Here is a 144,179-nt window from a genome sequence, read left to right as displayed (position 1 = left end):
TTTACACAGAATAGGGCAAGGTCAGTGGCATTTGGGAGATCCCATATTACACTGTTACCTGAAATACAAAATGTTTTAAAAACTTAGAAAGTTTAGGTGGAAAATAATAAGAGGAAAACTAAGGTGAAAATACAAAGGAAAAAATTAACATTAACTCCAACTTCAGAAAGTAATTTCACATGATAAGGACATATTTGGTTGTGACTTACTTTAATCTACATTGTCTCATGAATTTGTTTTCTGGAAGGAAAGACAATCAACCTACTTTCTTTCTGGACTAATTAAATATATATACTTAAAACAGGGATGAGGACAAGTTGCCCTGAAAAGTAGTAAAATAGTGGTAGATTTCTGTTTTCATTATTTGCAAATTTTCAGATGTATAAAGTGAAGTCAAGTCTTCCCTGAAAGGGAGAAAATACCATGTGGTCATCAGAAGACAGGGTTGTTGTCCTGGAAACCATTCCTTTTTTAAATTGTGAAACTGACAAGCCTAACATACCAGAGACTAGGTCCTAAATCTGAAGACTGACAGTTTGCAAAACCACATAGTATATATTTAGCCACAAGGTCGTCTGTTTCCCAGATGACATCAGCAAGAGGTTTGCATGTTTCAGCTGAGACTAACAAAGAAGAGTTTATGTCACAATAGCTGGGACAAGTATGAGGAAGTCCGAGGAAATAGACACCTACAAGCAGGGTGGTTGTGACAGGATTGCTGAGAAGTCCTGAACTTAACCCAAGAGAGGCAGGGGCACATGTAGCCCAGTTGGAAAATAATACATTTACTCCTGGTAATATAGCTGCAGATATATAGGAAATCATTTTAAAATTAGCAATAAAAATATTCTTTATTTCCATTGATGTGAGTTGAAAGCTCTTTGCTTTTCGCAACTCAGGTGTTCATATTCCTTTACTAAACATTTACTAACCACAAATGCCATAAGAACATTTAGGTTGGTTTTCAGGATATGACACAGGCTTGATTCAGTTCAGTTCAGTTGCTCAGTCGTGTCCAACTTTTTGTGACCCCATGAACCGCAGCACACCAGGCCTCCCTGTCCATCATCACCGGAGTTTACCCAAACTCATGTCTGTTGAGTCAATGATGCCATTTAACCATCTCATCCTCTGTCGTCCCCTTCTCCTCCTGCCTTCAATCTTTCCCAACATCAGGATCTTTTCAAATGAGTCAGCTCTTCGTATGAGGTGACCAAAATATTGGAGTTTCAGCTTCAATATCAGTTCTTCCAATGAACTCCCAAGACTGATTTTCTTTAGGATGGACTGGTTGGATCTCCTTGCAGTCCAACGGACTCTCAAGAAGCTTCTCCAACACCACGGTTCAAAACCATCAATTCTTCTGCGCTCTGCGCTCAGCTTTCTTTATAGTCCAAGTCTCACATCCATACATGACTACTGGAAAAACCATAGCCTTGACTAGATGGACCTTTGTTGACAAAGTAATGTCTCTGCCTTTTAATATGCTGTCTGGGTTGATCATAACTCTCCTTCCAAGGAGGAAGCGTCTTTTAATTTCATGGCTGCAGTCACCATCTGCAGTGATTTTGGAGCCCAGAAAAATAAAGTCAGCCACTGTTTACACTGTTTCCCCATCTATTTGTCATGAAGTGATGGGACTGGATGCCATGATCTTCATTTTCTGAATTTTGAGCTTTAAGCCAACTTTTTCACTCTCCTGTCTCATTTTCATCAAGAGGCTTTTTAGTTCCTCTTCACTTTCTGCCATAAGTGTGGTGTCATCTGCATATCTGAGGTTATTGATATTTCTCCCAGCAATCTTGATTCCAGCTTGTGCATCATCCAGGCTTGATTAGGGGACATTTTATAGAAAGAACTAGAAGCCTCTCTGGGAAAGTAAAGGAATTTTCTCACTGTTTCTCTCTACAATGTCAATTGGCTTGAGAGAGATTTTTCCAGGTGTGACAGTTTTTGTTTTGCTTCCTTGCTTGCTTTTGGATCATTATTATTTATTTCTACAAAATGAGGAGACATTTAAGCAAACTTGATTTGAATGTGGCAGCAATGTATGTGAAAGTGTGCCTTATAAATGCTCCAAACTGAGGGACCCATAGCAAAGGCCAAAACCCAGAACTGGAACAAATTTGGCCATACTTTATTGAATGTGATGGTAAACTAACAGAGCTCGTCTTTTATTCCTAAAGATAAACAAGCTGTAGCCACTATAGCTGGTTTACTTGCCCAGAGTTGACCCAGTGTGCTAGAAAGTTGAAGTCATCGTGAACTAGATTCTAACTGAAATCCAAGATAACCTGACATTGGAATAATACTATGTTTTATATTTAAAAAAAAGCCAGAAAGAAAAACACCAATACAGTATACTAATGCATTTATATAGAATTTAGAAAGATGGTAATGATAACCCTGTATGTGAGACAGCAAAAGAGACACAGATGTGTAGAACAGTCTTTTGGACTCTGTGGGAGAGGGCGAGGGCTGGATGATATGGGAGAATGGCATTGAAACATGTAAATTATCAAATGTGAAGTGAATCGCCAGTCCAGGTTTGATGCATGATACAGGGTGCTCGGAGCTGGTGCACTGGGATGACCCAGAGGGATGGGATGGGGAGGGAGGTGGGTGGGGGGTTCAGGATGGGGAACACATGTATACTCATGGCAGATTCAAGTCAATGTATGACAAAACCAATACAATATTGTAAAGTAAAATAAATAAATAAGTAAAACTGAAAGAAAAAAAGAAAGCCGGAAGTTTTAGAGAGTTGACACTGAAAGCTGGTTTGCTGTCCGGTTTCTTGGATACAATGACATATTTCACACTAATATATTGTTATCTTGAGACATTCTGAAATCACAGAGACAGTACAGTGATTTAGAGATATTCAGTTTCAGTTCAGTCGCTCAGCTGTGTCTGATTCTTTGCGACCCCATAAACCGCAGCATGCCAGGCCTTCCTGTCCACCACCACCTTCCGGAGTTTACCCAAGCTGATGTCCACTGAGTCAGTGATGCCATCCAACCATCTCATCCTCTGTCGTCCCCTTCTCCTCCCACCCTCAATCTTTCCCAGCATCAGGGTCTTTTCAAATGAGTCAGTTCTTCACATCATGTGGCCAAAGTATTGGAGTTTCAGCTTCAATATCAGTCCTTCCAATGAACACCCAGGACTGATCTCCTTTAGAATGGACTGGTTGGATCTCCTTGCAATCCAAGGGACTCTCAAGAGTCTTCTCCAGCACCACAGTTCAAAAGCATCAATTCTTCGGCGATCAGCTTTCTTCACAATTCAACTCTCACATCCATACATGACTACTGGAAAAACCATAGCCTTGACTAGACGAGCCTTTGTTGAGAAAGCAATGTCTCTGCTTTTTAATGTGCTATCTAGGTTGGTCATAGCTTTCCTTCCAAGGAGTAAGCGTCTTTTAATTTCATTGCTATAATCACCATCTGCAGTGATTTTGGTGCCCAGGAAAATAAAGTCAGCCACTGTTTCCACTGTTTAGGGAAAAAGAATTATAATATAGAGCATATACTTACGACACAAAATATACAGAGTAGAAGCAAGCTTGACTATCAAGAACGTCTACTGATGGATAGATTGGCAGTACAACCCAACTTCCTATTTAGAACTGTAACTGATGGATTGTGTCAAGGCCTGGTCTATTACCCTGTGATGGGTGAGTATGTGTGTGGTGGGGGAAGGGTGAGGGCTGCTACTGCCTCTGCAAGGAGAGACTGTGAGAACTTCACGTTGACTTTGCCTCAAGTCACACTTCCTTGTGCATGGTTCTGTTTACTCGTGTTGGATATCATTTTGAAATGTCAATTGTGGATATAAAGTCACATTCAAATGTCTCTCCTATGATAGTAGGAGCTATTCTGCCTTGTAGTTAATACAGTAATAATCTCAGCTATAGGACCAGGCATGTCCCTACTCTGTCCCTCACCTCAAACATACTCACACTTGAGATTGAACTTATGAAAAAGATTGAATTCTTGGCAGGGTAGAGTGGTTTAAGAGACAGGATATGAATGTAGTATAAAGTACAGTATTGTAAGCCAAGGTAATTCTGGCTATGTTATATTTCCTTCAAAGATCTTTTTAAGACAAACATTGACTTATTTTGCTACAAATTTATGATTTTGTAATTTGTTCTAGTTGAATACTGGCATTTTCATATTTTAGCCTCACATACCAGTCATGGGGTTTCTGGTCAGAGTGGAGAATGACAAGTAAGCATTATTTAATCTTAAGCTATATAATGCTATAAAAATATTTACTATACTTATGAACATTAAGTTTCATATCTTTAAGGGCAAAAATAGCTGCCAAGTTAGTATTTTTAAAGCCTACTTATTTTTCATGAGCTTTACTTTCAGAAAAATCCCAAAACCTGAGATAGGTATTTCAAGGTTGAATTCAAACCTAATAAAATGACTGGAGTTAACTTCATGGGATGCTTCTGCAAATGCCTTAAAAGTCAATACACTTCTTTTTTAGGAATATTACTAATTTTCTGACTTAAAATTTTTCATAAGTGTTTCTGAAGCAATGTTAGAATAAAATACATCAGGGAAAGTTAAATAGCTAAAATTTTACACATTTTAGTCCTATGTTTGACAAAGTGGCTTTGAAATAATCACTAACCAGTCTTGATGCATGGAAAAGACTTTTACACAAGAAAGTACTAGTCTGTTTTATTATCCCATATCTAACAGACACAGAGAAAGCATCATTACCAGTTCCCTTCCCTTTGGTGTTATATACGATTGACAACTGAAGTTCCATGTGAGTGTGCTTGGACATTACATACAAGCATAGTGTACACATAGTGCACAGTAGGACACCTGGGGACCATGAAGTCTCATGTGAGGAAGCTTTTGCTTAAGGATCTCAGGAACCGATGGGATGAAAAAGCCCATGTCTTGGAGGACCTGATGGCTCCCTGGTGCCAGCCTTCCTCGGAAGACCTCTGTGGTGGCCTTCACTCACCCAAGAATCTCTCCACCCCTATACTGCCCTAAATGCACTAACCACTTCTGGTTCTAAGCAACAGCTTTCAGAATATGCACTGAATCATCCACGCCACCAAAGAAAGGGCCATTAGCTAATCCAAATTTTCCCCAACTCCATATCCTATCACTCAGCCTTTTGGCTTGTGGCCTGACCATTTCCAAGGCTTTCGAGAACCATCTTACTGCAGAAATAGTAGAACCTGTTACTCTATTTGCATCTTAGCTGCTGAGAAGGGGACTATTCGCATTGTGAATCAAAGGTCTGAAAATGAAGAGAAAAAAACCAAGTTATTTTTCTTTGAAACAGAAAGAGCTACCATCTTCCTTATCACAGAACATAAACATTTTCATGACAAAAAAACAAATGCATAATCCCAATGATAAACTTATTTTGCTATATGTAACATTTTGGTAAATATAACCCTTCTAATATTTTCCCTTGCAATCACATTATGATTATATAACTGAAAATCTTTAGTGGCAACAGACTCATTTCTATTTAATAATCTTTTAAATTTGACAGTGTATTATGAGTATCCTTGTTGTTGCTTCGTCACTAAGCTGTATCAGACTCTTTGTGACCCAATGGACTGTAGTCTGCCAGGCTCCTCTGTTCATGGGATTTCCAAGGCAAGAATGCTGGAAGAGGTTGTCATTTCCTTCTCAAGGGCATCTTCCCAATTCAAGGATTGAACCTGCATCTCCTACATTGGCAGGTGGATTATTTACCACTAATCACCAGGGAAGCCCTTGTGAGCATCTTTACATGTTAAGAAAAGTTCTTTGGCTACAGAATGTCCTTTATGGGATTACACCATCATTTATATAAGAAATTTCTTATTGTTGAGCATTTAGTTGACAGTTTGTATTTTATGCTACTATAAATAACATTGAAATGAAAGTCCTAACAGATCCATCTTTTCAATTGTCTATTTCCTTACTATATATTCCTAGAAGTGGAACCCTCTGTTTAAAATATGATATATTAAGAACTTTTGAAGTATGTAACAAAATTGCCCTCAAGAAAGGATATATGTGCTTATCCTCCCACCAATAGTAAGTGTGGGAGGTTTCCTTTTTGAGTCAGCCTTAATTGTGTGATGAATTTATGTCTGTGGGGTCATGACAGAATATAAACTCAATGGAGTTAGGGGAGATTTGAAAAAAAAAAATTCTCAAGAGAAGTTGGGAGCATTCTGTGACCCACTATGAGTCACAAATGTGATCCTTCCTGCCTGCCTATGCTCTTGTGGGGAGCAGACAGTGTTAGGGCCGTGTGTGGCATGCTAATGTTTTCTGGCATATGTTACATCTTCAGTGGAGTTTGATGTGGATCCGGGAGGAAGTGAATGAGGCCCATAGTCTTTACCAGATACACCATGAGAAAGTAATCCCCATCCTGCAAAGTGGGCTGCAATGGTCAAAGCTGTGTGAGAGGGTCAAGGGGATTGAGAATCTTTCCTCTAGCTCATGCTTTAAGGATATAATAAACATAAAATAAACACTCTGAGATAGTCTACAAAATAAGGCATAAATAAGCAGGAACTGTATTCTTAATCTAATACTCCTTGTCAAACCTCTAGGTAAGATATGAATTCAAAAGGCTAAATTAAAAAAAGAATGGAAAACATATTACACCGTTGGCAGGAATATATTTCTGTTAAAATGACAAAATCTGGGAGCTGTTAGTAGAAGCATTTTGTTGATAAATTTTCATCCTTCTCTGAGACTCCTGATGAGTAAATATTATACAAATCAAATTTCTCTAATAGTCTAACCATTTTGATATTTCAGTTTTGATCCATCATATACATTATCTTGTGAAACCACAATTACTGAGTTGAAAATTAATTAGGAGGAGATTGTTGAAGGTAATTGTTTCTACATTCTGTATTGCATATTTTTAGAAACGCCTTTGTACAATAGGCTGTTTTTCATTTCTGACCATGGCTAGCTTGACTGGCTTGTTGTGTTTGGGTCTTACCCTAACTGTGATGAGAGGCTGTTGGAGCATTGCAGGCAAAGGAGTGACGTTAACGCTTACTTTCTCAGGTGCATCTTTATTGTCCTTTACTTCAGGGCTGGTGGAAAGAGTGAACCTCTCCCAACGTATATGAGACAATTGGACCCCTTAGAACTTCCATTGGAAGCTTGTTGTTTAGTTGCTAAGTCATGTCCAACTCTTTTGCAACCCCATGGTCTGTAGCCCACCAGGCTCCTCTGTCCATGGGATTTTCCTGGCAAGAATACTGGAATGGGTTGCTATTTCCTTTTCCAGGGGATCTTCCCAACCCAAGGATCAAATCCTTGTCCCTCATTGGCAGGCAGATTCTTTACCACCAAGCCACCAGGGAAGTCCCCTTGGTAGTATAGGGAATGAAACTAAGCCAAAAATATAGTGCCTCAGGTTGATCAAATGGGTAATACTCATTCTGTTGTTTCTCCACCTATAAAAGTCAGGGGGTGGAATGCCACCACTAGTATCCACCTAGTGGAATACCCAGTTCCATAGCCCATTTTGAAGCATCTTTCAATGGCCTTTCCAATTTTTCCTCCAGCTGCCACTGTCTGTCCTCCAGCCTTTCCTATTCATTTCTGTGATGCTTGTTCCTTTTATCTCTTCCTGCCCGCATGGTTTACTATCACATCCTGCGGTTCAAATTCCTATCATTGCTTGGGCCGTTCTGTATTATTTCAGATGAGCTGCTTGGCTGCATATCTTTTTGTATATCCAGTGAGAGCCCAGCTCTGCGTCATTGGGTAGAAATGCCCAACTGTAAATTTTCTCCCTCTGGGGTAGAATGACAGATTTATTCTTGTTAATGACTTCACTCTTTGTACTTCTCTCTATTGTTTTTAGTATGTTAAGCAAGGTGAGAATAGTTGTGTTTGACTCTTTAAATAATGATAAGATGCAAATAATGTAAGTATCAACCAAAAATTGGGGGAGAGGATTTCAACATCTAATATGAATGATACCTTTTCTATGATATAATGTTTTCTCTTTAGATATCAAACATCCTGCTTCACTTTAATAATCAGTAGTAATAATGGGCTGACAGAAATTGATAAGATCCAAAATTGAATCTTCTTGAGCTTATCCAAATGATAATTCTGCCTGGCTTGGAACAAATTTTACGTACATGAACCTCTCACAATGATATGTGTCATTCCCTCACAGAACAATATGACACTAATAGCAAAATATTTATCCTTCCCTAAGACCAGGCAATTTAGGGTCTAACCTATGTCAGTAGCAGGAAGCTGGTAGACTGTCTCTTTTTAGATTCAGACACTGTACTCAAATAGTTAACCGCAAACTATTAAAATGTTTGAGCCCTAGTAATACACCTTCAGGAAAAGGAGGAATACAGGTAGGACTAAAAGAGAAAAAAGTTGATCTTATATCTATACTGCCTTTGCAAGGGATTAGAGATATAAAACCAAGTGATTTCAATAGAGACTCTTTATTGGTAAGGTTTTCCCAGTAGAATTTATAAGTAGTATAGTCTCTGTTCTGAGGGCACAGAATCTATAGCCAGACTGTCTCAATTTGGACACAAAGTCAGCCGTATACTAGCTGAGTTATCTTGAGCAAATTGTTCAACATATCCATGCTTCAGTTTTCTTCATTATACAATGGAGATCATGAGACCTATTTCCTTGGGGCTTTACCAATATTCAATGAGGTAAATCATTTGAAGTGCTTAGAGTAATACCTAGCCTAGATTGAATTGCTGATAATAGCATCATCATGATATTTATCACCAGATTTTACCTAAAGATAGATAAGCCAATTTTAGCATGGGAAGGCCCAAAATCCTGTAGAAAAAAAGTTTTTCATCAGCTGTCAGAGTATTCATCCTATGGGATTCCAGAGGAAGGGAGGGTAGTAAAATAATCTTTTAATAAAGTATTTATTACTTTTTAATAATAAATTTTATTTTTTAATTATAATAGAGTAGAATAGGCATTTTCTTTTGTTGTATAGTTTTGTGAATGCTAATCCATGGATAGATTTGTGTAACCTTCTCTCTGCTAATTATGTTACCACAGAAAATTCCAACCCCCACCCCCACCATGCTGCTCCTTTACAGCCAAACACTGCTCCATCCCTAACTCCTGACAACCACTGATCTGTTCCCTATCATAATAGTTTGATGTTTTGACAGCATCAGATAAGTGAAATCATATGTTGTCTTTTGAAATAAACTAACTTTCACTCTGTATAATGACTTTGAGATTCATCCACGGTGTTGTATGTAACAACACTTTTTTTCCTTTTCATTACTAAGTATTCCACATACCTCAACTTGTTCATCCATTCCCCTGTTCAAGGATATTTGTAGATAGAGGTGCAGGAAATATTTGTGTATAAGTTTGATTTTGTTTTTATTTTGTTTCTGTTCAATCCCATAATGGTGTCCTCTTCTTTAGCTGGAGGAAAAACTTTAGAAATCAGAGAAATGACCTACGTCTGTAAGTGGATTTCAATTGTATCGGTGATAACCTAATTGATACTCTAATAATATAAGAAAGTGAAAGTGTTAGTTGCTCAATTGTGTCTGACTCTTTGCGACCCCATGGACTGTAGCCCTCCAGGCTCCTATGTCTATGGAACTCTTCAGGCAAGAATATCAGAGTGGGTAGCCATTCCCTTCTCCAGGGGATCTTCCTGATCCAGGGATCGGACCTGTGTCTCCTGAATTACAGGCAGATTCTTTACCATCTAAGCCACCAGGGAAACCCAATAATAAGATTTGTTAAATGTGTGGACACTATAAATAGAAAAGCTTAATGAAAAAGTGTTTAGATGATATTTTTCTTCCTTAATGTCATAAAGAGTGTATGTTCATTGTCCATTTTGAGTTCGTTTTTGTTTTGTCTTTTCAAAAGCAAGGTTTTTATCTAGAATTTCCAAAGGTAGAACAGTGTATTGAAATTCTGATTCAGTAATGCAACTGTTTTCTAAGTTCGATAATACCCTTTTCCTTTTCCAGTTCTGAAAGCAAGACTATTTTTTAATGTTTTCACCAGGATTATCAAAACAACCTTTCACAAAAACAACTTTGGACTAAGGTTATTGCTTGTCTCTTTGCTGAGAGTTGAGAAATAAAGTAAAATTGTTCACGTGTTAGGAAACTAAAATTGAATACAACAAGAAGTCCAAATATTGGTGTTTTTTCCTGTTGGGCTAAATAAAGCTTCTGCTGATTCTTCAGTGTTTCCTATAACATGTTAGAATCCGAGTTAAACAGTTAAAAACTCTTTCCTCTGGTAGTTGGGCAGTTTAGTTTCCAACATCACTGACTCCGCTATAAAAGAAAATTCATCACAAATTGTTTTCATCTCTTGGAACATTTTTATTGGCAAATGAAGTTGACAGTTAATGGATTTTCATTCATAACAGAACAACAGCAATATCAACCAGTGTGTATCTAGAAACAATAGGAAACTGTTTAGATTTTAAAAATAAAAACTAGCTAGGAGAAGGAAGGTGTGGGGAGTTCAGGGGGTTGGTCTGCTTTAGAAAATCTTCAGTGTCCCCATGGATCTAAGCAGAGTTTATCAGACAATTTCTACCTGGGGGAGACTTGATAGAAGGTTCAGCTTCTGTTGTAACTACTACCCTATCATGGGAATTTTATTTTGTGTGGATGAATCCCCTGGCAGGGGCCATGTCTTTGATTTTTTTCATATAAATAATTCTTTATAGAAAATTATAAACAGAAAAAAATTTAAAGAGACCCAGAGAAAAGAGGTTTTCTTCTAATCCTCTAAGATCTTCTTTTCTAAATTAGCCTTATTTGTAGAAAACCTATTTGATGAGGGCAGGTTGTTTGTGAGCCATAACTTTCATAGCAAAAGATTTGCTTGTCTCTTAGGATACTTTTATCAAGCTGTGATAAACCAAGTTGATCGTCTCCATCTTAGGAAACTGTCTCAATGGTTATTACATGAAATTGCACAATTATATCACCTGAAGACTTTACCATTTTTCTCTTTCATATTTTGAGTTCTGTAAACACTACATGTTTTTGATGCTTTTGAACTGTGGTGTTCGAAGACTCTTGAGAGTCCCTTGGACTGCAAGGAGATCCAACCAGTCCATCCTAAAGGAAATAAGTCCTGAATATTCATTGGAAGGACTGATGCTGAAGCTGAAACTCCAATACTTCGGCCACCTGATGCGAAGAACTGACTCATTTGAAAAGACCCTGATGCTGGGAAAGATTGAGGGCAGGAGAAGAAGGGGATGACAGAGGATGAGATGGTTGGATGGCATCACCGACTCAACGGACATAAGTTTGAGCAAGCCCTGGGAGTTGGTGATGCACAGGGAAGCCTGGCATGCTGCAGTCCATGGGGTCCCAAAGAGTCGGACATGACTGAGGGACTGAACTGAACTGAAACATTACATTGGTAACTAGTTTCTCATCTGTGGAATCTCAAAACTTTTCATGTTGCCAAACTTAAATATACAGAAAGAAGTCTGCTATGTAGTACAAATAATCCTTGAGGATTGAAAATCCTGGTTTCTTGACTGGGCTCTTCTTTCAGTTCTGGAAACTTGACCTGCAGTTTTCTATAAAGTGAATTCGAAAGTTAGTTAAATGTTGGTTTGAATCCTAGTATTGGCAACTAATAACCATGATTTGAGGGTAAGTTATTTAATTAATATAATCTTTATCTTTGAAACAGTGAAAATTACCCATTGTAAACCTACCTAATAAAATAGAGGCAATGCATGCAAGAGTATTTAGAGAACAACTCAAGTTCTGTACAATGAACGGTATCATTTATAACTGGAGCTATGCTGAAAGGGAAGACAGACTTGGGCCATAGCCACACTTCAGGGCAGGAATCTAGTGGTGCTGTTGAAATGGGAGGTATTTCTAGACTGTTGTTATTTGGATACTTCTGCAAAATAAACCCTGCTTTTCTGAATGCTATGGTCAAGTTCTAGAATCATTTTTGTTGTTGTTGTCAAGTGCTTAGAGACAGCTTGGGACATAAACTCAACCTTTGGTAGTTGCACTCACTTTTCCACTCACAAGTCAATCTTACATAAATGTTGCTTACTGAAGTGAAGATTGTTCACAGAGAAGGATCTGGCCTAATATTTCTTACACTGGAAAACATTTGCACTCTCTCTGACCTGACCAACTCAAGGATCAGCATCTATGACCTGTACACCTGAATGATGCCCTTAACAAGGGACGTAGGAGCCTTCTTTATCTTAGTAAGTTGATTGATTCTTTGTGTTTTGGAGCATGATTCCTTTTTGTGTAAAGTCTTGCAATCCTCTCCAGACCATGGAAGTACTTCCTAAGCCATTACATAATAAGGCAATGGTAGGAAGACACCAAGCGAGCCTGAAGACAAATGGTTTGGGTTTGCCCTATTTGGGATTTATCACAGAGACAGGTCTATGGGTCAGAAATCCAAAATCAGCAATTTGGAATTCAGACAGGAATTCAAGATGAGCTTTCAGCAGGGCCAGGCAGGACAGAAGGAGTGCTCTGAAGGAGCCCTGGCCTTTTTGTCTGGATAAGTTTAGACATGATCTCTTGGTCATTTTCCTGGGCACTGCTGCTGGTCTTAAATGATTAAGATCAGCTGAGTCAGACGTAAGTTTTTTAAGGAGGATGGAATATTCTCTTTCCCATAAGTTTCCTTGCTCTCTACCCCGGAGAGAGAGTAAGTTCTCTAGAAAGATTTTGAGCTTTGGGTCTTAGTGTTGTAAACACCCAGGGTGAAAGGTATGGGTGGCAGAAGAGACCTCACCTTGGCTGTGGTCTTCACCTCCAGGACCACACCTCAACTACATGGCTCTGGCTATAGTCGGGACCATGAGAACTCTAATGATTTCTACAGCAGGTATAACCATCCTGCTGATAAGGATGCAAGATTGACTCCTGTCATCAGGGTCCTTCGCTTTATATACACCCTTGCATCACTCACTTCTGCTCGTATTTCAGGTTGTTCTGAAGAAAACAGCCAGCCTTCACTTCCAATGCTAAAACCTGAAATTATAATACATAGTTCTCCTTCAAAATAAAATGTTCTTCATTTTTTTCCACCAAATTCACACTTATGGCAGACAATGAATTCTAGATGATTAAATAATTGGAGTTGGAGGTGAGGTGAAAAGATTACTTTTAGAGAACTCTTCAAAATTCATCCCTTAATCATACACACTAATTTTTGCCTTTCTCTACTTCGGTCTAAAGTAGAAAGACTTTCAAAGGATTTCTTTTCCAGAGTGTAGATTATTCAAATGACTTTCTTCAATCCTCTTATTAGATTTATTTTTCATTTCTTTTTTCTTGAACCCTCCCTCAGTAAGAAAATAAAGATAATCAAGTAGCAGAAGAAAGAAGCCGTTCATCTTTTTGTCAACAGCAGTGTAGAAAGTTTTTATAGAGAACAACAAAACTAACAACTAAATTTAGATATTTGTGTTACTTGGGAATTTTCTTCTTTCTATTTATTAACGTGTGAAATCCACCTGGAGATTAGAAGAATACAAAATAAACAGTATAAAATTCACATATGTGGAACAAATTTCTTGATGATGCTAACTGAACTAAAGTGGAAAAAAGACAACACAATGGCTTGTGTCTGTGTATATATTTGAGAAAAACCAACATGATAAAGCGACAAGGTGATTATATTTGTGGCAAGAAAATTGGCGTGAGTCCTATCTCTTCTAGTTATAACAATTTCACCACGGACACATGAAAACATTTAACTTCTCTAAACTTGAATTTACTCACAGTAAAATGGAGCCCCAACCCTTAGCTCTTTAACAAGGTTACTGTGAAAAAATGAAATAAAAGAAATGAAAGCATTATTAAAACTCAAAGGCATGAGGACGTTCCTTTGAGTGTTCTTGTGCCTCTCTAGAAAGTGATGCATCCTATTTAGACGAAACAGGACTTACACATGAAAAACATTTCAGGTCTATTTTAAATGCTCATCAGCCCCTCTTCACAAGATTGGAAAGTAAATAACCCCAAAATCAATCAATGGACACTTGGGTTTTACTTCTGACGTTTCTGGATTATATTCTTCTCCACTTCTTTTTCTTCATCAGCCGAGGGTTGTTCTGGAGCCAGCCCCTCTGGACTGCAGTGCACACTAGTCAAACATGTTGGAGAAATCCTGCAGTGACTTCTCACAGTCATTTCCACAAGGAAGTCATCAGCGTGCACGGGGAAGGGAGGCCCAGGAGATGAGGGTGGGGCCATGGCAGGCAGAGGCAGATCCCCCTGAAGACAGGACAGCTGCTTAGCGCGGGAATGGTTAGCTGACAGCGTCCCGCTGTCAGTGCCTTTGGGGTCCTCCTCAGGTTCAGAGCTGAGATTCTGCTCTGCTTGGGGTGACCCTCCAGCTAATGACTGAGCTCGCTGGTGGTACAAGGGCCTGTCCATCCTGCCCCAAGTATGACTCTGCTATCGGGTGATCTTTGTTCCACTGCGCCCACCCCCACCCCCGCCATGGCAGAGGCTTTCTTAGATTCATTGCAGCCTGACAGCTGCATCTGCCCATCACACTTCATTCCCTTTTCCTTCCTCAGATATTACTACCTAGTAAACCTTTGGCTGTCTTATGTTTACTCCATCTCAGTGTCTGCTTCCTGTGAACCCAACTCATGACAAATACCTAACTCAAAGGGATGTTTGGAAAATGTCAATCTCTGCTCTGAAACCAAAGAAGAATCTTACATGGGGACACAGGAAAGTTGGACTGAAAAGACTTTTGCTACAACAAGGTTAGACAAAGTTTCCTAAAAGCATATCAGAAATCAGGCAAAAAAAAAAATCACTGAAAACAAGCAAAAAAAGAAAAAAAGGACATGAAATAAATGGTAGGCAGACACTGGAGGGTTGTTGACCTTGAATAAACACTTGAAGGGGATGATGGAATTTTCCTGTCAAAGCACTTTTAAAAAGAATAGACTATGTATTCCATTGAGGTGATTGTCACTTCCAAATTCTTATAAATAATATTATTTTTTATTTTTTCTTTGAAGTCTTACAGATGACTGTATCTCTTAAAGAAAACAGCAGAAACTCAGGACAGAACTGCATTAGTCACTGGATTTATGCACATGACATTATAATAGTGAGAAAGCCTTGAGCAAGAATCTGTATTTAGATTTAACTGCTTGAAAGGAAGGGAAGGAAAGGAAAGTAACATGTTTGAGAGAGACTATTATATACCAGAAACTCAAGTAGGTGTTTTTCTTATTGTTCACCAAATATTTTTTGAGTACTATATTTTTGCCAGGCACATTTCTAGGTATTGAGATACAACAGGAATGAAGCCACGGTTTCCTGCCATTTAGATTATATTCTGGAAGGAGAGAAATAGATGATAAATATTAAAGTGAAATAAATACATGATAAAGTATCTTGGCTTCCTTGGTGGCTCAGGTGCTAAAGAATCTGTCTGTAATGCAAGAGATCTGGGTTTGATCCCTGGGTCGGGAAGATCCCCTGGAGAAGGAAATGGCAACCCACTCCAGTATCCTTACCTGGGAAATCCCATGGACAGAGGAGCCTGGTGGGTTACAGTTCATGGGGTAGCAAAGAGTTGGACACGACTGAGTGACTAACACATACAAGTATCTTAGACGGTGGTATACAATAAGTAAAATAAAAAAAAAAAAACAGGGAAATCCAGAGTATCCCATAGGATGTAAGTTGCATGTAAATAATATGGACAGGGTAGGCCCTATTGAGAAGGTTTGAGCAACGGCTTGAATGAGATGAGGGAATTAGCCATGTAGATACTTGCAGAAAGAGAGTTCTACACTCAGGCAAGAGGCAGAGCAAACCCCTCAAGCTTGTGAGAGGAAAAATAGAGAGGTCAGGGAAGTGATAGAGGCTTATACAAATCAATTACTCTCCTTAATCTCCTAGCCAGTGATCTCAGATTCTAACTCAAATCTGTCTGCCTCCTGTAATCATCCTCCTATTGATCCTGGCTATGACATTCCATAAAGGGGAGGAAAACCACCCCACTTTCATCTCTCTGAAGACTATTTCTTTCCCTTTTAACACCCAACCAGATACAGTTTGATGAGATGATTGTTTGAATGCAGTGCGTGCTTACACTGACAGAGGTAAATACAGATTTTCTTTGCTAAACCAGAATATATATAAATACTATGAAGCTGATTGGAAAGCAGAGTTTTGACAGGAATCAACTGCAATCACATTGCATTTGTTGAATTATTTGTTTTGTTTTCCTAGAACATTCATTAAATGGTAAATGGGTAAGTGCATCTTAAGCAGGTTTCTAGAAAACCAAACTGTATACTTAAGTTTCTTTTTCACTGAACCAACTGAAAGGGTTGACTCCTCATTGTGACATGTGGAGACCAGCCTAACTCTCAGGACAACCCACTTGGAGCATCCCAGCTCAGGCTGAATATTTGAAGTGATATATTTCATAATTGTTCCCAGTAGACAAGTGTTTACTCCTTCTGTGGACACCAGTTACAGTGCCTTTTACTGAAACTAGCAATATCTCAGCTTATTTGCTGAGAATCATTCAAAAAGTATACACCGTATTCAGTTTAATTGGAAACACACTAGTTGATCATCTTTATCTGAGGGGAATTTTATACCAAACTTGACAGCTCCACATCCCCACGGAAAATCCGCTACTTGACTATCTTAGACTGCTTTTAGGGCTTCCCTGATAGCTCAGTTGGTAAAGAATCTGCCTGCAAGGCAGGAGATGCTGGTTCAGTTCCTGGGTGGGGAAGATCTGCTGGAGAAGGGATAGGCTATGCACTCCAGTATTCTTGAGCTTCCCTTGTGGCTCAGCTGGTAAAGAATCTGCCTGCAAAGCAGGAGACCTGGATTTGATCCCTGGGTTGGGAAGATCCCTTGGAGAAGGGAAAGGCGACCCACTCCAGTATTCTGGCCCAGAGCATTCCATCGACTCTATAGTCTATGTGTCACAAATAGCTGGACATGGCTGAGTGTCTTTAACTTCAGACCTCTTTTAAGCCATCTCTTATCTTTTTGCTTCCTTAAGAACTCGAGAATGCGGTGTCTCCTAAAGAACATCAGTAGAATTAGAAATAGATTAGAGGGAGGATGTCAGCAGTTTCTTGCAATGAGAATGAAGCTGAAAAACTTCTAGTTATGATATGTGTCTTATATAATAGGTGCAACGGATTTTTTAAATGAGATTCTTTTTATGCACCAAGTACAATTTTTGGAGCTCCTTAGAAAATAGGTACTGCATATTTTGAAATTACATTATGTAATCTATGGCACAAAGATAAAAACATCTAGTGTTTCCTAAGGTGTCGCTTCCCAGGGATGTTCAAATGTGCTAAAGATCTGAACTCATTGATCATCCTATTTTCCTTTTAGCAGTGAGAGTCAGGTATCATTGTCCTAATTTCATAGACAGGGACCCAGTGCCAAGTTCTGGCTGTTCAGTAAGAGAGGTATCTAGGGATTTAAGCTCTATCACCACACGTTTTGCTTTACTGAGGTTTAAATAGCTGCTTGTCAATGTTATATGTCAGTACCATAATAATTTCTTTTGTCTTTTGGAAAGCAAACAAATACTCACACATATACACATATAATTATTTCCTGATTGTAAAACAAAATTTGATGTGGAGGTCACTCGTGCTGAAACTTAAAATAGTTTTATAAAAATGAATGAAGTTCATTTTTACCCTCAGCTTTGCAAAAAATCAAAACTTGATAGCATCTGGTGCTGACAGTGGTGTAGAGAAATGGACACCGATCCTTGATTGATGTGAAAATGAATTGTCACAAAACTTCTGGAAGGTTAACTGGAATTTTCTATTAAATGAATATATTAGTATACTTGTGCCTTGGGGAATCTATTCTACAGAAATAAATGCACCAAAGTACATGCACAAACACATTAATTTTAGCATTACTTATAGTGGCCAAAATCAAAGAAAGAATCCAAAAAAGCATAGGAAAAATGCAGTTTCTCATCAATGGCTGAATGATTCAAACATTTCTAACTCCAATGAATCTAATGATTCATAACTTCTAATGCATTAGAAATTTAGTATAACCATTAAAAGAACTACTTCTGTAAACATTCACCTGGAGAAATAACCATGGAAATAAATGAAAAAAATCAAATTGAGGATAACACAAACAACGGTTTACTTTTCAAATAGAAAAAAATATTCATAAGGAAATATGTGTTTATCTATTTATAAATATTTAGATGCATGGTGAAAACTACAGAGGATAAACCCTAAATTGTTCATAGTGACAAACTTTGTGTATCCTTAGGCTGGTGGAGCTTAGAAGGAGAGGAAGCGTGAAGAACGGGAGCCAGAGAGACTTGGGACTTTATTTTGACCAACCTCTCCATGTAAGCATGGATTACTTGCAAAGTTTAGAATAGCTCACAAAAAATTTTTAAGAAAAAAAGTCTTGACACAGAATTATGAGGTGGGAGGATAGAGATTCAGTTGGACAGTGTTGTCCCTGTTTTGCTTCTTGTTGCTCTGTAACCTCTGGTATATCACTAACTTCTCTGATTCTGCATTTCCTCATATGAAATAGAGACAATATGTAAAGTATAAGGCTTTAATTGTGGGCAAGTAGTTGGCACAGAACAAATGCTACCTTTTCTATAGAGAAAGAAAGCTTTTTGGGTGGGAATAGAAAACAGCAGGAGATAGAGGTTGGGAAGGATGGATAGTAGATTCTTCTGGTATTGCTAGGTCAATTCACAGAATTAGGAATTTAGTTCTACTGTCTCAAGACAGAGCCCAATGGGGCAGACATTTAGGCTCATCATTTTTGAATAACTGATCTTCTCAGCAGCCCTAGAATCTCAGGCTGGAGGCTGAGAAGAACTGATGGTTTCTACTTCTAAAGTGTCCACTTTTCATCAGCCATGAGAATCAAATAGCAAACTGTTGGTCAGTCTTGAAAATCAAGACTCACAGTGAAAGATTTTGGTCTCTAACTTGGAATGTAAGGACAGTCGTGTTGCTTCTAAGATTATAATGCAAGTCAGAAAACAGATGATAGGGGATGGGGGTGGGGGATGAGGGACAGAAATCTTGTGTATCAGTCAACAGAAATGATTAAATTGGGCAAATATTCCTGTCAAGCTGCTGTGAGTAAATCACTGCTAGAAAGAATTTATTATAGTTTTATTCTCAAAAGATACCAGTCTCAAGATAAAACCCAAGGCAGAGATAAAACCAAAGTTTTGAATAAAGAAGATGCTGTGGCCTCACTGCAGACACAAAACAAACCAGTCTCGTAGAGTAAGCCAGTTGTGTCAAGGTAAGTAGAAGGAAATGTGTCCAAGATTGTACCAGAAGCTGAAAGAAATGAGGGAGTGTCCTTCCCTCAGAACTTCAGAGAGAGCATGGCCAGGCCAACACTTGGTTTTGGGACACCTAACCTCCAGAAATGTCAGAGAGTAAATTTCCACTGTTATAAGCCATCCAGTCTGTGGGACTTTGTTAAGAGAGCACTAGAGGAGCCTGGTAGGCTCCAGTCCATAGGGTCACACAGAGTCGGACACAGTGAAGTGACAGAGCACACAGGAAACTAACATAGATTTTGTTGGACTCCAGGGATCCATTAGTTATGGTGTCTTAATCCATTTGGATTGCTATAACAGAATAACATAGGCTAGGTGGCTTATGAACAATAAATTTATTTCTCATAGTTCCGGAGGCTGGAAGTCCAAAGTACCAGTATTCCCAGCAGTTTTGGTGTCTGGTTCATAGAGAGCTATCTCCTTGCTGTGTCCTCATGACAGGGGTAGGGGGGATGGGGGGAGGGGGGCAGAAAGATCTCTCTAGGGTCTCTTTTGCTGCTGCTGCTGCTGCTGAGTCACTTCAGTCGTATCCGATTCTGTGTGACCCCATAGACGGAAGCCCACCAGGCTCCCCCGTCCCTGGGATTCTCCAGGCAAGAACACCGGAGTGGGTTGCCATTTCCTTCTCCAAAGTGTGAAAGTGAAAAGTGAAAGTGAAGTCGCTCAGTTGTGTCCGACCCTTAGCGACCCCACGGACTGCAGCCAACCAGGCTCCTCCATCCATGGGATTTTCTAGGCAATAGTACTGGAGTGGCTTGCCATTGCCTTCTCCGAGGGTCTCTTTTAAAAGGGCACAAATCCCATCCATGAGGGCTGCTGCATCTTCATGACATCCAAAGATCCTCTCCAAGGCTCCACCTCTAATATCATCATACTGGACATTAAGATTTAGCATATTAATTTTAGAGGGACAAAAATGTTCAATTTAGAGCATATGGCCTCTCCTTTTAGGGCGACATTTTAAAATTTGTGTTTGGAGAGGCTGGTTATTGATTTAAGGAAAACATCAAGATTCTACTGCTTATTCTAGACAGAGCAGGCACATCATTATTCTAAACTCCCCTGCCCAGAGCAGGTAGGAGAGCAGACAATATCATATATTTGAATTCCTGTTTTGTTGATGCTAAGCTGTGACTCCCTGGCATGAAATCATTTTCAATGCATTAACTTACACATTTATACATTTAAATATTGGAGATCACAAGAAAACTTTGAGAATCTGCTAATTCTCCCTGATTGAGCTTAGTGTCCTATCCAGTTCTGTTAATCTGGTTCTGGGTGAGTCCTGCAGGTTTCCTGTCTGATGTGGTTCTATGATGGAAGGTACCTGACTGATGTCAAGACCTCTATTACTATTTGAAGATAGCATTTAGTCTTCAGCACACACTCGAAATACTTTTTATAGTTTTTATAGAGACTGTGCTTACCTTCAACATGTTCTGCAAAATATGGCATTTTCCCAACTTGCTTGAGAATGCCATTTTTATCTTTTCTTGAACTTGAACTTCACAGTAGCATAAATACTGTGTTTTCTTTGCCTGCTGTGTTCTTTTTCACTAATTACCTTCAGATTCTGTTCCTTGACAGAATATATCATATAGCACCATGACACTTCCTTGTGACGTCATTAAACACCTGAGAGCATCCTCGACCCAATTCGTATCTACTGTAACTACAACAAAAGGCAGTCTGGCTTCTTTAACCCATCTTGCCATTCTACACTGTAACAAATAAACAAAATAACTCTTTGTTCTTATTAAATTGTCAGATACTTTAAATGACCCTTTCCTACACATAGAGACTATGATTTATCACTGTATTCAGTTCAGTTCAGTCGCTCAGTCGTGTCTGACTCTTTGCAACCCCATGAATCACAGCACGCCAGGCTTCTCTGTCCATCACCAACTCCCGGAGTTCACTCAAACTCATGTCCATCGAGTCAGTGATGCCATCCAGCCATCTCGTTCTCTGTCGTCCCCTTCTCCTCCTGCCCCCAATCCCTCCCAGCATTTGTCCATAAGATTAATGCTTTGAATTCCTTTAATTTACCATGAAATAATGTTTCAGGTAAGCTGCACACTCTTATTTACTCAAACATAAATACCCACAGTCATAAGCCTAAGATGTGATCAACTGATAGGACAATAAAATGTAACAAAAATCTTAATGTCAACAGAGTTAGCAGTCTCCCTACATCACAGAGAAAAATACGCCTAAAGATTTATATCCTGTACCTAGAAATATTTTTCAATAGCAAATTTCCATTTTCCCATTTACTATATAGAATCCTGTTAGAATATCTTTTTTTGCCAAGTAAAATCGAGTTATTATTACAAAGTATTTGTAGCAAAAATGATTTGATTGCAAGAAACAACATTCACGCTGTTGATATTCTCTGGAGATGGATTGAAAGACAAAAGTGGCAAAAATGATTTTCTGGAGCAGGAGTTATTACTACTCATTTTAACTTTTTTCTTGAAAATAGAGGGGAAGAGAAATATTTTTACTGATGAGGACTGAACATTTAATGGTATTACAGTTGTTTTGTTTTGAGAATTTCAATAACCTATCATTACATTTCCCATAATTTTCTTCCCTGAATGGTTCTGGTTGTTTTTGAGTGTTTTCCTCACCAAAAAGAGAGAAACTTTAAATTTTTCCCTAGCTCTATAAAACATGACTATAAAATAATGAAGAGTAGTACTGGATCACCATTTCTAGTTTTGGGGGCATTTGTTATATGCTTAATTCCAGTGACCTCCCTTACTGACAGAAAAAGCCACTCACACGGGCAGCTGTGTCTTCTCCCCTTTCGTTCCTCTATGCAGCCCATGTGAGCTAAGGCTGCCTTTGGAGGGATAAGTGGAAATGCAGCCAACAATGGAGAAGAGTCAGAGAACGAGACTGTGAAGCAAGGTAGGTTGCTTCCATGAACAACTAAACCCGAACATCATTTGCATTTTCAATAGTCTTGGTTTAATGAACTCATTTTTTCTTGGGGATGGCCTTGATTCCTATCTCCTGTACAATGTCATGAACCTCCATCCATAGTTCATCAGGCACTCTGTCTATCAGATCCAGTCCCTTAAATCTATTTCTCACTTCCACTGTATAGTCATAAGAGATTTGATTTAGGTCACACGCTAGTAAAGTCATGCTCAAAATTCTCCAAGCCAGGCTTCAGCAATACATGAACCGTGAACTTCCAGATGTTCAAGCTGGTTTTAGAAAAGGCAGAGGAACCAGAGATCAAATTGCCAAAATCCGATGGATCATGGAGAAAGCAAGAGAGTTTCAGAAATACATCTATTTCTGCTTCATTGACTATACCAAAGCCTTTGACTGTGTGGATCACAATAAACTGTGGAACATTCTGAAGGAGACGGGAATACCAGACCACCTGACCTGCCTCTTGAAAAACCTGTGTGCAGGTCAGGAAGCAACAGTTAGAACTGGACATGGAACAACAGACTGGTTCCAAATAGGAAAAGGAGTACGTCAAGGCTGTATATTGTCACCCTGCTTGTTTAACTTATATGCAGAGTACATCATGAGGAATGCTGTGCTGGAAGCACAAGCTGGAATCAAGATTGCTGGGAGAAATATCAATAACCTCAGATATGCAGATGACACCACCCTTCTGGCAGAAAGTGAAGAAGAACTAGAGAGGCACTTGATGAAAGTGAAAGAGGAGAATGAAAAAGTTGGCTTAAAGCTCAACATTCAGAAAACTAAGATCATGGCATCCAGTCCCATCACTTCTTGAGAAATAGATGGGGAAACAGTGGCTGACTTTATTTTTCTGGGCTCCAAAATCACTGCAGATGGTGACTGCAGTCATGAAATTAAAAGATGCTTACTCCTTGGAAGGAAAGTTATGATCAACCTAGATAGCATATTTAAAAGGAAAGACATTACTTTGTCAACAAAGGTCCATCTAGTCAAGGCTATGGTTTTTCCAGTGGTCATGTATGGATGAGAGACTTGGACTATAAAGAAAGAGGAGTGCTAAAGAATTGATGCTTTTGAACTGTGATGTTGGAGAAGACTCTTGAGCATCCATTGGACTGCAAGGAGATCCAACCAGTCCATCCTAAAGGAAATCAGTACTGAGTGTTCTTTGGAAGGACACGATAATGACTGCTGATGGAAGGGGTCCACATTCATCATCTGTGGGCTAGGAACCATGTCAGATATTCACATATGTCATTTAATTGAAAGAGTTTAGATATTCATGGACTTCCTGGAAAAATGCCTTTGTGGCTCTCTAACAGTGACTGTAAAATATAATTTTGGGCTCAGTGGGACTTGTTGTGGTTGGGAGAACTTGTATACCACTTGGAATCTCATCTTAGCATGGAAATATGCTGACTCTCCCTAGGGGTGGGCTAGTGCTGGCTAATGTGGTGCTCACTCAAAATGTGGGTGTATCCTCAAATGATTGAGCACTTCATGCCTCTGAATTTACCCACAGCTCCCCATTGCTGCCCCTTAACATGAAAGGTGAAATGGAAGGAAGACTCCTGGTACAAGTAGGTTAGGGGAAGAGAATGTTAAACATGGCTTTAACATTGCCTTATAAGAACCACTCATAGTTTTTTTAATATCGTCTCTCAGAAAGAGATTCCCCCCCATTTCTGATTTTTACCTGCTGAACTGATCTCTCTAATCCTGTTGCTTGTTTTCTTGCTAAACTTCACTACCATCTTAACATCAGTGCTGAATGAATCCATCAGAACAGGACCATGACAGTTTTTTTATATATGAGAACAAAATAATGTCATTTGCAGCAAGGTAAGTGGACCTAAAGATTGTCATACTGAGTGAAATAAGTCAGACACAGAAAGACAAATATCATATGATACCACTTATATGTGGACTCTTAAAAACAAGGGTACAAGTTTGTTTATTCTGTTTTGTAAATTTATTTACAAAACAGAATCATGGATGTAGAAAATAAACTTACAGTTACTAGGGGGGAGGATAAATTGGGAGATTGGGACTCACATACATACAGTACTATATATAGAACAGATAACCAACAAGGACCTGCTGTATAGCACAGGAAACTACTCAGTCCTCTATAGTGGCCTATATGGGGAAAAAGGCTTAAAAAGGAGAGTGGATCTATGTATTGAATCCATGTGTAACTAATTCACTTTGTGGTACTCCTGAAACACACAACATTGTAAGCCAACCATGCTCCAATAAAAATTAAAAATGAAGAAACCATGACAGCTACCGAAGAAGGGCACAGGAGAGGATGACTACAATACCAACACCAAGTCACTTCCAGTTGATACAGCCTCTTTCAAGGACTTCAGCATGCCTAGATCACCTCATTGACCTTGACTGCATCCCTAGTGACAGGAGGAGAACTGCAATTATACAATTCTACCTTGAAAGGAATGCAGTCGCAGTGCAGAGCCTGTGACTTGTCCAAAGTCAATCAGTTTTGGGAGTAGAATCTACAGTTTCTGTTTATTGTTGGTGCATATTAGAGGTATCTTCTGAATACACTTAATGAAGACTGCAAGCACTCATTTAAGGAGCAGGAAAACTGAACTAACTTTGATTCCACCCCAACTTGTGTCCTGCCTTCAGTCACTTACTTCTTATGTCCTTCCATAACAAAATACAACTTGACCCGAATGATAAAGAACCTAACTATACCAAGCTGAAAAGTATCCGTGGCTATAATCACATTAGAATAACCCAGTTGGGCGAAGGAGGGAAAAGCATGTAATAGAAGATACTATATCAAACAAACAAGTAAGTGTTTTTAATAATGATGAACTGGGGTCAATGATTTTCAAAGAAGAACACTGAACACAAACCACTTAATATATTGATGTCACTGAGACCAAAAAAAAAAAAAAGTACAGACAATTCTAAAATATTGTTTTATCTATATATGTCATTCGTGATACTGAACTCTTAGACTCACCCAACTTCTGAATTCAGGCATCCCTGTTGCCCCAAGAGTTAGATTAAAAATAAAGTGTGTTGTTAAAAGTATGTAAACATTCTAAATAGCACAATTTAACCTTTAAAATATCAACATGGTTGTTATTACTTTGGGTTGGAAACTTACCAAAACCTATAATACAGAGAGGACGTACAGCAAAACCTCATGTTTTCTGGATGAAATTCTGTCATGGTTATAAACACATATCACCCCAGCAATGGCAGACAATGATGCCTTGAGGGGATATTGAGGTGTGTACGGTCACCTTCTATTCTCTGAAATGTCCCAAATGGAGTGTTTCTAAGTGTTCATTAGATGTGCTTTTACAATCTCTCTTGCTTCCTTCTGTGCTGTCATGTCATATTCACAATTCTCTTGCTACTGTTATTACCTGAATCCAGTAATCCCAGTCCTTGCCTCACCCCCATGCCAACCACTGCTACTCTTGAAAAGTATGTGAGCATATATAATGGCATATAGAATGGATAGCACAGACACGTGAGAGGAAATTTATAAAGGCTGCATCCTAAAAACGTGGTTCTTAACATTTGCAAACCAAGGGAGCATTGGAAAATCTAAAAAAAGAAAAAAAAAGATTGTGAATACTCTTCTCATATTTACATCTGCATGTAAATTGTCAGCAGGATTTGTTAAATACATCCATAGGAATTTAGACAAATGCATAAACTCAATCTGGAAACATGAGAATTTTCCTAAGTACTCTGTGGGTTTTTTTTTCTCCCAAAGGGTGCTTCTTTGGTGACCTGCACTTCTTTGAGCATCAAATTACTTCCTACCTCTAATGATCAGTTTCGTCCGTCCGTTCTGTCGCTCAGTTGTGTCCGACTCTTTGCGACCCCGTGGACTGTAGCCTACCAGGCTTCTCCGTCCATGGGATTCTCCAGGCAAGAATACTGGAGTGGGTTACCGTTTCCTTCTCCAGGGTATCTTCCCGACCCAGGGATCGAACCTGAGTCTCCCGCATTGGAGGCAGACGCTTTAACCTCTGAGCCACCAGGGAAGCCCAATGATCAGTTTAGAGGTTCTAATTCAGTTGCTGGTATTAGGAAGTAATCAACAAATATTTGTTAAATATTAATCTATAATATTAAGATTAAAATTACTTGGTATTAAAAGTAACATGAGATGTTATAAATGCAATAAAAGAACTGGGGAAGTCTGAGCCCACGCCATGAATAGAATCAGAAAAATACACAGCTGACCCAATCATAAAAATCTACGTAACTGACAGATATTAAGTGTAGCTCTGAATTTTTTGTGTGTGCTTATAACAATTTATTGAAATACATGCAGATGACACTACCCTTATGGCAGAAAGTGAAGAGGAACTCAAAAGCCTCTTGATGAAAGTGAAAGAGGAGAGTGAAAAGGTTGGCTTGAAGCTCAACATTCAGAAAACAAAGATCATGGCATCTGGTCCCATCACTTCATGGGAAATAGATGGAAAAACAATGGAAACAGTGTCAGACTTTGTTTTTTTGGGCTCCAAAATCACTGCAGATGCTGATTGCAGCCATGAAATTAAAAGACGCTTGCTCCTTGGCAGGAAAGTTATGACCAACCTTGATAGTATATTAAAAAGCAGAGACATTACTTTGCCGACCAAGGTCCGTCTAGTCAAGGCAATGGTTTTTCCCGTGGTCATGTATGGATGTGAGAGTTGGACTGTGAAGAAAGCTGATCGCCGAAGAATCGATGCTTTTGAACTGTGGTGTTGGAGAAGACTCTTGAGAGTCCCTTATACTGCAAGGAGATCCAACCAGTCCATTCTAAAGGAGATCAATCCTGGATGTTCATTGGAGGGACTGATGCTAAAGCTGAAACTCCAATACTTTGGCCACCTCATGAGACGAGTTGACTCACTGGAAAAGACTCTGATGCTGGGAAAGGTTGGGGGCGGGAGGAGAAGGGGACGACGGAGAATGAGATGGCTGGATGGCATCACCGACTCTGTGGACATGAGTTTGAGTGTACTCCGGGAGTTGGTGATGGACAGGGAGGCCTGGCGTGCTGTGATTCATGGGGTCGCGGAGAGTCGGACACGACTGAGCGACTGAACTGAACTGAACTGAACATGTAAATTATAATTAAATTAAGTTTGGTGGATATGCAAAGTAATCAGTGGATTTACATTTTATCATGATTCTAATAATCTAACTTTCTCATATAATTGAAAAGCAACCTTTTTGTTATCAGGTGAAAGTGGAAGCATATAAATGTTCTTCCCTAAATTTATTTTAAATCAGAACTGATTTCATATACTGTTTTCTTTTTTTTCCCCAGTTATCTTTTATTTTTTATTTATTTATTTTTTGTTTTTATTTTATTTCCCCCCCTTTTTTTTTTATTGGAGGCTAATTATTTTACAATATTGGTTGGTTTTGCCATACATTGACATGAATCCGCCCCGGTTGTACATGAGTTCCCCTTCCTGAACCCCCCTTCCACCTCCCTCCTCCCTTTATCCTCCCTCTGGGTCATCCCCGCACACCAGCCCCAAGCATCCTGTAACATGCATCGACCCTGAACTGGTGATTCGTTTCACATATGACAGCATACATGTTTCAATGCCATTCTCCCAAATCATCCCACCCTCACCCTCTCCCACAGAGTCCCAAAGACTGTTCTATACATCTGTGTCTCTTTTGCTGTCTCGTATACAGGGTTATCATATGCATCTTTCTAAATTCCATATATATGCGTTAGTATACTGTATTGGTGTTTTTCTTTCTGGCTGACTTCACTCTGTATAATAGGCTCCAGTTTCATCCACCTCATTAGAACTGATTCAAATGCATTCTTTTTAATGGCTGAGTAATACTCCATTGTGTATATGTACCAAAGCTTTCTTATCCATTCGTCTGCAGATGGACATCTAGGTTGCTTCCATGTCCTGGCTATTATAAACAGTGCTGCAAGGAACATTGGAGTACGTGTGTCTCTTTCAATTCTGGTTTCCTCGGTGTGTATGCCCAGGAGAGCGATTGCTGGATCATATGGCAGTTCTGTTTCCAGTTTTTTGAGGAATCTCCACACTGTTCTCCATAGTGGCTGTACTAGTTTGCATTCCCACCAACAGTGTAAGAGAGTTCCCTTCTCTCCACACCCTCTCCAGCATTTATTGCATGTAGACTTTTGGATAGCAGCCATTCTGAGGGTGTGAACTGGAATCTCATTGTGGTTTTGATTTGCATTTCTCTGATTATGAGGGATGTTGAGCATTTTTTCATGTGTTTGTTAGCCATCTTTATGTCTTCTTTGGAGAAATGTCTGTTTAGTTCTTTGGTCCATTTTTTGATTGGGTCATTTATTTTTCTGGAATTGAGCTGCAGGAGCTGCTTGTATATTTTGGAGATTAATCCTTTATCAGTTGCTTCATTTGCTATTATTTTCTCCCATTCTGAAGGCTGTCTTTTCACCTTACTTACAGTTTCCTTTGCCGTGCAGAAGCTTTTGATTTTAATTAGGTCCCATTTGTTTATTTTTGCTTTTATTTCCAATAATCTGGGAGGTGGGTCTTGGAGGATCCTGCTGTGATTTATGTCGGAGAGTGTTTCGCCTACGTTCTCTTCTAGGAGTTTTATAGAATCTGGACCTGCCTCTTGAGAAACCTGTATGCAGGTCAGGAAGCAACAGCCAGAACTGTACATGGAACAACAGACTGGTTCCAAATAGGAAAAGGAGTGCGTCAAGGCTGTATATTGTCACCTTGCTTATTTAACTTATATGTAGAGTACATCATGAGGAACGCTGAGCTTGAAGAAGCACAAGCTGGAATCAAGATTGCTGGGAGAAATATCAATAATCTCAGATATGCAGATGACACTACCCTTATGGCAGAAAGTGAAGAGGAACTTAAAAGCCTCTTGATGAAAGTGAAAGAGGAGAGTGAAAAGGTTTGCTTGAAGCTCAACATTCAGAAAACAAGGATCATGGCATCTGGTCCCATCACTTTATGGGAAATAGATGGAAAAACAGTGGAAACAGTGTCAGACTTTATTTTTTGGGGTTCCAAAATCACTGCAGATGCTGAATGCAGCCATGAAATTAAAAGACGCTTACTTCTTGGAAAGAAAGTTATGACCAACCTTGATAATATATTAAAAAGCAGAGATTACTTTGCCAACCAAAGTCTGTCTAATCAAGGCTATGGTTTTTCCTGTGGTCATGTATGGATGTGAGAGTTGGACTGTGAAGAAAGCTGATCGCCGAAGAATTGATGCTTTTGAACTGTGGTGTTGGAGAAGACTCTTGAGAGTCCCTTGGACTGCAAGGAGATCCAACCAGTCCATTCTGAGGGAGATCGATCCTGGGTGTTCACTGGAAGGACTTATGCTAAAGCTGAAACTCCAATACTTTGGCCACCTCATGAGACGAGTTGACTCACTGGAAAAGACTCTGATGCTGGGAAAGGTTGGGGGCGGGAGGAGAAGGGGACAACCGAGAATGAGATGGCTGGATGGCGTCACCCACTCTGTGGACATGAGTTTGAGTGAACTCCGGGAGTTGGTGATGGACAGGGAGGCCTGGCGTGCTGTGATTCATGGGGTCACGGAGAGTCGGGCACGACTGAGCGACTGAACTGAACTGAACTGAACTGGTCTTACATTTAGCTCTCTAATCCATTTTGAGTTTATTTTGGTGTATGGTATTAGGAAGTGTTCTAGTTTCATTCTTTTACAAGTGGCTGACCAGTTTTCCCAGCACCACTTGTTAAAGAGACTGTCTTTTCTCCATTTTATATTCTTGCCTCCTTTGTCAAAGATAAGGTGTCCATAGGTACGTGGATTTATCTCTGGGCTTTCTATTTTGTTCCATTGACCTATATTTCTGTCTTTATGCCAGTACCATACTGTCTTGATGACTGTGGCTTTGTAGTAGAGCCTGAAGTCCAGCAGGTTGATTCTGCCAGTTCCATTTTTCTTCCTCAAGATTGCTTTGGCTATTCGAGGTTTTTTGTGTTTCCGTACAAATTGTGAGAATATTTGTTCTAGCTCTGTGAAAAATATCGTTGGTAGCTTGATAGGGATTGCATTGGATGTATAAATTACTTTGGGCATGTAGCTCTGAATTTAGTTTTGTCTCCGTTTGGGGCTAATGGCTGTGGGGATTTGCCCTCGAGTCCTTTCTTCATTCCTCACTCAGATTTGGCTTCCTGCTTCTATCGGTGCCCTTCTGGTTTTGAAGTGACCCTTTCCTCCTACAGGGCTCATACTGCTCCTCTCAGGGACTCATGGATTCAGATTTGTCAGGTCAGAGTTAATTTGTTATCTTTGTGACCTGCATTTCTAAGATCTAGCAAATGGCACAGATTCCCCAGATGCTGAAATTTAAGTCTTGCCACATTATAATGTGTTTTCCTTGTATTCACTCTGTAATTACTTTGAGAATAGTCTCACTTGACTTGTGTTCCTCTGGGTTCTCCGAGCACTCTGAGAGCTTTTGGATTTTGATGGGAGAACAGTTTAAGCAAAGTCAAACTAAAAGACTTCTCTGATTTGAAGAGCTTGCATTTCACATCTTCTCTTTGATTGAACATATTCAGGGTACTTTTGTGAAGACTATTATATCAGTCAGTGTACGATAGGTTATGTTGCAATGACGAACAACCCCCAAATCTCAGTGACTTAAGACAAAACTCTGCTTCTAACTCATGCACAGAAGCAGAAGTGCTACTTCATGGTAATTATTTTTATCTCAAGACTCATGGAAGCTTTATCTTTACATGTGTTCATGCATGGTTCACAAATGATTCATATGGAAATCACACAATTCATTGCCTAAAGCAAGTCACAAGAAGGTGCCCAAATTTAAAAAGGATGAGTATTGCAGTCCTATCATACTCTAGGAAGTAAGAAAGCTGGATGACTTGTGAATGACCCAGAAGACCTCCACACAGCTTTACGCATGGATGTTGCAATTTCCATTGTTCTTACACACAGACTTTTCATATTTTACACTATTTTTTAGATAGAAGAAATGACTGAATTTTTGAATTTTGAATAATTCTGAATTTTTGATTTTTGAATAATTAGGTGTTTGTGTGCTTACTTGAAGGTATCCTAGAGAGACCATCTTTGTCACAAGGTATGCTTTTGAAATACTTCAGCTTGACACTGTAACTGTTTAGGGTCTGACTCTCTCAGTTGACAGTTTGTTAAGTCCTGTGAATAAATTTTCCCCTTTAACTTTTTCCATGCGACAGAAGAGATCAGAAGTGGCTCCCTTTCTTTTCCCACTCTGCCTGAAAACGTGGTGTCAGAGAGTTTATTGACCACTTTATGCGGGATTTTCCATCCTGTAGTTACACTTTTCTTAAGGATCTTAGTGATTTGGGGAAATTACTGAAGCCTCAGGAGCCATTTCTAACTGGTGAGGTCAGTGGACACCTTACTCCTTGGTAAGGCTTGAGACATTTAACTTAGTTGACTTTGAGTCAAGAAGATTATTCTTCAGTGTTGGTGGACCTCATCCAAACAGTTGAAGATCTTAAGAGAAAAGACTGAGGTCCAGAGAAAAGAATGGGATTTAGCCTCCAGACTACCTTTGGACTCTGAACTGTAATAGCACTCCAGCCCCCCTCACTGTACTCTGCTAATTTTGAACTTGCAAGAAGTGAGAAATAGATTTAAGGGACTAGATCTGATAGGTAGAGTGCCTGATGAACTCTGGACGGAGGTTCGTGACATTGTACAGGAGACAGGAACCAAGACCATCCCCATGGAAAAATGCAAAAAAGCAAAATGGCTGTCTGAGGAGGCCTTATACAGCTGTGAAAAGAAGAGAAGTGAAAAGCAAAGGAGAAAGGAAAGATATAAGCATCTGAATGCAGAGTTCCAAAGAATAGCAAGGAGAGATAAGAAAGCCTTTCTCAGTGATCAATGCAAAGAAATAGAGGAAAACAACAAATAGGAAAAACATGAGATCTCTTCAAGAAAATTAGAGAGTCCAAGGGAATATTTCATGCAAAGATGGGCTTGATAAAGGACAGAAATGGTATGGACCTAACAGAAGCGGAAGATATTAAGAAGAGGTGGCAAGAATACACAGAAGAACTGTACAAAAAAGATCTTCATGACCAAGATAGTCACGATAACGTGATCACTGACCTAGAGCCAGACATCTTGGAATGTGAAGTCAAGTGGGCCTTAGAAAGCATCACTACGAACAAAGCTGGTGGAGGGGATGGAATTCCAGTTGAGCTATTTCAAATCCTGAAAGATGATGCTGTGAAAGTGCTGCACTCAATATGCCAGCGAATTTGGAAAACTCAGCAGTGGCCACAGGACTGGAAAAGGTCAGTCTTCATTCCAATCCCAAAGAAAGGGAATGCTAAAGAATGCTCAAACTACCGCACAATTGCACTCATCTCACACGCTAGTAAAGTCATGCTCAAAATTCTCCAAGCCAGGTTTCAGCAATATGTGAACCGTGAACTCCCAGATGTTCAAGCAGGTTTTAGAAAAGGCAGAGGCACCAGAGATCCAATTGCCAACATCCGCTGGATCATGGAGAAAGCAAGAGAGTTCCAGAAAAACATCTATTTCTGCTTCATTGACTATGCGGATCACAATAAACTGTGGAACATTCTGAAAGAGATGGGAATCCCAGACCACCTGACCTGTCTCTTGAGAAACCTGTATGCAGGTCAGGAAGCAACAGTTAGAACTGGACATGGAACAACAGACTGGTTCCAAATAGGAAAAAGAGTACGTCAAGGCTGTATATTGTCACCCTGCTTATTTAACTTACATGCAGAGTACATCATGAGGAACGCTGGGCTGAAAGAAGCACAAGCTGGAATCAAGATTGCTGGGAGAAATATCAATAACCTCAGATATGCAGATGATACTACCCTTATGGCAGAAAGTGAGGAGGAACTCAAAAGCCTCTTGATGAAAATGAAAGAGGAGAGTGAAAAGGTTGGCTTGAAGCTCAACATTCAGAAAATGAAGATCATGGCATCTGGTCCCATCACTTCATGGGAAATAGATGGAAAAACAGTGGAGACAGTGTCAAACTTTATATTTTGGGCTCCAAAATCACTGCAGATGCTGACTGCAGCCATGAAATTAGAAGACGCTTACTTCTTGGAAGGAAAGTTATGAACAACCTTGATAATATGTTAAAAAGCAGAGACATAACTTTGCCAACAAAGGTCCGTCTAGTCAAGGCTATGGTTTTTCCTGTGGTCATGTATAGATGTGATAGTTGGACTGTGAAAAAAGCTGATCGCCGAAGAATTGATTCTTTTGAACTGTGGTGTTGGAGAAGACTCTTGAGAGTCCCTTGGACTGCAAGGAGATCCAACCAGTCCATTCTAAAGGAGATCAATCCTGGGTGTTCATTGGAAGGACTTATGCTAAAGCTGAAACTGCAATACTTTGGCCACCTCATGCGACGAGTTGACTCACTGGAAAAGACTGATGCTGGGAAAGGTTGGGGGCAGGAGGAGAAGGGGACGACGGAGAATGAGATGGCTGGATGGCATCACCGACTCTGTGGACATGAGTTTGAGTGAACTCTGGGGGTTGGTGATGGACAGGGAGGCCTGGCGTGCTGTGATTCATGGGGTCGCAAAGAGTCGGACACGACTGAGCGACTGAACTGAACTGAACTGATAATTGTGTGAATCAATTTCTTAAAATAAATACCTCTCTCTCTCCTTTAAGTTCTATTTGTCTGGAGAACCCTAAATAATACCAGTGGATTTGAATAGGCTGAAAGTAAGATGAGTGGTTCAAAGTTATTGCAAAAGTTCAGGAAATCATGAGGGCTGAATTATAGCCATGGTAACGAGGCTTTGAGAATAACAAATAAGTTGCAGAGATACATTAAGATGGAACTGATAACTCTATGACATTTTGGATATGAGAGCTTGATGGAGATAAAATACTTGAATAATTCTAGTATTTCTTGTTTGGGCACTGTTAGTATCTTTAAATGAAATATCGATAAATGGAGGAGAAGGATAGCTTGGAAGGAAGGGAAAAAAAAGTTAAATGCATTTCAATTATTTCAAATTTGAACTTTCTGTATAATATCTAGGAAGATATCCTAGAGGAAGATGGAACGTTTTAGGTTATTTTTCGAAGTCTCAATCGCTGATGACGGTTGGGATCGCAGATGAGAACGAGATGACTCAAGAAAACTGGCTAAGTGACAATAGAATGGAGAATCCATTTTACTTGGCAGAAGCAGAGGAATAATTTCTATACTTAAGTTTGTGGGCCATGCATTCTATCACCTTGAGGTGTTTCTCTTAGTATGTTGAGCTGCACTGTCCTCGCTCTGTATTTCTACAAGGACCACAAAGCAAGTGAGCAAGTGTTGGAGAAGCCCCTACTTTAGTCTTCAGGAGGATGTCTGTCCCATGACAGTTGTTTGTGAATAGCTCTAAACAAAAATCAACCTTTGTGCCTATCTTGAAAAACCACTGAGGAAACAAAATCGTAAAGTAAATCTTATCTGTTTTTATTTCTTTTTTACTAAGAAAGCTTTAATTTACAGGCTCTATCAATGCATTGTGACTGCACTACAATTTGTGCTTTGCTCAATTCTAGTGAGATATAATGGCCATCTTTGATGTTATGGTTGTTCATGGAAAGCATCTCCCACTAATAAAGTATTTTAATTGGAGGATACTGAGGTACGTGGCTCCAAGGACACACATTGAAGACAAATGAGGAGGAAAAAGTTCAAGTAGAGAATACAGTTGAAAAAATTTGGCTTCTGGGTAGATAATGCTCATCTTATACTTATTCTTGTTGGCAAGCACAAGATGAAAGACTCTCAGAATAGCTTTTATTTCACAGATGCTCGTCACATAAAATTTCAAGCTGACCCAATGTGCTCACTTAGCAAAGTCATTTATTCCCTAAAATGTACTTGTATTGCCTGAAACATAACAAATAAAGCCTAAACATGCCCTAGAAAAATCAGAGTAGCTTAGACCAGGACTAAGTAGCTCCAAGGACTTCTTAGTATATTCACTAAAAAGACTTCCACAACCAGCTATATATGCAGAGAGACAGGGAAAGTGACGCAGAGAGGAGAGTTTTTTGAGAGTTTTTCTTCACTTAAAAATTATTGTGAATACTTTTATGAAAACTATGAATTAAAAACATTGTAAAAACTTAAAGAATGTTACAATATTCATATACTCTTAACCAATATTAACTGTCATCAACACTTTGCTGTATGTGTTAGTAGCTCAGTTGTGTCGGATTCTTTGTGACCCCATGGACTGTAGCCTGCCAGGCTCCTCTGTCCATGGAATTCTCCAGGCAAGAATACCAGAGTGGGTTGCCATTCTCTTCTCCAAGGGATCCTCCCAACCCAAGGATTGAACCCCGGTCTTCTGCATTGTAGGCAAATTTCTGTATGCCACCTAATTTTTGAAGTATTTTAACACAAATTATAGATAGTGTAAGGCTTCCCTGGTGGCTCAGACTGTAAAGAATCCGCCTGCAATGCAGGAGACCTGGGTTCAACCCCTGGGTTGGGAAGATGCCCCTGCCTGGAGAAGGAAATGGCTACCCACTCCAGTATTCTTGCCTGGAGAATTCCAGGGACAGAGGAGCCTGGTGGGCTACAGTCCATAGGGTAACAAAGGGTTGGACATGACTAAGCAACTTTCACTTTATTTTCATATAGATAGCATAATATTTTAATTATAAATATGTCAGTTTGCATCCTCAAATGAGTATTTCCTAACATACCCACTATACCATTGTCACATCTAACAAAGTCATAATTTATTTCGACCATCTTAGTCCCAGTTCATGCTTGATTTCACATTTCTGAAATCTCCCATTTTCCCCCCATTTTTAAAAAATAGCTCTTTTCTTTAGACCAGAATCCAGTTAAATACTGTGAGGTACCATTTAGTGATCATCTTTTAACCCTAACCTTTAAAAAATTTCCAATAATATTAAGAAGCTATTCCTAAATAATATCAAGAAATGGTCTCCGAAAAGAAAAGACTGAACTCCTATAAAAGTTTAAGTGACTTGAAGTGAAGATTCTTTGTAATTATTAATGCATGGATGTATGCAGTGGTTTCCACATGTGATTTGTCATCACCAGCATCTGAGAACTTTTGGAAAACTATAGATTCAGGGATCCAGCACAGATCTACTGAATCAGAAGCTCAAGAGCTAAGCAACCTGCCCACTTGGGGAAAATGTTACTCTAATTCATTTGAAAGAACTGATTACAACATGGGCTCTTTGTATCTATGGTTGTAATTCGATTAACAATTATAGTCTCCTACTGTTTGGTGAACTTATATTTATGACACTTTCACTGCCACAAAATATTTGATAAGGAAACAAAGATTTAAATTCAGATCTTGTCCAATTAGTATTACTAAGCTGTTAATCAGAGGAATTTCATATATTTTATGGGGCATTTAAATTAGTATTGTTACCATGAAATTTTATTACATTGACTTTATTTCTAAAGGTCATAGTGATTAAGTGTTAGAAATTGGGAATCAATAAAATGATTTATGTACACCCCCGGTGGCTCAGTAGTAAAGAATCTGCCTGCAATTCAGGAGCTACAGAAGACTCGGGTTTGATCTCTGGGTGGGGAATATCCTCTCGAGACCCACTCCAGGTGTTTTGCCTGTGAAATCCCACTCACAGAGGAGTCTGGTAGGCTCAGTTCATAGGGTCACAAAGAGGTGGACATGACTGAAGTGACTTAACACACACAAAATAATTTGTGATGATATCATTTGTATAATTCTTTAGAATAAATATAGCTAAAATATAAGCTTTCCTGTTTCTCTGCAATACCAAGCAAAATTAATTCAGTCCTTTTGTTTTCTAAATTCTTGAAACATTTGACTTTTAGTATGTTTTGATGAATGTCTTAGGAATTGTGTCTCTTGTTATAGGCACAACTCTGTTGCTATTCCTTTTGGTTTATGCTGAGAGTTTTTGCAATAGCATCCTAGGGGATTACCCTACAAAACTCATGTTGCTGTTATGCAGTTGCTAAGTTGTGTACGACTCTTTGTGACTCCATGGGCTGCCACACACCAGGCTTCCCTGTCCTTCACAGTTCAAAAGCATCAATTCTTTGGTGTTCAGCCTTCTTTATGATCCAACTCTCACGTCCATACGCGACTACTGGAACAACTAAAGCTTTGACTATGTGGACTTTTGTTGGCCAAGTGATGTCTCTTCTTTTTAATATGCTGTCTGTATTTGCCATAGGTTTTCTTCCAAGGAGCAAGCATTGTAGAGCTCCAAAAGCAGACAAAACCAAAAGTTATACTCCCAAGCTAGAGCAACATAGAACAACTATTTTGGACTATATTGCTTAAAAGTCAACTCCTACTTCCTTTTTCCTTCATCTGATAATTATGTTTGGTGCTACCCCTAAACTGATGGTAGCTCTTGTCCTCTGAGGTAGCCAAGCCATGCCTGTATATACAAGACATAGCAATGTGAGAATCCCCAAAGATTTCCAACAGTCTCAAGACAATGAAAACATGAGCACTACAGTTGAAACTAGATACACAGACTCAGTTGTTTCAGTCATCCTGAAAAGTTTTTCTATAGCTGCAAATTTAACTTTTAAATAATTAAAATTAAATGAACAACCCATTTATTTGGTGCACCGGCACGGTTCAAGTGTTCAGTAACTGTCTGCCCAGTTAGCCACCCTTCTGGACGGCACAGTGGATGGCACAGAACCTCCAAGGAACATGATCCAAAGCAGTGCTGGAGGCCAAGGGTTGAGGCCGCAGTGTGGCCGAGGGAGGAAGTCATGGTTTCAAGGGCTATGGGTGGCAGAACCTGGCAGTGGAGGGTCAAAGGATGAAGGAAAGGAAGGAAAAGTCAACAAAGCAAATTTTTTGGATATTGACACTCTAGGAAAGGGGAGGCACCATAGGGTAGCCACAGTGGTTGCAGATTTTTTTTTGGTAAAGTTAAGAATACTGACTTGGGGAAGGAATAGTCCTGTTGAGAGTGCAGTAAAGGAGAATCACTGATGCCGTCTTGGAGGCCGTTGTTGTCTGAAATCCCTGTTTAAAGCCTTTGTGATAGTCAAAGTCATAGCAATAAAGTTTACTGAGTGCCAAAAAAGAAAAGGTGCTCATCATGTTTCCATATAATAATTCCATACACTTACTATCAATCAGGTGACTTATTTTAACCTTAGATTAGGGAAAATAAAATTCGTTTGTAATTTTAATAAATAAATATTCAAAGTAACTTAAATGGTAAATTAAATAAAATCCTTAAAGAATAACTATAGGTGGGCATTTTAGTAAACTTCAGTTCAGTCACTCAGTCGTGTCCGACTTTGCGACCCCATGAATCACACCACACCAGGCCTCCCTGTCCATCACCAACTCCCGGAGTTCACTCAAACTCATGTCCATCGAGTCGGTGATGCCATCCAGCCATCTCATTCTCTGTCGTCCCTGTCTCCTCCTGCCCCCAGTCCCTCCCAGCATCAGAGTCTTTTCCAGTGAGTCAACTCTTCGCAAGAGGTGGCCAAAGTATTGGAGTTTCAGCTTTACCATCAGTCCTTCCAATGAACACCCAGGATTGATCTCCTTTAGAATGGACTGGTTGGATCTCCTTGCATTCCAAGGGACTCTCAACAGTCTTCTCCAGCACCACAGTTCAAAAGCATCAATTCTTCGGTGATCAGCTTTCCTCACAGTCCAACTCTCACATCCATACATGACCACGGGAAAAACCATAGCCTTGACTAGAGGGACCTTTGTTGGCAAAGTAATGTCTGCTTTTTAATATGCTATCTAGGTTGGTCATAACTTTCCTTCCAAGGAGCAAGCGTCTTTTAATTTCATGGCTGCAATCAGCATCTGCAGTGATTTTGGAGCCCAAAAATATAAAGTCTGACACTGTTTCCACTGTTTCCCCATCTATTTCCCATGAAGTGATGGGACCAGATACCATGATCTTTGTTTTCTGAATGTTGAGCTTCAAGCCAACCTTTTCACTCTCCTCTTTCACTTTCATCAAGAGGCTTTTTAGTTCCTCTTCACTTTCTGCCAGAAGGGTGGTGTCATCTGCATATCTGAGGTTATTGATATTTTAGTAAACTTCAGTTCAGTTCAGTTCAGTCGCTCAGTCGTGTCTGACTCTCCGCGGCCCCATGAATCACAGCACACCAGGCCTCCCTATCCATCACCAACTCTAGAGTGCTATAAAAAAATGCTGTAAACTGGGTGTTTGTTAAGAGAATGTGGAATTCTGAGATTGTGGTGTCAGCATGTTTGAGTTTTGATGAGAACCCTCTTCCAGGCTCCGGCTGCCAACTGACTTCTCACCATGTCCTCACACAGCAGAAAAGAAGCATGCCAGTTCTTATCCCATTCTTAAAAGGGCTCTAACCCCATGAGTGAGGCTCCACCATTATGACCTGATCGCCTTCCAAAGGTCCCACCTCCAAATACCATCTCATTGGCAATTAGATATGGATTTGGGGAGGGGACACAGTTATTCAGTCACTGACAGCAGAGAAGAAAGTTTTTTGTAAGAGTGTGAGTATTTTAATGAATCTGTTAACTTATTTTTTCCTCACTTTCAGTTTTAAACTTTTTAGAATGCACACTGGCAGTGAGGATAAGCTTTGAGGATGAGATCAGGTGACATGATTAAGTGCATTCCCCCTTCATTCCACAGATGCTGGGACTAGGGCAGATGTGAAACTCTTGATACACATTGCTGTCCTCTGATTAAACTTCACCTCTGGTGCTTCTGTTTTCGCACTTATAAAGTGGGGATAAATAGATATGGTATGAGGCTTGGATAGAAAAATACCTGTAAAGCACTTGGTACAGAGGTTGGCCCTTGATGAGGGCCTGCTGAATAAATTGTTTACATTAACATTATTATGGCTTGGAATGTTTTTAACTCAGGAAACTGTAGCAGTTACAGCATAAGAACATGCTTCTTTTCCCTCAAGTCCGATACTCTATGAACCACCACACGAAGTGATAAGATAAGAAACTGGGATTGTATTATAGGAATCTTAGACATGAAATTCTAGAAATCTGGGTCCACTTTTGACATGCACACATGACACGTGCTGGTCAAAGAACCAAACATACATTAACTCAACTTGTCACAAGGACCTGCTAAGGTAGGTGCCATCATTACCGCACTTCACTGATGGGGATACTGATACAAAAGAAGTTAAACAACTTGTCACAAATCACACACATTTGATTAGCTGTGGAGTCAGGATTTGAACCCCCAAAGACAACTCTAAGTTTGTGCTTCATAGCCTTTTAGGCCTCTTAGCTTCAGATTTCTTAGTGGTAAAACTAAGATGAATAACCCTGGAAGTAGAACTGGTCATACAAGTGTAAAGGATGATTGCTACTGAGCTACTTAACCAAAGAGCATCCCTCTCTATATAATGAAACTGTGAAGTATTAAGAATGTCACTAAAGCTGTGTTAAGATTATTCCAGATGTCAAATGCCAACAAAAATATTTTTTTCAGTGAACCTCAATATTATGCCCTGAAAGAGACAATGAAAATAATTTACCATCTTTTGAAAGGATTATTTGAACATTTACCATCCTTTACGCTGTCAGTTAGGGGTACTATTTTTCCATGATTTACAAAGAAGTCCTCAGAAGTTCAGAAATGACTGTAGCAGCACATGTTTAAATGGGCATGTAAAAATGTGCTGTTATGAATGGTAAACTTATGTATTCAGTTCAGTTCAGTTCAGTTGCTCAGTTGTGTCTGACTCTTTGCGACCCCATGAATCACAGCACGCCAGGCCTCCCTGTCCATCACCAACTCCCGGCGTTCACTCAAACTCATGTCCCTCGAGTCTGTGATGGCATCCAGCCATCTCATCCTCTGTCATCCCCTTCTCCTCCTGTCCCCAATCCCTCCCAGGTTCAGGGTCTTTTCCAATGAGTCAGCTCTTCGCATCAGGTGGCCAAAGTATTGGAGTTTCAGCCTCAACATCAGTCCTTCCAATGGATCCCCAGGACTGATCTCCTTTAGGATGGACTGGTTGGATCTCCTTGCAGTCCAAGGGACTCTCAAGAGTCTTCTCCAACACCACAGTTCAAAAGCATCAATTCTTCAGCGCTCAGCTTTCTTCACAGTCCAACTCTCACATCCATACATGACCACTGGAAAAACCATAGCCTTGACTAGACAGACCTTGGTTGGCAAAGTAATGTCTCTGCTTTTTAATATGCTATCTAGGTTGGTCATAACTTTCCTTCCAAGGAGTAAGCGTCTTTTGAATTTCATGGCTGCGATCACCATCTGCAGTGATTTTGGAGAGTCCCCCCCCCAAAAATCTGACACTGTTTCCACTGTTTCCCCATCTATTTGCCATGAAGTGATGGGACCAGATACTATGATTTTAGTTTTCTGAAAGTTGAGCTTTAAGCCAACTTTTTCACTCTCTTCTTTCACTTTCATTACAAGGCGTTTTAGTTCCTCTTCACTTTCTGCCATAAGGGTGATGCATATCTGCATCTGCATATCTGAGGTTATTGATATTTCTCCCAGCAATCTTGATTCCAGCTTGTGCTTCTTCCAGCCCAGCATTCCTCATGATGTACTCTGCATATAAGTTAAATAAGCAAGGTGACAATATGCAGCCTTGACGTACTCCTTTTCCTATTTGGAACTAGTCTGTTGTTCCATGTCCAGTTCTAATGGTTGCTTCCTGACCTGCATATAGGTTTCTCAAAAGGCAGGTCAGGTGGTCTGGTATTCCCATATCTTTCAGAATTTTTCACAGTTTATTATGATCCACACAGTCAAAGGCTTTGGCATAGTCAATAAAGCAGAAATAGATGTTTTTATGGAACTCTCTCACTTTTTTGATGATCCAGCCAATGTTGGCAATTTGATCTCTGGTTCCTCTGCCTTTTCTAAAACCAACTTGAACATCTGGAAGTTCACGGTTCACATATTGCTGAAGTCTGGCTTGGAGAATTTTGAGCATGACTTTACTAGCATGTGAGATGAGTGCAATTGTGCGGTGGTTTGAGCATTCTTTGGCATTGCCTTTCTTTGGGATTGGAATGAAAATTGCCCTTTTCCAGTCCTGTGGCCACTGCTGAGTTTTCCAAATTTGCTGGCATATTGAGTGCAGCACTTTCACAGCATCATCTTTCAGGATTTGAAGTAGCTCAACTGTAATTCCATCACCTCCACTAGCTTTGTTCGTAGTGATGCTTTCTAAGGCCCACTTGACTTCACATTCCAAGATGTCTGGCTCTAGGTCAGTGATCACACCGTCCTGATTATCTGGGTCGTGAAGATCTTTTTTGTACAGTTCTTCTGTGTATTCTTGCCACCTCTTCTTAATATCTTCTGCTTCTGTTAGTTCCATACTATTTCTGTCCTTTATCGAGCTCATCTTTGCATGAAATGTTCCCTTGGTATCTCTAATTTTCGTGAGGACATCTCTAGTCTTTCCCATTCTGTTGTTTTCCTCTATTTCTTTGCATTGATCACCGAGGAAGGCTTTCTTATCTCTCCTTGCTGTTCTTTGGAACTCTGCATGCAGGTGCTTATATCTTTCCTTTTCTCCTTTGCTTTACACTTCTCTTCTTTTCACAGCTATTTGTAAGGCCTCTTCAGACAGCCAATTTGCTTTTTTGCATTTCTTTTTTTGGTGATGGTCTTGATCCCTGTCTCCTGTACAATGTCACAAACCTCTGTCCATAGTTCATCAGGCACTCTGTCTATCAGATCTAGTCCTAAATATATTTCTCACTTCCACTGTATAATTTAAGAGATTTGATTTAAGTCATACATACCTGAATGGTCTAGTGGTTTTCTCTACTTTCTTCAATTTGAGTAACTATTAGTAGTTACTTCCACATAATTGAGGAATTACTATAACTGTGCTCTCCTTCATGTATGTGACTAACAATCAAAACTACTTGACATATTCAGACCAATTAGGATGAAAATTTCCTTGAGTAATAATGCATAATATTGACTAAGTACCTGAAAGGTGACACCTGGCATAGAACTATTCCCTTCTTTTGAAAGAAGAAAATGGATGCCTGTCCCAGAGAAACCAGGCATGGTAGCATGAAAAGAATTTAGGAAAGGGTTGGTGTTTGATATAAGAATATCCAGGGATGAACCCTGATCCTAACTTTAGAGGCTGCTTTAACTCAAGGTAAATGAAGCCTACAATGAGAAAAATATGTGTTTACTAATATAAACATACATTGCACATTGCTTGAGGCAGAGAAGGTGCCCAGAGTATTTTGTTTATTCAGTCATCACAAACTGTAACACAGTAGACTGGACCACATGCAGAAATATATTTCTTATTCCGGAATCAAGTGATCTAAATGTTTAACTCAATATTTGCATTTATATCTTCTTACTTTCCACCACTGATTTTACTAGCTTAACCAAACAATTAATAAATAAGGGAATCCCCAAAAGTCTTGCCACATCTAAAATACCTTGAGTTGTATCAATATTCTGTAAATCATTGACAAGTCCAGTTAATCTCAATGTAACTCATGACGTGTACGGGTAGCCACTGCCATTTTTTTTAGTACTAGTTTGGTTTAGTTTCAAGCAAACACAGTAAAAATCAAATCTGAATGGGAGAGCAAGCATTAGTTTGTGGTTTCGTCACCTCTGTTTATCTGTTCAGCTCATAGACCATGTTCCAAGTAGACTAGTAGAAGGCCCTGAAGAAGACCTTCATTTATCTCTTTGTCCCAAATTCAGTTTTATGGAAATTTCCAAAAAAGTAGTTAATCAAATCCTGTGTAGAACTATACACCAACACTTGTGCTCAGGAGGATGTTTAAAAGATGCACAGAAATAAACTAATCATGTCTATTAGTATAGACACATCTCCTCAAGAAGGGCATAGATGTAGTTTGTGTAAGCTCTTGTGTGTGCACTGTGTATGGCTGCTGTTCACATTCCACGACTACTCGCACCATTATGTGTGTGCTGATCTACTCATTTATTCAGTTCCTTTTCACATTTCTTCCTCTAATCATAATTACTTCCCAACTATCTTGTCCTGCCTCCTAGGCTATCTCCCTCTGATTTATCCTCCCTAAGGCTGTTAGAAAAAAAATTCCCAACTGCCAATCTGATCATGTCACTTCCAATTAGAATCCTTCAATGGCTGCCCACCTACCCAGAGGATAAAATCCAAACTCCTTTTCATGATCTGGTGCCCATTTCTCTGCTCTCATCTCATATTATTCTCTTGCTTACTCTTAACTAAAGTACAGCATTTGCAACTCCTTACCTGTCCACACTCTCCTAATGCACTGCCATGTTCCTCCCTCATCATGATTACTCTCCTCTCTCTTTACATATTATCTGGTGAATTCTTCATCATTATCTCATACCAGAGATCTTCCATACCGGCCTCCTCAAACTCTCTAAGGGAGCCTAAAGTACCAGCTCTTACCTTTCAGGTCACTTGCAAATTCCATAATGAAATGATCACTGTTCAACTCTGAACCTCCCATTAAATTGTCAGATGTCCTAGGGTAGGTAGGGTTTTCTAATTCCAATATCTATTGCAGACCTGGAACACAGCAGATGTTTAATAGATTATTAGTTAACAAAAAAACATTCGAAGTGCTGAGCCAAAACTGCACTAACTGCATAGCTGAGAAGTACCCAAGCACAATGTAAAATATTCTCTCTGGAATCCTTAATGTTCAAAGTCTAAAATAGCCGATACTTATTCATCTCCAGTTCCAGGTGCTTTCTATGGTAAGGGGGCAGGGTGGTCAGACACAGTACTTATTACCAGTTTATTTGCTAGATCCTTACTCTGCATCTTAAATAGTGTAGATCAACTTGGTCTCCCGCCTGTATTGTTTTACACAAGGAAGTACACACACATCAAGTGTGGGCACAACCCATAAATAGTCTGTGTTACTAAACACCTTTTCACATTAAAGAAAAGATTACATTCTTTTTTAAAGGTCATAATTATAAAAATAGTGTTCTAGTTTTCAGGCACTTAACATTATCCACTGAGTTGCATTAGGGTTTTGTTTTGTTTTGTTTTTTGGTGACTCACATTGGGAATCTTAATTTTAACTGTTTGCTTAATAGCGTCAGTGTTTCAGGGATCTCAGCCCGACTTGGAGGTTAATACCTGGCCTAAGTAGGTAAATGAAGAATGCTGTTTGCTGCCCCCACTTCCTGACCCCCGAGGCATCACTAGGAGCACAAAGGTTAGCATTTATGGAAGCTGCCTTCTGACTTGTCTTCACAGCTGCAGGCAGATCCAAAACAAATACACAGAAACGACAACTCATCTGGAGTCTGCACACCAAAGGGGAAGAGGGCAAGGGCCAGCGCTTTGTGCTAGCGGTAGTCACGCGCCGGAACTTCTGAACAACACAGGGCTACGTGATGGCGGAAGTCAGTGGCTGAATAGACATGAGGGCTTCTCAGCCATTACGTGTGCTCCCTAGAGAAGGCTGGATCAGTGCTACTTCTTCAAGAGTCTGTGGCCTTAAAGATCAGATATTTGGATTAGAGACAATTTTATCCGTAAAGAGATACGTGAACATTTTCTAGATGCATAGTGAAGCAAATGACATGATTGGTTCCCTCTGACTTTGTTAGTTACAGAGGATGCACATTTCCCCCCATTTTGGGCAAAGCAAGGCTAATCTTGAGTTGTATTTCCTGTTCTGTGTCTCAAAAGATTAGGAAGCACATAGTGTGCATTAGATATCAGGCTAATTATTTTCTAGACAGTACTAAGAGAAATCTAAAGTTTTCAGTTTTATATCCAAGAATATCCTGCAGGTCTCTGCTACTCAAAATAAATGCCTTCTCCTCCTGGGGCAAATCCTGTTTCTAGTTTGTCTGTCCTTCTTTTCTAACCACCACAAGGAAAACCTTTCTCTTTGGTAGACACTAAATAAGAGCTGCGGCTCCCAAGGAAGTTTGCTTAGAGATGAACGATAAAGAAATGCAAACAATCACATTTCTCCAAAATGGAGACTTAGGCTTCCCTGCAGAAAGGTTTCAGCATTTTGCAGGTGAGCTGCTTGCTGACTGCTCATTACCATTGAGTCAAAAACAACATCTGTCATAGTAAAGCCAGGAGGAAATCTCCCTGGCTGCTTATTAGTTTTCCTTTCTCTGCCTCATGTTTAATGATGAGTGATGTCTTTAGATAGTCTGTATTTGTGGGCTGGAAGATATTTGTCCTTTAGGAAAGGACAAATTAAGGACTTTTAAGGACCAAGAAAGTTAAGGACTTTTAAGGACCAAGAAAGTTAAGGATTTAAGGACCAAGAAAGTTAAGGACTTTTAAGGACCAAGAAAGTTAAGGATTTAAGGACCAAGAAGGTTAAGGACTTTTTTGGTCAAGTTCTGGAAAAGCCTTGTACCCGTGGATTGGCCCCTCCTTAAAGGGGATGTTCCCTACCAGATGCTATCATCCTGGCTCACTGGACACTGGCTTCCTGAGGAAGAGCATGGTGAAAATGACCCCTACACTACAGTTCAGAAAGGGTAAGAAGGCCCTCTAGGGTATCAGGTATAAAACTAAACAAAACAGTGATATTAGCTCCAAATCCAGCTTATTCTTTCTTTGGACTCACCACAGTGGAAAAGGAAGGCCAGGCATTCACCAGTCGGTTCTTGGAATACTGGAACTCCAATATTGAGAGCCTAAAGCAAATCTAGGGCCATATGTAAGAATGATTGCATTGCTTTTACTAGTTGCTTGTAACAGTGCCGTCAAAGAGGTGTCCTTGGCCGCCTCCATCAGAACCACTCGACAAGGTTTGCAAAAATACCTGCTGCTGAATCAGTCTTTGGGGACAGGACCAGGAAGAAGCATTTTCTGTAATTCTTATGAACAATCTTTTTTGTAAAACCCCTTTTTATATAGCATTCACTGTTACATTTTTAGTTATGTAAAATAAACAGCTATAATTTCTGTGTGAGGAAGACATTTTGCAGGATTAGGGTGTGAAACATTTGCAGGATTAGGGTGTGAAGGTACATTTACCTAATTCTTCTCAAAATATTAATTTGTAGTGTTTGAGGCATTTGGGCAATTCTGTCTTTAGACACCTTTTGTTTTTGTTAGACTTCCTGGGAAAAACAAACTACAAAAAGAAGCTATTTGGTTGTTTGTCTAAGAAGTTGGTAGTACTAAATTGATCTAAAACTAAACTTTAGAAAGCTCAAATAATAACCTTACTAGGCTACCAATTAAATCCTTGAAATGATCCCCAAATATAGATGAAAGTACTGGTTATCAGGCCACCTTGAATCAATAGGATTTATCCATTCTGATACTAAATAGACATACTTCAGATTATGTAGACAGTAAACATTATAGCAGCTTCCCTGGTGGCTCAGAAGGCAAAGCATCTTCCTGTAACACAGGAGATGCAGGTTTGATCCCTGGATCAGGAGGATCTGCTGGAGAAGGAAATGGCAACTCACTCTAGTATTCTTGCCTGGAGAATCCCAGGGACAGAGAAACTGGGTGGGCTACAGTCCATAAGGTCACAAAAAAATTGGACATGACTGAAATGACTTAGAATGCATGTATGCAAACATTTTAGCAAAAGAGAAAATTCAAATATAAAATGATGAATTAGCACTTCACTTAAATATGGGCTTTCTGATATTTAAATTTATGGGAGTTTGCAGGGGAAGCTTAAGAATGTTAGGTAAGCAAAGAATTTCTAGTGAATTTTGAAAACTGTCTTGTCCTCAATTCAATTTGAAAGTTATTATCCATAAAATCATATGTGGCTTAGAGACCACTAACTACATCTTTTATGAGTCAAGGAAATGAAATCATTTGGCAGAACCAAATCTACAAAAATTTTATTGACTAATGTCTTCACTGCACTTTGTATAACATCAGGGCACATTCTGAGGCAGGCAGATTGCCCAATCCCTTTGCTTAGTATTCCGTAAAAATAAACTTATTCACCAAATTTTTTTTTTTTAAATAGGCAAACATTATAAACTAAAGATAGTTGAATAAAAACATATGACATAATCAGAGCCAGCTGACAATAAGAGCTATAGCCTCCAGCAAACTACTGCTTGTTCTGTTAGTTACCAACAATAGGACTGATCACTTGTACTGATTTGTTTCCCAGCCTATAGACACAACTGAAGTTTAACACACCAGAACAGTGTCAACCAGTTCTTAGGAAGAAGTAGGAAATTATAGGGGAGGTCACTTTTTGGATTTTAAGTTAATATAATATATAGATTGAAAAACTGTCCTGTGACTATTAATTATACCATATTTAAGGATACTATATACAATGCATATATACCTTAGGCATATTGTACTTAGACTAAGAGAAATTCACTTAATAAATATGTATCACCTATACTGTAGTTTTATCAGCACAAATTGAAGTTGATACGATGTAGAAGAATATCCTAAGAGACTTATATAATTATCCAAATTCAATAACCAAAAGAATTGTTAGTGAGATGAGGAAAAGGAAACTAGCTTAGCCCATTCTAAAGTCTTTTCAGAGTGACCTGTTCTAGAAATGCACTTATTTGTTTATTGCACATACAGTGGGCAGCTTTTAAATTTTAGGGAAAAGAATTAGCAAACCCATTTGACCACATATCCATACCTTGTTCTTATTCAATAAACACTATTGCTAGTATTGTAAAAATTATATATGTGTATTAGAAATAATATATGTTTGTATCTGTCTGATCCTGTCTCCTTTTATGTTGGTTCAGAATTTGGAAGAGAAAGATGGAGGTGTATTATTCCCCAGCCCATCCTATTCTCCATCCTCATGCTAAAATCTGTCATAATTGAGTTCTGGAAATTTTAGATCTCTGCTCAACTGCTCTAGTATAGACTTTTCCTGACCTAACCATCCTTGCCTCTGGATTCCTGAGATTCTGACAATCTCCACTTCTCTTTGTTCATTTGTTCCTCAGAGCTCCTATAGCGAGATTACCCTTTGACTCTTCCTCTTTTAGACTCCTGAAACACCTGTCCATACAGGCTTCATCTATACTTCCTATTTGAATAACAAATGTCTGGCCTAATAAGCCAAATCTTTTTCACCCTTCTTTCCTAGGTCGGGGTTCCTTCTTGTCAACTTAGAATCATGTTGTCACTCTTTGGTGATAAAACTTTACCTCTCTTATGTTAACAAAAATCCTTTAACAAAATGTTAAAATTAGGTCCTTACAGTGAGCACTAATCTGATATGACCAGTGTCCTTATTATAAAGTGAGACATTTAAAGGCAGACATGCACACAGGGAGGGCACTATGTGAATACTGAGACAGAAACCATGGCAATGCTTCTGTAAGCCAAAGAAGACCAAAGATTGCCAGGAAATCACCAGAGGCTAGGGGAGAGGCCTGAACAGAGTCTTCTCACAGCTCATAGAAGGAACCAGCACTGTCAGCATCTTGATCTCAAACTTTTAGCTTCTAAAACTGTGGGACAATATATTTTTTGATTAAGCCATCCAACTTGTGACACTTTGTCATGGTAACCTTAGCAAACTTGCACATGTGGCCTTTAAGCCTCTTTATTGGATAATTGGTGAATAAAAGCTGTGTCCTTATGTCACTTAGTAAAACAATTTTTTATATTATTCAATATTTGATAAATCATGAGATCCTTGAGTCAGAAAAGACATGGAAGAATTTCTCTTTTACCTTATATGTTTCCACCGATTTGCTCAAATCCATCCACTGGAAAAGCTGTTTATCTTTAATATTTTATAAAAAGGATAAAAAAGCCACTGTTTATAAGTGCTATGGCTATGAATGTCCAGTCATTTATTTAGCAAGTGTGTATTGAGTGCTCAGTATATTCCAGGCATTCTGTTAGGCACTGGGGATAGAGCAGGAAACAAGACAGATGCTATCTCTGGTTTCATGGAATATATAGTCAGTCTAGTGGAGGAATCAAACAATAAGTACACAGATATAAAAATATATTATCACAATTGTGAAAAATATTAAGAAAATATTTAGTGTGCTATGATGCAATATAGCAAGAACCTAATTAGGACTTGGATGTCAAGCAAGAGGTCCCTGAGGTTCTGGCATTAAACTTGAGAAAGTTCATTAGGGGTTCAGTTCAGTTCAGTTGCTCAGTCATGTCCGACTCTCCGCGACCCCATGAATCACAGCACGCCAGGCCTCCCTGTCCATCACCAACTCCCGGAGTTCACGCAAACTCATGTCCATTGAGTCGGTGATGCCATCCAGCCATCTCATTCTCTGTCGTCCCCTTCTCCTCCCGCCCCCAATCCTTCCCAGCATCAGAGTCTTTTCCAGTGAGTCAACTCGTCACATGAGGTGGCCAAAGTATTGGAGTTTCAGTTTTAGCATCAGTCCTTCCAATGAACACCCAGGATTGATCTCCTTTAGAATGGACTGGTTGGACCTCCTTGCAGTCCAAGGGACTCTCAAGAGTCTTCTCCAACACCACAGTTCAAAAGCATCAGTTCTTCGATGATCAGCTTTCTTCACAGTCCAATTCTCACATCCATACATGACCACTGGAAAAACCATAGCCTTGACTAGACGGACCTTGGTTGGCAAAGTAATGTCTCTGCTTTTTAATATACTAACAGTGGAAACAGTGTCAGTAGGGATAACCAGGTGAAAAGAGTCATTCCAGAAAGTGGAGAGTCTTCACAATGTTGAAAGTAATGAGAAGCTGTGATTTTATTTTTAAGAGATATTCTGACTGTTAAAATAAGAAAAGGATAAAAAAGGTCAAGGATGTAAGTAGGAATAGCAAGTTAGGATGCTGTCAAGGTGTCCAAACACAGATTATATCTGGTTTACATTACACAGGTTATGGTAACAGAAATAGGAGTCTATGAATATTTTGAGGTAAAATCAACATGATTCGATGTGAAAGTGAGCAAGAGATAGAAAGGATGCTATCAAAATTCTAGTAGAAGAAGGGTTGATGGAGGGCTCACCTACTGAAATGGGACAGGATTTTAAGATGGAAGTTGTACTCCATGTTCTATTTTACTTTAATCTTCACAGAAGCTCTGAAATTTAGGATTTAGTATCACCTGGGTTATTGATGAAATAGGAAGTTCATAATCTCCTTGAATTCTCTATCCCAAAGTCTTATATTCTTCTAGCTTCATGACTTGTTAAAGACCAAATTCATTTATCCAACATTGAGTGAGCATTTATCTTGTACCAACCTCATGCGACGAGTTGACTCACTGGAAAAGAGTCTGATGCTGGGAAGGATTGGTGGTGAGAGGAGAAGGGGACGACAGAGAATGAGATGGCTGGATGACATCACTGACTCGATGGACACGAGTTTGAGTGAACTCCGGGAGTTGGTGATGGACAGGGAGGCCTGGCATGCTGTGATTCATGGGGTCGCAAAGAGTCAGACATGACTGAGCGACTGAACTGAACTGAACTGAACTGAACTGAGGTATTCTATAAGAATGTCTCAACTGTAGCCTCTAATCAGGGAGACGGTATACACAGAGACAGAAATTATAACTCAATGTAGTGACTGCAATATTAGCGATATTCAAGGAATATTTTGCAAACTCAGAGGAGAACACTTACATTAACCTAAAAGAACGAGTAGGGATGAGAGAAAGTTTCCTTGGTTATATCTGTGTTTAGGCTTAGATTCGATGATATAGAGACAAGGGATTGAACAACTAGCAAAATTTATAAAATACGCAGAGTGTTGTAGCTTGGCAAAATAAGATAAGTGCTATCCCATGAAGATTTAAAGAATGCAAGAGACTGGAGTTTGTTATTTAATGGATGACAAAGGCACATTCTTGGGTTTTCAGTGGAGAAATAACATTGCCAAATATCCAGTTTTAGACATATCACTCTGTTAGTTGTGTTGAAGATGGATTTGAGGATACTAAGGCTGGAGAGAGGAAAGCCAATTCAGACATGGCTACAAGAGTAGAGAGGTAGACTACGTGACTACAGCAGATGGAAAGAGGAGAGTCTCAGGTTGATAATTATTCATATGGAGAGAAGCAAATGTAATGGAATCTAATTGAAAGGCAAAATTGGCAGGAAACATTAATGCACAGATGTGTTACATTTGAAGATCAAGGAAGAGGAACAAGATGTCCAGCTCAGATAGCTAGGTGGTAGTTAAAGGAAGAGCCAAATAGGGAAGAAAGCAATTTTTAAGATCAGACTTGTTGAGACTAAGGTTCTAGATGAGATAGAACTAAAAATAGATCTGAAGACTTCTCAGATTACTGTTTTTTTCTTAAAGAATAGCCTATAAAATAGCCACTTTCCATTTTTAAGGCACAGTCAAGACTTGTAGTGAATAAGAAAATGTCTTTATCTCTCTCTCTTTTTTATTTTTATTTTTTGTATTCCTATGAGAGCAGGCAGATCAATAAAATTCTGTAGGTGGTTAAAATTGTGACCCTTCTGTATAAGATTGAGGAATTTCATTGTACATGATTCATTAACAAAGTACAAAGTTGATATGTAACAAGAGCTGTCTTTACCAGTGAAAGAAAAGATTCTAGAGGAAAATAGATGTTTTCTTAGTTCTTTTCCCAGCCAGAAAATTCTTTGGGTGTCCAACCAGGAAACAAAGATCTTTTTTCTTTACAATAATGGATCACATCCTGAGTTAACTCCTTGGTGCAGAAGAGCTTTGTTTTCATGAGATTCTTGAGAACAGACTACAACTCAAAGATAGAGGGTCTGAAGACCAGATAAATTTGTAGAATTTTGTCAGAGAACAAAGAGTTGCTATAAATCTTATGATGGGTAAACATAAGTGAAAAAATTTTTAATGGCATATTCCAAGGATAATTCTTTCCGTGCAATTACTGTCCAATACAACCAAAATGTTAATAGAAAAATATAAAATACAACTTAAAAAACAGCAAGTCTATAGAAAGTATTGAATGCATCTTAAAATAGAGTACTTTGTGAGTTTTATATACCAGGCATGTAAATGTTTTCATAAAGCAGAGTGCTTTGAAAAAACTCCAACCTATGTAAAATTGATTTACATAAAAATATTAAAATTGGAATATGATTCTAGAATCTAGAAAATAAAATGTTTTCTAAATATATTAATAGCAAGAACCTACTGTTGTAAATCCCTGTCACGTTAATTAAACAGGTTTAGGTAATATAAAAGATGCCCTGGATTTGCTAAAAGGGAAGTGATTGAAATTTCTTTCTGTTCCACCAAGATCCAAGGAGGTACACTGAGACTCATTCCAAGTCATTATTGACTGATGCTGTGTTTGTTAGTCACTCAGTCGTGATCGACTATTTGTGACTATAGCCTGCCCGTCTCTTCTGTCCATGGAATTCTCCAAGCAAGAATACTGGAGTGGGTTGCCATTCCCTTTTCCAGGGGATCTTCCTGAACCAGGAATCAAACCCTGGTCTCCAGCGTTGCAGGCAGATTCTTTACCATCTGAGCCACCAGGGAAGCCCAATTTGCAAGTTCTAGTCATTATTTCCATATAAATGGAAAACTGCTTGTTAAGAAAAAAGTCCAGTGTCTAAATACTTCCCAAGAGTAATATTCCACTAACAGACATGAATAATGGCATTGACCACTTGTATTTATAGCTTCGGTGATCAAGTACAGGTGTACAGGTACATTACTACCGTTCAGTCCTTGGAAGGTCACTACCAAGAAGAAATTTACACTGCATCAAAGAGATGCTGTACAAAGGACCTAGCAACAAGGCCATGCACTGTTGCTATACAGAAACGATTTGGTAGTTTCTAGTTGTATTTCTGGAAAGAACTAAATTCATTGTCACAGAGTTTTGTTGTTTGCTATTTTTAAATTTTTTTGTCATTGTTTTATTTTGCATATGTGTGCTTTTATTTTAATCAAGGTTAGGACATCTTCCCCTCAAAGGACAGATTATCTGCTCATATTGCTGTTTCTTTTGCTACCCCAAATAAAGTAGCAGTCTTCTCCCAATTCCTAATGAATGGTGATTAAGCCTCTTGTTTTTGCCTGCACATTAAGATCAGCTACTGAACTGGCAATTTCCCTAAGATCTACAATAGTAATGCTAGTTTATGTGGGCAGCACCTTTCATCACTGTATTGCAAATTGTATTAAGTTTGGTGAGCTTTGATATTAAAAAATTACTTAGCTAAGTTTTAGCCCTAGAATTTCGTTTTTCTCTATATTTTTTAGTATCTCATCAGAACTTTTGTATAAACAAAGATGTATCCTATATTTTGGTCAGTCCAAAAACAGTATGGACTTCCCTAGTTGCTCAGGTGATAAAGGTTCTGCTTGCAATGCAGGAGACCTGGGTTCGATTCCTGGGTTGGGAAGATCGCCTGGAGAAGGAAATGGCAACCCACTCCAGTATTCTTGCTTGTAGAACTCCACAGACAGAGGAGCCTAGTGGGCTACAGTCCATGGAGTCACAGAGTTGGACACGACTGAGCGGTTAACACACAGTAACAGTATAGTCGTATGCTGTTAAATGCTATACATTTCTCTTTTGTAAAGTGCTGACTTACTGGTTATATTTGGTGATGATAAAAATCAATTCACTGTGGATGTGTGGATTTATTTGTTAAATCTAAATAAATTGAAAATTTTAAAAAGGGGAAAACTACAGGTCAGTTTATGAAATAGTTGACACTATTATGAAGCTTCCCTTTTAAAACAAATATTTATGAACAAAATCTTATCTTAAACAATTAGTTCTAATAAATAATAATATTTACATAGTATAAATGAAGGGGCCTTATGAAAATTGATATATTGACAACATTGGCTTATTCGAAGGGAACGTACTTTTGAGCTTTTGCCTGTCTTTTCTGAATTTTCCTTGAACTTGAGTTTAAAGTATAATTGTTTCTGTTACCTTCCTCTCTTATACAATTGTTTCTATTTCTGAATTGTCTAATAAAGGCTAATGATAAGTCTTATGCTTTGAGCAAAAATTCAAACTATTTTACAAGTTCAAATAATTAATGTGAAACTGAATTGAGAGAGGCAAATGTATTTTGCATAAATCTGTAAGTTGATACTACTCTGAGAAACAAGCAGCTCCCCTTCACTCTTTAAGTCCCAGACACTCATGCATGGACACACCACATCATTGCAACCGTGAGACCTTAGGGTTGAGAAAAAGATCAACACCAGGGAACACTGCCAATATTGCAATTTGCAAAGTTTGTCTGTTGAACTTGTGCACTGAAGGTATAATTAGAAATTCATGGTGCTACCTAAAGGTACTGAGCAATTTGAGTCTAAGGAAAATGGTGTGAAGGAAACCCCATCTTTCAGTTTGGGGTCTAGGAAGAGTGGTCAAGAGGATGCCAATAGTCCAGTTTGCTCAAGCCAAGAAAACCAGTGCTGTTGAGATGAAAACTGAATTACATTTAGAGTCACATGTATTTTACACTTCACTTTCTGTCTAAAAAGAGGGAAAGGAACAGAGGATATGTTTTCTTTAAACTAAAAAACTTAAAAAAAAAAGCTTTGGTGTTTCCAGGAAAAGTATCTTTTTTCCTTGGGATGACAATGCTCTGCAACAAGAGGCCACTGCAACGAGAAGCACGTGCACCCCAACGAAGAGAAAAGTCTGCTCCCTGAAATTAGAGAAAGCCTGTGCAGAAAGCAATGAAGACCCAGCACAATCAAAAAAATAAATAAATCTTAAAAAAAAAAAAAAAACCTTGTCATATGCTAATAAGTATCCCTCAGATAGAGACCATGAAACTCCCTTTCCTCCAGCAAGTACAGAGGTTTACTTTGACAAGGAATACTCCTCTGTACCAGACTCCAAAGGAATAGCAACTGATCTCAGAAAGACAAAGAGCTTGTTAGGCAAGGAATGCTTGAGATAGCCTAGGGTGGAATTCCAGTGCTACCTTTTGTCTCAACAGATAAAAGGAAAGGAGTTTCAACTGTAGAAACTTTGGGAAACTCCAGGTTTACCTCGGGATTTCCAAAGTCCTCCCAACAAAACGTTGGTTTCTGTATATACCCCTTTTTGTCTTGAGTGGAATCCCCTTCCTATTAAGGCACAGTCTTTCCTTATATCCTGTGAACTTAAATTTAATGAAAAGACCCTAGCAAGAGGAAAACAAAAAGAATGGTTTGGGCCTTGAATTTTCTAGCTTATTCAACACAGGTTTTACTCAGCTTTGGAGTGGCAAGAAGTCACCTTTTGACAGAGTGTAGATGTACTATTTGTTCCTAAAGCAGTTTTACAAAAGCAAGTCCACCTAATAAGTTCTTGGTGTGTCACTTGGTTTTCTGCGGTAAAAAGTGAGGTTAAAATTACTGTAATCAAGAGTTCAACCATTTACTCAAAATTCTTTCTGTCTGGAAAATGTTAGGGTGAAGAATAGTCTCCTAGGAAGATTCTGATTCCAGAAATCTTTCTGCTGCTTTTGATAAAGAAGGATGAGGTTGTTCTTCTTTGCTGTAATCTGTACTAGTGGTTTTTTTCTCTGCAGCTGGGGAGGATGAGGAAGTAGAGGCTATATACTTGCAAATAACGGAGAAAACAAATGAAAACCCTACATATCCTAGAGTTTGATTGTAATGCATTTCTGTCCTTTGATTTCAGGTTCTACAGTTTGCTGGGGCTGCTACACAAATTACTACAAATTAGGTAGCTTCAACAACAGAAACGTACACAATTCTGAAGGCTAGACATCTGAGCTCATTTGGAGAAGGAAATGGCAACCCACTCCAGTGTTCTTGCCTGGAGAATCCCAGGGACGGGGGAGCCTGGTGGGCTTCCGTCTATGGGGTCACACAGAGTCACACACGACTGAAGTGACTTAGCAGCAGCAGCAGCAGGGAAAACCACTAGACCATTCAGATATGACCTAAATCAAATCCCTTATGATTATACAGTGGAAGTGAGAAATAGATTTAAGGGACTAGATCTGATAGAGTGCCTGATGAACTCTGGACGGAGGTTCGTGACATTGTACAGGAGACAGGGACCAAGACCATCCCCATGGAAAAAAAATGCAAAAAAGCAAAATGGCTGTCTGAGGAGGCCTTACAAATAGCTGTGAAAGGAGAGGAGTGAAAAGCAAAGAAGAAAAGGAAAGATATAAGCATCTGAATGCAGAGTTCCAAAGACTAGCAAGAAGAGATAAGAAAGCCTTCCTCAGTGATCAATGAAAAGAAATAGAGGAAAACAACAGAATAGGAGAAACAAGAGATCTCTTCAAGAAAATTAGAGATTCCAAGGGAACATTTCATGCAAAGATGGGCTTGATAAAGGACAGAAATGGTATGGACCTAACAGAAGCAGAAGATATCAAGAAGGAGTGGCAAGAATACACAGAAGAACTGTACAAAAAAGATCTTCACGACCAAGTTAGTCATGATAACGTGATCACTGACCTAGAGCCAGACATCTTGGAATGTGAAGTCAAGTGGGCCTTAGAAGGCATCACGACGAACAAAGCTAATGGTGATGGAATTCCAGTTGAACTATTTCAAATCTTGAAAGATGATGCTGTGAAAGTGCTGCACTCAATATGCCAGCAAATTTGGAAAACTCAGCAGTGGCCACAGGACTGGAAACTGTCAGTCTTCATTCCAATCCCAAAGAAAGGCAATGCCAAAGAATGCTCAAACTACCGCACAATTGCACTCATCTCACATGCTAGTAAAGTCATGCTCAGGCTTCAGCAATATGTGAACCGTGAAATCCCAGATGTTCAAGCAGGTTTTAGAAAAGGCAGAGGCACCAGAGATCCAATTGCCAACATCCGCTGGATCATGGAGAAAGCAAGAGAGTTCCAGAAAAACATCTATTTCTGCTTCATTGACTATGCCAAAGCCTTTGACTGTGTGGATCACAATAAACTGTGGAAAATACTGAAAGAGATGGGAATACCAGACCACCTGACCTGTCTCTTGAGAAACCTGTATGCAGGTCAGGAAGCAACAGTCAGAACTGTACATGGAACAACAGACTGGTTCCAAATAGGAAAAGGAGTACGTCAAGGCTGTATATTGTCACCTTGCTTATTTAACTTCTATGCAGAGTACATCATGAGGAACGCTGGGCTGGAAGAAGCACAAGCTGGAATCAAGATTACCAGGAGAAATATCAATAACCTCAGATATGCAGATGACACTACCCTTATGGCAGAAAGTGAAGAGGATCTCAAAAGCCTCTTGATGAAAGTGAAAGAGGAGAGTGAAAAGTTTGGCTTGAAGCTCAACATTCAGAAAACAAAGATCATGGTATCTGGTCCCATCACTTCATGGGAAATAGATGGAAAAACAGTGGAAACAGTGTCAGACTTTATTTTTTTGGGCTCCAAAATCACTGCAGATGCTGATTGCAGCCATGAAATTAAAAGACGTTTACTCCTTGGAAGGAAAGTTATGACCAACCTTGATAATATATTAAAAAGCAGAGACATTACTTTGCCAACCAAGGTCCGTCTAGTCAAGGCTATGATTTTTCCGATGGTCATGTATGGATATGAGAGTTGGACTGTGAAGAAAGCTGATCGCCAAAGAATTGATGTTTTTGAACTGTGGTATTGGAGAAGACTCTTGAGAGTCCCTTGGACTGCAAGGAGATCCAACCAGTCCATTCTAAAGGAGATCAATCCTGGGTGTTCATTGGAAGGACTGATGCTAAAGCTGAAGCTCCAATACTTTGGCCACCTCATGCGACGAGTTGACTCACTGGAAAAGACTCTGATGCTGGGAGTGATTGGGGGCGGGAGGAGAAGGGGACGACAGAGAATGAGATGGCTGGATGGCATCACCAGCTTGATGGACATGAGTTTGAGTGAACTCTGGGAGTTGGTGATGGACAGGGAGGCCTGGTGTTCTGTGATTCATGGGGTTGCGGAGAGTCGGACACGACTGTGAGACTGAACTGAACTGAATACAAGTGTTAAAAATATAAATAAAATAAGATTCACAAAAGAGAAAATGAAGGGAAAGTGAAAGTCACTCAGTCATGTCCAACTCTTTGCAACCCCATGGACCATACAGTCCATAGAATTCTCCAGGCCAGAATACTGGAGTGGGTGGCTGTTCCCTTCTCCAAGGGACCTTCCCAACCCAGGGTTCGAACCCATGTCTCCTGCTTTGCAGGTGGATTCTTTACCAGCTGAGCCACAGGGAAGCCCAAATGAACCAAATCCACCATTGAAATGCCCCATACTGTGTTTTAACAGTCCTAGGTAGTTAAAGGTTATGGGTCTTTTTAGAAGGAGTTCCACGCGAAAACAAAAAAGCTAAACTAAGATTGGAAATCAAACTCATTCAAAGTAGGGATTGCTGCTTTCTGACTCAAAAGAGAATATAGCATCTATTTCCATCACAGATTGTTCAACCTATTTGCTTTGGCCTTGAGGAAGAGAGCCAGATATTAAGAAAGAATAACATTAGGGAGGGAGTTACTGTTATCTCTGTATCTTAAGGAAACTAAAGACAAACTAAAGTTGAATTGACTTCATGGCCTTCATGACTCAGAGGCTTTTGACTTGGAGAGGCTGTGTAATTTGGAGGGCCCAATGTAATATGGAAGTTTTATTAAAAATTTGGGAGGAATTTCAAGATGGTGACAGCAGAGCATTACACCAAGCACAGGACCATTGTAAACATGGGCACTCTGTGACTGCACATGGTTCACGCCCATGAAGCCCATCCTGTTTCCTGCTCTGGGGCATAGGTGTATCTGGTGGGTGTAACCTGAGATGGTCTTAGTCTGGAATAGTAAAGTTTCAAAGACTGAGCCAACTCTGTTGGTTCATGGTGGCTACCTGGAACATTGAGTTTGAATGCCTAGAAAGCTGAAACACACACCATAATTGACTATCAATATCCACCATGAGCATAGGATATGCTGTGTCATCCCTAGAAATAATATCTGACTTTTGGAAGGATATACTTTTAAATCTGCTTTATAGAAGTATAAATTACATACAATATATAATACATTTTAAAGGTATAAGTGAAAGTCGCTCAGTCATGTTCGACTCTGTGACCCCATGGACTATACAGTTCATGGAGTTCTCCAGGCCAGAATACTGGAGTGGGCAGCCTATCTCTTCTCCAGGGGATCTTCCCAACCTAGGAATCGAACCAGGGTCTCCTGCATTGCAGGTGGATTCTTTACCAACTGAGCTATAGGGGAAGCCTCTAAAGGTATAGTTCTCTTATGTTTCACAAGTGTACTTTTGTATAATTACCGACCCATTCAAGATAGAATATGTTTATCTCCCTAGAAAAGTTCCTCATGCCCTTTATAGTCAGTCTTTCTCTTTCCCCAAATGACCTCTCATCCACTCTCTAATGACCACTGTCCAGTTTTTCATCATTTTTTAATGATTTTGCCTGGTATAGAATATCATAAAAGCCATCGTATAATCTGTACTGTTTAGTGTATAGTTCCTTTAACTCAGCATAATAACTGTGAGATTCATCCATGTTGTGGCCTGAGTAGTTAATTTTACTTTATTGCCTAATAGAATTTATTGTTAGAATATACCAGAATTTATCCATTCTCCAGTTGTTATACATTTGGTTTATTTCTAGTTTGAGGTTATTATGGATATAGCTGGTATAAACATATGTGTACACATCTTTTTATTAATGTATATCTCCTGTTCTCATGGATTAATATCAAATAGGAGAACTGCTGGGTAAGTGCATGTTTTAACTTTATGAGAAATAGAGGTTGCACCATTTTATACTCCCACCAGTAGTGTGTAAATGTTCTAGGTGCTTTGACAACAATGAATACTGATGGGATTTTTAATATTACCCATTCTGTTGGGTATGTAGTGTGATATCTTATTGTAGTTTGAAGTCCCTGGTGACTAATAATGTGGAGAAATTTTTTCATGTGCTCACTGAGCATTTATTGTAAAATATCTGTCTGTTCAAGTCTTTTACTTAATTCTATAATCTATTATTTTAGTTTTCGGTTCACTGCAAAACAGCATCAGTTCAGTTCAGTCACTCAGTTGTGTCCGACTCTTTGCAACCCCATGAACAGCAGCACGCCAGTCCTCCCTGTCCATCACCAGCTCCCGGAGTTTACCCAAACTCATGTCCATTGAGTCGGGGATGCCATCCAACCATCTCATCCTCTGTCGTCCCTTTCTCCTCCTGCCCTCAATCTTTCCCAGCATCAGGGTCTTTTCAAACGAGTCAGCTCTTCACATCAGGGGGCCAAAGTTTTGGAGTTTCAGCTTCAACATCAGTCTTTCCAATGAACACCCAGTACTGATCTCCTTTAGGATGGACTGGTTGGATCTCCTTGCAGTCTAAGGGAGCAAAACAGCATAATGTTGCCTTATACCATCTCCCCCAAAGCACATGGTCTCCCTTCCCATCAACCTTCCACACCAGGGTGGTACATTTGTTACAATCAATGAACTAATGCTGTCATTATCAACCAAAATCTATAGTTTACTTTAAATTTCACTTTTGATATTCTGTCGGTTCTGCCTTGCTCTATGTTTGACAAACGTATAATGAGAAATCCAGCATTAAAGTATCATAGATAATAGTTACACTGCCCTAAAAATACCTAGTGCTCCATATTTTCATCCTTTCCTCCTCCCTCCTCCAAACTCCTGGCAACCACTGTTCGTTTTAATGTCTCCATAGTAGTTCTGTCCATTTCCAGAATGTCATATCCTTGGAACCATACAGTAAGTAGCCATTTCAGATTGGCTTCTTTCACTTTCAGTTCAGTTCAGTCGCTCAGTCGTGTCCGACTCTTTGCGACCCCATGAATCACAGCACGCCAGGCCTCCCTGTCCATCACCAACTCCTGGAGTTCACTCAAACTCATGTCCATTGAGTCGGTGATGCCATCCAGCCATCTCATTCTCTGTCGTCCCCGTCTCCTCCCACCCCTAATCCTTCCTAGCATCAGGCTCTTTTCCAGTGAGTCAACTTGTCGCATGAGATGGCCAAAGTATTGAAGTTTCAGCTTTAGTAATATGCATTTGTTTCCTCCATGTCATTTCATGGCTTGACAGCTTATTTCTTCTTAGGACTGAATTATATTTTCATCATATAGATGTACCACAGTTAGTTGTACCATGTACAATTTGAAGAATATCTTGAAAATGTTCTATCAAAGAACACCTTGGCTGCTTCCACCTTTTGGAAATTATTAATAATCCTGTTATAAACATCCGCGTGCATGTTTTCAGTTCATTTGGTTTATATTTATTTAAAAAATTGCATTGTCTTTTTCCTCAGTTTTAGAAAGAAAAAAATGTTTAAATGTTTAAAAATGTTTTAAAAAATGTTTAAACATTTCTAGAAAGAAATGTTTAACTTGAAAGCTTTTCTTTCTTATTATTGGTAAGGAAAACAGTGATTACTAAAAATGAAATTTAATGAATAATTTATGCTTTAAAAATTGCTCTAAAGTATCAAAAAATTCTAATTGCAACTAACTAATGATGGCAGCTAGATATACAATATTATACTAATAGGATCCTTTCAGACTCCTGGTGAACTGTGACAAATCTCCTTTCCATACTGTTTAGCTTAAAGTAAAATTTCTACTTACTCGCCTTTGTAGACTCCATATAGAATTTTTAAAATGAAAAGCTCACATACTCTGAGTAAAATTATTCCTGCATTATGATCGGAGGAGCCTGGTAGGTTGCAGTCCATGGGGTTGCTCAGAATTGGACATGACTGAGCGACTTCACTTTCCCTTTTCACTTTCACACATTGGAGAAGGAAATGGCAACCCACTCCAGTGTTCTTGCCTGGAGAATCCCAGGGACGGGCAAGCCTGGTGGGCTGCCGTCTATGAGGTTGCACTGAGTCTGACACAACTGAAGCGACTTAGCAGCAGCAGCAGCATGGGGATCAGTCAGTCAAAGCAGAGACTGGCCTTGGCATGAGAGCAGATTGCTGGAGGACCCCTATTCTTCTAGTTGTTACCCCTCTAGATCCTAGATTATTGGTGTATTATTTAATTATTTCTGTGTAGCTATTATGAATTATATAGACTCATAAATGGAGAAGGAAATGGCAACCCACTCCAATATTCTTCCCTGAGAAATCCCATGGTCAGAGGAACCTGGTGGGCAACAACAGTCCATGGGGTTGCAAAGAATCAGACACAACTGAGCATGCACGCACATACTGGTAAGTGTGCAATAAATCTTCCCGTGTAAGAAACTATCTCAAAATCAGTTGGTTTAAAATAGTAACTGTGTATTTAGCTCAGAAACCTTCGGGTCAGCGGTTTGGGTTAGGCTTAGCTGGATGGGCTTCTGCACTTAGCTGGGCTGACTCCTATGTCTTTGGTCAACTGCCAATCAGCATACTCTGAGATGGCCTGAACCGAGATAGTTCTTCTCTATTTTGGGCTTCCCAGGTGGCGCTAGTGGTAAAGAACACGCATGCCAATGCAGGTAGACTTAAGACATGGGCTCGATCCCTGGGTTGGGACGATCCCCTGGAGGAGGGCATGGGAACCCACTCCAGTATTCTTGCCTGGAGAATCCCATGGGCAGAGGAGCCTGGCGGGTTACGGTCCCTATTGTGACACAACTGCAGCGATTAACCACACACGTGTCTCTCACACGGGTTCTCATCCTTCTCCAGCGTGTGTTGGGCCTATCCTTATGACTCCAGAGCATGTTTCTGGAAGAGAGAGTAGATGTGCGTGAGACTTGTTTAGGCCTAGGTTTATAATTTGTCTAACATATTTATATTGTATTCTATTGGTGAAATGAGGTGTTAAGATCAGCCCAGATTCAGGAAGTAGAAAAAAAAATAGACTTTACCTCTTGCTGGGAAGAACCACAAGTCAGATTACAAAAGGATGTGGATGAACAGAAAAAAGTTAACATGACCATTTTTGCAAACAATCTACTGTAATAATGAATTCAGTGGGGAAGGGGCCCAAGAGAGGTTCTGTGTCATCTTGGGTTCTAGGAGGGTGAGGGGAGCTTGAAGCAGTAACTCTTTACCAACTTTTGTCAAATATTTCAGTATTTTAACAAGCAGTGTAGCCACATGGTAAGCACAGGCCAGATAGTAGCTCTGAAAAGAACATTACAATGCTGTGTTTTTAAAAATGAAAATACAGTCAGGGGACCATCTGCATTATGTCTACTTTCTGGACTACTTACATCTAGAGAAATCTTAACAATTGGACTAGTGATACCTAAATTATTTAACTTCAGTCATGGGTCCTAAGAGAAAACCACCAACCTTTTTAAGGTTAATATTGCTAAAGGAAAATGATGAACATAGCTAATATTATATTATTCCAGAAAATGAAATATTTCATCTAGTTTATATAATCTACCTGCCACTGGAAATATGGAGCATGAGTGGAAACCATACGATTTGATCAACATAATTTACTTACTACTTTTTTTCAGGTTTAGAGTAAGTTTTAACATTTTTTTATTTTTAATTGGAGGATAATTGCTTTATAATATTGTGTTGGTTTCTGCCATAAAACAACATGAATCAGCCCTAAGTATATGTATATCCTCTCCCTCTTATCCAGCTCATAATTCTGTTTCTTTTAGACAACACAAAACTATCTGCTCACAAATAAAAAAAGACTTTAATCCTGTAACTATATTGGGGTTTTGACTCCAAAATATCATTCTTCCAGCAAGTAACATAGTAATAGAATTCTTCCGGACTCCTGCTGAAATGTGCCAGCCATCTTCTTTCCATGCCGTAGAGCCTCAAGTATAATTTCTACTTACTGGATTTATAGTTTCAATGTAGAAGTCCTAATGAAAGTATCACTGAAGTCACTTCCTTCCTCCACAGATCACCTGTACAGGGTTCCCCAGCCATCACAATGCTAGACCTGTGTGTGGACTAGACCTGTGTGAGGCCTAGGACTGAGTAGGTCAACAGTGACATGGTGATAGAGGCCAAAGGCTTCCCTGGTGGCTCAGCAGTAAAGAACCCACCTGCCAACACCGGAGACACAGGTTCAGTCTCTGGGTGACTGAACCCAGAGAGGGGAATGGAGAGGGGAATGGCAACCCACTCCAGTATTCTTGCCTGGGAAGTCCCCTGGACAGAAAAGCCTGGCAGGCTACATGGGGTCACAAAAGAGTGAGACACGACTTAGCAACTAAACAACAATGACAGTAATAGAGGCCAGTAAGTTTCTCCTCCAGTCACTAAACCATAATTTGTTCATAGGAATAGACCCCTGAGAGTAAAGAAATCATAACTCTCTCTCAGTGATTAAGCAAGTAGTGATTAAGCCAGACCAGTGCTTCTCAGGTGGTGCTAGTGGTAAAGAATCTGCCTGCCAATGGAGGAAACATAAGACATGAGGGTTTGATCCCTGGGTGGGGAAGATCCCCTGGAGGGCATGGCAACCCACTTCAGTATTCTTGCCTGGAGAATCCCATGGACAGAGGAGCCTGGCGGGCTATAGTCCATAGTGTCACAAAGAGTCAGACACAACTGAAGTGACTTAGCATGCACACACATAAGCACATATCAGACTGGTCATATCTACAGTCACGTCCACAGCAGGAACCTGGCCCACTTGCACAATACAACACCACAATTAGATTCAGTGTCCCTTAAATCTTATGTTGGAAATCAGCAGATGAAGATAGTCACATGGCACAAGTGGCTAAATGCCAAAGGATGAATTAATTCAACAGATAAGCCCTAATTGGTTAGAGCCAGAGAAGCAGGATTTAAACTGAACTTTAAATAGTTTATAAAATATTAGGCTGCAGGCAGCACACATACACGTACACATACATACTTGCTCATGTATACACAGCAAAAGCAAATGAAATTATGAGCCACCACACGGATACTTCATGATGGTCTCACTGGTCAGTAATATTTCCTGTGGCCAGTCCAGAAAGATGAGTGGACAGATCTCAGGGAAACTGCTGTGTTTGACCTCACCAAAATTGAGGAGTAAGCAATGTATGCATGCCACTGCTCATCATTTTTCTCAGAGGAAAGTCCTGTGGGCAGCAAAATTCCTATGAGAGGGAATCAAGGGGCACCCCCTACTTGGGCCTGTGCCTGTGGGGACCTCACTTGCAGAGATGTGGCTGAGGTGAGGTGAATCCTCAGGAGTGTGAAGCCCTATGTTGCAGAGTCAGAGGTCTCACTGTGTCAAGGACTCGGTGAAATTTCTAGTCCCTCAGTTCTTTTTTCAAGTGAAAATAGCAACTGGGACATTCCGCTCCCATCAAAATTCCTGAGCTTATTTTCTTGTATGAGAAAATTTTACATTAATACAAAATTTTACAATTAGGACTTTAAAATTATCATAAAGGAACTTGAAGTAGAGGGAGTGAATTTGGATATCATCATGTTTACAAAAATACTAGTGAAAATGAATTTACTCGTTACAGCTGGGAAACAATCTTACTGAGTTCCTGTTATGTACACAGGATTATGCTAGAGTCTTTGCATGCATTATCTTGTTTAATATATTTACTAGAGTCTAAGAAAATTGGTAGGGTCTTCACTGTAGCTCAGACTTCCCTGGTGGGTCAGATGGGAAAGCGTCTGCTTACAATGCAGGAGACCTGGGTTTGATCCCTGGGTTGGAAAGATCCTCTGGAGAAGGAAATGGCAACTCAGTCCAGTACTCTTGCCTGGAAAATCCCATGGGTGGGGGAACCTGGTAGGCTACAGTCCATGGGGTCCTAAAGAGGCAGACACGACTGAGCAGCTTCACTTTCACTTTTCCCTGTAGCTCAAAAGGTAAAGAATCTGCCTGCAACACAGGGGACCTGGATTCGATCCCTGGGTCAGGAAGATCCTCTGAAAAAGGCAATTGGCAGGCCACTCCAGTTCTTGCCTGGAGAATACCATGGACAGAGGAGCCTGGCAGGCTACAGTCCACGGGATCGCAAAGAGTCAGACATGACTGAGCGACTAACACTACTATTACTAAAGAAATGGGTACTATTGTCCCAATTGTTGAATAAAAGGAAAGAAACCTCAGGTTAAATACTGATAGCTTGTTTGGCTGTATAACTAATAAGTAGCAGGGTGAAGCTATCACCCACATCTTCATGTTCCTGCACACTTTCACTCTGCTATCCCTTGGCGTTCACCGCAGGGCCATCCAAGGTAGAGATATGTGACTCTGAATTCATTCCATCCCACAAAATGTCTCTTTACATTTTCCACCTACCAAAAGCCAACCTCAAAAGATCATCTGAGCAACAAGAATTTTCATTTGTTCCCGATAGGAATACAAATGATACAGTGAATTTGAAGACATTTTAACAGTTTCTGATGGAATGGAACACACTCATACCATGTGATCCAACATTTGTACTTCTTCACCCAAATAAATTGATAACTGAGGTCCACACAAAAACCTGTGTATGCATGCTATAGCAGTTTTATTCATAGTTGCCCAAATGTGGAAGCAATGAAGATGCCCATCAGTAGGTGAATAGATAAACTGTGGTATGTCCAGGTCACGGAATGTTATTCAGTAATAAAAAAGAAAGGCGTTCTCAAGCAATGAAAAGACACAAAGGAAACTTAAATGTATATTGTTAAGTGAAAGACAGTCTGAAAAGGCTACATTCCAACTATGACATACATGGGAAAGTAAACCTACAGAGAAAAGACGAAGTCCAATAGCCGTCTGGCTTTGGCACATGGGGGGATGGGTGGAGGGATGAGGCAGGTGAGGCAACAGAGATTTTTAAGGCAATGAAGCTAGTCTGTACGACTCCAAAATGGCACATACATGACATTATATACATGATGTACATATGTTTCAAAACATATGAAATGTGCAAACAGAAGAGTGAATCAATGTGAACCATCGACTTTAATAACTAATAATTTAAGTATTAATATTGGCTCAATTACAACAAATGTACCACACTAACATAAGATATCAACAGTAGGGGAACTGGGGAGAAGGTAGGCTGTGACTGGGAGGATGATAAATGGGAACTCTATATGTTCCAGTTTTTTTTAATAAACCTAAAACTGCTCAAAAAAATTTATTAACTCTGAAAAAAAAAGCATCTTTAAACTACAGGTATTTTTTAAAGGCCTGCCTCTTGAGAGTCCCTTGTACCGCAAGGAGATCCAACCAGTCCATTCTAAGGGAGACTGATCCTGGGTGTTCATTGGAGGGACTGATGCTGAAGCTGAAACTGCAATACTTTGGCCACCTCATGCGACGAGTTGACTCACTGGAAAAGACTCTGATGCTGGGAAAGGTTGGGGGCGGAAGGAGAAGGAGACAACAGAGAATGAGATGGCTGGATGGCATCACCCACTCTGTGGACATGAGTTTGAGTGTACTCCAGGAGTTGGTGATGGACAGGGAGGCCTGGCGTGCTGTGATTCATGGGGTCGCGGAGAGTCGGACACGACTGAGCGACTGAACTGAACTGAACTGATGTGTTAGAATCTGTTGTTCATGCCAGAGACCCCTGATTATGTCACTGTTCCCAAGTACATAAAATATAATGGGGAAGATTATGTACACCCATCAGACTGTCAAGTGACAAACCAAGGATTCACACAGTTAAGTGCAAAGGTGAATGGAATAGATGTAAAATGCTATGACCTTTCAGAGAAGAAAACATGCAGCATGTGGTTGAGAAGGTGAATTTAACTCTCTGCTTAATACTAACTCCAGAAGGAAAGGGAGGGTGGAGACCCTGTCTGGTTGTGGATGAAGATATAGGAGGTGAAGACAGATCACTGTCAGCAGTAGGAGAAACCCACAGAATCTGAAGCAGAGAAAGAAAGTTCTGATTGTGGAGTTTCCAGTGAGAAGTGGTATTTTGGGGATGTGGGGATCTTCCTAATCACTACATTTCTGAACTCCTTTATCCCCCTTGACTCTGAAGCTGCTCCTGTTATTCTAGTTTATTCTTGGGAAGAGTCACCAATTCACAAAAAGGAAAACCAAAGCTTTCATAGGCATTACTTCTGGGAACACCAGCCTTGCTCTCTGACACAGGTGTTGCCTGCTGAAGCTGAGGGCAAGTGGCGTGAAGGGAGCACGATACATTTGCATCTTGATGTGTTTCTTTTATCCTCAAAACCCACCTCGCCCTCCCCTTCCCAAGAAGCCATGCAGAGAGAGAGGGAAAGAGCGAGAGATGGAGTAAACACTTGAGTGAGACTCAAAAAAAAAAAATCACAAACAGGTTCTTTTTAATACTAGTCTAGACGAGGTTTTGCAATGTTGCAGGTTGCTAATTGCAGTAATAACTGCCTGAGAACAATTAAGCAGACACCAAACATTTCTATCAGGTGAATGCATTGTCCTATTAATAAACAGCCATGAAGGTAACCTGGAAAAACCTCTTTGACCGGTTCCATCCTACCTAAGGCCGAAGCCTGGTTTGTTCCCACACATTCTGGCTATATGAAGCAGCCGGAGCCAAAGTGGTCTCTTGGGTCTCTGAAAGTCTGCAGAGGTGGGTTTTGCAGCTGCTTGCTGCAGTGACTTGTGTCTGGTCACTGATTAAAGACAATAGCTATGAATCAGTGTGTAAGGCATGGTACCCATCACTCATCAACAGATGACCTGAATTTGCCTTCTGGAAATCCTCTTTTCCCCCAGCTTGGTTACTTGCAAACTGACTCTCTAAATAGCTTTTCTCAGGGGAAGCAATTTCTTTTTAATCTTAAGATCAAAGCCCCGATTTGATTCCTTATTTTTAAAATCATTAATTTCCTATCCTAAACCATCTCTTTATCTACAACAATCCACAATAGCTGTCCAGCTGCTCAGCATCTTTCCTTTTGACTTTTCATGGTGGATACATTATGTCAGGAAGGCTCCTTCAAGCTGAGTCTTCTTGCCTCTCAATGCTTGCATTCCCATCATCACCCCTTAGAATGGTAAGTCTCCCTGTCAGTCAACGCACTCCTTGCTCCCAGTGGGGCTGAGTCAGTGCAGCCCTGAGAGGAAGCTTGAGGGAGGCTGTTAGAATCTATTCATAGATGAAAGCGACGTTCCTGCCACAGCGAGAGGTTGCTAATGACGCATGTATTCACCGGGAGTGACACAGAGGAGGCGGAAGCTGGAGGAGGAGGGTGTGCAGAAAGGGGTGGACATAGGATCCAAGAACTATGACAAAGCTTGATATCGGTTCTCTCACCTTTTGGCGAGGACAGAATTCCAAGGATATAACTTGCTAGCACTAGCTGCCCTGACACAGATTCCATGTCCTTTGTCAGAATTCCCATGTGAGGCAGCAGTCCCTGCACACATACACACACCCCATGAGGCTGCTCAGCTCCATGACACCTACATGTTTTCTGCCAAACTACCGAGGACCCCTGAAATGAGAGATGAGGAAAAGAGGCGGGTGGGAAGGTGTAGAGGGGAAGACAGTCCTTCATCCTTCAACCATTCAATTGTAATACACTATGTACCAGGCTCTGCTCTAGGTCTGCAGAGATATAACATAGTCTGTTGTCCTGAAAGAAATGGTAGCATATTAGACTTTGGAGAGTTGTCCAAGATGAATGACAAAAACAAAATCCCTCAAAATGTTACTGGTGTTACATGGAAGAAAGATCAAACACTTTAGGGCTGTTTGCCACACAGCACTAACTTATCCTGAGTAATGCAATATATAAGAAAATAGTCCATGGAGTTCATGAAAAGGCAGATTCTCTATTATGCCATCCGTGAACCATTTATTCAGAATCTACTAGTCCCCGGAACTATGTTAGCTGTTGGTATATAACAGAAGCCAACCATCTCTTGTCCCCTTTTCAGAAACTCTAAGAGCAATGAAGAAACGTCTGAGGATGTGGAGAATGCTATGGGCTGAGTAGATGGTTTTGCTCCACAGAAAGTCCTGCTTTTTCAAAAGTGAAAGATCAGTAGTTTCCTTTACTGGGATCTTATAAGACAGGCCAGGAAAACACGTCAAAGACTCAGGAAGTCAAAGTAGCAGACAGCCCACTGACCTTGATTAAATTCGGTTTTAGTCATAATTCCACCATGAATATGTTGCATTCAGGGGACTCATTGTCTTCCTCTGGAAATTGGATTTGATAACCTCATAATATGTCTCCCAGATTCAAAAGTTAATTATACTAAGATTCCCAATGCCCCCCCCAAATAACTCTTTAATATGCTATTGAAACGTAATATAATCCCTACTTGTACTTTTCCATCATCTTGGTGGCCTCTTCTTCAACTCCCACCCAGTCCTGATCCCCCACCCCTCCTATTGCTCATTTTCCTAACATGTCAGGTTCTGTTGAGGAAGTAGTCCTCTCTTAACTCATGTTAAACTTGAAGAGGGAATATAATGAGGAATAGAATGGGGAAGTGCTAGGTGTAGAAAGAGGACTCTGTCCTTCCAACTTCCTGTGATTTTGAGAAAGTCAGTTTACTCCGGTGGGCTTCAGTTTCCCCTACCTGTGATTCCCCACGCCCATCCCATGTGTGCACACACACACCACTGTGTGTTAGAAACACACGTACTATGAGCAAGACATAAACCTGCCAAGTTTGGGAATTATTTGCTAAAAATGCCTCATCTACCTTGACAAATACAAGGTTCAGAAAGAAAGCTTAGAGGGTTTATTAAAATGCAGATTCTCATCCCCATGCTGACTGAATTAGAATTTCAGGTGGTAGGGATTTGGCATCACAACCTTGAAAAGCTTAGTCAATTTGATGCACACCAAAAATTAAAAGAACTGCTGCAGACAGGTATTTGCATCCATTGATTACACTGTCCGCAATTAACAGTGCCTCTGAATCTTCTCTCAGGACACTCACAGAAAATAACACCAGTCAGGTGACCAGCCAAGAGAGCTGCTTATTCCTAAAAACTGTGTGGGGCAAGGATGAAGGAGGGGTGGCTCCCATGGTGGCCCCCTATCCCACATGGCAGACCCTGCCTGTCCCCCAAACAGAGGCCGTGACTGTTTCAGACCACCCTTCACTCCTTCGCACAATGTGTGGTGGGGGATATGGGGTGGGGAGCCTTGATATCAGACTGGCGGTCTAGGGCACAGCGCGAAGGGGACGGAACACAGCAGAATGCTCTAAGTCTCACCCTGGAAGCCAGAGTGGAGGATTCTGCCACACGTGAAAAGGGCATTCAGACCCACAGAGCTGGATTGAAAGAGTAAAAGAACAAAGTAGGCTGGGCGGACTCGGCTTTAATAAGAACAGTCCTAAAAATGTGGCCAGCTTTATAGTTCTGTGTATTTCTAGCCCCAGTTAGATGCCTGTTTTATGGGAGGACCCTGAGCCAATGAGCTGAGAAGCAGCTCAACCCACAAACCCCTACACCTTGTGCCAAACACCGTCTTCAGAAACAAAGCAGGATGCACACACAGGACCAGAAAGTATTCCCACAGGACTCCCCACATCACCTGGGGTCTTCTGCATAAGCCCTATCTTGGCCCACAGGCCTGCTTTACAGCAACGGCAGCTTCCCTCTTTGCTTCACACTACACTTGCTTGTCCAAGTCTGAGCTTGGCAGACTACCTCATCTACGGCAGGGGTGTCTGAGGGACAGCCCACGGATGAGCCCATCTGTGCACTTTCCACAGATTCCAAGAATGCTTTTGTCTGGTCTTCTGCAAGCCCATGAGCACAATGTACATGAATGTCCAAAAAATATGGGTGCATCTGTGCCCCTCTGGGCAGGCACAGATTTGGGATACTTTATACTAGAAAATGCTCTGATCTAAGAAAGGATATGTTGCTGCATGGCTAATAAAATGCATTATCTGTGTGCATTAAAGAGCCCTTTCAATCCTTAATTATTATCATTATACCCAAGTAATTAATGCTCTGGAATTTCATACTGGGGTGGGCTTTGTAAACTAGCACTTCAGTTTCCCCAAATGGCTGGCTGAGGGCAGCAGGGAGCAAGCCCACTGAGATTTGGACTCCTTTGAGAGGAAGTGTTTGGAATTATTTTAGCAACAACTGGTTGGATGCTGAAACTATGTAAATTCTGTGGTTATAGGCATTGGTATTCTTCTGGTTCCATTGTTTCAGCTAGATGACTTGTTGACTGAGGTTACCATAGTCATGTTTCCAAAACCACTAAAGGGAATTCCCCAAATTTCCCTAACATAATGGGCATTCCTTAAAGGCACAAAATAAAAGCTGTCAAAAGAGATTCTTTGACTTGTATAATCAGTTCACTCATGCAGTAAACCAAAGCTGAGGCTATTTGCATTGCTTATGGCACTATTCTGCTTCAAGTCCATGTCTATGCCAAACCTACCATTCCATGATTGCACTGGATTCCTGCTTCATGCTTAAGTCTGTGTTAGGTGCTATGGGAGTTTCAGAAAAATAGAGGCCTTACCACGGAGGAGCTTAGAGTCTAAGAACAAAACAAACATTATCTGGAGAAGTATAGAAAAGGGGTCAGAAAGACCAGATTCATGTCAGGCAGATTGGGTTCAAATTCTCGTCCCCTACTTTCAGGTTTTCTGAACCTGGGTGCCAAATGTTTTCCCCTGTTGCTGTCATTTAGTCGCCAAGTTATATCCAAACTTTTTCAATCCCATGGAATGCAACACACCAGGCTTCCCTGTCTTTCACTATCTCCAGGAGTTTGCTCAAACTCATGTTTATCAAGTCAGTGATGTCATCCAACCATCCCATCCTCTGTCATCCCTTCACCTCCTGCTTTCAATATTTCCCAGCATCAGGGTTTTTTCCAATGAGTTGGCTCTTTGCATCAGGTGGCCAAAGTATTGGAGCTTCAGCTTCAGCATCAGTCCTTCCAATGAATATTCAGGGTTGATTTCCTTTAGGATTGACTGGTTTGATCTCCTTGCTGTCCAAAGGATTTGGAAGAGTCTTCTCCAGCACCACAATTCAAAAGTATCAATTCTTCGGTGCTCAGCCTTCTTTATTGTCCAACTCTCACATCCATACGTAACTATTGGAAAAACCACAGGTTTGACTATACAGACCTTTGCTGGCAAAGTGAAGTCTCTGCATTTTAAAATGCTATCTAAGCTTGTTCTCCCCTGAGTCTCTATTAATGTTTTATCCAGTGCAAACTGAGGATAACAGTACTACATTGAGAGTGATTATGAGAATTGATAATGCTCAAAATGCATTGAGCACGAACCTGACTCTCACTACATGGGAGCAAAGATGATGACAATGATGAAACAACAGTAAACAATAGAGTATCTAGTTAGAAGAAAAATTATAAAATATCAACTATAGTTTGATAGGAATTTGGAAAAGGGAGAGCCCTTGGGGTTGAAGCAATCAACAATTTGGGGGTAAAGGTGGAGCAAGTTGAGCCTGAAAGGCTATGTAGAATTCAGATGCTGGAGGTTAAGAATTGAGATTACAATTGAACGAGACAACTACTGCTAGTAGAGACTTTTGAAGTAGTCAGCATGACATGTTGCGGCATTCCAGCCACTTTCAATATATGACCCAGTCATGTGATTAATGCAATCCAAGTAGCTCCCACTGAAGAGGTATTCAAACTTAATTTCCTAGTGGCCTCTCCTAATTCTTTGATTCTATTTTCAGAGGCAACACCCTGATATTGCAAACAGCACACTTTAAAATTGAAGGTTACAGATGAGGTTAAGTTTCTTAATCAACTGACTTTAAAATAGGGAAATTATCATGGAGTATCTGGTTATCTGAGTGGGCCCAAAGTAATTATGAGAGTCCTTAAATATGAAAGAGGGAGGCAGAAGAGGCAGTCACAATGTTGTAATGTGAGAAAGACTCAACTCAACATGACTGACTTTAAAGATACAGGAAGGGATCCATGAACCAAGTAACAGGAACGAATTCTAGAAGGGCTCTAGAAGCTAGAAAAGGAAAATAAATTGCTTCTGTCCCAGACAGTCCAGAAAAAAGGCTGACAACATTGCTATTTTAGCCTAGTGAACATCTGGCCTCCAGACTTGTAAAATAATAAATTTATATGTGTTTTAAGCCACCAAGTTTTGATAATTTGTTACAGCAGTGACAGAAAATTAACACATCAGGAAAAGCTTATTGATGCAGATAGTCCAAACCTTTTATTACATGTTTAATTTTAGCTACCATATTTAAATTTCTGAGAGCTCTTTCTCATACCAAGAAGTTTTTTGTTTCCTACTATCTTAGTCTTGCTTCATTTGTACAATAAAGGTCAGCAAAAAGAAATACTATCTTTGTTATAAATAACTCTCAATCTAGAATTCTATATGCAGCTCAAATATCTTCAGCATTCAGGGTAAAGCAAACACTTTGGCAAATACTAGTGGTGCTTACCATTCAGAGACCCTGTAAAATTTGATGAAAATTACTAATAGATACAAATTTGAACAAAGAAATTGGAAACAGAAGAAAATAATGAAGTGCAACTAATAAATTACAATTAAAAAATGATCAATATATGGAAAAATCTAGATAATCATGAACTCTTTAAAACCCCAAAATAGTAACAACTTGGGAGATATAACTAGAAAGTGACATGGAAATAGTAGAAAACAATATCATGTAATTCAGAAGATAAGTGGTTAGATTTAAAGCTTTCTAAAAGGCCTTTACATTGTTTGGGAGGAGAGTAGAAATGTTGATGAACTTGGTACTTTAAGTCAAGTATTCATATCAAAGTGTACAGATAATACAGATCTTCTAAAAGATTTTTGCATTCACCCCCATAAAGGAAATCAATCCTCAATATTCATTAGAAGGACTGATACTGAAGCTCCAATATTTTGGCCACCTAATGTGAAGAGCTGACTCATTAGAAAAGACCCTGATGCTGGGAAAGATTGAAGGCAGGTGGAGAAGGGGATGACAGAGGATAAGATGGTTGGATGGCATCACTGACTCAATGGACATGAGTTTGAACAACCTCTGGGAGATGGTGAAAACAGGGAAGCCTGGCATGTTTCAGTCCATGGGGTCGAAAAGAGTCAGACTTGACTGAGTGACTGAACAACCACTTCAAACATGTGGAAGTTATTAGACCTGCTACTAGGTCATTACTTAATGTCATGAACAAGTTCATGTATTACTGTACAGTTTTTAAAATTATTGATAACTAAATTTCTATATGACTGGCTTCCTTTGTAATCCTATGTATATTATTTTGTACATTTAAAAACATCCTTCTGAGAAGAGGTCCATAGGCTTCCTCAGACTATATAATGCAATTCATGGCACAAAAAATTACAGCACACTTATTGCATTAGGACCTCTCATTAGTCTCTTTAATTCAAACTACTACAAAAAAAAAAAATTGAGATTTCTTTTTTCCCTTATATCCTGATAAATTTGTCAAAGCTTCAGTGGCTTGAATCCATATTCATAGAAACTGCCTACTATGAAATAATAAAAGATTCCAGGGAATTCTCTGGTGATCAGTGGTTAGGACTTTTTGCTCTCACAGCTGAGGGCCCAGGTTCAATCCTTGGTTAGGGAACTAAAATCCACAAGCCAAATGGACATGGTATGGCCAAAAAAGAAAAACATGAATTCACATAAAGAAGCAATATTATACAATATTATGCCTATGTAAAACTGACTCACTTTGTTGTACAGTGGAAAGTAACACAACATTGTAAATCAACTATACTCCAACTGAAAAATAAGAACTCTTTGGTCAGATTAAGATGTCCTCCATGAGTTGCTCTGGAGAAGGAAATGGCAACCCACTACAGTACTCTTGCCTAGAAACTCCCATAGGAGGAGCCTGGTAGGCTGCAGTCCATGGGGTGGCTAAGAGTCAGACATGACTGAGCGACTTCACTTTCACTTTTCACTTTCATGCATTGGAGAAGGAAATGGCAACCCACTCCATTGTTCTTGCCTGGAGAATCCCAGAGATGGGGGAGCAGGTGGGCTGCCGTCTATGGGGTCACACAGAGTCAGACACGACTGAAGTGACTTAGCAGCAGCAGCAGCATCATGAGTTGCTCATATTGTAGATTTTAAATCAAGATATGGTCATTATTTGAGCCCTAAGCATAATTAGTCTAATGCTTCATTTGTCAAATGGAGAAAATCATAACCATATTGTGTCAGATAATTCAGAGCACAAAGTCTTAAATCCTATTTGTCTTCTTGTTTTAACAAAGATTATATTATCACATGGAGAGCTTTAAGAAGATATTGATTGTAAATGAATTAGAATATGGGCTTTGGATTAGATAGATGAGGACTTGAATCCTAGACTCACTACTTTCTTGTTCTGGATGGTTGGGAAATTATTTTTTCAACTCTGTCACTCAGTTTTCTCATCTTTAAAACACTGATGATAAAAATTGCATCACTTGGTCAAACTAAAGGAGATTGTGGGGCTTACCAGGTAGTGCTAGTGGTAAAGAACCCACCTGCCAATGCAGGAGACATAGGAGGGTTCAATCCCTGGACCAGGAAGATCCCCTAGAGGAGGGCATGGCAACCCAATCCAGTATTTTTGCCTGGAGAATCCCACGGACAGAGAAACTTGGCAGGCTACAGTCCATAGGGTCGCAAAAAGTCAGACACAACTGAAGTGATTTATCACACACAAAGGAGATTGTATATGTAAAGTATGCAGCAAGTTACCTGGCTCATATATATACTACTTCCTGTATTCATGGAAAATTTGCATTCAAACTAAATAGATATGCAACAAACTAGACATGAGTATCTGAGAGTAAGTGACTTAACTCGAGAGCAAATCTTGACTAAATTGAGACAATATCCTCCCATTTTGATTTCCTTCTATTCCTCTGATGGAGTTTAAGTCCAACTAATGAACTGATACGTGAACCTTTTACTTCTGTTTCTGGTTGTTTTTATCACAGTGAGTGATAGAGATTTTATCTAATCAATGGAAATAAAGTTGTAAATGTGTTTCTATTTTGCTGAAAGTTTCTGAAATGATTAGGAGATCCAACCAGTCCATTCTAAAGGAGATCAATCCTGGGTGTTCATTGGAAGGACTGATGCTAAAGCTGCAACTCCAATACTTTGGCCACCTCATGCGATGAGTTGACTCACTGGAAAAGACTCTGATGCTGGGAAGGATTGGGGGCGGGAGGAGAAGGGGACGACAGAGAATGAGACGGCTGGATGGCATCACCGACTTAATGGACATGAGTTTGAGTGAACTCTGGGAGTTGGTGATGGACAGGGAGGCCTGGCGTGCTGTGATTCATGGGGTCACAAAGAGTCGGACACGACTGAGCGACTGAACTGAACTGAAAGCAGATTGATAGACACCGGAAACACACTCACTTCCATTTCAAGTTCAGAGGAAATTGTGTCTCTGCTTTGATCCTTTTTTGACTTCATAGATTTAGACAGCTGCTAGACTAGCCCTTTTACAGTTCAGATGAAGAGGCTAGGACCATGCTCAAGCACAGTTTAATTAGCTTACATCTGTTGTCAGAAACAATACATTCAGTTCAGTAAGACATGAAACTTGGTGGTCTGCCTCAAAAACAAAGCAAAAAAACCTTTAGATCTACCTTTCATGAAGTAGGCATTAAGGAATAATTTCAAGAAGGGTCCCCAAGTAGACAACGCCTATTAGTTTAATAGGAATAAGTACCATCTGCCAGTGATGCGTGTTAATAATCTTAAAATTGGAATGATCCTGACAGAAGGTAAAACAACTGCTCCTTTTTTTTTTTTTTTAATGAGGAACAGGATTTATGTGATCAATAAAGAAGAAACCACATGTTCCCCTACATTTTCCTCAAAGTTATTTCTGTTAGGTGTCAATTGTAGATATTAATTAAATTTCTACTCAAAGATAATGACTAGATGCTATCGTTTTTTGATAAGCTCTCAGTAACAGAAGAACTGGACACTTGAGATTCTGGTCCTTTATCAATTGGAACTGTGAGTAAAAGGGAAGTTCAATATTTACTATTTATATTTAAAACAGTACCTCATATTTCCTAATGATAAATGACAATAAACTCTGTAATACATACTGACAGAAAAATGAGACAGGTTGCAGAATTATTTTAAGAAAGATTAGTGCTAAAGACAAAAAATCAAATAAGATACCTCAAGGTGCTTTTTCTTTAATGCATCTAAGATTTAGTAAACAAATGCCAGAGAAAATGTGTTGCAGCTTAGTTCATATAGCAGAGGTGTTATCAGCATCTTACATAGGCTTCCTCCTGTCACTTGATACACTATGTAAAAGTTAGATAAATACTATCCTGTAGTTGTAGAAACAAGAATGAACAGCTTGCTTGGGGTGTCACTCTACAGTCCTCACAGGGATATTGTGTTACCTCTGTCCCATCTCTCAATCTTTTTTCTTTCTGAATCACTTTAATTCAATTGATGAAAGTCACACACACATGCAGTCTGAAGCAATGGGCAGCTTTTCACTGTTGAAGCCTTTCCTTGGCAGGGGAGAGACAGCTTCTGATAATGGCTTCCCAGATAGCTATTCAGCAGCCTTCAACCAGCCAGAGGAAATAAAGTTGAAAAATTAAGTGAGACCAATGACTTCAAGTGGAGAAACTGAAAGAAATTGAACAGAGTGATAAGCAACTCACCCTGAGTAGCAATGGAGTCCACGGGCTGTACTTGATTCTAAGCAGGAGTGACTGGTGATGCTGAAGAACACTGAAGAGAAAGCTATTGCAATCGACACCAGTAAATCCACTCTTGTTTATTCAATTCCGCATGTCTCTCAAAGCTGAGTTCTGACTATTGAAAAATAAGCAAACTCCTCATTCGAAGACAGGCTACAGAAAAGGAGGCACACTGCAGTTAGAGGTACTGTTGTGGTGAGTGGTAGGAGGAATAAATAGAAGGCAAATAGAGATCACCACGGAGAAATCAGTTCTCCAACAGCTCCTTTCCTGAGGTTCTATATGAACCATGATGACTTTATGCTAATAAAGGGATGCTTGAGTTTATTGCTCACTGAGGAGTCCCAGGTATAGAAGCAGACTGGCTCCATTCCAATTCTTCCACTGAGTAAACTTGAGTAAATTTTCAAAGCCTTAGTTTTCTTATCTGCAAAAGGAGGATAATGAGGTTATATCTATTCCATTAACTAATTCTCTGAAAGGTGCTTAGCACAGTATTGTGTCATTTATAAACGTTCGATATAAGTGTACTATTATTATAAGTGCTTCTTTAATAGTGATTATGCCATGCAAATGAACAGTAAGAATCAATAATATTTTAGCAGCTATTATGTTTCAGGTAGTGAACTAAGAATTTTACATGCATTGTTGTTAGCCCTCTTCAGAGCTCAAGGAAGAACACAGCAAAAATTGTGTTGAGATCTGGGAAAGTCAATCTCTTGCAGCTGGTTAGATGCTGTCAGTAGCTAATAAAATGGAGAAAACTTGCCTATTTTAGAATGAATTCAGGAGCCTATAAAAGGAAAGCTATTAGGGATGCTACTCTTCCTCCCAGGGACCGAGAATAGAGCAGGACCACTCAAAAAGGCACAGTTTTATCTTAGAGCTTCAAAATACAATGGCAATTTTTAAATATAAAGTTATCAGATTAAAGCATTTTAAATTAGGGAAAAGCCAACTCCAAAAACTGTAGGTTTGTCAATGATCTTGGATTCTAAAGAATTGTTAGACCAGATAATGAAACTCATTAATAATCAGTTTCTCAAACACCTGAGAGTTCATACAGCACCAAATATAAGTACACACAGCTCAGTTCAATCTCATTCTTCCCCTGTTCAATTCATTGTAGCTGTATGTAAGTACACAATCATTTCTTCTGCCCACGGCAGGCTCAGTCTAAGTAAGAGTTAAAAGTCTTTCAGGAGCACATTGGAAAGATGTGACTTTTTTTTCTTTTAATGTTGTTTAAATATTGTTTTGAGAAAAAGGAGGGAAAATTAAAGAAATACTACTTTGACAAGATTCATCCACATAGTCCATTCATTACAGGTTTTGTTAGGGGTAACAGATTCCATTTTTTAATATAAATATCAGTGAGAGACCTATGCCTATTTTTGCACCTTAATGGTCATTACTTCTGTTAGAAAATTTAATGTAATCATGAAGACAGAAAAAACTAAGAAAATGGGAAAGTTGAAACATTAAGGGTGGTAAAATTGGGTTGAGTTCATCTGTGAGGAGTGAAAATGTTACATGGGGCATTGAGAGTCTAGAAATTATAAAATGATAGCTTTATAGGAGGAAGGGAAAGTTTTCCAAAAAACAAAGAAACAATCAAAGGAGCTATTTTTGTTCAGTTGCCCAGTTCTGTCTGACTCTTTGTGACCCCATGGACTGCAACACACCAGACCTTTCTGTCCCTTACTGTCTCCCGAAGTTTGCCCAAATTCGTGTCCATTGCATCAGTGATGCCATTCAGCCATTGCATCCTCTGATGCCCTCTTCTCCTTCTGCCCTCAATCTGTCCCAGTATCAGGGACTTTTCCAATGAGTTTGCTGTTTGCATCAGATGAGCAAAATACTGGAGTTTCAGCTTCAGCATCAGTCCTTCCAGCAAGTGTTCAAGGTTGATTTCCCTTAAGATTGACTGTTTTGATCTTGTTGTCCAAGGGACTCTCAGGAGTCTTTTTCCGCACCATAGTTCAAAGGCATCAATTCTTTAACAAAGGAGTTAAAAAGAGTCAAAAAGAAATTTATCTATTTACAAATTCTATGTAACAATAATGCTAGTAACCAGGTAAGTTCCTTGCAAAACTATCATCTTCCTTTGGGTAAACAAATCCCTAATGATGTGCTCCATCGTATGAGTAATAAATTCAAGATGATCACTCCTTCACCTGCATGAACCTTGTTCCAAGGAGCAGGGCTAATACCATTGTTAAAGACAGTTTAGTTAGCTTAACTCAATGATTTCTAGTCGGAGTTCCCCCAAGGTAGACAAGAGGCTGGCATATGCGAGCAACTGTGAGAAGCTGATCATTATGAGATATTACTGATTATTTTTAAAAGAACATAGAACTTGTGAAGTTAATGATTGTACAAGATTCAAATAATACAAAAATAAATGTGAAGCATCACTGACTCAATGGACATGACTTTGAGAATACTCCGGGAGACAGTGAAGGACAGGGAAGTCTGGTGTGCTGCAGTCCATGGGGTTACAAAGAGTCAGACATGACTTAGCAACTGAACAACAACATATATTCCTCATCTCCTACCTCAAACTTTCTCCTTTTTCTAAACATATATGTAAGTTCAAGCTTCATGTCTTCCTTCTTGATTTCTAAGATTTTGGTAAGTCTTATTTTCTACTTGAAGAAAATAAAAGAAATTCTCTTACACTGTTTTCTAATATTTTTATAATTTTATTTGTAAAAGTAGGTTTTAATCCATACGTAATATATTTTTATGTATGGCATGAGGTAGAACTTTTTAAACAATAGGCAATTGTTCCTACATAAATTATAGAATGATCTATCTTTTCTCCACTGATGAGAATGGTCACTTTAGTCACTGGAGTAATAATCATATTTGGGCCTGTTACTGGACCTTTATTTTGTCCTATTGGTTTGCTTACAGACACTGTGCCATTACCTAGGACTCTTATATTTATCATATTTTTATCTATGTTTTGCCCTGTTTAACACAAGTCCCCTTTGTTGCTACTGTTTAGGGGAAACAATTATCAACAGACATTCTTGCATACCTCTATCAGATGAAATCAAGAAGCACTTTCAAGTTTTATTTTCTAAAAAATCTCATGGAGTTTAGATTTAAGATAAACCTTGGCAAAGCTGATATTTTATGATTGTTTATTCTCATCGAGTAATGTAGACTCTCCCTAAAATATTCAAGTCTAATTTTACAATCAAGTATTGTAGATTTCATTATGTAGGTATGCTCATTTTTTATTATATCCTCTCTAAAGTATTTTGAAGTTCTGCTGCTATTTTAATGGAAATATCTTTATTGAATTTATTTTGTTTTATACACATGCATAATGGTTGGTTTTAAGAATATTCATCTTTGCAACTTTTTAAGAGTTATTTCATTAATAATGTATTAGTTTACTGTAATATATTTTGTAAGATAAGGAAAACAAAGATTAAACCTTTACAGAATGAAAAACAGCCTCTTGCCTTACCCGTTCTCAGCCTAGAAACATTTTCATATCCTTTCCCTTTTCAGCGTTTGGGTTCTTAGTTTTTCTGGTACTTTCCACCATAACTTTAAGTATTGTAACAGGCTTTTGGCTTTGTTTATTGTTTTACCAAACTTGGTTGCTACTACACATTACCTCCTTCTTCAAGGATGATGTATGAATAATTCTGCCTCTTGTTTCATGTGGGTACCTGAGAGCTGTTGAGTTCATCTGTGAGGAGTGAGAATGTGACATGGGGCATTGAGAGTCTAGAAATTATAAAAAGATAGCTTTGTAGAAGGCAGAGAAAGTTTTCAAAAAAAGGAGTTCTTGTTGCTCACTCTTGAATGCCAGCTTCTTGGAGCACTGACTCTGATGATTTTGGCCTGCACAGCATGTCTTACTGGGAATTCTGAGGGTCCTTCCTCTGGGTGTGGTGGCTTCATTGATTTCTTCCTGGGATCACTGGCTACCTACAGCACCACTCTTCTCTGTGTCCTCTGCTCATTCTCACTGTTTTAGCCTAGAGGAAAATCCTACTGCTCCGATGAACACAACTGATGATCCTTTTCATCACCCCTGGCAACTTTCCTTTTCTCTTTATTGATTGGATTTTCAATTTTGAGCATCCCCCCAAAGCAACTGGCCAATCAAGCTTTGCAGTGTTTTGGGCTTTGATGCCCACTAGTCTTGCGCCTCTGCCATTCCATCCTGTTCAGTTTTAGAAACTGAAGACTATCTAGTTTACTAGGAAGATTATTTTCTAAAAGTTCAGTTAGTGAGTTTTCCTTTTAAATATATATATATATATATATATACAGACACATATTTTTTCCCTCATTCCAAAGTATTTGAGGAAACATATACATTTAGTCATCTTAATCTAATCCTAAATAATATTTAAAAACTTTTATGAGTGTAATTGTTTTACAATGTTGTTTTCTGCTATACAGCAAAATGAATTAGCTATATGTGCATATGTATATATACATATATGCATACACATACACACATGTGTATATATATATATTTATATACACATACATATATATGCCCTCTTTTTTGGATTTCCTCCCTATTTAGGTCACTATAGAGCACTGAGTAAGGATCCCTGTGCTATACAGTAGGTTCTCATTAGTTATCTATTTATACACAGTCGTGTGTATATGTCAATTCCAATCTCCCAATTCATCCCACTCCCTCTCTCCCCCCTTGGTATTCTATCTCTCTCTTTCTTTCTGCTTTGTAAATGGGTTCATCTGTACTGTTTTTCCAAATTCCATATATATGCATTAATATACAGTATTTGGTAGGAACCTAAATGTCCAGAGGGCTGAGTAAAGAATATGTGGTACATATATACAATGGAATATTATCCAGCCATAGAAAGGAAGGGAATTGTGCCATTTGCAGAGATGTGGATGGACCTAGAGATTGTCATACAGACTGAAGTCAGAAGGAGAAATTATCATACATTAAATAATATCTTAATATTTTTACCTTTAAAACATGACAGCAAGAGAATTTTCAGGAACCTCCTAAACAGGGATAAGGTGTCAGGAGAGCTCTGATTAGTACAACCAGGACTCAGCTAAACACCTCTATTTCCATTTACAGTTGTACAGCTTTCAGTGCCCTGTATTCATTGACACTAATTGTTTATAGTTCAGACTTTTTTTTTTGTAATTAATTAATTTTTTATTGGAGGCAAATTATTTTACAATATTATATTGGTTGGTTTTGCCATACATTGACATGAATTTGCCCCGGGTTTACATAAGTTCCCCCTCCTGAACCCCCCTCCCACCTCCCTCCTCCCTTTATCCTCCCTCTGGGTCATCCCCACATGCCAGCCCCGAGCATCCTATAACATGCACTGACCCTGAACTAGTGATTCATTTCACATATGACAACATACGTGTTTCAATGCCATTCTCCCAAATCATCCCACCCTCACCCTCTCCCACAGAGTCCCAAAGACTGATCTATACATCTGTGTCTCTTTTGCTGTCTCGTATACAGGGTTATCATTTGCATCTCTCTAAATTCCATATATATGCGTTAGTATGCTGTATTGGTGTTTTTCTTTCTGGCTTACTTCACTCTGTATAATAGGCTCCAGTTTCATCCACCTCATTAGAACTGATTCAAATGTATTCTTTTTAATGGCTGAATAATACTCCATTGTGTATATGTACCAAAGCTTTCTTATCCATTCGTCTGCAGATGGACATCTAGGTTGCTTCCATGTCCTGGCTATTATAAACAGTGCTGCAGTGAACATTGGAGTACATGTGTCTCTTTCAATTCTGGTTTCCTCGGTGTGTATGCCCAGGAGTGCGATTGCTGGATCAAAAGCTTCTGCACAGCAAAGGAAACTATAAGCAAGGTGAAAAGACAGCCTTCAGAATGGGAGAAAATAATAGCAAATGAAGCAACGGATAAAGGATTAATCTCCAAAATATACAAGCAGCTCCTGCAGCTCAATTCCAGAAAAATAAATGACCCAGTCAAAAAATGGGCCAAAGAACTAAACAGACATTTCTCCAAAGAAGACATACAGATGGCTAACAAACACATGAAAAAATGCTCAACATCCCTCATAATCAGAGAGATGCAAATCAAAACCACAATGAGATACCATTTCACACCTGTCAGAATGGCTGCTATCCAAAAGTCTACATGCAATAAATGCTGGAGAGGATGTGGAGAGAAAGGAACCCTCTTACACTGTTGGTGGGAATGCAAACTAGTACAGCCACTATGGAGAACAGTGTGGAGATTCCTCAAAAAACTGGAAATAGAACTGCCATATAGTTCAGACTTTTAACTGATCATTGCTGAAAGACAAACAGCATAAGAACTTTGATCTTGGAATATAAAAGGACATAAAAGTAATACCAATTCTACACATTTGTATCAGTGACCTTTGTCTTATCTGTAAGTTATATTTATATAATAAAACTTTTATAGAATATGAAGATGGCTTTATGACTTCAAAAAGACATTTTTAAAGCAAAATATGTAATTGTTATATACAATTTAGAAACAAAGATTTATCAAGAAAAAAGACAAGCCACATCAAGATGGGGTATATGCAAAGAAATGCTTGCATAACAGTTTAAAACCTCTCTCATGTGATATTTCAAATACAAAGCATAAACATAAGGTTTGCTGACAAAGGTCTGTCTAGTGAAAGCTATGGTTTTTCCAGTGATCATGTATGGATGTGAGAGTTGGACTATAAAGAAAGCTGAGTCCCAAAGAAATGATGCTTTTGAACTGTGGTGTTGGAGAAGATTCTTGAGAGTCCCTTGGACTGCAAGGAGATCCAACCAGTCCATCCTAAAGGAAATCAGTCCTGAATATTAACTGGAAGGACTGTTGCTGAAGCTGAAGCTCCAATACTTTGGCCACCTGATGTGAAAAACTGCTGCTGCTGCCGCTGCTGCTAAGTCGCTTTAGTTGTGTCTGACTCTGTGTGACCCCATAGATGGCAGCCCATCAGGCTCCCCCGTCCCTGGGATTCTCCAGGCAAGAACACTGGAGTGGGTTGCCATTTCCTTCTCCAATGCATGAAAGTGAAAAGTGAAAGTGAAGTCGCTCAGTCATTCCGACTCTTAGCGACCCCATGGACTGCAGCCTACCTGGCTCCTCCGTCCATGGGATTTTCCAGGCAAGAGTACTGGAGTGGGGTGCCATTGCCTTCTCTGATGTGAAGAACTGACTCATTGAAAAAGACCCTGATGCTGGAAAAGATTGAAGGCAGGTGGAGAAGGGGATGACAGAGGATGATAGTTAGATGGCATCTGAAGCTCAAGTTTCAGAAAACGAAGATCATGGCATCTGGTCCCATCACTTCATGGGAAATCGATGGGGAAACAGTGGAAACAGTGTCAGACTTAATTTTTTTGGGCTCCAAAATCATTGCAGATGCTGATTGCAGCCATGAAATTAAAAGACGCTTACTCCTTGGAAGGAAAGTTTTGACCAGCCTAGATAGCGTATTAAAAAGCAGAGACATTACTTTGCCAACCAAGGTCCATCTAGTCAAGGCTATGGTTTTTCCCATGGTCATGTATGGATGTGAGAGTTGGACTGTGAAGAAAGCTGAGCGCTGAAGAATTGATGCTTTTGAACTGTGGTGCTGGAGAAGACTCTTGAGAGTCCCTTGGACTGCAAGGAAATCCAACCAATCCATTCTAAAGGAGATCAATCCTGGGTGTTCATTGGAAGGACTGATGCTAAAGCTGAAACTCCAATACTTTGGCCACCTCATGCAATGAGTTGACTCACTGGAAAAGAGTCTGATGCTAGGAGGGATTGGGGGTAGGAGGAGACGGGGACGACAGAGAATGAGATGGCTGGATGGCATCATCGACTCGATGTACATGAGTTTGAGTGAACTCTGGGAGTTGGTGATGGACAGGGAGGCCTGGCGTGCTGTGGTTCATGGGGTCACAAAGAGTCGGACATGACTAAGCGACTGAACTGAACTGACCTGACTCAATGGACATGAGTTAGAGCAAGTTCTGGGAGTTGGTGATGGATAGGGAAACCTGGCATGCTGCGGTCCATGGGGTCACAAAGAGTCGAACATGACTGAGCAACTGAACTGAAATGACAAATTTCCAAAATTAAAAAAAAATTCAGTTTATTTCTTAAGTTATGAAAGCAAATGTAGTCTTTTTTATTGCTAAAACTTGTTAAATTTCTACGTACGTTTTCGTATATGTTGTCAACCAAAATAATCTGTCATTTGACAGTTTGCTTGAAAGTCTACAACATAATTTGACTTATGAACAATCATGAAATGATTATCAAAATGTTTAATGAGCATTCATCATCTCATATAAACACTAAATTAAAGAAACAGAAAAAAGCTGTGTATGATGAGAACTCTTGGGGTTTACCCTCCTAGTAATCTGCATTTATAACATATAGCAGTTAATTATGTTTATTATGTTTTATGTATTAGCTATAGTATGTATTTATAACTGGATGTTTACAGTACCTTTTGATTGCCTTCATCCAGTTCTCATGCCCTCCTCTAGTAACCACATTCCTGATCTCTTTTCCTATGAGTTTATTTGTTTGTCTTTGTTTTGGGGAGCATGATTGAACTATAACACTGTTATTTCCTATTATACAATATGGTGATTTTTTTTTCCCTACAGATTTCAAAATGATCATAAGTTTAGTTACTAATTTTATCATACTTCTTAGCTGAATATAGTCAACTACTTAGTTGCTGACTATATCCCTCACACTGCATGTCTCATACCCACAGTTAATCTATTTTGCAACTGGAAAATAATCTTGCCTCACCTATTGCTTTCCTTGCCCCAAACCCCTCTTTCCTGCAATCACCTATTTGTTCTCTGTATTCATAATTTTGTTTATGTTTCTTCATTTGTTTTGTTTTGTAGACTTTTCACATAAAAGGGAAATCCTACAGTGTTTGTCTCCTCTGACATTTCATTTAGCACAATAACTTCTGGGTCCTTCCATGTCATTTAGGTCCTTCCATGTTGCCGCAAATGTCAAGATTTCATTCTTTTCATGGATGAAGAGTATGCTATCATACCCATATATCACATCTTCTTTATCCATTTGTCTGTTGATGTACCCTTTGGTTGCTTCTGTATCTTGGCTATTGTAAATAATGTTAGAGTGACCATGGAGGTACACATATCCTTTCTAATTAGTTTGTTTTCTTCAGATAAATACCCAGGAGTGGAAATGTTGGATCACATGGTAATTCTATGTTTAATATTTTGAGGAATTTCCATACTGTCTTTCATAGAGGCTACGTCAATTTACATTTCCACCAATACTACATGAGGGTTCACTTCCCTTTTCTTCACATCATCAACACTTGTTATTTGTTGTCTTTTTGATGATAGCCATTCTGACAGGTGTGAGGTAGTATGTTACTGTGGCTTTGGTTTGCCCTTCCCTGGTTATTAGTGACCTGAGCATCTTTTCACATGCTGTTGGCCATCTGTATGTCTTCTTTGGAAAAATGTCTATCCAGATTCTCTGCCCATTTTTCAATCAAGTTGTTTCATTTTTGTTTTTTGATGTTGAGCTGTGTGGATCTTTTGTATATTTTAGACATTAACCTCTTATCAGATACATTGTTTGCAAATATCTCCTATTCAGTAGATGATTTTTGTTTTGTTGATAGCAGTTTGCTTTTTATAAAATATGGATATTACTAAAAATTACAATAAATAAAATTTTCAGTTACACTTCTAATATCTTTTTAATTTTATATATACTAAAGTATTTTTATTAAAATGCTATTTTTTATTAAATCACCTGCAAAAATGATGAAAAGACTAAAATTGCTAAGAGGGTTTGGAACATTAGGTTAGTTCAAGAAATCACTATTTAAAGTAAACCTCAGGAGTGTCTTCCACACTAGAGGAGAATAATTAAGTTCTATTAGAGATTGTCATTTGGAGGCGGAGCTTCATTGCAATGATTTTAATTTTTTGACATTTAAATTAATCCCACTAGTAACTACTTTAAAAAAAATCACATAAGTTCCTATCTAGTTATGATCAATCTAAACTGACTGGGAAACAAATATAAAATAATAATTATCAGTGATTCAACACTGACCCAGAAAATTAATTATATTAAGTTAATGTGACAAAGGCTTCCCTGGTGGCTCAGATGGTAAAGTGTCTGCCTGCAGTGTGGGAGACCTGGGTTCGATCCTTGGGTTGGCAAGATCCCCTGGAGAAGAAAATGGCACCCCACTCCAGTACTCTTGCCTGGAAAATTCCATGGGCAGAGGAGCCTTGTAAGCTACAGTCCACAGGGTAGGAAAGAGTCAGACACGACTGGGCCACTTCACTTGAATGTGATGAAAAATTATTTTAGTTTATCAGTTCAGTGCAGTTCAGTCGCTGAGTCGTGTCTAACTCTTTGTGACCCCATGAATCATAGCACGCCAGACCTCCCTGTCCATCACCAACTCCCGGAGTTCACCCAAACTCATGTCCATCGAGTCGGTGATGCCATCCAGCCATCTCATTCTCTGTAGATATAGTCAATTATCAGCTGTCATTGCTATAAGTTTTTTCTTCCGAACAAGTTTGTTTAATAAAATGTGTTCAATATAGTTATGTGGCATTCATTAGTGTAAATTTCTCCCTTTGTGATTACCATAGCCTAGTAACATCATGTAGACACAGCTTGTGTAGACACAAATTCCACAATGATTAAGTGGAAGAGAGAACTAATGTCCTGAATACACCAGTCATTTAGGAAATAGAATCTCGGGTGAGGCAATTTCTTTCAAGATGGGTCTGTTATGACTGTAAGTTAGAGTTTGAAAGTCTCTCATGGAGAGCAGTGTGACTTTTTTCCTCTATGCCACAGGTCAGATGACAGTTACATGTGCTAAACACTTCACTAAGCATACCCAAGGTGGTGGCAATGGCAAGCACATTAATTCTATTCCCATCTATTTCTATTCCATCTACTTCATTCACAGGAGCATATCAGAATTTAAATGTGTGAGAGTCCTCCTGGATTTTATTATAGTGAGAATTTTAACCAGTTCTTATGTCAGAAAAGAAAAAAAAATTAATATTTTATCTCTTTGAGTATTAATTAGAATAATGCTACACGATAGACCTCACAAACCAGCACACAGTAGTGCGTCGAAATGCCAGAATTGAGAACAGTCACTAGGGCACCACAAAGTACGCCCTTCAAGATTGGAGATACTCGATGTTTAGTTTGTCAGGGCTACAGTTCAAAGTGCCAAAGCTGAGTGGCTTATATAAACAGAACTGTATTGTCTCACGCTTCTGGAGGCTAAAGGTCCTAAATCAAGGTGCTGACAGGGTTGTTTCTTTCTGGAGGCTGTGAGGGACGGGTCTGTTCGAGGCCCCTCTTAGGTTTGTAGATGGTCTTCTCCCTGTTTCTTTTCACATCACTGTCCCTCTATGCATGTGTGTGTCTTGTATCAAAGTTTCTCTTTATTATAGAGACACCAGTGCTTGGGCCCATCTTAATGATCTCTTTTAACTTGATTACCTGTGTGAGGACCCTGTCTTCAAATAAGGCCACATTCTGATGTACCGGGTAGTAGGACACCAACATAGTTTTTAGGAGGGTAGGGAGAGACACAGTTCAACCCATAGCACTTGATCTGGAGCCAAAAACTGCTCAGAGTAATAAAATTAGTCACTGAGAAAATGGCGACACCTTGACTACACAGCCACTTGCATCCAGACTCCCAGCTAGCACCAACCAAACAAGGGGATGAAGAAACTGCCACAGAGAGCAGCTCTCACTGTGAGTGGCTGACTTATACCCACAATCTCAAATCATGAAAGATCAGGAATAAATACGGGGATTCGGAGTAAGAAAGTTGGTTTGGGGAAAGCTGCGGAAGTCAAACTTTTAATTGCTTTGACAAATGTAGGGAATGTCTTTTTGCTCTCCCTTCAGGTCTGGATCTCTCAGTACCCATTCCTCCCCAGACTGCCCCCCAAACTGCAAATGCTCGATGCACTTCTGTTTGCATATTTATAACTGTCATCCTTATTATCCTCAAAGTTAATCATAATGCAAAATTAGTTTCTCATCAACATGACTTTTCATGCATTTTCTCTTCACCCTCTAAAACTGGGCAAAGAGAAAATATTTTGATTAAGAATAATGTAAAATATATCAGGGGTTTCCCTGGTGGCTCAGTGGTTAAGAGTCCACCTGCCAGCGCAGGAAATAGTTGAATCGCTGATCTGGGAAGATCCCACCTGCCACGGAGCATCTAAGCCCGTGTGCCTCAACTATTGAACCTGTGCTCTAAAGCATGGGGAGCTGCAGCTACTCATTTCACACACCTCAACTACTGAGCCTTCTGGCCCTAGAGCCTGTGCTCACACCCAGAAAAGCCACCATAATGAGAAGTCCGTGCATGGCAACTAGAGTGTAGCCCCCACTCGCTGCAACTACAGAAAAGCCCTCGCAGAAATGAAAACCCAGCACAGCCAAAAATAAACAAATAAAAATGTAAGAATATAAAATATATCAAACCTAGAAGAAGGTAAACTGAGAAGGTTATAGGTTCTAAATATAAGGATATGTTTATTCTTACATTTGTTTTTATTCTTTTGGAAAATAACACTTCCTTTGCAAGGATTGCACACATGCACACAATTTTTTTTTTAAATGGAGGTAGCAAGGCTGTAGACTGGAGCTTGACATGATGTCTGGCACCAGCTATATAGCTGTGAAGCTCAGTGTGAAATGAGAGTACAGGGTCCTTTGTCTACAAATTCTTGAGAATGGAAATGTCAAGACAGTAGAGCATTAAACCAAGTGCAGGCTTTTCTAAGAGATCCTTAGAAAAGGATCCTTCCTAAGCTCTTACACCCAGAGAATAATTTTCACTTCAATAGACTTTTCTCATTATATAATACAGACAAGTATCTTCGTTTTGGGACAGACTAGCTAATTATTAGGTAACAATTAGAAATTTGCAGCTGACATGAAGAGCAGGATGTGACCTCACGTTTGTACTCTTATCAAAGCCTTTACTCTTGCTTACTGTTTCCTTTTTGTTCTCTCTTATCTCCCTTCCCCCATCAAACCACAGTAAGGAGTGGAAGCATGATCTCATGTGTTTGCGTACTTATGAGAGCATTGGCTTGTATTTTATTTTGAAAGAAGTTGAGTCAATAAAAAAATAAACTTTGTATAGCACTTCACAGAAATGGGCTTGACATATGTTATTCAGCATTGCATCACTCACATTAAAGAATTTAGACCAAAATATTCATAATATTATGAATAATCATGCCTTTATAAAGGTTAAGTGGGACTTTTTAGTGGGATAGGGATAGGTCAAATAACTTGGATGATTTTTTTGTTTAAATTTATACTTTTTTTTGTTAACGTCATGCTGTTGGATCACACTGAGGTGTAGAGACTTGACTTCTAGAGTTCCTAAGAATGTGTTAAGCTAAAAGCAAATCTCTTGGGTCACAAAAAGTCTGTCACTGTATCTATTTGCCTTGGGGTCTTCTCTAAGCTGCAGTTCTTACTGGCAGCTGTCCCAAAGGTTTAGGAAAAGACTCTGCCCTTTCCATGGTATATTACGTTTCTGTGGGACTGTACCTAAGCAGATATGGGATGGCCCTGGGAGGTAGATGAAGAGGTATAGGGAAAAAAGATTGACGCGTATATAGTAACTGAATTTTAATGACTATTGAATGTAAAAGATTTGTATTTGTATGATATAAGAGTACTCGCATATAATGGTTCAGGAAAGTAGCCTAATCTTTTTTTGTTTGCTTTTTTTAATATTTCAGGTGAAAAGAGAAATGAGAATGTCTTTTAAGTGTTAACTCTCCGGGTATAGTTTGTATCTTGGGCAGGGGAGCAGAGAAGAGACTGGTCACAAAGAGGGGATGTGTAGGTTTCTCTGTTCTCTCTCAGGCTCCAGATGGCTTCAAGGTGACAGGCACGATCTTGAGGAGCGAGAATTTTTGACTTCTGTGTCTCTGCTGCAGCGTCACCTTCTAGCACAGAATGCGCTGGGCTTTAACTTTCTCATCCAACAAGTGAAAGTAGTGTTAGTTGTCCTAAATGGATCAAATCAGTTCAGTCGCTCAGTCGTGTCCGACTCTCTGTAACCCCATGAATCACAGCACGCCAGGCCTCCCTGTCCAACACCAACTCCCAGAGTTCACTCAAACTCATGTCCATCAAGTCGGTGATGCCATTCAGCCATCTCACTCTCTGTCGTCCCCTTCTCCTCCTGCCCCCAATCCCTCCCAGCATCAGAGTCTTTCCAGTGAGTCAACTCGTTACATGAGGTGGCCAAAGTATTGGAGTTTCAGCTTCAGCATCAGTCCTTCCAATGAACACCCAGGATTGATCTCCTTTAGAATGGACTGGTTGGATCTCCTTGCAGTCCAAGGGACTCTCAAGAGTCTTCTCCAGCACCATAGTTCAAAAGCACCAATTCTTTGGCGATCAGCTTTCTTCACAGTCCAACTCTCATATCCATACATGACCACGGGAAAAACCATAGCCTTGACTAGACGGACATTTGTTGGCAAAGTAATGTCTCTGCTTTTTAATATGCTGTCCTGGTTGGTCATAACTTTCCTTCCAAGGAGTAAGCGTCTTTTAATTTCATGGCTGCAATCAGCATCTGCAGTGATTTTGGAGCCCAAAAAAATAAAGTCTGACACTGTTTCCTCTGTTTCCCCATCTATTTCCCATGAAGTGATGGGACCAGATGCCACGATCTTCGTTTTCTGAATGTTGAGCTTCAAGCCAACCTTTTCACTCTCCTCTTTCACTTTCATCAAGAGGCTTTTTAGTTCCTTTTCACTTTCTGCTATAAGGTTGGTGTCATCTGCATATCTGAGGTTATTGATATTTCTCCCAGCAATCTTGATTCCAGCTTGTGCTTCTTCCAGCCCAGTGTTCCTCGTGATGTACTCTGCATAGAAGTTAAATAAGAATGGTGACAATATACAACCTTGACATACTCCTTTTCCTATTTGGAACCAGTCTGTTGTTCCATGTCCAGTTCTAACTGTTGCTTCCTGACCTGCATACAGGTTTCTCAAGAGGCAGGTCAGGTGGTCTGGGATTCCCATCTCTTTCAGAATTTTCCACAGTTTGTTGTGATCCACACAGTCAAAGGTTTTGGCACAGTCATGAAGCAGAAATAGATGTTTTTCTGGAACTCTCTTACTTTTTCCATGATCCATGGATCAAATATGGAACATATATGAAACCACCATCTGTGTCATAAATAGAGATGATGGAATTTTGCTGCATGTAGCTAAATATAATATTGATAACAACATATAGTATATACCCTAGTGGGAAGGTAAGTACAGGAATATTTTCTGATTCTCTACTAATTTTTACCTAAGACCTCCGATACCTTTTCAACCATCAGGTTGCCTGAAGAGCTAAAAATGCTAGATGCACCACTGTTCACAAATTTATAACTGCCATTCCCATTATCTTCAGGATGTGAAACAGAATTATACCATGTGAGGCTCACTCACAGTCCTAATTCCATTACCCCCAAATCACTGCAAAACATTATTTTATCCTTTCAAAAATATATTTTATCTTAGTGTATAGCTGTTGATTTACAATGTTCGGTAGCTACTAGGAAGAGTGTCCGGAATTATGGACTTATGCCTGGGTGCTGAGGCAAGGAGAATGTTGCTGTTGATAGATTCTGAAATGGCTGTTTTCACCAAACCCTCTGGAAGGGCATTTACAGCAACATTTTGCACCCATATTCTGAAGTTTAACACTAAAGCTGGAGGAGAGACCATTTTGTTTCTACTTGGAACACAGATTGATTTAGCCCCTGGAGAATGCCAGTCTTCTCAGCCTTGTCTGCCACTAGGATGACTTCCCAATATTGGTAGCAGCCAAAACGTGTGGCACAAACCGCCAGAGGCTGATGTCTGGTGGGAGCACACGGTGGACCTGATGTCCAGCAGCAACAGAACCAAAGGGGCCTAAAGCAGGAGACTGCAAAAGTGCCCAGGCCACACGGTCACTGGTGGCCCTAATCCTTGGCCATGTGAAGACTCAGGGGCTTTTCTAGAAATGCTCCAAGGACACGTCAATGCAGGTGGAAGTCAAGTGGGAGTGGATGGGAACATTCATAGAGGTGGACTTTCTCTCTTTTAGGGTCATAGCATTCATGACCTCCAGGCTGTGAAACTCAAGGAATCATAGATTATACCCATGTTGTTATGCAGTGAATTAATTCTCTAGAACTGAAGGGACTTTTTAGTAAATGTGTCTATGTGAGTTGTTTTTGCACTTTTAGACTATTAAGGAGAGATACTTGCCATGAGGAAGGGCATTGTCCTGTATGTTTCTTTTGAACATCATTTAGCCTGTTTTCTCCCATTAATTTCTGTTCTGTGCATGTGTCAAAAGTATGATAGAACATGGTCATTTATACTTTTGCCCACTACTTGAAACTAATGTTTCTAGTAATCACCCTGTCTTTCTAACACAAGATTCATATTAAAATTTTCTCAAAACATGATTCTGAGACTTGTTTTCTTTTGAAATATTAAACCCACAGATATGAGCTTTGAGTCTTTTGTGATAAAAATAGACAGATGTTTTTAATCTATATTTAGAAAACACCTACCACCAAGAACTTGGGAATAGAGGAAATAAGACTGCCTTTGGGACATTAAATTAGCAAAGCTCACCCAACCCTTTTTGAGAACCAATCCAAGACTTTGTCTGCCATTATGTATCTCTATAACTTAAACTCCAGTCAGAATGATTAGGAAATTTCTCAGGGACCAAGGGCAACAACAAGAATGTGGTTTAATAAGAAGCAACTTAACCAACTGTGTCAAACCCTATTTGGGGGGTGACAGAACAGCTCTCTAGTTTCCTGAGTATCTATCCAGCCTTGGGATTAAAATTCTCATTTAATTCTTCCAACATCTTTGAAAAGTAGGCATTATCATACCCATTTTACAGATGAAGAAACAGAGGCTCTAAGAGATTATTTTACTCCAAGTTGATTTTTCTAAGTGACAGGTCCAGAATTTTGATTCAAGTCTGCCTGAATCAGAGAGCTTGGGTTATCAAATGCTAAGGTTATCTGTGTTATCAAATACCAAGGCTATATGTAGGCTTCCCTAGTGACTCAGATGGTAAAGAAGCCACTTGCAATGTGGGAGAGCTAGGTTCAATCCCTGGGTTGGGAAAATCCCCTGGAGAAGGGCATGAGAACCCACTCTAGTATTCTTGCCTGGAGAACCCCCATGGGCAGAGGAGCCTGGTGGGCTACTGTCTATGGGGTCACAAAGAGTTGGCCATGACTAGGCAACTAGCCACAGCACAAGCCTATCTGTATTGGAATCCCCTAAACAAGATTCCTGTGTCACCCGCATTATACTTCAGTTGATCCTAGGATAGAAAGGGCATGGGAGATTAAAGGATTTAACATTTCAAAGCTTAGTAAGACATTTTGCTGCTCATTCAGGCTTGGGAACCACTAACCCACAGTTTGAAAAATAAACCATACCCATTTGGTGAGTAGTGCCTGTCCAGCCTGGAAGGGGTCTACACTTCCAATAGATATAGCTGACATCTCTAAATGCTCATGATACCCTGACACTACTAAACACTCCTGCTTGATAATGAATTCCTTTTGCTCTGGTTCTAGTTCAAACCTTATGAAAACTTAACTTTCCAAGTAGCTTGTCTTCTAGGAAGGGGTACTGACATACCAATTCAAACATTCTAACATTTCAGCCCTTTTTACTGAGTTAATTCAGTAGTCTCTGTGAGTGTGCTTATTGTGCATTCTCAATGTCCACACAATTTGTGTGACAAAAAGATCAGCCTGTAACTTTGAGGGCCAGACCTTGGACCTCCATGTATTCAAAAGAGCAAATGCCACCTTGAGTGTATATTTAGTGGCAACCCTCTCCTGGTGTTGTACAGCCCTGCTCTCGGGGGCACAGGCAAGCTTTCTACTCATCCTTGCCACTGTTGGTGTTAGAATATGGTGAGGATAAAGGTCATCCATCCTTTTGTCAACGAATGAAAAAGAATTTTTTCCAGTTTGCGTGTTTAGTCGCTAAGTCACATCTGACTCTTTTGTGACCCTAAGGACTGTAGCCAGCCAGACTCCTCTGTCCATGGGATTTTCCAGGAAAGAATACTGGAGTGGGGTGCCATTTCCTTCTCCAGGGGATCTTACTGACCCAGAGATCAAAACTGTACCTCCTGCATTAGCAGTCAGATTCTTTACTACTGAGCCAAATATTTACAAATAGGAGAGTTGGACCATAAAGAAGGCTGAGCACTAAAGAATTAATGCTTAAGAATTGTGGTGCTTGAGAAGACTCTTGAAAGTCCCTTGGACAGCAAGGAGATCAAACCAGTCAATCCCATAGGAAATCAAACCTGAATATTCATTGGAAGGACTGATGCTAAAGCTCTAATACTTTGGCCACCTGATTTGAAGAGCTGATTCACTGGAAAAGATTCATGGGAAAGATTGAGGGCAGGAGAAGAGGGTGACAGAAGATGAGATGGTTGGATGGCATCAACTGATTCAATGGACATGAGTGAGTTTGAGCAAACTCCAGGAGACAGTGAAGGACAGGGAAGCCTGGTGTGCTGTAGTCCATGGGGTTTCAGAGAGTGGGGTGTGACTTAATGACTGAACAACAATAAACCAGATAACAGTTTACACAGACGTCCCTCGAATAAGTACAGCGCAGTTAGGTTGCTGCTGCTTATGTGTGGTCTTACCTTACTTAGCCTGGCTCCTTGAGATTTCCCCATTACAAGAGTCCTGCATGGAGAGACGTGGGCTTACAGAAAAGCTGATGGTTAGTAACACAGAGTATGTTGTGTCTTGCCGATTTAACTCTGAAATGACAGTATATTCTCTATCTTTAAGTTATGGGGCCTGGGATACTCCACTATTGCTTGATTTTTTTTAATGTATATTAAAGACTTGAAAATATTTATCCTAACACTTTTGCATTCCAATCACCTCTGACAAAAAAAAAAAGGACTTTTATTCTTTTTTGGTGTTAGTTCTAGAAGGTCTAGTAGGTCTTCAGAGAACCAGTCAACTTCAGCTTCTTTGGCATCAGTGGTTGGGGCGTAGACTTAAGATTATTGTGATGTAGAATAGTTTGCCCTGGAAATGAACAGAGAACATTCTGTCATTTTTGAGATTGTACCAAGTACTGCATTTCTGACTCTTGTTGACTATGAGGGCTACTCTATTTCTTCTAAGGGATTCTTGCTGTCAGTAGTAGATATAATGGTCATCTGAATTAAATTCACCCATTCCCATCCATTTTAGTTCACTAATTCTTAAGATGTTGTGGACCTAACATTCCAGGTTCCTATGCAATAGTGTTCTTTACAACATGCTACTTTACTTTTACCACCAGGGACACCCACAACTGAGTGTCATTTCCACTTTGGTTCAGCTGCTTCGTTCTTTCTGGAGCTGTAAGTAATTGCCCTCCGCTGTTCCCCTGTAGCATATTGAACACCTTCTGACCCGGAGTGGGTGGGGCGCGCTTGTCTTCTGGTGTCATATCTTTTGCATTTCCATACTGCTCGTGGGGTTCTTGCCCCAAGAATACTGGAGTATCCCCATTCCCTCCTCCAGTGGTGCATGTTTTGTCAGAAATTTTCACTCTGGCCTGTTTTGGATGGCTCTGCATAGCATGGATCATAGCTTCATTGAGTTGGCCAAGCCCCTTCACAACAAGACTGTGATACATGAAGGGGACATAAATTTGAGCAAACTCTGGGAGATAGTGGAGGACAGGGGAGCCTGGCCTGCTACAGTCCCTGGGTTGCAAAGAGTCAGACATGACTTAGTGACTGAACAAGAACAACAACAATCCTGACACTAAGAGGTAAAGTCATATCAAAATTTTGTAGAAATTTTAATAGTATTAAATTGTAGCTGATAAATGGGCTAGAAGAGTAATTGTTAGAAACTGTAGTTATAAGTAGTACTTATTAGGGTTATCAATGAAAATTTTATTCTTGTCTGTCTTTAGTGGAATCACTTAGGTTTGTTTTGGTGTTAGCATCAGTAAGAACCAAAATCTCAAAACAATGTTAAGTTGTTATCAAGTGTGGAAAATGATCAGGTCCTTCAGGCAAAGCAAATGTTTGATGAGCAAAGAAGAAACCAATGACATATTTTCAAGAGGTGGATTCAACTCCATACAGAAAGTCAGAATGAGCAGAAGATGAACAGGTAGCTGTTTCTTTCCTTGATGCACTGGTTCCTTGGCAGCCCCCACTGGGGAGGCCAGCTCTGGCCCATGATCCTTCCTTGCATTCTTCCCTTTGAGCAAGGACCGAGCCAAGGTTGTGGAGTTGCTGCAGATGAAGAAGCAGGGCTGGAAGGAGAGGGAAGTTGAGCACTGACAACTGTCTTCAGCAACTAGGGTGACTTCCAAGCACCAAATCACCTGAGATTTTTCTATTTGAATGAGGATTTGGGGGTTATCAAAAGGGTTTTTACTCTATGCCTACTTTTAGCCTTTTTAAAAGAAATACATGTAGGTTAAAGAATTTTTAAAATATATTTCCAGAAGAGAGGAAAGGCTATGATGAACATTGCTTTAGAGCAATAGGATATAACTTCTAGACTCACAGTGTATGGCCGAACATTCTCAATACTGGACTTCTGCATTTTATTAGACTAAATCACAGTCCAGTTTTCCTGATGATCTATATTTTAGTATCACCAAGATCAAAAAGCATAGGATTGCAAACTACTGCTGTAAGGTTCAGATATAATCTGTGGCCTACTTTTGTAAATAAAGTTTTATTAGAACACAGCCATGCCCATTTGATCAGATTGTCTGTGGCTGCTTTGGTGTTACAATGGCCAATCTGTGATAGAGACTATATGACCCACAAAGGCTCAGGTGTTTACTATGTGGCCCTTTACAGAAAACATCTGTCAAGTCCTTAATATGATGCTTTAAAAAATGGAGGTATGAAATATGCCTTCTCCAAAAAATAATTATCCTTTTTACCATAAAGCTGAAAACAGTACAGCAAGAAATTATCACTAGGACCAAAACCTAGGGCACTTAGAAGTGCCATACTAATACAAGGAACAAAAGATTGTAACAACCAGCTTGGTTCTTTTATTTCTTTCATGGTAAATTATAAGTTTGAAGGATTCAAAGGCACTTCACAGTAGTTTCACAAGATACATTTTGAACTCTCAGTTTTACATCCAGTGTCTATTTCTGAGAATATTGCTGAGGAAATTGTAATAAGGGAATATTCAAGGAATAATGGAGACACTGGTTAGAAACTGTTCAGCTAAGATATCTATATCCCCATGTTCACAGTAGCATTATTCACAATAGCCAGGACATGGACACAACCTAAGTGCCTGTCAATGGATGAACAGATAAAGACGATGCAGTGTGTGTGTGTGTGTGTGTGTGTGCGCGCGCGCACGCGTGTGTAATTATTCATCTTTAGAAAAGAAAGAACTCCTGTCATTTGCACCAACTTGGATGGATGACCCTGGAGGGCTTTATAAGCCAGAGAAATAATATTGCATGGTATCATGTGTAGAATTTTTTTTTTTAAAGTCAGCTTATATAAATAGAGTGGAAAAGTGGTTGCCAGAGGCTAGGGCTGGGGGAGATAGTAGAGGTTTGTGAAAGGGTACAAGCTTTCACTTACAAAATGAATAAGGTCTGAGAATCTAGTGTGTACCATGGACAGTATAGTTGATTATCCTGTACTGTATAATTAAATTTGCTGAGAGAGTAGAACTTAAATGCTCTCTCACTCACTCACACACACGTATACACAGAAAGGTAAATATGTAAGGTGATGGATGCGTTAATTAACTACATGAGAGAAAGCTTTCACAATATGTATATATATCAAATCATACTGCAAACTTTCTTATAATTTTATTTGTCAGTTATGTCACATTAAAACTGAGGAAATTGTTCAACCTGTTTTAAAGAAACAAGATTCAGGGCGGCGCAGGCGCAGACGCGGGAGACGCCCGGCTCCGGCGCAACCGACCACGTGCAGAATCGTGGCTGAGGTGAGCTGCCCCGCGCCCAGGGTTCGGGCAGTGGCCGAGAGGAGCTGTACCACGTTCAGGAGGCAGTGGCTGCTTGGGCACCGGAGGGCCAAGAGGAGCTGATCTACATTCAAAGCAGGAGGCGCGTCCTTGAGGAGATACCCCTCGTCCAAGGTAAGGTACAGCGGCTGCGCCTTGCTGGAGCAGCTGGGAAGAGATACTCCACGACCAAGTGGAATATAAGAATCCAGTGTTCTGGGGAGGAAGGAACAAGATGACAGAGGGATAAGATGGCAAGACCACTTTCTCCCCCACAAATTCATCAAAAGAACATTTGAACGCAGAGTAAAGTCCACAAAACAACTTCTGAATACTGGCAGAGGACATCGGGCTCTCAGAAAAGCAGCCCATTGTCTTCTAAAGGAGAGAGAAGTAATCCAGCTCCACCCACCAGAACACCGACACATGCTTCCTTAACCAGGGAACCCGGACAAGTCACCCGTCCAACCCCACACACAGCGAAGAAACTACGTAATAAAGAGAACTCCACAAACTGCAAGAAGAGGGAAAGGCCACCCCAAGCAAAGCAATATAAGCAAGATGAAGAGGCAGAGAAATACCCAGCAAGTAAAGGAACAAGATAATTGCCCACCAACACAAACAAAAGAAGAAGATATAGGGAATTTACCTGATAAAGAATTTCAAATTTTGATGGTGAAAATGATTCAAAATCTTGAAAGCAAATGGAGTTACAGATAAATAACCTGGAGAAAAGGATTGAGAAGATGGAAGAAAGATTTAATAAGGACTTAGAAGAAATAAAAAAGAGTCAATATACGATGAATAATGCAATAGATGAGATCAGAAACACTCTGGAGGGAACAAACAGTAGAATAACAGAGGCAGAAGACAGGATAAGCGAACTAGAAGATAGAATTGTAGAAATAAATGAAACAGAGAGGAAAAAAGAAAAACGAATTAAAAGAAATGAGGACAATATTAGAGACCTCTGGGACAATGTTAAACGCTCCAACATAGGAGTCCCAGAAGAAGAAGACAAAAAGAAAGACCATGAGAGAATACTTGAGGAGATAATAGTTGAAAACTTCCCTAAAATGGGGAAAGAAATAATCACCCAAGTCCAAGAAACCCAGAGAGTCCCCAACAGGATAAACCCAAGGCGAAATACTCCAAGACACATATTAATCAAATTAACAAAGATCAAACACAAAGAACAAATATTAAAAGCAGCAAGGGAAAAGCAGCAAATAACACATAAGGGGATTCCCATAAGGATAACAGCTGATCTTTCAACAGAAACTCTTCAGGCCAGAAGGGAGTGGCAAGACATACTTAACGTGATGAAAGAAAATACCCTACAGCCCAGATTACTATACCCAGCAAGGATCTCATTCAAATATGAAGGAGAAATCAAAAGCTTTACAGACAAGCAAAAGCTGAGGGAATTCAGCATTACCAAACCAGCTCTCCAACAAATGCTAAAGGATCTTCTATAGACAGGAAACACAGAAAGAGTGTATAAACTTGAACCCAAAGCAATAAAGAAAATGGCTACGGGATCGTACTTATCAATAATTACCTTAAACGTAAATGGGTTGAAATTTTCAAAAAGGCTAGGAAACAATTCTCATAGCCATCAATAGTTCAGTGTTGAGTTCATGAATAGTTTTTAAAGTTTGGGACAAACTGTAGTATTTGCTATTTGAAGTACTATTTGTAATTGGCATATTACGATGTAACATTGGTCTTCATTTCCATCTTAAAACGCCTAAAAATGCCTAACAGGTTTTTAGATTTGTGAATTTTAGTTGAAATGTATTTTACGATGTTACTAAACCTGCAGAAATATTGAAATATTTCAGAGAACTTATTCACTGTACATTTAATTTATTTTATTTATAAAAGTTATGAACTGTAGAAAGTTTTACTTGTTGGGTCAAATGCTTGTTGCTTCAAATGCTTGTTGCATTTGAAGTGCTAGTTACAAGAAAATCAAATACCTTCAATGTATAAATGCTATTAAGTTTTTAAAGGACTCTGGAGTATAAGTAAGTTTGTTTAAAGAAATTTAGTCTGTTCAACTTGAAAAAAATAAATAAATAAAATTGGAAAAAAAAAATAAAGAAACAAGATTCAAATTGATATTCCACAAATGTAAGTACTTCATCTGAAGAATGTAAATAGATTTTTCCTAATTAATTTGGACCCTTCTGTTCTTGATTTAGACTTTATTGACACCAAAGTAAGAGAGAAGATTGTTTTAATAACATGCAGTTTCATTTATTCCACAAAAGTACACTAGTAAGAACTGATGATGCAGCAGGCCCTGACCCAGGCACTTGAACTGTAACTTCACAGAACAAGGAGTTCCCTGTGAAAAGTGGAAATGCACCTGGCCCCATACGACTGGGAGATGGCCAGGAATTAGCCATGATTTGCAGAGGGATGGCCTGTCAACACATTCTCCCACTTGTGAGTCCAGACATCTACCACCCAGCAAGATTTAAGAGGATCTGTGAGTTAATGTTTACCAATTGCTTTAACATCCCAGGATTAAAAAGGGCACATCAGAAAGAAGTGGCCGTGCTGGAATTTGGAGGCCGTTCAAAAATTCAGCCTGGCAAGTCTAATGGTTTGTTTTCAACATTTATTTAACCTCCTTCTGCTATCAAGAAACCCGAGAGTGCCCTGAGGAAGTTTATATCGAAGGAAATGGAGAAAATGTACATTGTTTTTGAGTGTTTTGTTAAGGCTTCTGGATGGCAAAGAGAGTGTGTTTTATAATTATGAACATTTGCCCAGTCTGAGGATATGCCGTAAGTACGCCTTTGAGCCAACCAAATTGGAGTATCACGCAGTGCCTCCTTAGGAAAGTCAATATCATTAGAGCACTTGAAATAAACTTAAGTCTGTCCATGAAATAGCTATAAATGAACTTGGCTTCTGTTCAACATAGGCCACAAAGAGAACATGCCAGGGGGAAATGTTTTCGTCCACTCTGGAATGGCCAGCTGTCACTGAGCGCACAGAATTGCCGGATCTGTGGGAATAAGCAAACAGTCCTGTTTTCCTCACAGAGACTCATTTCCCTGGGCTTCATATAGACAATGGTGAGCTATGTTTACAAAGGGGTTTGCATGCAAAAGAAGCACCCACTAGGGTAGGGGCAAGTATTCACCCCATCAAGTCTTAGGAGCCACTTTACCCAGTTTGCTTTATAATAGAACCAGGTGAAACCACATTTCAGAGTGCCAGTTTGAGAGGCAAATATTTACTGGCACAAACGTGTTCTTTAATTAGTATTTATGTCAGAGACAGGGTGACATAAGTTGCTAATTATGCTGATACCAGAACAGGTTGAGATATTCTTGTATGTAAAAGAGAGAGGGGTAATAGGCATGCCTTGTGGATTTAGAGTATATGTGGTTTAATTTGACTCCAAATTAGTTTGGATTCTGTCTGGCCTGCCTTTAAAATAGCCTTTCTAGTAGTTAAAGAGACTGCACTAGCTTCTGTCTTGAATGGTAGGAATTTCAAACTGCATGCACGCATGCTCAGTCATTGCAGTTGTGTCTGGCTCTTTGCGACCCTATGGACTGTAGCCTGCCAGGCTTCTCTGTCCATGGGATTTTGCATGCAAGAATACTGGAGTGGGTTGACATTTCCTCCTCCAGGGGATCTTCCTGACCCAGGAATTGAACCTGTGACTCCTGCGTTTCCTGCATTGCAGGCAGATTTTTTTTTAACGCTGAGCCACCAAGGAAGCCCTCAAACTGTATATTGCATGGTTAATCTGAGTTTCATAAAGGTTATTTTTATCCCAACCTTGATTAGTGAAACTTTTGGACATCTCTCAGGAGCTGATTATCCCTAAGTGCTAAAATAAGTTTTTAAATAAAAATTGTGAAGGGAGGTATTTTTGTTTCCACCTAAGTTCAAATAATATTTCATTAAAATCTCAATTGTATGGTAAATGACTCAAAAAACACGCACTACTTACAGCAGAGTCTGTTAATTAGTAAGAGCTCAACTAGTCATATATACATTTTTCAAATATTTAAAGGAGGATTATTTATAATACGGTTTTTTAGAAAGGAGAGTCTAGACCACATTGTCAGTTTTTCTCATTGCCGATAATGATAGTTAATCCTCACGTGCCATGTTATGTGTTCCTTATTCTAAACACTTATCGTGTAGTACTGATGATCCAGTTAGTTCTCAGGCAGCCCTCTGAGATGGGTGTCAGTAGTCCCCCCACCGCTCTGATGAGGATGCCAAGGCCCTGAACTTCCAGAAACTTGCCTGGGCTCACAGACTAGTAAGCAGCACGACTGAGATGGGAACCCAGAGCATCTATGCACTTTATACTTTGCTGTTCTTCCAGTTCAAGAAGTCTAACGTTTAAAGCCATGCCCTGCAAATTCTCCCTTCTCCACTCTGCTAAACAGTTATTGTTCAGTTCAGTTCAGTTCAGTTCAGTCGCTCAGTCGTGTCCGACTCTCCGCGACCCCATGAATTACAGCACGCCAGGCCTCCCTGTCCATCACCAACTCCCGGAGTACACTCAAACTCATGTCCACAGAGTCGGTGATGCCATCCAGCCATCTCATTCTCCGTCATCCCCTTCTCCTCCCGCCCCCAACCTTTCCCAGCATCAGAGTCTTTTCCAGTGAGTCAACTCGTCGCATGAGGTGGCCAAAGTATTGCAGTTTCAGCTTTAGCATCAGTCCCTCCAATGAACATCCAGGATTGATCTCCTTCAGAATGGACTGGTTGGATCTCCTTGCAGTATAAGGGACTCTCAAGAGTCTTCTCCAACACCACAGTTCAAAAGATGCAATTATGGTCGGCGTTTATTACAGGAATCCACAGATCCTGAATTCCTTTTCAATCAGTAACAGGCTGCGTCACGTTTACTGTGATATTCACATTTGAGAGCATCATAGAATTAATTTGTTAGAATTTTATGAACTAGGACTCCCTACCCTTTCAGCAGGCCAGATCATGCTGATAGATTATGAGAATAGGATAATTGCAGAACTCACTTTCAGACTCAGTTTTAACACAAGAAGCACTGAGTTGATAACTACTAATGAAGGATCTTGCTGGCCTCAGTAGCACTGCATGTTTATTTTCAGTTGTTTGATCATTGTTGTGTTTCTGGAATCTTCTCCTAAGTGAACTTGTTCTCATTTCTCTGTTAAGAACTTTCTGTTTAACTTCTAGCACCTTGGGTGACTGAGACTGTTAACATGTCCATTGATGACTTTGAAGTACTTACAGACTTTGGCTGCATATATTTGCACTATCTATGCATTTTATATTCTCTGCCAACTTCAGAACAGAGTGCATGCCCCCAAATGGTACCAATTCAGCCAGTTTTTATGATGCAGAGATTAAACTATTGTTTAACAGCAAAGGAGAAAGCTTTCACATTATTCAGTTATTTCTATTTGTAGTTTATTTCAACTGTAAGATTTACTTCCAAAGCACCTGAGGGTCAAGTCTCTTTGGACCAAGACGAGGTATGTGCTAGCCATACAATACCAGACTAAGCTGATCTGATTTCTCATCTTTTATATTATGATGGTGGCAGAGTAAGATTTTCTAAGAAGGGCAATGAAATGTTCTATAGGCTGTGGGAAAGGATTAGGTCTCTTAATTACCACTGATTTGAATAGTGTTGTCCTTTTCTGAGTTTAGGATAAACATTCAGTCTACACTGTAGATTCATTTGCATGAATCTTGGGCCACAAGCTTTTATTTATAAAGGATATTTAACATTTCATTTTCTATTTTTAGCCACAATCCCACCGGACTGGCAGGATTTTTAGACCAAAAGTTCTTTTCATGGATTTTCTCACCTTCATTCCTGCTCTAAAATCAATCTAGACACCTCAGACAGCTTGTTTATTATATTAGGGGTCTTCTGTTTCCAGTGGTGCCCAAGCAGCCCCTCTTCTTACTTCTTCCCCAACCCCAAGGAGAAGAACTGCCTTTTAATTTAATGAGGAAACTATCCTCATTTCTTTAGATTTGCAATTGTTTTCCTGTACTTTTAGGAAAATAATTTTCTTTGCATAACCTTATACGTATCTGTAAGAGCTTGGCCCTTTGGAAAACAAGAGTCATTTCCAATTAGAACTGCAGGTGCTGAGGGTGAGGGAAAGTTTACAAATGGAAAGCAGAAAGTCCAAGGGAAACAACATGATGTTTCAAATGTTATCCTGTTCTGTGTGCTCATGGCCAGTGCAGTGTGAGGGTTCAACAATAGACTCTGAAGTCTGACTGGCTGGTTTAAGTCTCAGTTCTTCCACTTACTAATTGAATTGCCTTGAGTAAGTTACTAGATCTAGTTAGATCTACCTGTGCTTCAGTTTTCTCAGTTGTAACACGGGGATGCTGCCAATAGTACCTGGCTCACGATTATTGTGATCATTAACATGTAAGTTAAAAGACATAAAGTGCTGAGAACAGTGCCTAGCAATGTAAGTGGTATGTAATAGTAGTGTTAGTCACTCAGTCATGTCTGACCCTTTGCAACCCCATGGACTGTGGCCTGCCAGGTTCCTTTGTCCATGAAATTCTCCAGGCAAGAATACTGGAGTGTGTAGCCATTCTCTTCTCCAGGGTATCTTCCCCACCAGGGATCAAACCTGGGTCTCCTGCATTACAGGCAGATTCTTAACCATCTATTGCCTATACAAACAAAAAATTCAACTTGTAAAATCTGAAGTGAAGTGAAAGTCACTCAGTCGTGTCTGATTCTTTGTGACCCCATGGACTATACAGACCATGGAATTCTGCAGGCCATAATACTGGAGAGGGGAGCCCTTCCCGTCTCCAGGGGATCTTCCCAACCCAGGATTGAACCCAGGTCTCCCGCATGGCAGGTGGATTCTTTGCCAGCTGAGCCACAGGGGAAGCTCATGTAATGAATATTACATGTATGTTTTAAAACCACGTGTATATGGAATATGGAATACATACTTAGACTCCAGAAAGAATTATTTAAGGTTCAGGAAAAGCAGGAGCTTTCGGTTGAAGGCTCAAGGCTGTCACATTTAACAAATACTTAATTCTTCTTAAGGAACAGAGAACAGTCTTATTATTATCTCTCATGAGGAAATGTATTTTATGGGAAGCAAACTTTGAGAAACAAAATTGTCCTCAATAATAAATTCAGTCATGTGCACACCATGAGCCTTATTGAAAGCAAATGGCATAAGTGCATTGTCTCTTATAAAAGCATTAGCTAAAGTGATACATTTTGTGTTATAGTAATAAAAATTTCAGATATTACTTGACTATTTCATGGTTTTTAGGCACAAGGCATTGTAGGAAAGAATCCTTAAACAGGAAAATTATTTTGCTTTATGGTTTTCTATCAAATATTTATATAGTTTTTATTAAAAGAAATGTTTTTGTTTTAGAAATACTTTATTGAGCATTTTTAAACAGTTTAATTCTAAAAGTTTTGTTTTACTTTAAAAACTTTACCTGCTATTCCCCCACCCAGTTTTATTGAAATGTAATTAACATATAACATTGTGTTAGTTTAAGGTATACAACATAATGATTTGAATTGTCTATATTGCAAAATTATCCCAATAAATATCCGGTATATAGGAGGTAATATCCATCATCTCATATGGCTATAAATTGTTTTCTTGTGAGAAATTAAGATCTACACTCATGACAATTTTTAAATATATAGTACAGTATTAAATAGTCACTATGCTACTTCATGACCATGTACATTACATCCCCAGAACTTATAATTAGAAATTTGTACCTTTTGACTGTCTTCAATTTCCCCCATCCTCACCTCCTGTTCAGTTCAGTTCAATTCAGTTCAGTTCAGTCACTCAGTCGTGTCTGATTCTCCGCGACCCCATGAATCACAGCACGCCAGGCCTCCCTATCCATCACCAACTCCCGGAGTTCACTCAAACTCATGTCCACAGAGTCGGTGATGCCATCCAGCCATCTCATTCTCGGTCGTCCCCTTCTCCTCCCGCCCCCAACCTTTCCCAGCATCAGAGTCTTTTCCAGTGAGTCAACTCGTCGCATGAGGTGGCCAAAGTATTGCAGTTTCAGCTTTAGCATAAGCCCTTCCAATGAACACCCAGGATCGATCTCCCTTAGAATGGACTGGTTGGATCTCCTTGCGGTACAAGGGACTCTCAAGAGTCTTCTCCAGCACCACAGTTCAAAAGCATCAATTCTTCGGCGATCAGCTTTCTTCACAGTCCAACTCTCACATCCATACATGACCACGGGAAAAACCATAGCCTTGACTAGACGGACCTTGGTTGGCAAAGTAATGTCTCTGCTTTTTAATATATTATCAAGGTTGGTCATAACTTTCCTTCCAAGGAGTAAGCGTCTTTTAATTTCATGGCTGCAATCAGCATCTGCAGTGATTTTGGAGCCCAAAAAAATAAAGTCTGACACTGTTTCCACTGTTTCTCCATCTATTTCCCATGAAGTGATGGGACCAGATGCCATGGTCTTCGTTTTCTGAATGTTGAGCTTCAAGCCAACCTTTTCACTCTCCTCTTTCACTTTCATCAAGAGGCTTCCCTTGTAGCTCAGCTGGTAAAGAATCTGCCCGCAATGCGGGAGACCTGGGTTCGATCCCTGGGTTGGGAAAATCCCCTGGAGAAGCGAAAGGCTACCCACTCCAGTATTCTGGCCTGGAGAATTCCATGGACTATCCATGGGGTCGCAAAGAGTCGGACACGACTGAGTGACTTTCACCTCCTGTGGCAACCACCATATAGCTTTCATTATTATTTAATATGTTACAGCAGTGTGGGTAAATAGAAGCAAAGTGTTGAAAGAAAAACATAATGACTAGGAAGTCATTTATTGGAAGTCAGAATACTGTAAATTAGATTACCATACCACTAGGCTTGATTGCTTAGCATAAGTTGACTGGTCATAAACAGGGAACAAACTGCTGGTTTGTGTAACAAATTACACCAGGTGACAAAGCTGGGAAGCTGTCGTAATCACCCAGGGCAAAGGGGCTGGTGGACTGGAGCAGGGTGGCTGCCGTGGAGGTGGTGAGAAATGGTCCAATCTCACTAAAAATCCTTAGTATTCAAGGACTCTGAACTAGAGAAGTTAACTTGTTCGACATTACTTAGTGACTGAGTGATAGGTGCTGTGTTTGCATAAGAGAAGCTAGCTCTTAAATCACAGACTCTGGAAGACAAAGTTTCAGGCTGAATCTCACCTGTGGCAAACAGTTCAATTTAACATGGTTCTGAGCAAAATGTGGGTATTATATATATATTTTTCAGGCTAAATACTGTATATGAAGCAATTGTTATATAAGAAGATAGTAGGTGCCTGATCAGGTTTCTTTGGTGGCTTAGCAGGTAAAGGATTCTCCCGCAATACAGGAGACACAAGAGACGTGGGTTTGATCCCTGGGTCACGAAGATCTCTTGGAGGAGGAAAAAGGCAACCCATTCCAGTATTCTTACCTGAAAAATCCCATGGGCAGAGGAGCCTGGCAGGCTATCATCCATGGGGGGTCACAAAAGACACAATTGAGCAACTGATACACATGCTGTACAGGTGCCTGATAAAATACAGCTACCCAGGCAGATATTTTATGTAGATGTAACCTAGATTGTTTGTGTTTTGCTTATACTGAAAGAACTTGTTGGATGATGTTTCTCATGGCGGGGGTGTGTATGTGCGCTTTGGCGGGAAACATAAATGAGAATACTGAGACATATATCCCAATATCAGCTTAAGGAATATTTTACAGAAATTGAGGGACGGGGAATTTACAGAGACCACAGATACTATCCTGAAAGCTGCATGAATCTCTATAAATAATTTCTTTAGAATTTTATGGATCTTAAAGAATCTGACTTTGTGGATTCAGTTTGTTATTCATTTGATAATGTGAGCCAATCCTGTGAGTTGCCCTGACAACGAATTTTAGTAACATAAAGAAGTGCTAGCTGTTAATTGGTATTCAGAGTTAGTAGCTGGTGTCTTTGCTCTGTCTCCATGGTAACCTAGCTGTCACGTTCTCATCTCTAGCACGGTGTTGAGATTTCCTATGTGTGTCTTAATCCACTTTGTCCATAGTCTCTGGCACAGTGTTTCACTTTTTTTAGTATCTCTAACGTGATCACTTTGAGCTATTAGCACCATTGCTAAAAAACAGTTGCTCCCCTGAAGTCAGTTTCATCCTCCATACATTGCAAACTTCCATTTTGCAGCTTGTGTGCCTTGAGGTGCTTGTTTGGTTGTCTGTACAGAGAAAGTTTTGCATAACTCCATACTGTGCATTGAATATGGATATTTTAAATATGTAAAATAGGGCAACACTGAATAAATAAGGAATACTTTTTCAAGGATGTTTGGCTGAGGTTAGAGGTAATAAATATCGATCAGAGGGATAATTGCCAAATGAGAGAAATGAGGTCTAATGCAGGGGTCTTCAACCTCCAGGATCTAATGCCAGTGGAGCTGAGGTAATAATGATAGAAATAACATGCACAATAAAAGCAATGCACTTGAATCATCCCCAAACCATCCTGCCACTCCCTAGTCTATGGAAAAATTGTCTTCCACAAAACCAGTCCCTGGTGTCAAAAGGGTTGGGGACTGCTGCTATTTTCTGTACTGAGAATATATTCTCAAACTTTGGTTGAATAATGCAGAGATGTGTCATATTTCTAGCAATTTCCTATTAAATAGAAAGTAGGGCTCCTCTCCATTTCTCCCCCCAATTTTTCCTATTCAAACTGCAGCCACCTCTTTTCATTTGACTCTCACTAGTTCTATTTTTCCAACCCTCAAAGTTAATTATTTCCAAACCTCAAAGGTAGAATTATTTCCCAATCATAACTAGTTAGCTTATTAGTCATAGTTAGTCTTCCTCGTCATTACAAATATACTGACCCCAAGATGGAGGCAAGGAAAATGGTCTGCGAAACATATAGCTATTAATCTTTTTATGGAGATATACATACTAGAAATAAAGCTAATTTTATATTCATTCAACACTGGCTTTAAATTCTGGATTTTTCATTTACTAGCCTTGTGGCCTATTAACCTTAGGTTTTAATTACAAATTGTAATGAATATTTAGGAGAACACGTTAATATTCCGAAGTACTGCCAAATAGCTTACAGTGCCATCAGGAGGGGATTTGCTATTTAGATTCACTATTAATGACTTATTAGGTATTAATGGCTCATCATTGTTAAGAAGCTCCTGTGATCTGTAGGTATTTCAAGTGGTTTTCTGTTAATGAGTCATCTGATCAGCCGTAATCCAGGAAGTTCATAGGAAAATATGCTTATACATATTTAACCCAAAGGCCGGCTTCTTCAGATTCCTGGAAACACACGAGGTTAATTGATGGAATCAATTTGAAATTCCTGGACGCTCAGACAGCAAACTTCAAGACTATTACTGAGCCCATTACAGGGGTCATTGGTGCAATAACGATGATGTATTTCGTTTGATACTGTATCTTCCTTTATGCTTTTCAATCAGTAGTTAAGTGGAAATATCCTTGGTGTGCTTTGTTTCACAAAGCTTTTAAGTAGATTTTTTTTTTAAATAGAAAAATGTAGCCAAAAAGAGGGGGGGTGTATTTTTTAAAAAATATCTGGCCTATGTTTTGAGTTTCACACTCTAGACATATGTATTTTACTGATGAACAGTGCAAGATTGATGGCAAGTCCTCACATAATTATGAAGTCCAAGTACTACCTCTTCAGACTTCTGCGATTTAACTGAATACCACTAAGCATCATAGCAGTGGCCCTAATGATCCACAGGATATTTTGGAGGAAAATTTTCCAATGAATCCTGAGTCAGTGGATCACTAAGTATAGTATGCTAAAGAAATGCTAATTGTACTTACAAACATATGCCCTGCGAACAGATGTGCACAGATGTACTTGCTAGAGATTTATCCATACTTGGGGAAGAAACAAGAAGACAAAGATATTTTACATTTTTTCATGATGTTCTCTTCAGTGTGTTTAGTTCAAAGCTGTCACACAAATTCCAAATAAAGATAAGATGAATTGAGATGGGATAAAACTAAAAAGACTCCCTAGAAAATTAGGCTATTTCTCAACTCTTTGTGGTGAACTAAACAAACTGCAAGGGGACTATCTGGTCATATGACAACCCATATATAAGGGTGACCTTTTTGAAATCTGAAGCCACTCTTTTCTGCATTTTTGCAATCTGTTTTTAAAATTGCTGCTTAAAAGCAATAGCTGGTTCTGTAGTCAAATGCTTTTTAAAAGTTGAAACACAGGGACCTATTATTTTGATTCAAGCATTTGTTTTATTGAGGGCTAGGTAGTAGCCTGCTCAATAATTACATTTTTTAAATAAATTAGTGAGGAATTAGGTGATAGAGGTGAAGCAAAAACCTGCTGGGGATAAATAGGATGCTGACTTCCACAGGGAAAAGTTACTTGATAGCATTGTAAGACAAGACTTGCAAACCTCATTCTCCAACTGTCTCACTTGCCTTTTTAAAAAGGTACTCAGCTTCTGTACATTGGAACACCTGAAGAGTCACAGTTTACCTGGCGGCTATTTTATGGCCATGTGAAACAGCACCAACGTCACTCACTGTTGCTTTGATCCAGAATACTCTAGACAGACCATTTCTGAAGCTGGTCTAACTTCTTAAACCTGCCAGTCACATTTGCATGGAAGTTTATCCCTCACCACCAGCATAGTCTCCCACTTCTAATACCCTTTGAATATCTCTATAAACTAGAGAGATATGCATTTTTTTCATGTCACTCTTCTCTACTAATATTTCATCATCCTTACATGTGCATCTATTTCAGAGAGGTCAATCAAAAACTATAAAAAAAAAAAAGGGCCGAGTGAGGTAGTTTAAATGGCCACTTAGTGTATACAATTGTGATGAAGTAAAGTTTGGAAACTCCAATACTTTGGCCACCTCATGTGACGAGTTGACTCACTGGAGAAGAGTCTGATGCTGGGAGGGATTGGGGGTGGGAGGAGACGGGGACGACAGAGAATGAGATGGCTGGATGGCATCACCGACTCGATGGACATGTGTTTGAGTGAGCTCCGGGAGTTGGTGATGGACAGGGAGGCCTGGCGTGCTGTGATTCATGGGGCTGCAGAGAGTCGGACACGACTGAGCGACTGAACTGAACTGAAAGTTTGGAAACAGCTAATATTAAAGAAAAATAGTCATCTCTGAATTTTCAATTTAACATTTTAATTTATAGAAATATTCTAACCAAGATTATATATTTGACTCAAAATTTTATTTTCACATACTCTTAATCATGATACCTCAAATCATTAAATGTCACAAACATTTTTGGATGCCCATAATATATGTGATACAGTGGGAATTTCTGTGGAAATACAAAGAGAAGTAGTTGCAGTCCTTGATCTCAAGGAGTGTGCAGGTTAACCAGTGTAACCCCTTATTTGAGGGCGGAATACCTTTTGCTGACAAATAAACCAATCCTTAAGTTGCTTTTTACGGGAATCTTCAGAGCATCTTTCTGATCCTTTACATTTTGCCCCCTGTTTTATACCCTATGTGGGGAAATTAAAGAGATGGTGTCAGTCAGACTCTCTCATGCTGTGCTCTCACACCCTCTTGCCCCATGTTCTGTGAATGATGACTAGGTAACAGCTACGATCACTTGCAGCACTGCACATGTGTGTCACGGGGTACTCACGTGGTCCGAGCTGCTTCGTGTGGTAGCCTGTGTGAGCTTCGTGAAAGCCCTGGCTGCTGCTGCACTGGGGCTGCTTATGAGCAACTTTGTGATGATGCTATATATGAGGTTAGTGTCATGGCTATGTTATTGCTACATTATGATTATGTTGTGACTGCTGCTCCAGCTGCTTCAGTCAGCCAGGAGAGAGCGGCTGTAATGACTGCCATGCCAGCGAGGAGAGAATAAACGTGTCTGCAGTTCCTTGAGTCTCCTTCCAGCCTCTTTAGCTTGCACCTTGATACCCTGGGTTCAGAGAACAGTGTGAACAAGTGAGGCAATTGGTGTCACAAACAGGACCAGCAGTACACTCTGAAAACACAAAATATCCACACACCTTTTCAACATACATTGAGTGCCCAGCATGTGTGAGGCACTGGGCTCTGCCCTGGCTTTGGGATGTAAGATACCACTACCTTCCAGGAACACTCAATCTGTTTCCCAAAAATCAACTTGAGGAGGGGCATTTGGTGGTTTAGCATGAGTTGGATCCCTGTACACATATTCCTCTGCACTGGGGGATAGCTAACTACGGTATGCAATTCTTGAAGGGAAGACAGGCGTGTACTTATAGTTTTATAGGCATAATTTTATGAAAGGCAGATATAAACTACAGTTAAAGACAGAGGAATGGCTAGTTCATCCATGAGGAATTGGTAAAGGGTTTTCAGGGGAGGTGGAAGTGAATAAGAAACATGTAAGTCTTCTGTAAATCTGCTATTTGAGCAGGATATGAAAGATCAAAAACTGTTTGCCAAACAAGAACAGGGGAAAGGATATTTCAGGCAGAGGGTAGAGAGGGTACAAGAAGTCAGTTAGGAAACACTCAGTGAGTCTGAAGAGTGGATGCTCTATGACAGAACTGTGAAATTGTCTGAGGGTCATAGAGAGGATCTAATGGGGGTAGGGGAGAAGAGGGTTGTTGGGATATGGGCATGAACATATGTAAAGATGAGATTATGTAAACCATGTCATATGATGGCTGTTCAAGATTTTCAGCAGTAGAGTGACATGGTCAAATTTATTTTTATATGAAGATATTGCAATGTTTGGGTGTAGGTGAGCAGCACTGTGGATGGACCACACTGTGACCTTTCTGGAGGACCACTTAGGAGACTACAATTGTCTACATATTTTTATTCTTTGGAAGAGGTGGCAGAAAACATGGTTCCCAAACTGACATGTTATAGATATATATAGATGAATATTTAGCTGGGTATGAATTTCATATTACTTTTGGAGGGACTCTGACTTGCTTCATTAGATAGTATCGCCACCTCAATGGGCTTGAATTTCAGCCCTGGGAGACAGTGAAGGATAGGGAAGCCTGGCGTGCTGCAGTCCATGGGGTCACAGAGAGTCAGACACGACTTAGCAACTGACCAACAACTGACTTGCCCAGTTTGGGGGTCTGGTGTCCACTCTTGGAACAATTAGTTGTAGCCAAGAAATAGGGTTACATGGTAGGGAAGATGGCAGCTAGAATCCTAGCTCTGTGGAAAAGCAAGGGTGTTCCCAGAGAAGGGACACTGATTTGGGAATTTGAGAAGACAATTCAGTAGGTTTCCACTAGGATGTACAGGTGAAAAATTCAACTTGGGGCACAATGTCCAAGCTCTTCATGGTTGCTATTTAACCTGGGTTTGGCACCAGGTGCATTCAGAACAGACACAGATTGCCTTCAAGTGTTTGAAGATGAGGTAGCTTTGGTGATAATGTTTAGCTCCCCATTTGAGGTGACAGGTAACCTCTTTTGAAAATAGAGATAGACAATTTCCAGGAATTTTCCACTCTATGGCTTAAAAAGTTATCTTTTTCCTTTTGCTTTTCCTAAAGAATGAGGGGCACCCTACCTTTCTAAAAGTGTAACTAAAATCTTAAGCTTGGGATACATGCTGGGAAATAAATTTTAGAGATTCACTTAATAAACTTTTTTTTTTTACAGCAGATTTTTAACATCTACACAGATACTGAATTTACACAGATACCAGAAGTTTGATTTGAGTTGGGCTTTGCTTAAAACTCTACAGACCTAGATTCCTAGGGCCAGAGTGAATATTTCTTAGCTGGGTGTATTGTTTCTTTTATCCTCTGACCCTGCTAAATATTTTCAGTAATGAGTTTCCCACACAGCTTATCTAACTTGTGAATTGTTTGATGTGGAATAATATACATTTTTTAATTGGAGGTTTATTTCCTCATTCTCTCAGAAATTTTGGTTTGCAATCATTATACCTCTTCTCGCACACCTGGGAGATATATTTTGAAAAACAGGCTAAATAAACACAAGATATTTATCTCGTGTCCACTCCTAAATAACCACAGAATACATTCCAGACAAAATGAAAGGTGAAAGGACACTTGGAAAAATTTCTTTAGGATTTGAGACTTCAGTTTCTTCAAATGAAACTTGACATATAAAATAAGGAGCTCTAACAATATTACACAGGTGTAACTGCACATTTTAGACAAGATTATTCTTTTCTGTGTGTAGAAAGCTTGGGTGGGTAACCTCTAGTGTACAGGGTTTGAAAGGAATTAAGCTATTGGTGCCTGGTATACTCTAGACTATTTTCTTGGGCTCCACAATCACTGCAAATGGTGACTCCAGCCATGAAATTAAAAGATACTTGCTCCTTGGGAGAAAAGTTATGATAAACCTAGACAGCATATTAAAAAGCAGAGACATTAGTTTGCTGACAAAGGTCCATATAGTCAAAACTATGGTTTTTCCATGTGTGGATGTGAGAGTTAGATCATAAGGAAGGGTGAGCACCAAAGAACTGATACTTTCGAACTGTGGTGTTGAATCTCTTGAGAATGCTTTAGACTGCAAGGAGGCGATCAAACCAGTCAGGCCTAAAGGAAATCAGAATATTCATTGGAACGACTAATGCTGAAAGGTCCAATACTTTGGCCACCTAATACAAAAGGCTGACTCATTAGAAAAGATCCTAATGCTGGGAAAGAGTGAAGGCAGGAAGAGAAAGGGATGACAGAGAGTGAGCTAGTTGGATGGCATCATTGACTCAACGGACATGAGTTCTGGGAGATGGTGAAGGACAGGGAAACCTGGTATGCTGCTGTCCTTGGGGTAGCAAAGAGTCAGACACAACTGAGCGAACGAAAAACAATTGCTCTAGAAGATTCCTACAGCTTACAAGTGGAGTGTCAGTCATCCCTAATCATAACAGACTCTCCACAAAAAATTTTAAACTCTTTGCAGAGACACAAGGCCAGGAAAAAGAACAAATTGAAGCAGGGACTATGGAATAACACTCATGTCCCAGAGAAAACAGGAGTGTCATAGAGGACATAATTAAAGCCCCTAGACAGCAAGAGTCAACACTTACAGAAAAGCCTACAGGAAGGCTGGTGACTCTACTAGTTAATCTATACTGAAATACTTCCAGACTGTGTTTTAAACAAGGTGTGAGAACATATCAGGCAGGAGTCAGTTACCCCAATGCAAATAGCATATTCCAACTAAAACATGAGACCCAAGCCAGACTACAATGGGTTCAGCAGGAACCTTACTGGTATCACAACCCACCATAAATCTTTATGGTTCATTGGATAGAAGCATGTAGAGGATTTTGTATAGTGATTCAACTGTAGGGTCTAGGTTCAGTGATTCCCCACTAGTCTGAGTGGCTTCCTTGAAAATCCACAGGTTAACCCATAAGGAGTTATGAAGGATGACTGGGTGGAGGAGACTGGCTCACCCCTTTGCTGACATTCTTGCACGTGCTGTGCAGAAACATCGACCTTCTGTGCCTGTCAGAGCACCTGGCACTTGTTTAGTGCTCAAGTGAACAAACATTATTTTACTTCCCTAAATTTTTTTCTAGGTTAGCAAACAGTTGCCCGTGCACCCGCCCCTGTTTGTAGGCTGAGAAAGAACATCACCTGCACCTGAGTACTTGGACAGGTATGATGACATGAGGATAAATGCAGAGTTGATATTCTAAGAAGTTTGAAAGCTCCATATAGTGAGACATTATTTAGAAGCATGATTGGGGTTTAAAAATGATTGGATTACAGGGAAGTGTATGGAAGGCCCTGAGCGGGAGAGGCCCTCATGAAACTGAAGGTTAATTCAGGGAAGTTCTGAGGGCTAAATCTGGAGGTGACTGCAAACTGGCGCTTTAGAGGAAATAAAGGTCAGTTTAGAGTTAGTGGGAAGGTCTGTTGCCCAGACACACAGAAAGGACATGGCTTGGAGACAGGCAGTTGATGCTTGCTCTTACAGTGAACACTGTTAAGTCCCAGTGAGACTGAGCAAACCAGTAAAGTCAGAGCAAACGAAAGGTAAGAGTTGATAGTAAGAGTTGGTGGATGACTGGATGAGGGAGGGAATCAAGGAAAAGGAGAACTGAAGAGAGGAAGCATCACCTTGGAGGTCAATCAGGTTACGTTAATGAAGAGACAGAGGTAGCATGCTGTCAATAGGTGAGAGGAACTAGCAATAACTGAGTTGGTAGGTGCACATGTTATCCAATTTATGCAAGTATCTCATTTAATCCTTATAACAGCTGGAAAGAAAAGTATACTTTTATCATAACTTAAGGCTATCAAGTCCCTAATAGGTGCAATATAGGAAGAATAACCCCAAAGAAGTAAGATAAACTATGGTTGTTTGGGTCATGTTTGTCAGGGTATTCAAGGTTCTGCCAGGAACCACAGGATGCTCTCAAATGGCGGCTGGTTAAGAGATGTGGTCAGACTTTCTTGAAACCAGTGGAAGATAGTCTGATACTCTACAGGGAACACCAGAAAGGAGCATTTACCACCCAGAGTCCTAAAGGCTCCCACCTCCTGGACAAAAGGAGGGTGTGATTCCTAGAATCTGGATATTTGTGTGGAAAAGGCTCCCTGAGAGTTGCTCGGGTCTTTGAGTGCACAAGGCAGCCGATTTGCAATAACCAGACGGGAAGGGAGTCTGAGGGCTAAAGACCTTATCCCTCCCATTTCTCGCTCCCTGATCTCTTGCTAATGCCCCCAGCCTCCCATGTCTGAAGTCACCTCACTCCAGCATTCTTGCCTGGAGAATCCCAGGGACGGGGGAGCCTGGTGGGCTGCCATCTATGGGGTCGCACAGGGTCGGACACGACTGAAGCAACTTAGCCGCAGCAGGGTATAAGAAAAGTGAGGGTTTTGTTGTTGCTGCGGTTAATTTTTTAAGAGCAGATCCTTAGGCTTGCTTCCCATTCATTATAGAAGTTCTGAATTATTAGGTCTGGGATGGGAACTGAGGAACTCATGAATCTGCTTCTTCAGATGTGCAAGTTCCACCGCAGATAGTCATTGGATCACACTATGAGAAGTAGCTCCTTAAAAAGGAAGAGAGGCTCCTCTCTGTGCAGACTGCCTTTAGGAGCCAACCTTCATGACAAGGTCTTTCCAAGGAATTTCCTGGGAGAGTAGCCATACTGTAACAAAGTGATTGGTCAACCTATCCATCTACTAATGAATAAAGGCTTTGAGAGTAGTCAATGATGGAGTCTGAATTCCTACTCTGTCACTTAAAATGTGATCTTCTCTTCTCCAAGCCTGTTTCCTTATCTCAATAGTGAATGACAGGACCTAGTTCATAAAGTTGTAGTGAGAAATGAGTGATTAAATGTAAGAAAGAAAAAATTTAAATAACTTTATCTCAGTCTTTGGCACAGAGTAAATATATAGCAAATACCTGTTACTATTATAAGCTGTGTTCAATTTGTGGTGCTTTGTCAGTATCCATGCCCTCCACTAGTTCAGTTCAGTCGCTCAGTCGTGTCCGACTCTTTGCGACCCCGTGAATCACAGCACGCGAGGCCTCCCTGTCCATCACCAACTCCTGGAGTTCACCCAAACAGAATCAAAAGCCACAGAATGGAGAGACTACATGCATTTTACTCAAGTTTCATAACGCAGAGGATGATTTAGTTTTTGTACCTCAAAGATTTAGATGTAAACCTAAGATATAAGGCAAAATAAACAAGAAGGCAGAGGCCTAGAGACCTAGTTAACTTTTCTTTGCCTGTTTATTCAAAGGCATTTAAAAGGCACTCCCAGCAGGCTTCTAATAAGTTGGGGAATGATGAAAAGCCTTTCTGGGGGCAGGGGCGGGACGGGAAGACCATTAAATTTGTCTTTGAAATACTTTGTCTTAAAGTTAATTGACTTGCATCAACCTAGGAATACTTGGAACTGATGTCCTGCCAAGCTGGTGTGTGGAAAATAAGTTTCTACTTTTTCAGTAAACAATGAGTCCATTCCGTGTCTTGTTTGAGTTCAGTTGGCCCACACAGTGGGAGTCTTTAAATCTCTCCCAAGTTCCTCCACAACCTCCCCTTCAAGCTTAAGTCTCAGAATCTGCTAGAACATCCCTTCAAAGCATCCTTCAGAGCCCTTCCAGCTGGGAAGCTTTGGGAGACCTGCCACTCTGAAAGCAGCCTGTGTGTCCTAGCGACAAGACTGAGGGGAGCACAATATGAAGGAGCCCTGCTTTAAAGGGGAGCGGGCTTTTCTCCCTGTAGAGAGTAGGGGTAAGCAGCCTCGGTTGGGTGACAGACCAGGCAAGGAGGTGGGAACCTATAGGATTCATCTCCCACCTAAAGAAGGACAGTAGGGGGGAAAAAAAAAGTTTTCAGAGATAAAAGGAAAAACATGGGATGTTCAGAAGTTATTGTGAGCTAACATAAGAGGAAAAGGAAAAATGAGATTGCAAAAAGCTGAATTTTCTTTCTGCAATGATTTAAAATGGTGGTTCTCAACTAGGGGTGAAATTTGTCCCTGAGGGGGCATTTGGAAATGTTTGGAGATGTTTTTGGTTCTCAACTTGACCAAGGTGGTTCAGATGGTAAAGAACCTGCCTGCAATACAGGAAACCTGGGTTCAGTCCTTGCATTGGGAAGATCCCCTAGAGGAGGGCATGGCAACCCACTCCAGTATTCTTGCCTGGAGAATCCCGTGGACAGAGGAGCCAGGTGGGTTACAGTCCATAGGGTCGCAAGGAGTAGGACATGACTGAGTGACTAAGACATTCAAGCTTGGACATTTGATGGGTAGAGGCCAGGGATGCTGCTAAACAGCCTACAGTACTCTGGACAGTCCCCTCACCACCAACGACAAAAAACTACCAACTTTAAAATTTCTGAAGGGCCGAGATTGAGAAAACACTAACTTAGTGTATTTTAAGTAGCTGTTTCAAGTCTTAGTGATCTTCAGAATTCTGTCAAGATAACTGGGTCTCTACATTTTGACTGACATAGTTAATAGGACTAGTTTTGTCCTACCCAATGTCGAATTATTTAAACCATTTTATAACTGCCGTGTTATCTTCAGGGGAACTTGATAGCTAATGTCCAAGCCCCTCCTTATGCTAGTAAAGTTTTAAAAAAGAAACAGAAGTTCACTGAGAATAACTGAACTAATATAGCATTTAAGATTCCTTAGACACAAGTAGATGACTGATCAGCCACCCGCGTGAGAGGAAGGGAGGCGTGCTGTGGTGTAATCTGCAGCACAAATAGGAGAAAGTGCTTGCTTTTTAAACTGATTCTGTCTTAAGCACCCCACAAGGTCATTTAGAATAACAAAATATTTAATTAGCTTGTTTTTAATCACCAACAAGCTAGGGTTATTAAAGGTATCTATACCGTCAGTTCTCTGCAAGGGTAAGACAGACCTCTTTTATATTTTGGCTCCTTTCTTTCAAAATGTTCTGTCAATGGCCTTTTCTTGCTCTTTGGGGAAAGCTTTTTACTTTAGGGAATACTTTCTGATATGAACTTAGTTGACACTTGGGCCACAGTGCCTTCCTTGAGCTATGGTTACCACTCTCACAACTTTATACTTGAACCACACTGCCCCTTGCAGTCAAGCTGGATAAGAAAACCTCTCCTGGCCTTTCGAGGATCTTATGAGTTTTGCAAATGGGGGTTCCATCTCCTATTACGTATGTGGAGAATAAAAGAGGAAGCAGAGGAGGAAAATGACAAGTCAGCCACAGAGATCATCACTTTTAGTAAAGATCTGTGAAGTTAGCTACGTAAACTGAATTCCTTAGCCTCAAGCTCTGTGTTGTGCCTGCCCCCCAATTCCAACTGTTTAAGAGATAGAAAGCCAAACTAGACAAACAGGAGTAAGATAGTAGAGGGTAGGACTTCATCATGAATGACTTCAATGAAGATGCCCTTACTAGGATAAATATTACAAAAAAGCAAAATCTATTGAAAACTGTGAACCAAAAATCATTCACAAAAACTTTAGTTTACTTGGTTAAGATGCCCATTTAGAAAGCTTATTTCCCAGTCAGGCTCATTTTTCAGGAAGACAGCAGCCTAAATGCTGAGACATCAAGGTTTGCAGCAAAGAGGAAAGAGAGGGTTTATTTGAAAAGTGGAGCAGTGAGGAAACAGAAAAACAAACCTCAAGCCCACCTCCTTGGAGGTGAGGGCCTGGGGTATTTATGGACTAAGGAATGCAGCCACAGGGTGCTCTGAGGCGTGGGCGGGGGTAGGGGTGGCAGGGTATGGGGGGGGAGATGATTGAGGAAAGGTGTGATAGTCATCTCTCTGTGCAGATATAACTGAGATACAAGCCCTCCCCTACCCCAAAGTTCAAAACGTCACCGAGAGGACACACAAGCATGCCCAGTTGGAGGGTCAGGGGCCCTATCCAGTCTTAACGAGTTCAGCTCAAACTAGACACAGCTGACTCCAAGATGCTAGTAAATAACTTGGGCAAACATCTTGTTTAGGCTTCATGTTGCCTGAAGGACTGTGCTGCCTCTGTATAGCCACTCGGTCATGGCCACCTCTTTGTGACCCCATGGACTGTAGCCCTCCAGGCTCCTCTGTCCATGGGGTTTCCCAAGCAAGAATAGTGGAGTGGGTTGCCATTTCCTTCTCCAGGAGATCTTCCGGACCGTGTTTCTTGCTTGGCAGGCAGATTATCACTGAGCTAACTGGGAAGCTGCAACTGGAGGACATGTACATCTTAAAATGATCTTAATTAGTGAAAGCAGGTGAAATGGATTTGATTAATTACAGTTTAAAGCACTCATCTAGGTGATATGCTCTCCATTCCCCCACTTGGGGAAAATTATATATATATGTATTTAAAATTTTTTTTACATCTTAGATGCTGTCCTAATACAAAGCAAATTAGTGGGTTGACTCTTTTTCAGCTATATAGAAAGTGACTGACTGTAAGAAACAAAAAAATGACAAGTCCAAAATGGCTAAATCAGTTTTGTTCTGACCTTTCAGCAGACATCTTAAAAGTCTTTCTAAGACAGGACAAGATTGGCAATGATTGTGTGAACCTTGGCAGGTTCCCTGGGTGCCCTCTGGGTTTTCAGCAACTCTTCAGGGTTTGCAGTTTCCTTTCCTTTTTTCCCAGACTACCCCATTACCTTTTATTTCAAGCTTAAAAGATCAAGTCTGTTTTCTTACATTTCAAATTTTGCCTGCCTGGGATTCATTTCTTGGCCAGTGTACTCAAAAGTTCCATTTCAAAACTTCCTCAGTGCTTTTCCTTCTTTTCACTGACCTTTAAAGAATAATTATGAACACAACATTCCCTGAGGGTCTCTGGCTATACTCTGGTTTACTTTTTCCACAAGGATGTGCAGAATGCGTTCTCTTGGAAAGAACACTTCACACTCATTTCTGAATGCATTTTTACCTGGGGCTTTCTTTGAGAGTGTTTTTCTCAAAAGAATACTCAGCAGTGTCAATTTGAGAATGCATGAGAGAAATTGACTACACTCATGCACATATGAGCCTACAGAACATCCCTAGACTGGAGTAAAAAAAAAAAAAACTAGGAAAGGATTGATGTATTTTTCATATTTTCTAATATAGTCATATAAATGGGAAAAAAAGCTTAAGAAAATTAAGGAAATCAATGACAAACTATCATGAAGGACAAAAATTTCTTTTTTAAAAACTTTTTGTTATTTTACACCACCTTAACAAACTGAAAAATAAAAATCATATGATTATCTCAATAGATGCAGAGAAAGCCTTCAACAAAATTCAACATCCATTTATGATAAAAACCCTCCAGAAAGTGGGAATAGAAGGGACATATCTCAACATAATAAAAGCTATATATGACAAACCCACAGCAAACATTATCCTCAACGGTGAAAAACTGAAAGCATTTCCCCTAAAGTCAGGAACAAGACAAGGGTGCCCACTCTCACCACTACTATTCAACATAGTTCTGGAAGTTTTGGCTATAGCAATCAGAGCAGAAAAAGACATAAAAGGAATACAAATTGGAAAAGAAGAAGTAAAACTTTCACTGTTTGCTGATGACATGATCCTCTACACAGAAAACCCTAAAGACTCTACCAGAAAACCACTAGAGCTAATCAATGAATACAGTAAAGTTGCAGGATATAAAATCAACACACAGAAATCACTTGCATTGCTATACACTAATAATGAGAAAATAGAGAAATTAAGGAAACTATTCCATTCACTGTTGCAACGAAAAGAATTAAATACTTAGGAATATATCTACCTAAGGAAACAAAAGACTTGTACATAGAAAACTATAAAACACTAGTGAAAGTAATCAAAGAGGACACTAATAGATGGAGAAATATACTGTGTTCGTGGATTGGAAGAATAAATATTGTGAAAATGAGTATACTACCCAAAGTAATTTGTACATTCAACGCAATCCCTATCAAGCTACCAACGATATTTTTCACAGAACTAGAACAAATAATCGCACAATTTGTATGGAAATACAAAAAACCTTGAATAGCCAAAGCAATCTTGAGGAAGAAAAATGGAACTGGGGGAATCAACCTGCTGGACTTCAGGCTCTACTACAAAGCCACAGTCATCAAGACAGTATGGTACTGGCATAAAGACAGAAATATAGATCAATGGAACAAAATAGAAAGCCCAGAGATAAATCCATGCACCTATGGACACCTTATCTTTGACAAAAGAGGCAAGAATATAAAATGGAGAAAAGACAGTCTCTTTAACAAGTGGTGCTGGGAAAACTGGTCAGCCACTTGTAAAAGAATGAAACTAGATTTAGAGAGCTAAATGTAAGAACAGAAACTATAAAACTCCTAGAGGAGAACATAGGCAAAACACTCTCCGACATAAATCACAGCAGGATCCTCCATGACCCACCTCCCAGAATATCAGAAATAAAAGCAAAAATAAACAAATGGGACCTAATTAAAATCAAAAGCTTCTGCACAGCAAAGGAAACTATAAGTAAGGTGAAAAGACAGCCTTCAGAATGGGAGAAAATAATAGCAAATGAAGCAGCTGATAAAGGATTAATCTCAAAAATATACAAGCAGCTCCTGCAGCTCAATTCCAGAAAAATAAATGACCCAATCAAAAAATGGGCCAAAGAACTAAACAGACATTTCTCCAAAGAAGATATAAAGATTGCTAACAAACACATGAAAAAATGCTCAACATCCCTCATAATCAGAGAAATGAAAATCAAAACCACAATGAGATACCATTTCACACCAGTCAAATTGGCTGCTATCCAAAAGTTTACATGCAATAAATGCTGGAGAGGGTGTGGAGAGAAGGGAACCCTCTTACACTGTTGGTGGGAATGCAAACTAGTACAGCCACTATGGAGAACAGTGTGGAGATTCCTCAAAAAACTGGAAATAGAACTGCCATATGACCCAGCAATCGCACTCCTGGGCATACACACTGAGGAAACCAGAATTGAAAGAGACACATGTACTCCAATGTTCATCGCAGCACTGTTTATAATAGCCAGGACATGGAAGCAACCTAGATGTCCATCTGCAGACGAATGGATAAGAAAGCTTTGGTACATATACACAATGGAGTATTACTCAGCCATTAAAAAGAATGCATTTGAACCAGTTCTAATGAGGTGGATGAAACTAGAGCCTATTATACAGAATGAAGTAAGCCAGAAAGAAAAACACCAATACAATATACTAACACATATATATGGAATTTAGAAAGATGCAAATGATAACCCTGTATATGAGACAGCAAAAGAGACACAGATGTATAAAACAGTCTTTGGGACTCTGTGGGAGAGGGTGAGGGTGGGATGGTTTGGGAGAATGGCATTGAAACATGTATATTATCATATGTGAAACGAATCACCAGTTCAGGGTCGATGCATGTTACAGGATGCTCGGGGCTAGTATGCGGGGATGACCCAGAGGGAGGATAAGGGGAGGAGGGAGGTGGGAGGGGGGTTCGGGAGGGGGAACTCATGTGCACCCGGGGCGGATTCATGTCAATGTATGGCAAAACCAACCAATATAATATTGTAAAATAATTAGCCTCCAATAAAAATTAAAAAAAAAATTTTTATTATTTTAAACCCAGCCTTCCAGAGTAAAGGTGAGTTTTCAATTCTATATTGTACCAATATAAAAGATTGATTTGATTTTCTGTGGTAACAGGACAGGGAAAAGGATATATAACTAAAATTGCTTCTTAGGGCCAAACATTTTTTTTTTTTTTTCAAATAATAGACAAGTAGCAATTCAGTCAGTAGACTAGACTCCATTTCCTTCCTCTCACTCTTCTGTTTGTGGGAAAGCTCCAAAAAGATGAAGAAATAAAAATCAATCAAATGAAAAAAAAAAAAGAGGGTAAAATAAATGGAGATCAGATGATCTATGAACAAGTTGTCTATGGTTTCTGAAGAGCTATGTTGTTCGTGGATGTGCATAAAGGCTGTCAAGGAAAACCAGAGGGAGTGTATTCTTTCAAAACACAGTACAGACTGTGATCTGATGAGAGCTGCCTTTAAAAGGAATTGCTTTTAATAACTAGGAAATTGTTATTTAATAGGGAGACACTAAAATATGGGACAAGTGACATCCCAGACTCTGAGGGGGAAGTGGCTTCTAAAGTTCCAATCCCACAGCATCACCTTCAGCCTTCCCCACCTCCCCTACTTGTTTCCTTTCATCAGCTCCGTTCTATAGTCTTTGATACAAAACTCTGCACGCCTAGTTGCAAACTCTTTCAGCCATGTTTCTTCCAACCCCTCCCCTCATTGCTGACATTAATTTGTTTTCTCCCAGTTCTGAGTTTAATTTACATTTCCTACTGCATAAAACATGAGAAACATAGAAAATGATCCCCCTGTGGGTTATGTGGAATGAAGCAGATTAGAACTGAATGAGCCAGAAACTCTTCAAAATAAAATAATATTAAAAGCTATACTTTTAGTACACAATCCAGAAACTCTGAGTGCAGCATAAAATTGGGGAAATATAACAGATAAAACTTATATCCAGAAATCAGAATGTTCTGAATGACCTTGCAGATGACTTGATACAATTGTTCTTAGCCTTCTGGGTCTAAGTTCTCTTGCTGCTGCTGCTAATTTGCTTCAATTGTGTCTGACTCTGTGCGACCCCATAGACGGCAGCCCACCAGGCTCCCCTATCCCTGGGATTCTCCAGGCAAGAACACTGGAGTGGGTTTCCATTTCCTTCTCCAATGCAGGAAAGTGAAAAGTGAAAGTGAAGTTGCTCAGTCGTGTCTGACTCTTAGTGACCCCATGGACTGCAGCCCACCAGGCTCCTCCGTCCATGGGATTTTCCAGGCAAGAGTACAGGAGTGGGGTGCCATTGCCTTCTCCGAAGTTCTCTTCAGTTCAGTTCAGTCGCTCAGTCGTATCCGACTCTTTGTGACCCCATGAATCACAGCACACCAGGCCTCCCTGTCCATCACCAACTCCCAGAGTTCACGCAAACTCATGTCCATCAAGTCGGTGATGCCATCCAGCCATCTCATTCTCTGTCGTCCCCTTCTCCTCCCATCCTCAATCCCTCCCAGCATCAGAGTCTTTTCCAGTGAGTCAACTCATCGCATGAGGTAGCCAAAGTATTGGAGTTTCGAAGTTCCAAAAAAGACAGGGAAATTCTATTTTTTAAAAAAGTGTAAGCACACTAGATGCAATGATGTGCATACAATTTTAGAAGATTAATGGAGGTCTTGAAGTCTGTTCAAAGTTCCCAGGTAAGGACTTCTGAACTCTTCTAACCCCTCCATTCATGTGTGAACGACAAAGGTGCTGCCAAGTCCAATACCAGACCAAGCCTGTAGCATAAGCAGGCTCCAGATTGCCAATTCAAGTACTGTCCACCATGCCATGAGTCTCTCTATAGATATCTGAGGCCACGGAATACTGATAATTCCTATAGTTCTTGTATTGATGGAATAGCATCCTCCTAGATTCATGTCTTTTTGGAATTTCAGAATGTGATCTTATTTGGAAAAAGCATCTCTTTAACTATAATTAGTTAAATTAAGATGTAGTGATGATGGTTTAAGGTGGGCCCTAAATCTGAATGTTGTTGTTGTTTAGTTGCTAAGTCCTGACTCTTTGGCAACCCCTTGCACTCTGAGAGTCTCTTGGAGAGCAAGGAGATCAAATGTCAATCCTAAAGGAAATCAGTCCTGCATATTCATTGGAAGGACTGATGCTGAAGCCGAAGCTCCAGTACTTTGGCCACTTGATGCAAAGAGCCAGTTCATTGGAAAAGACCCTGATATTGGGAAAGATTAAGGGCAAGAGAAGGGGATGACAGAGGATGACATGGTTCGATGGCATCAGTGACTCAATGGACATGAGTTTGAGCAAACTCCAGGAGATAGTGAAGAACAAGGAAGCCTGGTATGCTGCAGTTCATGGGGTCGCGAAGAATCAGACATAATTTACTGACTCAATGACAACAACAACATGGACTGTAGCTCGCCAGACTCCTCTGTCCATGGGATTTCTCAGGAAAGAATACTGGAGTGGGTTGCCATTTCCTTCTCAAGGGGATCCTCCTGACCCAAGGATCAAACCCTTGTTTCCTGCATTGCCCGGTGGAATCTTTACCTCTGAGCCCCTGGGGTAGCCCAAATCTGAATGACAGGTGCTTAAAAGAAGGCCATGTAAAAAGAGAGACACACAGGAAAGAAGGCCAAGTAATGGCTGAGATCTGGCTTGTCATTTAGGGACTCGAGTGAGGCAAAAATTAGAGCTATTCAGCTACATCCAAGCAATGCTTAGTCTTGCTGGCAACCACCAGACAGTAGGATAGAGATGCAGGACAGTTTCTCCCCGAGAGTCCCCAAAGGAACCAATGCTAACACCTGATTGCAGATTTATCATCACCAGAACCATAAGATAATACATTTCAGTTATTTAAGAAACCAGTTTGTAGTAATATGTGTGGGTAGTCCTAGTACCTAGTATCTAGTAAAAATAGTAGTTTACTGCTATTGGCTTATATCTTTATTAGCATTATTTTTTAAAGTCTTCATATGTTGCTCCTGTTACTGATCCACTGGGTCTCTCTCCATTTTCTTTTCAGACTAGCTGACCTGAATACTGATACTGGACAAACCAATGCCCTTCCATCTCCTAAATTTTCTTCATGAGTAGTGATGAGTTACACTGAGAAAAAAAATCTTTGGTCTACATTTATAGCACTTCTTGTTACTTTTCAAAAGTGGACTATGTTTTTTCCCCATGGTGGGATAGCTATTGTTGATCTTGCAAGAGGGTAATCAAAAAATCCAATGAAGATTTAAAAGGAAGTTCTATTCAAAGTATGTAGTACAATGGAAGTTTGCTTCATGCAAACAATAAAGAAAACTTAGAAGATAATGTTGTTGACTTCCCTTTTTCTAAAGTACTCTTTGACTTTGGAAGGTACTTCAAGCTTTACCAAGGATAAGCTATCTGGAAATAACTGCCTACACAGGCCTCTCAGCAATCCCATAAAAGAAGTGAACTGGCTTAATTCAAACGTTTCCCAATCCCATTTATTAAACACTCTTACCTGCCATTATAGATTTCTCATGTTGCTAAAATACTAGATTGATTCATGCACGGAGATAGCTTTTATGCTGCTGTCAGAATATTTTCAGAAGTCAAACTACAATTAGGAAAAAAAAAAAAGAGTTCCCTGCTGCTTCTACCCCTAACTCCTTGCTCTCAGCAGACTGTATACTTAAAAAGATGACTTACTTTGGTCTTAAGAAATTTCCAACGCCAGGTTATTGTGAGGAGCAGGCTAAGTGTGTGGTCTGAAATAATATTTCCAGTTCTGCCTATTTTCATTTCCAAGAATTGCTTGGAAACAAATACCCTTGATTTTGTTAGGAAGGGGTGACTCTTCAAAACTTTTGGGAATTGTGCCTTAACTTTAGGCTGCACATTGAACTAGCTTCTATTCTTGGATACCCTTCTGATTTCCTGATATGTTTGCTACAAATTGAATAAATCATTCTGAGCCTCTGTTTCTTCACTAGCAAAGTGGGAAAGAATAGCACATTGATGAATCGTGAGGATGAGTTGAACGTGAATACCCATGGGATTTTTTTTTATAAGCCTCTTGCAAATTGATAGCATAAAAAAGACTCAACCCTTTGAAAAGGTATCCCATGTCCTTAAGAGTATGCTGGTGAGCCTCCTTTTAGGAAGAGGCTATATAAAACAGCTGGAGTTGTCGGTGTTCAGGTATAAATATGGACTCAGGAAACTAAGGCAGGCATCTGTGGAGCTCCATTGAAAGCTCAGCTGTGCACTGCTTACTCATGTAGGAAACATCATAAGGAAACGCAGCATGACCCAGAATAGCTTAACACATATGATGCCAGCTGGATGGGGGTGCAGGACAGTGAAACCAGGAGAACTGAGTAGAAGGTAGCCTTTTATGGGAAAAACATAAGAGAAAGATTAAGTCTAGGAAATAAAAACGTGGAATAGATAAAAGTTGTGAAAAGAATCATAGATAATCAGACCAAGAAGTCAGGACTGCTTGGTAGCAGGCAGTATTTTTTAATGTGTCATGGCGACAAATAATCTCAAAGATGATTATGTTATAGGCTGGTGAGGGGAGAGTGAAAAGACAGGATTTCTTTATGCTAGACCTTGGTTTAAATGTCAAGTGTGTGGCTTGTTAACCGTACATTATCAAGCATATTACTCTTCTGAGCCTCATCTATAAAATGTGGATAACAACTGTTTTTTAGGGGTGTTGTGACTATCTTAGGAGAAGGCAATGGCAACCCACTAGTGTTCTTGCCTGGAGAATCCCAGGGACGGCAGAGCCTGGTGGGCTGCCATCTATGGAGTCGCACAGAGTTGGACATGACTGAAAGACTTAGCAGCAGCAGCAGAAGTGCCTATCTTAAGTAATAAGTGCACCTAGGGCCCAAGAAGAATGCTTTAAGTAAGAGTCATCAATCCACCTAATACAGAAATAAAAGGAGGGACAACTAAGAGGAAAAGTTTGCTGCTTTTTACCTCCAACTCTCTCCTCCAAGGAGCAAAACAATGGGGAAGAGTCTTAGTCTGATGGCAGGCACCTACATCACATGGACCTCTGGGAGTTTCTTTCTAGTATGCAGATGCAACCTGCAATAATCTCACAAGTGCAGATGGTGATTGCAGCCATGAAATTTAAAGACATTTGCTCCTTGGAAGAAAAGCTACGACCAACCTAGACAGCATATTAAAAAACAGAGTTGTTACTTTGCCAACAAAGGTCCATCTAGTCAAGGCTATGGTTTTTCCAGTAGTCATGTATGGATATGAGAGTTGGGCTATAAAGAATGCTGAGCGCTGAAGAATTGATGCTTTTGAACTGTGGTGCTGGAGAAGACTCTTGAGAGTCCCTTGGACTGCAAGGAGATCCAACCAGTCCATCCTAAAGATCAGTCCTGGGTGTTCATTGGAAGGACTGAAGTTGAAGCTGAAACTACAATACTTTGGCCACCTGATGTGAAGAACTGACTCACTGGAAAAGACCGTGATGTTTGGAAAGATTGGAGGCAGGAGGAGAAGGGGACGACAGAGGGTGAGATGGCTGGATGGCATCACTGACTCGATGCAGATGAGTTTGAGTAAACTCCGGGAGTTGGCGACGGACAGGGAGGCCTGGTGTGCTGCGGTCCATGGGGTCTCAGAGTTGGACACGACTGAGCGACTGAACTGAGCCGCATTTTAAGTGATCGATAGCGACATGTCGCTGTATGTTAATATACAGTGTGTGTGTGTATTTCCATCATCACAGAAGGCTCTGTTGCTTGCACATACTTGACGCAGTGGATGATGTGGCCAAAAGTATGTAACCACAGGGGAATCCAAGTCACAGTGAGAAGAAGCAGGGAGGGAAATTGGGAAAGAAAGATAAAGCTTCTGCTGAGGGAAGCCTCACTCTTTTCTAAACCTATCTGGGGTAAAGGCAAGGAAGAGAGGAACTTAAGATCAGTAGGGTGGATAAACCTTAAGCTGTGATGCCCAGGACCCAGGATAAAAGTATCTCAGTGACATTTGACATCCATCCTAGGAGTAGTACTTTGTTCTCCAATGTCAAACAGATAACCTATTCCATGGTGAGTAATATGGAGAACTGTTTACCAAGAGTGACTAATGTGGTATCGCTAAGAACTGCTACTGCTACTGCTGCTGCTAAGTCACTTCAGTTGTGTCCGACTCTGTGTGACCCCATAGACGGAAGCCCACCAGGCTCCCCTGTCCCTGGGATTCTCCAGGCAAGAACACTGGAGTGGGTTGCCATTTCCTTCTCCAATGTGTGAAAGTGAAAAGTGAAAGTGAAGTCGCTCAGTCGTGTCCGACCCTTAGCGACCCCACGGACTGCAGCCTACCAGGCTCCTCCATCCATGGGATTTTCTAGGCAAGAGTACTGGAGTGGCTTGCCATTGCCTTCTCCTACAGAAGAGTAAAACAGACGTAAACATGGCAAATAGAGTTTCCTAGATGGATTATACAATTCAAGGAAGGATAGAAACCAAAAGAATATTGGGGTCAAGAGGGAGGTTTTTCTACAAATCTTAAGTGCATAAATTAAAGTCCTGAGAGAGCAAGAATTATTCCCTATAGTGAGTCTCTCTAGAATCTAGCATGCTATGAATAAATCTATGAGTGGACGGATAAATGGAGAAAAGGAAATCCAAAATCTGAAGATGGAACAATCACAGTATCACTGCCATACCTGAAAGAGAACTTAAATGGGCAAGGTGTCTGTGAGGGTAGCACTTGGGGTCTGAGGTTAATAGTAACTAGAGTCATAGCTAATATTTGTGAGCACTGACCACATACCAGACTCTGGGCTAGGAGCTTCAATGAATCCTGTCACATTCAATCCCACAATGTTCAGGTGTTTTTATCCCCATTTTAGAGAAAATAGAATCTTAGAAAAGTCTAGACATCTGTGAAATTTGAACATAAATGGCCAAGTTAAGGTTCTCGGTATTCTCTTTGTAATTGACAGATGCTCAGGAGAAGGAAATGGCAATCCACTCCAGTGTTCTTGCCTGGAAAGTCCCAGGGACGGGGGAGGGAGCCTGGTGGGCTACCGTCTATGGGGTCGCACAGAGTCGGACACGACTGAAGAGACTTAGCAGCAGCAGCAGCAGGTAAGACAAAGACCAATAATGGACCAAGAATAAAGGGAGGAAGAAAAGGAGAGCAATGTTTAAAGCACTGTGTTTCCCTTCCATCCTCTCTGCTTTACCATTTATGCAGAAACTACATCTAAAAATATATATATGAAAGATGAAGAGAATAGGAGCCCTTATTTTTGCTGTTTGGGCAGAGCCCCTTGGAGCTGATCTGAGAGTTCAAAGCAGTTCCAAGGGTTTTCAGTCAGATAAGCTGAAACTAGGAATGTGCCTGATGAGATTCTCAAAGAGGTGGTCCCTGAGAATGCTCCTTTCTGCAGTGGCTTATTTGATGATTTTATTCCTTCTTGAATGATGTCTTGACAGATGGTTTTTACTATTACAGAGGATTCTTTTCTCTAAGCACAATCTCAGTCCCCAACTTATATTTAATATTTTGTCAAACTACCATCTTCCACAGCTTATAGAATTAAATATATATAGATGAATCGACATGTTCTGACTCATAAACTTTCTACTTTGATAATATTCACATATATGATTATAAACAATATTTTAATTGTTGTTTTTCAGTTGCTAAGTTGTATCCAAGTCTTTGTGACCCCACGGACTGTAGCCTGCCAGGTTCCTCTGTCCATGGAATTCTCCAGGCAAGAATACTGGAGTGGGTTACCATTCCCTTCTCCAGGGGATCTTCCTGACCCAGGGATCAGACCTGGGTCTCCTTCATTGCAAGCATATTCTTTATCATCTGAGCCACCATGGAAACCCATTTGCTTCTTAATAACCATGAAATGTGTAAAGAAGAAAATGTTAACTGAAAAGGCTCATATAAGAAAGAACAACTAAACAAAAGGAAACTCCTTAAAGGAAACTTTAAAAAAAAAAATAATGTTTCATGACAATTAAGTCAGAATAGCTTCACAGAACTGAAATAATAAAAACTCAAACCACCACCAATGATGATGGTTGTACCAGGACAATGAGTGATTAATAAGAAATTGAAGAAACTTGAAAGTCCTTGGGTCTTATTTTCAAGTGTGTCAAGACATCAATTTTCATGCCTGTCCAGATATAACAGGAAAAGGAAAGGGAAAGCAATGAAGTATACAAGAAGGGAAGATATGGTTGGGTAGTCGTGAAAAGTTCTTAAAAGTGGTGCTGATAGATAAAAACCCAGAGCTGAATTCCAGTAAGGAATGGAAATGGATCTTGTGCAACCTATGGTTCCCTAGAGCCCCTCTGTCTGAACACGCAGCATTGAGACCACGAGGATGTCCCCGATGAAGTCCCTGCTCCCTGTCTTAGCCCACTTACCTTCTTCCTCGGGCTTTCCACATTTGCTAGAGTGTAATCAGTTCAGTTCAGTCGTTCAGTCGTGTCCGACTCTACGCGACCCCATGAATCACAGCACGCCAGGCCTCCCTGTCCATCACCAACTCCCGGAGTTCACTCAAACTCATGTCCACAGAGTCAGTGATGCCATCCAGCCATCTCATTCTCTGTCGTCCCCTTCTCCTCCCGCCCCCAACCTTTCCCAGCATTAGAGTCTTTTCCAGTGAATCAACTGGTCACATGAGGCGGCCAAAGTATTGGAGTTTCAGCTTTAGCATCAGTCCTTCCAATGAACACCCAGGATTGATCTCCTTTAGAATGGACTGGTTGGATCTCCTTGCAGTCCAAGGGACTCTCAAGAGTCTTCTCCAGCACCACAGTTCAAAAGCATCAATTCTTCGATGTTCAACTTTCTTCACAGTCCAACTCTCACATCCATACATGACCACTGGAAAAACCATAGCCTTGACTAGACGGGTGTTAGTCTAAAAGGTCTTGTAGGTCTTCATAGAACCGTTCAACTTTGGCTTCTTCAGTGTTAGAAGCCGAAGTTGAACGGTTCTATGAAGACCTACAAGACCTTTTAGAACTAACATCCAAAAAAGATGTCCTTTTCATTATAGGGGACTGGAATGCAAAAGTAGGAAGTCAAGAAAGCCCTGGAGTAACAGGCAAATTTGGCCTTGGAGCACGGAATGAAGCAGGGCAAAGGCTAATAGTTTTTTCAAGAGAACGCACTGGTCATAGCAAACACCCTCTTCCAACAACACAAGAGAAGACTCTACACATGGACATCACCAAATGGTCAACACCGAAATCAGATTGATTATATTCTTTGCAGCCAAAGATGGAGAAGCTGTATACAGTTAGCAAAAACAAGACCAGGAGCTGACTGTGGCTCAGATCATGAACTCCTTATTGCCAAATTCAGACTGAAATTGAAGAAAGTAGGGAAAACCACTAGACCATTCAGATATGACCTAAATCAAATCCCTTATGATTATACAGTTGAAGTAAGAAATAGATTTAAGGGACTAGATCTGATAGACAGAGTGCCTGATGAACTCTGAACAGAGGTTCGTGACATTGTACAGGAGACAGGGACCAAGACCATCCCCATGGAAAAGAAATGCAAAAAAGCAAAATGGCTGTCTGAGGAGGCCTTAGAAATAGCTGTGAAAAGAAGAGAAGCGAAAAGCAAAGGAGAAAAGGAAAGATATAAGCATCTGAATGCAGAGTTCCAAAGAATAGCAAGGAGAGATAAGAAAGCCTTCCTCAGTGATCAGTGCAAAGAAATAGAAGAAAATAACAGAATGGGAAAAACAAGAGATCTCTTCAAGAAACTTAGAGATTCCAAGGGAACATTTCATGCAAAGATGGGCTCGATAAAGGACAGAAATGGTATGGACCTAACAGAAGCAGAAGATGTTAAGAAGAGGTGGCAAGAATACACAGAAGAACTGTACAAAAAAGATCTTCACGACCAAGATAGTCATGATAACGTGATCACTGACCTAGAGCCAGACATCTTGGAATGTGAAGTCAAGTGGGCCTTAGAAAGCATCACTACGAACAAAGCTAGTGGAGGTGATGGAATTCCAGTTGCGCTATTTCAAATTTTGAAAGATGATGCTGTGAAAGTGCTGCACTCAATATGCCAACAAATTTGGAAAACTCAGCAGCGGCCACAGGACTGGAAAAGGTCAGTTTTCATTCCAATCCCGAAGAAAAGCAATGCCAAAGAATGCTCAAACTACCGCACAATTGCACTCATCTCACACGCTAGTAAAGTCATGCTCAAAATTCTCCAAGCCAGGCTTCAGCAATATGTGAACCGTGAACTCCAAGATGTTCAAGCAGATTTTAGAAAAGTCTGACACTGTTTCCACTGTTTTCCCATCTATTTCCCATGAAGTGATGGGACAAGATTCCATGATCTTTGTTTTCTGAATGTTGAGCTTCAAGCCAACATTTTCACTCTCCTCTTTCACTTTCATCAAGAGGCTTTTTAGTTCCGAAATCAGATTGATTATATTCTTTGCAGCCAAAGATGGAGAGGCTCTATACAGTTAGCAAAAACAAGACCAGGAGCTACTGTTGCTCAGATCATGAACTCCTTATTGCCAAATTCAGACTTAAATTGAAGAATGTAGGGAAAACCACTAGACCATTCAGATATGACCTAAATTAAATCCCTTATGATTATACAGTGGAAGTAAGAAATAGATTTAAGGGACTAGATCTGATAGATAGAGTGCCTGATGATCTGGACGGAGGTTCGTGACATTGTACAGGAGACAGGCACCAAGACCATCCCCATCAAAAAGAAACGCAAAAAAGCAAAATGGCTGTCTGAGGAGGTCTTACAAAAAAGAAAAAATAGAGTGTAATAACGGTAGCAAATAGTTGCAGTTAAATCACTGTAGGCCTGACACTATGCTAAGAAAGTTTACTTGTATGATCTCTTTTAATAATCACGACAACCCTCCTAAATGGGTAATCTAATTGTCCAGATTAAATAGTCCAGGAGACTGAAGTTCAGCAAGGGTAAGTAACTTGTCCAAGCTCACACAGTTGGTGGCAAACATTGGACTTGAATACAGCCCCCTGCATGATACTTTAATGCCTGGAAAGAAGTATTTCATTGCAGAGGTTAAAAGTACCTTCTTGCCATGGTCATCCTTCCATGATGACAGGCATCATCTCTGACTTCAACAGTGTCTCCTTCAGTCAGCTGATCACAGGTTGCATTTAGAACCTTCCAGACAAAGTCCTCCCAGGTGGCTTAGAGATAAAAAAAATCTGCCTGCAGTTCCTGCCAATGCAGGAGACACAGGTCAGGAAGATTCCTTGAAACGGCAAGCCACTCCAGAATTCTTGCCTGGGAAATCCTATGGACAGAGGAACCTGGCAAGCTATAGTCCATGGGGTCACAAAGATTTGGACAAAATTTAGCAACTAAACAACAACATGACAACAGATGAAGTCTGCCTCTGTACATAGTAATGATTCAAAATGAAGCAAATTAGAATCTTCTCTGAAAATTAGCCTTTGAGCATTCTTCTTACTGGTGTCCTCACTTTTTAATTTTTTTTTTAGGTAGGGATTTATTTATTTATTTATTTTTTAAATAAAATTTAATAAATGGTACAAAGCAAAATGCTATAAACATCAACAGTTAAAATATCACCAAATGAAAAAAATACTATAGAATACACAGTTGCAAAAAGCTACATTAAGTCATTTTACAATTGCCTCAAGCTGCAAAAAGAAAAAAAAAAACCCAATGCCTTACTTAAGTTATCCCTCTCTCAAAATAATACCATTTATATTATAAACCACGAGCTCCCCATCAAAAGATGGGAACTGCTTTTGTTAATTTATATATATATATATATATGACTGTATCACTTTGCTATACACATGAAACAAACACAACACTATAAATAAAATATAGTACAATATAAAATAAAAATAAGTAACAGACCCTTTGGGGTTTTACACCAAGCTAGAGTTCCTATCAGAGGGATAACAGCACCACAGCCTCACTTGATCCTCATGAAGGAGGCACACGAATGACTGGGTTACAAGAGTTACAGGAATGAGAGTTGCTCACTTCCCAGAAACTACAGCTCACAGAAAGCCAACAAAGGCACGAGATACAGACCATTCACTTATGAATGTGTCAAACTCAAAAAAGTCCACATCACTCCTACAACATGTCGAAAGTGCCTCAGAATCCACACAATACCAACTTTCTCATGGTTCTGGTTAAATTACATATACCAGTTTATAACAAATGGCAAAATCTGTAACTCTGTTCAAAGTTTTAAAAAATTACTTAAGAATAATTTCTTGTATTTCTATGCCACCTTTATAGTTCTGGTTTCTCATTTCTTAATTAGTAAATTCAGCGTGCAGTTTCTATCCCAGGCTAATTTATACACTTCCGGAAGGAATGGCCTCTTAAATCCACAGAGTGTTGAGGTGGGGAGCCCCCAACCATGTCAGATTCATTTCACATATGATAATATACATGTTTCAATCCATTCTCCCAAATTATCCCATCCTCGCCCTCTCCCACAGAGTCCAAAAGACTACTCACTTTTTAATTTTTAGTTTGTAGAGCTAACAGGTTGAGATCACTGTTTCTAGGGTTGGAAATATTCTCCACAGGAGTTCCTTCTGTTGAAAGAGGTCCCTGTAAAGCTGGGAGCTGAGCAAGGCTATGCTCTAGCTCCTGGGTGTCAGTACCATGCTTCTGGGGCAGAGGGCAAGGTTGCTGCACATTTTGTCAGCAAAGAATGGGTGAGGGCAAGGTTGCTGCACATTTTGTCAGCAAAGAATGGGTGAATGGAGAACTTGACAAGAGTACTGGGAACTCCACAAGGACAGAAACCCTTTTGTGCTCCCAACATGGTGCCCAGCTGTGGATGACAGGCCCTGTTCTAGAGACTGAAGGCGCCAGTACTGTCCTTGCCTTCGAGGCTCACCGCCTGACTCTGAATTCTGCTGAGTTCTCAGCATATTAAAAAGCAAAGACATTACTTTGCAAACAAAGGTCTGTCTAGTCAAAGCTATGGTTTTTCCAGTAGTCATGTATGGATGTGATAATTGGACCATAAAGAAAGCTGAGCGCCATAGAATCGGTGCTTTTGAATTGGAGCTTTTGAATTGGTATTTTGGAGGAGACTCTTGAGAGTCCCTTGGACTGCAAGGAGATCCAACCAGTCCATCCTAAAGGAGATCAGTCCTGAATATTCACTGGAAGGACTGACCGTTGAAGCTGAAACTACAATATTTTGGCCACCTGATGTGAAGAACTGACTCATTGGAAAAGACCCTGATGTTTGGCAAGATTGAAGGCGGGAGGAGAAGGGGACAACAGAGGATGAGATGGTTGGATGGCATCACCGACTCAATGGCCATGAGTTTGAGCTAGCTCCGGGAGTTGGTGATGGACAGGGAAGCCTGGCGTGCTGCAGTCCATGGGGTCACAGAGTCGGACACAACTGAGCAACTAAACTGAACTGAACTGAGTCCTCATTGCAGGAGGGCATGACATGAGCACCTGGCTCAGGGCAGCCTTCTCAGAAAGTTCCATCAGACTGAGACTTATGGAAGAAGTTCAAGTTTTCCAGGGATCATAGGAAAGCACCCTTGAGGACAGTGCTTCTCAAAACTGCAAGCTCCTAGGGAGATTGAAAAAAAATGGTGATGCCTGAGGCCCATGCATGGGGATACAAATATTGTAGGCTAAAGTGCAAGCTGGGCACTGGGACTTTAGGACTTCAACCTTCAGCCAGAGCTGAGCATCTGCACCTGAACTGGCTGTACTTTACAGTCACCTAAGAAGTTGTCAGTTGGAGAAGGAAGTGGCAACCCACTCCAGTGTTCTTGCCTGGAGAATCCCAGGGACGGGGGAGCCTGGTGGGCTTCCATCTGTGGGGTCGCACAGAGTTGGACACGACTGAAGCGACTTATCAGCAGCAGCAGCAACAAGAAGTTTTCAGAGTCCGTCCCCAGAGATTTCCAAACAGTTTGTCTGGGACATGGCATCTCTAACCTGGGAATCACTGCTGTAGGTGTTAGTAGCAGCATGAACAAGGGCCAGAAACAGAACACATGGCCAGTTCCGTGGTTGGGGTGTAAAGAGGAGAAGTAGGTGCTACAGGATGGGGAGGGCCTGGACCAGAAGGAGGCTGGGAGCCAAATGGTGACTTTGGACCTTTGAGGGGTGATGGGTAGCAAGTGAGAGGTTTAAGAAAAGAAAGTGACATTATAAAATTTGCTTTCAAGATACTGGATGCAAGATGGAAGGCAAGGAGTGCATTTGGTCAGAGGTGATCCACAGGCAGCCTGGTGGAAGATGGGAATGTTGGGTATAAGACCCAGATATTTTTGTTTCAAGTCTCTTTAATTCTGGAGGGACATAGAAAATCAACTTTCCCCGCCCCCCCCCTTTTCTTACTCAAGTGATTAACAGAAAAGAAAAGCATCTTTCCTCAGACACTGCAGGATCCCTAATTGGGAAAGGAGGGTGGAGGATAAAAAGAGGTTGTCTGGAAAGTTCCTGAAGATGGTTTGATTCTTGTTCACTCATCACAAGAGTCTAGCAACCTCTGTGGAGTGAGGGACAGTCTGATTTCACTCTTTAGACAAAGGAGGGGGAAGGCTGAATTGCTACAGGAGCTAAATTCAAGAACTATGTTAATCATTGCCCTGGTATGTGCCGAGGCCTCATGAAGATTCAGGTCCACTTTGGTATTTACTCTGACAAACTTGGCTCCTGATGTTTTTCCCTTGGGATTCCCTAGGAAAGGAAGAGGTGATGCGGAGAGGATGCTTGCAGTGTTTCCTCTTCCTCAGGTGACTGCACCTGCTGGGAAAACGGCCCTAAGCCTGGCATGATTCAGAAGTCTGAGAAAGCAGTAGGCAGGCGCTCATGGGAAAATGATGACTTATCACAACTCAGCAAACATGGCATAAGAATAGAGCATGAGGAACACCTGCACATATCCGGAACACATCCTTCATGCAGGCGCTAGCCCCCCGCCCCAGGCGAGCCTGCTGAAATCAGCATAAATCAGCACGACATGCATTATGAGTTCTCTTCCTCCTTCAAGTTGCAGATGAGAAATGTCACCGCAGCTTGGTACTGACGGTGACTGACGCCGCTGAAATGTGCCTAGGGGCTCTTTTAAAGTCCTCTTCCCATGACGGTAATATTAAGTAATTAAATATTAAGCTGTATCAATAATTTGCTTCCCAAAATTGGGAAACTTTCATCGGTGTGAAGATAATTCTGAAGATAAAAGAATCATTGTGTCCTTCAGGTATAGGATTCACTGTGATCTAAGGGAGGCCAATAGAAAATCAAGAAGGACTCTCCGTTTATAACTTTAAATAGAGTTTCATCTAGGGACTTCCCTGGTGGTCCAGTGGTTAAGACTTCACCTTCTAATGCAGGGACTGTGAATCAATCCCTGGTCAGGGAGCTAAGATCCTATATGCCTCATGGCCAAAGAAACAGAACATAAATAACAGAAGTAATATTATAACAAATTCAAGAAAGACTTTAAAAGTGGTCCACATTAAAAAAAATTTTTTTAATAAATAGTAATAGAGTATAATCTATAAAAATATCAAATCACTATGCTGTACACCTGAAACTAATTTTGTAAATCAACTATATTCAATTAAAAATAATTTTAAAAATATTTCATCAAATTGTTTCTGTCCTCGTAGACGCGACTATCTGTATGTGTATATTAATACCACTTTACATAATTTAGCATGTTCTTCAAAATAAAAATAAAACAATTCTACATAATGGGAAGGGGCTTCCCAGGTAGCGCTAGTGACAAAGAACCCGCCTGCCAATGCAAGAGACAAAAGAGATGTGAGTTCGATCCCTGGGTCTGGAAGATCCCCTGGAGGAGGGAATGACAACCCACTCCAGTATTCTTGCCTGGAGAATCCCATGGATAGAGGAGCGTTGTGGGCTACAGTCCATGGGATCGCAAAGAGCCAGACAGGATTGGAGCAATTCAGCATGCACGCACATAATGGGAAAAAAAGAATCCTCAGGGGGTCAGGGCATCAGAGATCTAATCTATATTTTCCA

This window comes from Moschus berezovskii, chromosome 18 (assembly GCF_049115385.1).
Source record: "Moschus berezovskii isolate FMDL1 chromosome 18, NW_MosBer_1.0, whole genome shotgun sequence".
Taxonomy (NCBI): Eukaryota; Metazoa; Chordata; class Mammalia; order Artiodactyla; family Moschidae; genus Moschus; species Moschus berezovskii.
Note: the sequence above shows the minus strand (reverse complement) of the source record.